This window comes from Rhinoderma darwinii, chromosome 4 (assembly GCF_050947455.1).
Source record: "Rhinoderma darwinii isolate aRhiDar2 chromosome 4, aRhiDar2.hap1, whole genome shotgun sequence".
NCBI classification, from domain to species: Eukaryota; Metazoa; Chordata; class Amphibia; order Anura; family Rhinodermatidae; genus Rhinoderma; species Rhinoderma darwinii.
Window position 1 is genome coordinate 342323804 of NC_134690.1, and position 144179 is coordinate 342467982.

Sequence of the window (144179 nt, forward strand, 5' to 3'; positions counted from 1 at the left end):
GGCCTCTTACTGTTGCTAATATTTTTTACCACATCTTGAACTTCTGATTTTCCCTAGTTCATACATTGGTAAAATTCTAAGAACTCTGGTGTTATGACATGGTGTAATGACTGTATTGCACATTTTACCTGTAGAACCCCCTTTTTCTGCAACTTCCGTTGGGGTCGTGGTACTGTGCTTAAGCCAGCCATACCGTTAAGACAGCTTGTTCGGCCAACAGATATTACTCCACCACATTTTTTTAATTGATTTAACTATCAGGTTGCATTTCAACATACCAGATCCCTCTTTCCCTTCACAGTTGCTAGTGTGAAACAGTAGTTCTATATATCACAATACAGTACTATTCTATTTAGTAAGGTGACCTCCATATATATGAGATAGTCAGCGATCCTGCCAAAATCGCGAGGTACAAATTACTTCTTAATACAATTATTTGTTACAATATGGATCGCTTATTCAGTTAAAAAAAGAAAAACGTTCTACATCCATTCTTTATTAAGACTTGCTCAACCTATTCGTTAACCCTTTTGCTTTGTGTGAGACGGCCTTAATGATGACACATAGTACTTTAGTGCTCAATAGGTTCATAAAATTTCTTCAATCACCATAAAGGCTAAGTTCACATCTCGTTTTTACTGTACGTCTGACGTGTATGTTTTGACATAAAAAAAAACAGTGTCAAAACGTGTACCACAGCATGTACATTGATTTCTATGGTCAGACTCAGGACGGATGCCCTAATGCAGTAGTTTGTGCATATGTTTTATGTACTTACGTTCTATCCTTTTTTTTCCCCATGTCCTGAAAAAGGTAGTCTACTACGCTTTTCAGTACTTTTCCAAATCGTATCCCACCTATATATACGTTTTTATCTGTATTGAAGTCAATGGTGATGACGTCCAATCTTAAACCCTACGTTTGCATACGTAAAACGTATACGTTTTTGTCACCATATATAGGAAATCTTGACTTTAAAAAGTTTGATTTAGATCAAGAACAAAAAAACGTATATGTTTTTAGAAGTAAGAACGGACACAAACGTATAAAAACGTATATGATGTATACTACAAAAAAAAGGAAGCGTATGTTACAAATTCATACGTTTTTGTAACTTTAAAAACGTATACGTCGTCGAATACCAAAAGCGCATGCACAAAACGAGATGTGAACTTAGCCTTACACACAGAAGTGATGACATTTTTGAAAATATTATAAAAAAAATATGTAAAACAAAAGAAAGTCAATAGGTCGGCACTACTCAAAGTCCTCGCTTTATCCTAGGAGCGGATATGTCTCTGGGGGGATCTTTATATAACAGGTCATGTTGGTGCTCAGCTGAAGGGTAAGTATCTAGCTATTCTTAAATCCAAAGAAGAACGTAAAAGAAAAAGCGGCAACTCACCATCCTGCGTAAAAATCCTGATTGGGCAAGAGGAAGTGTTGTTACACGAAACAGGCTGTTGCCCACTGGGATCATCCTCCCTTACCCCTTATCTATGGACATTTTATGAGGAGAATTAAAAAGGATTTTTACGCAGGATGGTGAGTTGATTCTTTTTCTTTTACGTTCTTCTTTGCATTGAATGTTATAAAAAAAATCTATATAGTTTGAATTTCCCGCAGATCACCCATTATTTTCAATGAGCCTGGACCGCAGAACACGGCCGTAATAAGGCTTGCACGTTCTTTCTGCGGTCCGGGCTCCGGGGCCATGCACAGACCGTGAAAACCGGTGTCGTGTGCATGGCCCCATAGGAATGAATGGGGCCGCAATTCACCCGTGGATTTTTGGAGGAATTGCAGTCGCAAAAGCACGTTCGTGTGCATGGGGCCTTAGATTACACACAGGTTGTATATTTGTATGGATGGTATGGCTGTACCCTATGGATACTAATATTTTGTACCTATTTCACAGTGCCTATAAAAAGTATTTACCCACCAATTGATGTTTTATTGTGTAAAAATAATTTGCACCCCCAATATGATCTGGTCCAATTTCCATAGTAAAATTATTTTGTGTAACATGATTTTTTAAAAATTTAATATTTATGTAAATAATAAAATGTTTTTAACTTAGAGGGGAGATGGAGAGGTAGTCGAGCATACCGCACTGCCACTTCTTTCAAAGTCTATGGGAATGACAGAAACAGTCGAGTACAGCGCTCAGCTGTTTCCGTAAGTCTCATATTGAATGGAGCAGCGGACACTCTCTTGACCGTCGCTCCATTCAAGCTCCTCCTTAATGCGGAGGGTGCAGTGAGGAGGATATGTGGGTACGGGACTCCCATTCTCGCAACTGTGGGGGTCCCAGTGGTGTGGCCATCAGGGATCATACAATTATTACTGTCACGGTTTGTGGGTTTGTGGACCCACTAGGCCGTACCGCCGTAGCGGGGAGGCAGCTGGCCAAACAACAGGGAACCCCAGCGATACAAAGTCCTGCACAAGGGTACCTGGATAGTCCAGACAGTGGCCGCAGCTCTAGCACTGATGGAGATGGGTGCAGCAGGTAACACCAGACGTGACGAATTCCTCTGGACGTGGCAGATGACACATGACGTGGCGGATGACACAGATGCAGTAGACACGACTCCAACTAGTAGGCACAGGAACAAGAACACAGCATGGAATACAGGAACAGGTAACAGGGCATGGGAAACAACTGGAACGGGAAACATTAAGGGACCATTTGCAAGACAGACTTAGGAATTACTAACAATGCTCAGGCAAGGATCAGAAGGGCTGGGGCCCTCTTATAGACCTGGAAGTCACGTGGTTGATGATGATGATTGTCTTACAGGTGCACGCGCTGGCCCTTTAAGAGCCGGCATGAGCGTGCGAACGCACCCTACGGGACACAGCAGACCGGAGCAGAAGTGAGCGCTGGCGTCTCCTAGGAAGGAGATGGGGACCAGCGCTCTCGGATCCATGGCTGCGGGCGTCGGGAGGTGAGTAAACCCGATGGCCCGTGGCTATGGACGCTACAATTACCTATCCTGTGGATCAGAGATAATTGTCATCACTGTGGAAACCTCTTTTACGGAGCTTCATGAACAGAGTTGAAATTACAAGCATAGTTTCCAGACTTTTGTTACTTTTTTCTTTTACTTTAACCTTAAGGACACGAATAATTTTTTTATATTTCCGTCTTTGCATCCCGGTGCTCATAACTTTTTCATTTTTTATCCGACGTAGCTGTATGAGACTCTGTTTTTTGCGGGACGAGTTGTACTTTATGTAGGTGTCATTTTTTGCTACATTTACAATATCGTTAAATTTATATACATTTATATTTTGAAGAAAAAAAAAAGAAGTTCCTCTGCAGTTTTTTTTTTTACACCATACACCGATCATCATAAATAACATTATACATTTATTGTACGAGTTGTTACGGACGTGGCAATACCAAATATGCGTATATTATTTCAAGTTTTGGGACTTTTTTGTAAAGTTTATTTATTGTAAAAAATTACTTTTTTTTATTAACTTAACTTTTAGTTTTTTTTAATCCCATAGAGGGATTTTATATTTTGATTTTGATTTTTGAACTTTAATGTACTGGTATATATCTACTAGTATCTGCCAGTACATTAGCCTGTGTACTGATTGTACACAGGCAGTTGTTAGGGCATACCTCAGTATGCCCTAACAACAGGGAACATGGCCAGACAGCCCTTGGGGTCCTTCAATGAACCCTGGGCTGTCTGCCCATACCAGGTATAGCCATTGATCGTGTCATAGGGATTTCCTGTGAATTGATCAAAGGGGAGACCCCCTTCTCACTTTATCTTTGAATGCCGCAATCAGCTCCTGGCTGTCACACAGAATGAGAATACTCGTCCTGATGCGCAAAGTACCCGCCGATCAGGACAAGTATTCTCATCATGTGTCGGCAACCAGTTAAAAACAAATAAAGTTACAAGTAGTATCCTGGGTATATATTTTTTTATATTTGTGTATATATTTATGGTTTTGCTTATAATTAAAGTTTATTATTGTTATTCTTGCTGAAAATTACGTCAGCTGGGCATTGTATATTGTGCATTATTATAATGCAGCCTTCTTAAATTGAACTGTCATCATTATCTATGGATATGGGAAATATTTTTAACTTAAAGAGGCTCTGTCACCAGATTTTACAACCCCTATCTGCTATTGCAGCAGATAGGCGCTGCAATGTAGATTACAGTAACGTTTTTATTTTTAAAAAAACAAGCATTTTTGGCCAAGTTATGACCATTTTTGTATTTATGCAAATGAGGCTTGCAAAAGTCCAAGTGGGCGTGTTTAAAGTAAAAGTCCAACTGGGCGTGTATTATGTGTGTACATCGGGGCGTTTTTACTACTTTTACTAGCTGGGCGTTCTGACGAGAAGTATCATCCACTTCTCTTCAGAACGCCCAGCTTCTGGCAATGCAGACACACAGCGTGTTCTCGAGAGATCACGCTGTGACGTCACTCACTTCCTGCCCCAGGTCCTGCATCGTGTCGGCCACATCGGCACAGAGGCTACAGTTGATTCTGCAGCAGCATCAGCGTTTGCAGGTAAGTAGCTACATCGACTTACCTGCAAACACCGATGCTGCTGCAGAATCAACTGTAGCCTCTGGTGCCGATGTGTCCTCGCTCGTCCGACACGATGCAGGACCTGGGGCAGGAAGTGAGTGACGTCACAGCGTGATCTCTCGAGAACACGCTGTGTGTCTGCACTGCCAGAAGCTGGGCGTTCTGAAGAGAAGTGGATGATACTTCTCGTCAGAACGCCCAGCTAGTAAAAGTAGTAAAAACGCCCCGATGTACGCACATAATACACGCCCAGTTGGACTTTTACTTTAAACACGCCCACTTGGACTTTTGCAAGCCTCATTTGCATAAATACAAAAATGGTCATAACTTGGCCAAAAATGTTCGTTTTTTAAAAATAAAAACGTTACTGTAATCTACATTGCAGCGCCTATCTGCTGCAATAGCAGATAGGGGTTGCAAAATCTGGTGACAGAGCCTCTTTAATGTAGCTTCATGAACAGAGTTGAAATTACAAGCATAATTTCTTGACTATTATTAATTTTGGTTTATTTTGCTTTAAAACGAAGCAAATAAAGTTATAAGTACTAAGTATGTCTATTTTTATTTAGTAATAGTATATTCTTGTTATAATTATTCTTGCGGAAAAATTCCGCAGTCCAGCATTGTACACTGTAGACTGTTTATAGCAATCTACAACAGCCTGAACTCACCCTTTGAACTTCCAATAATGTAAGATATGTAATAATCTGAAATAATGTAATAGCATCTGCAGTTGTTGGAAACTGGAGAGATGACAGCTTTTATATTTTTGCAAGTCTCCATGAAGTTTCTTCAAACAGCTTTAAATTTTAAAGGAGCATATTTCATCATGTTTTAGAATTCCCTTTGAGTTTGAGAACCATTAAGATCGAAAATGGATGTTTGCACATAATAACTCACTGACTGAGTGAACAAACCTACCGTATGTTCATAATAGACAAAGAAACATTTTTCTCATGGTAACCTATTCATTAAATTCTTACAATGTGAATCTCTATAGTTGAAAATATTAACTGTATATAAAGGGTCTGTAAAACAAAAACTTTTGATTCAATAATATCCTACCATTTAGGTCTAAAGCTTCTATGCAGACATATGTGTCCCCATGGTAACAGACTGCAAAGAAACCCTGTATAGTCTGATCCTGTAATCATACAACACCCCCCCCCCCCCCCGCATTTTTTTTGCTAACTTACATTAGATATGTAAGCAATAAGTAGAAACAGATACAGGATTAGAGTACACAGAGTTTCTTAAAGGGGTTGTCCACGACCCGACAACTGATGACGTATCTCCAGGATAGGTCATCAGTATATGATCAGTGCGGGTGTTGGACCAGCACCGATCATATACTGATGACCTATCCTGGGGATAGGTCATCAGTTCTCCGGTCATGGACAACCCCTTTAACTATTGAGACAAAAAGGTCTGCATAGAAGCTGTATACTGTACATGAAACAATAGGATATTTTTAGTTACAAATTGTAAGAAAGGTATACATACCCTTTAATGGTCTCTGAGAAACACTTGGGGAGATATTAACTGGATACTGTTAGCAAATCTGGTTATTAGACCATCTCAGAAAAAGAACCAAATGTAATTACTGTCTCATTGTTTCTAATAGTCAAGATAAAAAAAAATATGATTAAAACTAAACCTACAGAAAAAGCTTCAGGCAGATTATTAGAGAGATAAATCCTTTATGTCTTTGAAGTGAAGAGTATGTAAGTGACATGGTAGGTGGAAATAAAAGAAAATGCTGTAAAAGAAGAAGAGAGAAAACTTCAAAGCAACTAAATTATCAGGATACGTGGGTGCTTTATTTATATCCTTACCCAGCCTGAAAGTAAGACAAGAGAATTTTTCAAGCAAACATACTATCAGTGTTTCATTTTTTTTGAAGAGAAAATGAACGTTGAAAAATAGCGGCTGGAAATGCCAAAGATCTTCCATAAATGTGTTGATCTTTAGTTTGTGTTCCATTTTGTTCCAAACATTGGTTAAGAGGAGAATGGTTTAATTATTTTGTCTTGTTATATAGTGCAGTATACCCTACAAAAGGAGAAAGAAAATTGGGTACCAATTTAGTTCTGTAACAAAATGTACCTGCAATAGTTTGTCTACTCCCAAAGACGCTTGTTTCCACTATATATTGAAGAGTAAGAATAATAATGAGGAGCATGACAATTGGGAATCAGATTACTCCAAAGATGACTGACTTCTAGTTGCTTGAGACTGGATTGAGCACTGATCACAGGTATGATCAATCCAGTCAGCAGATGTGACAATAGCTGCTTATTTAAAGGGTTTATACACCTTTGAAAATACTTTTAAATATTCTATCTTTTGGGTCCTTTGCAGACATATATGTCCCCATGGTAACAGACTGCAAAGAAACCCTGTGTAGTCTGATCCTATAGTAAAACTCCCTTCCATCTGCCTTAACTTTCTGCTAGCTTGCATTAAATAGGTCAGCAAGAAGTAGGAACAGATACAGAATCAGACTACACATGGTTTCTTTGTAGATAACTATGGAGAAAATAAAAGGTCTCCAGAGAAGCTCTAAACCCAAAACATTTGGATATTTTTAGTTACAAATGGTTGGAACGGTTTACATACCATTTAATGGTCTCTGCAATGAGAATCACCTTTCATTTAGTATCAAATTAGAACAGATACATTTAAAAATGGTTGCCTCCTGGAAGTGCAGGGCTTCTTATTTTTGGATTATTTTTATTTAAACTAAAATTTATTATATTCACATCCATGGATCTTCGCAACCAACAATTCCAACTACATAACTGCAAATGTTATTTTTGCTTGTAACTACCAGAAAGGGTAAATAGATTTGAGAATCTACACTAAATTGTGTGTGTCGCTAATCATTGCTTACTCTGCATGGTCTTAGAGAAGGAAATGTATTTAATGCATGTAATGTGCTGTATTCTGCTGATGGCATTTACTTTATTGAATTGCTCCCCATGAAATACGTCCTTTCGTCACTCAAAATGTTGCATCTCCTTGTATTCACTAACAGCAACTCCGTTTTGAAGCACATATTGAAGTATTCCGCTTTCTTTTAAAATATTTGGTGTACAATATAAATAGGTTCATACATTTCCTGTGCTTACAAAGTACAATACATGCAAATAATTTATTTAAAGAGAACTTGGCAGTACATTATGATAATACAAATCAGCGTAATTCTGCAACAGAATTGACATGCAACTGAAATTCCACAATGTCTGTACTTACCCTAAAGCACTGTGGAATGAGAGATAATAGTTTTTTATCAGGAGCGGGCTCAGGGAGAAGTGTCTGATGGGCGTCTCCCCTCCTTCCTCTTTTCACCCAGCTCATCTTGATTTGACAGGTCTCTCCCTATAGGAGTGGAGAGTCTGGAGGGGAGATGCTTAGAAGCAGGGGTGGATTAAGGGTACCATGGGCTGGGCACTTTTTCAGGTCTGCCCCCCCCCCCTCAACTCCGAAGACGCTGTACAGTATATATTTTGCAGCATAAAGCAATGTGGTTGCTTTACCACATGCAATGCTGCAATTTTGGGAATTGCTCCATCTAGTGACCAGCACTGGGAAATATTATAAATTAGAATCTAATTTATAATATTTCCTGACTCTTGAAAAAAAATTAAAAAAATTAGAACAATGTTTAATCACCTATACACTAATTGTTTAACTATAAAAAATAAAAAAAAATTCTAACGTCACATTCCCTTTAAGAGAAGGTAAATATATACAGACCCAGAATCAAGCTCAGTACAAATATAGAGACCCGGAACCAAGCTCAGTACGAAATGCCTGCCGATCTGACCCCCTTAGACTTTTATCTTTTGGGTCATCTGAAGGCAATTGTCTATGCTGTGAAGATACGAGATGTGCAGCAACTGAAACTACGGATACTGGAAGCCTGTGCTAGCATTTCTTCTGCGGTGTTGCTATCAGTGTGTGAAGAGTGGGAGAAGAGGGTTGCATTGACAATCCAACACAATGGGCAGCACTTTGAACACATTTTATAAGTGGTCAGAAACTTGTAAATAACTCATGAAAGAATAAAGTAACGTTAAAACCAAGCACACCATTGTTTTTCTTGTGAAATTCTCGATAAGTTTGATGTGTCACATGACCCTCTTCCCATTGAAAAAACTAGTTGGATACAAAATGGCCGACTTCAAAATGGCCGCCATGGTCAACACCCAGCTTGAAAAGTTTCCCCCCTCCCATATACTAATGTGCCATAAACAGGAAGTTAATATCACCAACCATTCTCATTTTATTTAGGTGTATCCATATAAATGGCCCACCCTGTAGTACTATACACTGTGCCCCTGAATATATGTGTGTGTGTGTGTGTGTGTGTGTGTGTGTGTGTGTGTGTGTGTGTGTGTGTATATGTGTATGTGTATGTGTCTTTGTATATGTGTGTATAGGAGACAGCATATCTATAGAACTACGACCCTATAAACTATGGATAGGATTAGATACAGTGGCTCAACAGTCAGTATCACACATTGTAGGAGTAGATACAGTAGCTCAACAGACAGTATCACACATGATAGGATTAGATATAGGGACCAGCTCGCTGACATTACGGTTCCAGCGCTGGACCCAGAGAAGGTAAGTATAAGAATTGTTTTGCTTTTTTATGTGTTACTAATTATTTTTGTGTGTTTGTGTTATTTTACAGGTTCGGTTGCTGGACTACGTGGGATTCGAGGACTACTTCAATGACAGCGTTTTTTTAATTCTCAATAAAATGGTTAATGATTGTTGCGTGTGTTTTTTTATTTCAATAAAATATTTTTTCTATGTTCTTGTATTTTTTTAAACTTTATTATTACCATCTTATTAATAGCTGCTGGCTGATTGACAGTGTCTATAACTAAGGCGAGGCTTAATGTTAGCAGGCTAACACTAACCCCCATTATTACCCCGGTACCCACCGCCACCAGGGGTACTGGGAAGAGCCATGTACGAACCAGTACCCGACCATCTGTAGTGATGGTCGGGCACCAGGGTGGCCGCAGGCTGGTATTATTATGCTGGGGAAGGCCAAAAACAGTGACCCTTCACCCCTGGTAATGCTAGGCTGCTGCTGTTGTATCTGGCTAGTTATGATAATTGGGGGGGGGACCCCACATCGTTCTTTCCAATTATTATTTTCTTTTAAATAAATGACGTGGGGTCCCCCCAATTTTTCATAACCAGCCAGATACAAGAAAGCAGCAGGTTAGCATTACCAGGGGGGGAAGGGCCACTGTTTTTGGGCTTTCCCAGCCTGATAATACTAGCCTGCAGCCGCCCCAGTATACGACCATCACTACAGATGGTCAGGTACTGGATCGTACCCGGCAATTCCCGGCACCCCTGGTGTTGGTGGGTACTGGGGTAATAATGGGGGCTAAGCCTCGCCTTAGTAATGGATGCTGTTAATCAGCCGGCGGCCATTTCTAAGGCAGTAGTAATAAAGTTTAAAAAACAAAACAAAGACATAGAAAAAATATTTTATTGAAATAAAAAACCCCCAGACAACCCTCATTAACCATTTTATTGATAATAAAAAATTCCGTCATTGAAGTAGTCCTTGAATCCGACGTAGTCCAAAAACCGAACCTGTAAAAAAAACACAAACACAAAAGAAAAGATTAGTAACATATGTGGTAGGCTTAGATACAAGGCCCATGTGTGATACTGTCTGTCAAGGTAGGCTTAGATACAGGGTCTAGCAGACAGTAATCTTATACAGTACATGTGGTGGGCTTATATACAGGGCCCATCAGACAGGATCACACATGGGCCATGTATCTAAGCCTACCATGTGCTTATGTAAGATGCTTAGATACAGGGCCCAGCAGACAGGATCACACATGGGCCATGTATCTAAGCCCACCATGTGATTGGCTTAGATACAGGGCCCAGCAGACAGCATCACACAATCTGTGATCCTGTCTCATGGGCCCTCTAAGCCTGCCACATCGTAGGCTTAAAGGGATTGTCCAGTCCCTAAACATTGATGGCCTATCCTCAGGATAGGTCATCAATAGCTGATGGGTCAGGGTCCGACTCCCCGCAAATCACCTATTTTGAAGGGGCCGCAGCGCTCGTACGGCAGCTGCTTCCCCTTCATTTCGCTTACAAGTTTATGTTACAGATCTCTGTGTTAGGCCTCATGCCCTCTTAAGTTTAATCCTTCAGGGTGCTAGTCATTTTTTTGATGGCTAGCATCCTGACCCATTTATTTTAATGGGGCCATTCACACTTCAGTTTTTTTGACGGTCCCGTTGCTCGGTTCCGACAAACGTAGAGCATGTCCTACTTTGGTCCGAGATTCCGTGACCGTGGGGCCCAAGCAAGTCACTGAGTCCGTCAAAAAAACTGAATGCATACGAAAAGGCATCCTTGTGCCGTCCGTGTGTGATGGAGCCGTTGCCTAGCAACGGCCGGGTGGGCAGAAGAGATTTGCACAGCACTAATCGGCAGCCCCTTCTCTCTATCAGTGCTGGTTAGAGAGAAGGGGCAGCGAAAGAAAGAAAAAGCAGATCATACCTCTCCCTGGCCGTTGTCTTGATGACGCGACCATCTCTTGAAATCCAGTCCGACCTCCCTGGATGATGGCGGCAGTCCATGTGGCCAATGCAGCCTGTGATTGGCTGCAGAGGCAGTCACATGGGATGAAGCATCATCTCAGGAGACCGGCCTTCTGACGTCATCCAGTCCGGCCTTCTGTTATGATTTTTATCCCATGTGACCGCCACTACAGCCTGAGATTGGCTGCAGCGGTGACATGGGATGAAACGCCATCCCAGGAGGCCAGACTGGAGGAAGTAGCAGTGATTTCTGGGTAAGTATGAACTTATTTTTTGGATTTTTATTTAATTGGAAATGTATATTGTGAGCGCTGAGCATGGTAATCATTGTTCACCGCTAGTCACTGTCCAGGGTGCTGAAAGAGTTACCGCCGATTAGTGCAGCCCATTCTATCCAGCACTTAAATCTTTCAGCACCCTGTACAGTTAAGAAAAAAGTAGATCCGGAGTAATAAAATATAACATTTACTGAGCTTGTTAAAACATACGTAACATACAATGTATCAAAAATGAGGTTCTCATATGCCAATGCTGCATGCAAATTCTCATATATATTCAATGATTTCTATTTAAAGCAAGATTCTAGAGACAGTACGAAATCAGTCCGCCTTTGTGAGGTTTCCTAATTTGTAAAATGTTGTAGCTATTTTCAGGAGGTTTTTCCAAATTTCACTCTTGTACAAGGACCACATATATGGGTAATATAGAAGAAATGGGGCAGTTGCCCTCCTACCCCTTATTTTCAGTTGGTAGTCCTTTAAATAGATGTGTCCAGAGATAGTGAAATAGCCTCTCCTGTATAGTAGATGGTGAATGAAAGTTCTCCCAACGCGTTTCTTGCTGACCAAGCGATTCCTCAGGGGAGATGGGTCAAGAAGGCAGCTGTGTCCAGATTCAGAGTCTGCTGCTCAAAGTATAGCTGTCATTTCGTGTGAAGAAGAATGCTCACTGATTAGAGCATGTTTGCAGTGGCAAGAGGTATCCTGTTTAAAACGTCCTTGCAGTGGCAAGAAGTTAGACCTTCCAAGTGGGAGGTAAACAAAAGACGCCTGTTCCTGGCGTGTAGCACCCTGTACAGTGACTAGCGCTGAATAACCATGCTCTTTCAGCATCCTGGACAGTACCATGCTCGGCGCTCACAAACGGAAACACGGAAATGTACACGGAGTACACACTGATCCAATCACGGACAGACGGACCCGTGAAAAACTGCTGTGAAAACGGTGATGGAAGTGTGCATGAGGCCTTAAAGAGGCTCTGTCACCAGATTTTGCAACCCCTATCTGCTATTGCAGCAGATCGGCGCTGCAATGTAGATTACAGTAACGTTTTTATTTTTAAAAAACGAGCATTTTTGGCCAAGTTATGACCATTTTCGTATTTATGCAAATGAGGCTTGCTAAAGTACAACTGGGCGTGTTGAGAAGTAAAAGTCCAACTGGGTGTGTATTATGTGCGTACATCGGGGCGTGTTTACTACTTTTACTAGCTGGGCGTTGTGTATAGAAGTATCATCCACTTCTCTTCAGAACGCCCAGCTTCTGGCAGTGCAGACACAGCCGTGTTCTCCAGAGATCACGCTGTGTCGTCACTCACAGGTCCTGCATCGTGTCAGACGAGCGAGGACACATCGGCACCAGAGGCTACAGATGATTCTGCAGCAGCATCAGCGTTTGCAGGTAAGTCGATGTAGCTACTTACCTGCAAATGCTGATGCTGCTGCAGAATCAACTGTAGCCTCTGGTGCCGACACGATGCAGGACCTGTGAGTGACGTCACAGTGCTGCACTGCCAGAAGCTGGGCGTTCTGAAGAGAAGTGGATGATACTTCTCATCAGAACGCCCAGCTAGTAAAAGTAGTAAACACGCCCAGATGTAACACACATAATACACGCCCAGTTGTACTTTTACTTTTCAACACGCCCAGTTGTACTTTTGCAAGCCTCATTTGCATAAATACGAAAATGGTCATAACTTGGCCAAAAATGCTCGTTTTTTAAAAATAAAAACGTTACTGTAATCTACATTGCAGCGCCTATCTGCTGCAATAGCAGATAGGGGTTGCAAAATCTGGTGACAGAGCCTCTTTAAAGCTAGGACTAGCTACTCTCTTTAGAGATAAGCGGATCAATTTTATACTAATCAAATTCACTACAAATTTAACAAAAGATTAGGACTTTAGCGAATCCTACATTTTTAATTTACCCATACGAATTGCTCAAAATGGTGTCTGCCATTTGACAGATCAGAGGAAGAAAAAAGACAGAAAATAAGGATCCCCCTCACCATGACATAATTTAAAGGCTATGTAGACCTTTGAAATAATTTTTTTTTTCTTTTTTAATAAAAATGTCTATCAGTGTGTTTGGTGCCACTTTCTAAATACATTTTATTTAAAAAAAAAACATTTACTTTTTGAGATACAGCTGCTTTGTATTTTGTATACAGAGCATCTGTATTTAGCGCTGAGACCTAAATCCGTCAGGTCAGCAGGACTGAAGGGTTCAGTGACAGCGGGTCCTGTGTGTCTCTGTCTCAGGTGATTCTAAGAACAGCACCAAATCATCAACAACAAACCCCAGACAAACCTCTTCCTTTCCATTGCTGTAAAAACGCACACGGCTTTGCAGAGTGGCAATGTCAGTGTTAATAGTATTGTTTAGTACTATATGTCATGTATTGTAGGGTAGATTCCTTTGAGCCAGGAGTAATGCCTATTATCCTGGTCGTGAGAAATGCCTTGTAGGGCCACTGTCTCTTGAGCACACTGAATAATTTGGGCAACTGACTTGGGCAACTTTATATATATACATCTATATATATCTCTATCTATGGATATATATATATATATATATATGTATATATATATATATATATATATATATATATATATACATATATATCTATGTATGTATATATATATATATATATATATATATATATATATACATATATAAAGTTCTTCTTACACATCGTCCGTAGTATTGACAAATGCAAAGTCACATCGTTCGGGTTAAGGATCATAAGATCACATCTAAAATGTACTGTACTTGGGCCTGAATATACATACTCAATTATTATTCCTCTGCAGATGAAGGAAGAACTTGCATTAACTTTTGTCCTACCCCCTTCTCCTAGTTAAGTATGGGTTTATGGGGCAATGGAAACCTTGGAGTGGAGTTTGTCCGGGTTTGGATAGCGACTAAGTTCTTCATTCTATATACACAGGGTCACTCTATTGTGTATCTCTATTGTCGCCATCATTTACTTGCTCTTGGTCATTGTTTTGTTGATATGCAGTTATTTTCATGGTACTGCCTCTATATTTGTACTTGCTGGTATATCCAGATATGTAATGTCCAAACATTTGTAATATATAGTTGATCTAAAAAAAAAGATCAGCTTCTGGGCTTTTAAATTACTATAGATGGTGTTATAGATGGTGTTAAAACACCCTCATCACCCTCATCGTGTACCTTGTCTTTCTTATGTTTTTGCTTCTCTATATTTTTATCTGTTGGAAAATGAGGATATTTAACGTCTGAAAATCTTCTTTATACAGTTTATTTGCATTGATACTGGGCTTTAATATGTATATATATATATATATATATATATATATATATATATATATATATATACATACACACTACAGTTCAAAATTTTAGGGTCACTTAGAAATGTCCTTATTTTTGAAAGAAAAGCACAGTTTTTTTCAATGAAGATAACATTAAATTAATCAGAAATACACTCTATACATTGTTAATGTGCTAAATGACTATTCTAGCTGCAAACGTCTGGTTTTTAATGCAATATCTACATAGGTGTATAGAGGCCCATTTCCAGCAACCATCACTCCAGTGTTCTAATGGTACATTGTGTTTGCTAACTGTGTTAGAAGGCTAATGGATGATTAGAAAACACTTGAAAATCCTTGTGCAATTATGTTAGCACCGCTATAAACAGTTTTGCTGTTTAGAGGAGCTATAAAACTGACCTTCCTTTGAGCTAGTTGAGAATCTGGAGCATTACATTTGTGGGTTCGATTAAACTCTCAAAATGGCTAGAAAAAGAGAGCTTTCATGTGAAACTCGACAGTCTATTCTTGTTCTAAGAAATGAAGGCTATTCCATGCGAGAAATTGCCAAGAAACTGAAGATTTCCTACAACGGTGTGTACTACTCCCTTCAGAGGACAACACAAACAGGCTCTAACCAGAGTAGAAAGAGAAGTGGGAGGCCCCGCTGCACAACTGAGCAACAAGACAAGTACATTAGAGTCTCTAGTTTGAGAAATAGATGCCTCACAGGTCCTCAACTGGCAGCTTCATTAAATAGTACCCGCAAAACGCCAGTGTCAACGTCCACAGTGAAGAGGCGACTCCGGGATGCTGGCCTTCAGGGCAGAGTGACAAAGAAAAAGCCATATCTGAGACTGGCTAATAAAAGGAAAAGATTAATATGGGCAAAAGCACACAGACATTGGACAGAGGAAGATTGGAAAAAAGTGTTATGGACAGACGAATCGAAGTTTGAGGTGTTTGGATCACACAGAAGAACATTTGTGAGTCGCAGAACAACTGAAAAAATGATGCAAGAGTGCCTGACGCCATCTGTCAAGCATGGTGGAGGTAATGTGATGGTATGGGGTTGCTTTGGTGCTGGTAAAGTGGGAGATTTGTACAAGGTAAAAGGGATTTTGAATAAGGAAGGCTATCACTCTATTTTGCAATGCCATGCCATACCCTGTGGACAGCACTTGATTAGAGCCAATTTCATCCTACAACAGGACAATGACCCAAAAAACACCTCCAAATTATGCAAGAACTATTTAGGGAAGAAGCAGGCAGCTGGTATTCTATCTGTAATGGAGTAGCCAGTGCAGTCACCAGATCTCAACCCCAAAGAGTTGTTGTGGGAGCAGCTTGACCGTGTGGTACGCAAGAAGTGCCCATCAAGCCAATCCAACTTGTGGGAGGGCCTTCTGGAAGCATGGGGTGAAATTTCTCCCGATTACCTCAGCAAATTAACAGCTAGAATGCCAAAGGTCTGCAATGCTGTAATTGCTGCAAATGGAGCATTCTTTGACGAAAGCAAAGTTTGAAGGAGAAAATTATTATTTAAAATAAAAATCATTATTTCTAACCTTGTCAATGTCTTGACTATATTTTCTAGTCATTTTGCAACTCATTTGATAAATATAAGTGTGAGTTTTCATGGAAAACACAAAATTGTCTGGGTGACTCCAAACTTTTGAACGGTAGTGTATATAGCCATTATTTTTTTTATGGACTATATATGTACTGCATGTGTAATATTTCATTCTTTCTTCACAGCATTTAATACTGGTCTCCCAACCCCCGTCCCACAAGGTGAGGCATTCACTTTATGCACTGGTCTCGCGTCCATTGTCAAACAGAATAATGTTGCATGCAATGTTTTTCTGCCCAGTGCAGAGAGATTTCCGGTGTCAGAAATGAAGCATAGGATCATAAAATCTGCTCCCATAGGAAAGCATGGGATCAGTTTTGGCATAATTTTCCCTTCAGCATTTCTGTACCATGCCAGAGGGAAACAAGACTGAATCACTGGTCATATGTGAAGGAGGCTTTAGATGATATTGTGAAAATAAATTTTACAAACAAAATACTCAGAATTGTTTCTACAGTACAGTATAATTCACAACTAATAATGCAATCCTAATAGTTGTACAAAAAAAAAAATCTAATCTGGAGCTAAATGAAAAAAGAACAAAAGGAACAGTGGGGGGAAGATTATTGCAACAACATACTAGTAAGTGGGAATAAATAACCTTTGGGTGTCTTAAATTAAAGATAAAAAAGGGCGTATTTGAGATAACACAGTGGAATGAGTGTTTAATTGATCTCCAGTAGAGTATGAAAGTAATAAAAAGAAATGAAACATCTGGCCATTCGTACAACATGCAGCCAAACGTATTGAATTTCCAGATGACTACAGCACTTTAGTTACTCTTTGAAAAAATACAAAGTCGTTGGTAAAGAAATAAAAATCAGCTGCATATACTTTTTTATTCAGTTTCATTCCAATATGCCTCAGGGTGGACCAGTTCTTTCAAACTCTTTTTACCGTGGGTCCTTATTTTTGCCTACTGAGCAATCCACTTTATGCAACCTGCCAGGAAGTGTGGGGAATATGAGGCAATAGTTGTTCTGAACATATAACTGAAAAAGGTAGAAATCACTTTTCATGGTTACACTACAATGGAACAAATTTTTACATACGCTTTTAGGAAAAAATATTTGCGAATAGCAAAAATATTAATGGTATTTACTTTTAGGAAACATATAATACTCTTTTTGTAGTTATTATTGGATTATTTAATGAACAAAGTAAGGCTACAACTTTTTTATTCTTTCATTGAAATGGCTATATGTGGCCTTGTTTTATGCGGGCAAAATTTTATTTTTTGCCAAACATTTTTCTGTGTAAGTTATGTTATTTTTGCAGCCTGATTATAGAAAAAAGCAATTTTTGGCATTTAGTTACATAGTTACATAGTTAGTACGGTTAAAAAAGACACATGTCCATCAAGTTCAACCAAGGGACGGGAAAAGGGAAGGGAAAAATTTCTACACATGGGAGCTAATACTTTTTTTGTTCTAGGAAATTATCTAACCCTTTTTTAAAGCCATCTTCTGTCCCTGCTGTGACCGGCTCCTGCAGTTGGCTATTCCATAGATTCACAGTTCTCACAGTAAAGAAGGCTTGACATCTCTGCAGGTTGAACCTTTTTTTCTCCAGCCGGAGGGAGTGCCCCCTTGTTTTTTGAGGGGGTTTTACATGGAACAGGATATCACCATATTTTTTGTATGTGCCATTAATATATTTATATAAATTAATCATGTCCCCCCTTAGTCGTCTTTTTTCAAGGCTAAATAGGTTTAATTCTTTTAATCTTTCCTCATAACTTAGATTCTCCATGCCCCTTATTAGCTGCATTGCTCTTCTTTGTATTTTTTCCAACTCCAGGGCATCCTTTCTATGAACTGGAGCCCAGAACTGAACTGCATATTCTAGATGAGGCCGCACTAATGCTTTGTAAAGTGGCAATATTACATCCCTGTCCCGCGAGTCCATGCCTCTTTTAATACACGACAATATCTTGCTGGCCTTTGAAGCAGCTGATTGACACTGCATGCTGTTATTTAGTTTATGATTTACAAGTACACCCAGATCCTTCTCAACAAGTGAATCCCCCAGTGTAGCTCCCCCTAGGACATATGATGCATGCAGGTTGTTGGTACCCAGATGCATAACTTTACATTTATCTACATTAAACTTCTTTTGCCAACTGGATGCCCAAACACTAAGTTTGTTTAAATCCGCTTGCAATTCACGAACATCTTCCATAGACTGAACTATATTACATAGCTTGGTGTCATCTGCAAAAATAGAAATAGTGCTATTAATCCCATCCTCTATATCATTAATAAATAAGTTGAATAATAGTGGTCCCAGCACTGAACCCTGTGGTACGCCACTTATTACTGGGGACCATTCAGAGTAGGAATCATTTACCACAACTCTCTGGATACGGTCCTTGAGCCAATTCTCAATCCAATTACAAACTATATTTTCTAAACCTATAGTCCTTCATTTACTCATTAGACGTCTATGAGGGACAGTGTCAAATGCCTTTGCAAAGTACAAAAACACTATATCCACAGCGGCCCCTCTATCTAGGCTTCTGCTCACCTTTTTATAAAAACAGATCAGGTTAGTTTGACAACTTCTGTCCTTAGTAAAACCGTGCTGGCTGTTACTTATAATACTATTTTTTGACACATAATCCTGTATATAGTCCCTCAATAGCCCCTCAAACATTTTCCCCACGATGGATTTTAAGCTTACTGGTCTATAATTACTCGGGGAAGACCTAGTGAACTTTTTGAAAATAGGCACCACATTTGCCCTGCGCCAGTCCCTTGGCACTATACCAGTCACTAGAGAATCTCTGAATATTATGAAAAGGGGACAGAAATAACTGAACTAAGCTCTTTAACCCCTTAAGGACGCAGCCTTGTTTTGGCCTTAAGGCTCTGAGCCCATTTTTCAAATCTAATATATATCACTTTATGTGGTAATAACGTTGGAATGCTTAAACCTATCCAAGCGATTCTGAGATAGTTTTCTAGAGAAACATTGGGCTTTATGTTAGTGGTAAAATTTGGACGATATATTCAGTGTTTATTGGTGAAAAATTGCAAAATGTAGTGAAAATTTATAAAAGATAGCATTTTTCAGAATTTAAATGCATCTGCTTGTAAAACAGACGGTTATACCACCCAAAATAGTTACTAGTTCACATTTCCCATATGTCTACTTTAGATTGGCATCATTTTTTGAACATTCTTTTATTTTTCTTGGACGTTACAAGGCTTAGAATATAAACAGCAATTTCTCATATTTTTAAGAAAATGTCAAAAGCCTTTTTTTTAAGGTACCTGTTCAGTTCCGTAGTGGCTTTGAGGGGCCTATGTATTAGAAACCCCCATAAAACACCCCATTTTGAAAACTACACCACTCAAAGTATTAAAAACAGCATTTACAAAGTTTATTCAACCCTTCAGGCATTTCACAGAAATTAAAGCAAAGTAGAGGTGACATTTGCAAATTAAATTTTTCTTGCTGAATTTCAATTGTATTCAATTTTTTTCTGTAACACAGAAGGTTTTACCAGAGAAACACTACTAAATATGTATTGTCCATATTCTTCAGTTTTTAGAAATGTCCCACATGTGGCTCTACTGCGCTCGTGGACTAAAACACAAGCCCTAGAAGCAAAGAAGCACCTAGTACATTTTGAGGCCTCTTGATGTCATTTTTATAAAAATTTCTTATTTTCACAGGGAACAAAATATCCCATGTCGCATTTGCAGAGCCCCAGAGGTATCAAAGCAATGGAAACCCACAAGAAGTGACCCCATTTTGGAAACTACACCCCTCAAGGAATTAATTGATGGGTAATGTGACCATTTAGACTCCATGGTTTCTTCACAGAACTTATTTGAATTGGGCTGGGAATTAAAAAAAAAATAATTTTGTTCCAATAATATGTAGTTTTAGCTCAAAATTTCTTATTTATACAAGAAATAAAATACTCCATTTTGTTGCCCAATTTGTCCTGAGTGCAGTAATACCCCATTTGTGGTGATAAACTGCCGTTTGGGCCCATGGGAGGGCTCAGATGGAAAGGAGCGCTATTTGTTCTTTGGAGTCCAGATTTTGCTGGATTGGTTTTCGGGTGCCATGTCGCATTTGCAGAGCCCCAGAGGTATCAAAGCAATGGAAAACCACCAGAAGTGACCCCATTTTGGAAACTACACCCCTCAAGGAATTCATTTATTAGTGTTGTGACCATTTTGACCCCATAGTTTTTTCACATAACGTATTTGAATTGGGCTGGGAATTAAAACAAAATTATTTTTTTCCAATAATATGTTGTTTTGGCTGAAAATTTCTTATTTTCACAAGAAATAAAATACCCCATTTTGTTGCCCAATTTGTCCTGAGTGTGGCAATGCCCAATTTGTGGTGATAAACTGACGTTTGGGCCCATGGGAGGGCTCAGAAGGAAAGGACCACCATTTGGCCTACTGGGGATTTTCTGGTGCTAAGTCAAGTATGCAGAAGCCCCTGAGGTACCAGTACAGTTGAAACCCCCAGGAAGTGACCCCGTTTTAAAAACTACAGCCCTTAAGGCATTCATCTAGAGGTGTAGTGAGCATTTTTACCAGAGACATACACCCCATAAACTGTAATGTGGGTTCTCATGGGTATGGCAATACCCTCAATGTGGCTGTTAGCAGCTGCCTGGGCACACGGCAGAGCTCAGAAGGGAAAGATGAGGGGGATAAGATGTGCGGAGTGCATCAGGGTAAGTAAAACTGGGATAGATTAAAAATCAAGGGATGTATGATACATTTTGAAGCACTCTTTCATACGGAGCCTTAGTTTTTCGGGACACGTGTCACATTGATATATTGTGTCCTCCCTTATCTCCCTCTTATTAGCAGACTTTGTACCTCTTTTGACTTTTTCCTTTCTTGCCAGTTTGGGGATCTTCTCCTGGAAAGTGTTGCCTTGGTAAGATGCGCGTGGCCCCGCTTCCAGAAGTATGGGTGCCCCCCTTCTTGGTCCCTAAAAATTAGTTTCTTGATAACCACCTCTTGAAATTCCAGGAAAGTTCCCATCTGGCCTGCACATCGACGTAGCACGTACACATTGTACAATGCCATCTGTATGATGTGCATGGCCAGCTTCTTATACCACACCGCATGGCGCTGTAGGGCTTCAGGACTTGATCTGACAAGTCCACCCCTCCCATGTACCTACTGTAGTCCAGGATGCAGTCTGGTTTTGGGGGTGTCTGTACTGGTACCTCGTACAGGTACATGGGTACTGGTGTGGCATCTCTCTTGTCTTGTACTTGACACACAATGTGTTGCTGCTAGAATGTGCCCTGCTTTCACCCCTTCTGAGTGTTTGCCCATGCAGAGTCTTAGGGAGGCCTCTCAGATTTCTTCTAGTAGTGCTGCATGCCGCAGGACTTCTGGAAGCGAGGCACTTGAAGAGTGGGACGCTGGTATAAAAATTATCCAGGTAGGAATGGTAACCTTGGTCCAGCAGTGGGTGCACCAAATCCCACACAATTTTTGCATTAACTCCCAGTAAGGGGGGGGCATTCTGGGGACTGAGCACTGGTGTCCTTCCCTTCTTATATCCTAAATTTGTAGGTATACCCTGATGCACTCTCGCACAGCTTATACATCCTCACGCCATACCTTGCCCTCCTACCGGGCAGGTACTGGCGGAATTGAAGCCTCCCTTTAAAATGTACCAAGGACTCATCAATAGAAATACACAACTCGGTGGTGTATGCTTGGGAAAACCGGGCACTGAAACGGTCTAATAGGGGTCTCCGTTTATACAAACGGTCAAAACTGGGGTCATCTTGGAGTAAGCAATGCTCATTAGGAGAAGCAAAGTATTGCCTCATTTTAATTTTTTTTTAGGTTACAATTCAGTTCAGAAGTTGCTTTGAGGGGCCTATATATTAGACACCCCCATCAAACACCCCATTTTAGAAACTAGACCCCTCAAAGTATTCACAACCGCATTTAGAAAGTTTATGAACCCTTTAGGTGTTTCACAGGAATTTAGAGCAAAAGGTTTTACCAGAGAAACGCAACTTAATACTTATTGCCCAGATTCTGCAGTTTAGAGAAATATCCCACATGTGGCCCTAGTGCGGTAATGGACTGAAGCACCGGCCTCCGAAGCAAAGAAGCACCTAGTGGATTTTGAGGGCTCTTTTTTTATTAGGCACCATGTCCGGTTTGAAGAAGTCTTGTGGTGCCAAAACAGTGGAAACCCCCCAAAAGTGACCCCATTTTGGAAACTAGACACCTTGAGGAATTCATTGTAGTTTTCTTTGATCAGTTTGTTATTCTATTTTTAGGTGGATTGGTGACTAAAAAACAGCAATTCTACTATTGTTTTTTTATTCTATTTTTTTTACAGCGTTCACCGTGCGCTATGAATGACATATTCACTTTATTCTGCGGGGCGATACGATTACGGCGATAGCAGATGTTTATAGTTTTTTTTAATGTCTTATGGCATTTGCACAATAAAATAAGTTTTGTAAAAAATCATTCACTTTTTGTGTTACCTTATTCTAAGAGCCAGAACTTTTTTATTTTTCCATCAATAAAGCCGTGCGAGGACTTATTTTTTGCGTAACGAACTGTAGTTTCAATCAGAACCATTTTTAGGTACATGCGACTTTTTGATCTCTTTTTGTTCCATTTTTTGGGAGGTGAAGTGACCAAACAATTGTGATTGTGGTACGATTTATTATTATTTTCTTTTACGGCGTTCACCATGCGGGATAAATAACAAAACATGTTTGTAGTTCAGGCTGTTACGGACGCGGCGATACCAATTATGTATAGTTTATTTGTTTATTTATCTATTTTTATTAATAATAAATGACTGATAGGGGAAAAAGGGGGATTTTTACTTTTATTACATTTAAAACTTTTATTTTCTTATTTTTACACATCTTTTTTTAACTTTTTTTTTTACTTTATTACTTTGTTCCACTAGGGGACTTGATGGCAGGAGGCCCTGATCGCTATTCTAAGACACTGCACTACATGCGTAGCGCAGTGTATTAGAGCTGTCAGCTACTCACTGACAGCAAACATAGTGGGTCCTGACTTTGTCAAGAACCACTAGGCTTCCGTCGATGGCATAGCCGGACGCCATTGTTTGGTGTCCGGTTGCCATAGTCACCATCGCCGGCTGCTATCGTGTAGCAGGCCGGCAATGGTAGCTTAACCCCTAAAAAGCCGCAATCTCTATTGAACGCGGCTTTTAAGGGGTTAATCAGCGGGGACACAGCGATCGGTCCCCGCTGTAGGAGCTGCGGCAGCTGCTGTACGACACAGCAGCTGTCACAGCTCCTGTATGTGTCGGGAGGATGGCCGAAACGGCCATTACTGCCGAGACGTACTATTAGGTCATGGAGCGCGAACGATACAGCTACCATGACCTAATAGTACGTCCAGGAACGGGAAGGGGTTAAGAATTCTAGGGTGTAACCCATCTGGTCTCGGGGCCGTGTGCACATTTATTTTATTTAATTTCGCTTGGACCATATCTACATTCATACAATTCAGTATATCAACTGATAAATGAACAGCACTGTCACCGGCTACATCAGCTGCTCTTTCTTCTGTTGTATATACAGAGCTGAAGAACCCATTGAGTAACTCTGTCTTCTCTTGATCCCCTGTGACCAACTCCCCATTACCACTATCAAGGGGTCCTACATGTTCAGACCTTGGCTTTTTTGCATTTATATACTTGAAGAATTTTTGGGTATTTGTTTTACTATCCTTGTCCACCTGCCTTTCATTTTGTATTTTTGCTAATTTTATTACATTTTTACAGATTTTATTAAGCTCTTTATATTTTACAAAGGCTACAGATGTACCCTCAGATGTATTTTTTAAATGCCCTTTTTTTGTCATGTATTGCCCATTTCACAGAAGGTGTAAGCCATGTGGGATTTAATTTTAGTCGTTTATACTTGTTACCTATAGGAATAAATTTTGCACTATAATTACCCAAAGTAGATTTGAAAATCTTATTTATCATTTGTCCCATTATTTAACATTAGTTCTTTCCAGTCTATATCCTGAATTGCAGCCCTCATCCTGGGGAAATTGGCTTTCTTAAAATTAAATGTTTTTGCCCTCCCAGCCTGTGTTTGTTTTTTACAGTATAGGTAAAATGTAACTATATCGTGATCACTGTTACCAAGGTTTTCACGAACATTGACATTCCCAACAAGATCTGCATTATTAGAAATGACCAGATCCAACAGAGATTCACCTCTAGTCGGGTCTTCCATAAACTGGCCCATAACATTTTCCTGCAACAGGTTGAGGAAATGTCTCCCCTATGCAGTTGAAGCCGAACCATGACACCAATTAATAAACCGGAAATTAAAATCTCCCATTATTACTACAGTACCAGCCTGTGCAGCCCACTCCATCTGTTTATATAGCTGACCTTCCATCTCCTCAGTTATATTGGGGAGGGTTCTATAGATTACAGCAAAAGTAATTTTTTCAGTATTTACCTCCCTTTCTATTTCCACCCACAAGGTTTCAACCTCCTCACAGTCTTCACCCACAATTGTCTCTTTCACACTCGCCTTCATATCACTTCTCACATACAGACATACACCACTACCTTTCCTATTTGCTCTGTCTTTCCGAAACAGTGTAAAACCCTGTAGATTTACAGCCCAGTCATGTGAAGAGTCCAGCCATGTTTCAGCAACACCAACTATATCTATATTTTCTTCCAGTATCAAGGCCTCCAGCTCCCCCATTTTGCTTGCTAGACTTCTGGCATTTGTGAACATACACTTTAACTTGCCTTTCAGTTTTTCACTTTTATTATCAGAAATGTGATTTGACATTATTTGGGCTTTTTTATTTACACTGCTGTTTTGTAACAAAAGAATTGCCTTATCCTGTTGTCTAGTCCTCTCCCCACAGTCTGTTTCTCCCCCCACCAATATAGTCTGACCGCTCTCTAACCTAACTATCCCTTTATTTTCTACATTGACCTCCCTCCTTAGCCCTAGTTTAAATACTCCACCAACCCAGCTAGAATTCTCTCCCCCAGCACAGCGGACCACCTTCCATTTAGGTGCAAATCATCAGAAGAATACAGTTTGTACCCCCAATGAAAAGTCAGCCCAGTGCTCTAGGAACCCAAAGCCTTCTCCTCTACACCAAGACTTCAGCCATGCATTTAACTACCTGAGCTCCCGCTGTCTTTCCTGTGATGCGCATGGCATAGGCAGTATTCCTGAGTATACTACCTTGGAGGTCCTTCCCTTTAGCTTGTAGCCTAGCACTTTAAAATTATTCTTAAGGCTCCTCCACCTACCATTTATTCTGTCGTTGGTACCGACATGGACCACAACAGCTGGATCATCACCAGCCCATCCCAGCAATTTGTCCATCCGTTCCACCACATGCCGAACCCTGGCACCAGGGAGACAGCAAACCATTCGGTTGAGGCGGTCTTGGCGACAAATTATTCTATCCGTCTTCCTGATTATAGAATCCCCTACGACTATCAATTGTCTTGGCTTACCTGCATTACCATCCCGCCGACTACTAGCTGGGTTGTTCTCCCGGCTATTAGTGAGATCAGTATCCACTAGGGCTGCCATTTCTGAGACTGACACCCTCACATCATCACCCAACTTGGCAATTTTGCTTGGAATGTCAGAAACAGGATTGGCCTTCCTTTTCTTGGACCCCTTTCTATTGCCCCTAACTACATTAACCCAGCTACTTGCCTGATCCTGCTCACCCATGTCTTCACCCTCCAGTTCTAACCCACTAACTGCATGCTCTGTGAGCAGCATGCTCCGCTCAAGATTGTCTATCTTCCTCAATGTTGCATTTTGCTCCTCCAGATCTCTAATGCGAGCTTCCAGGTGACCAACATGCTCACATCTGCCACAGAGGTATTCACCCTGGAACTCCTGCTCCAATCGTGCATACATATGGCAAACTGTGCACTGGAGAAAACCTCCAATCTTGCTGTCCATTATCCCAGTTACAAAAAAACAGCGAACAGTTGTTAATGCAAAAAGAAAAGAAGAGTACTTACTGGGGCTTTAACTCCTCTTTTTAACTCCGGTTTTGTAACTCCACTTGATATACACTACCGTTTAAAAGTTTGGGGTCACCCAGACAATTTTGTGTTTTCCATGAAAACTCACACTTATATTTATCAAATGAGTTGCTAAATGACTAGAAAATATAGTCAAGACATTGACAAGGTTAGAAATAATGATTTTTATTTGAAATAATAATTTTCTCCTTCAGACTTTGCTTTCGTCAAAGAATGCTCCATTTGCAGCAATTACAGCATTGCAGACCTTTGGCATTCTAGCTGTTAATTTGCTGAGGTAATCGGGAGAAATTTCACCCCATGCTTCCAGAAGGCCCTCCCACAAGTTGGATTGGCTTGATGGTCACTTCTTGCGTACCATACGGTCAAGCTGCTCCCACAACAACTCTATAGGGTTGAGATCTGGTGACTGCGCTGGCCACTCCATTACAGATAGAATACCAGCTGCCTGCTTCTTCCCTAAATAGTTCTTGCATAATTTGGAGGTGTGCTTTGGGTCATTGTCCTGATGTAGGAGGAAATTGGCTCCAATCAAGCGCTGTCCACAGGGTAAGGCATGGGGTAGCAAAATGGAGTGATAGCCTTCCTTATTCAAAATCCCTTTTACCTTATACAAATCTCCCACTTTACCAGCACCAAAGCAACCCCAGACCATCATATTACCTCCACCATGCTTGACGGATGGCGTCAGGCACTCTTCCAGCATCTTTTCAGTTGTTCTGCGTCTCACAAATGTTCTTCTGTGTGATCAAAACACCACAAACTTTGATTTGTCTGTCCATAACACTTTTTTCCAATCTTCCTCTGTCCAATGTCTGTGTGCTTTTGCCCATATTAATCTTTTCCTTTTATTAGCAAGTCTCAGATATGGCTTTTACTTTGCCACTCTGCCCTGAAGGCCTGCATCCCGGAGTCGCATCTTCACTGTAGACGTTGATACTGGCGTTTTGCGGGTACTATTTATTGAAGCTGCCAGTTGAGAACCTGTGAGGCATCTATTTCTCAAACTAGAGACTCTAATGTACTTGTCTTGTTGCTCAGTTGTGCAGCGGGGCCTCCTACTTCTCTTTCTACTCTGGTTAGAGCCTGTGTGTGCTGTCCTCTGAAGGGAGTAGTAAACACCGTTGTAGGAAATCTTCAGTTTCTTGGTAGTTTCTCGCATGGAATAGCCTTCATTTCTAAGAACAAGAATAGACTGTCGAGTTTCACATGAAAGCTCTCTTTTTCTAGCCATTTTGAGCGTTTAATCGAACCCACAAATGTAATGCTCTAGATTCTCAAATAGCTCAAAGGAAGGTCAGTTTTATAGTTCCTCTAAACAGCAAAATTGTTTACAGCGGTGCTAACATTATTGCACAAGGGTTTTCAAGTGTTTTCTAATCATCCATTAGCCTTCTAACACAGTTAGCAAACACAATGTACCATTAGAACACTGGAGTGATGGTTGCTGGAAATGGGCCTCTATACACCTATGTAGATATTGCATTAAAAACCAGACGTTTGCAGCTAGAATAGTCATTTAGCACATTAACAATCTATAGAGTGTATTTCTGATTAATTTAATGTTATCTTCATTGGAAAAAAACTGTGCTTTTCTTTCAAAAATAAGGAAATTTCTAAGTGACCCTAATCTTTTAAACTGTAGTGTACAAACCACTTGTTTTACAAGCCCACTAGAGCTGGCTCTCTAGAGCCCTGAGAGCTAATTTATACCACCTGGGACCAGTTTACCCCTCCCCCTAGTCAGCTGCTTTGCAGGAAGTAAGCTGCAAAGAAAAAAATGGTTTTAAATTGTGTCACTTTTGCAAACTCCTTTTAGCAAGCAAGCAATCAATTCATATATCACATACACTGGCCCTCACTTTGTCACACACAACACAGTAAGTCAATCCGGTTTTGTAACTCCACTTGATATACATACCACTTGTTTTACAAGCCCACTAGGTATTGTGTTTTTTTGTTTATTTTTTTTAATCTCATTCTCATTTCACATTAAATAACCTGTGAAATTAATTTGTCCGGCTATTACAGTCGTGTAGATACATAATATATGTATGTTTTTCGTTTTGATGTGTTTATGCTAAATAATGACTTTTTTTTTAGGTCTTTTTTATTATTATATCTTTTTTTTTAATCCCATGAAGTGATAACTTTTTAAAAAACGTTATTTCTCACTTATGATGTATTAGTATGCTCCTGTATGCTAATAATTATACTATGTTTCTATGACACATGGCATGTTTGCTTCTATTATGCCGCGGTCACGGACCGTGGCAATGAAAGGCATAAACTGCTGGGGTCGGAGTTTCCTGAAGGGAAATGCTGAAGGGAAAATTATGGCAAAACTGATCCCAAGCTTTCCTATGGGAGCAGATTTTACGATCCGAAGATTCATTTCTGCTGCTGTAAATCTCTCTGCACCAGGCATAAAAACATACACCATCTATGATGGACACATCTGCAAAAACATATACATTGAAACAATGACAGAATAAACCTGAAAATACCTGAATATATGTAATGCCCTCACTAAATAAAGTGGGAACATTCAGCCAAAGGACCTTCATGTCAATGAGAAATAACTCCTGACTGAGCCTGAGACTCTAAGTTAAAGGGAGTCTGTCAGCAGTTTTTATCCCCACCAAACCACTGACACCACTAGTTAGGTATAGTGAAAAGCAGTGGAAGCATACCTATGTCGACTATGTCAGTCCTTGAATAACTTTAAAAAAGTAGTTGTTTTTTCCATGCGCCATGTGCAATTTAGCTTGTAAGTGTCGGTCGTGTCTGGCCTCCTGAGCCCTAACCCGTCCTGCCACTCTGTAGATGACTGACGGCTCTCGATAAAACTATGGAGTTAGATCTCAGGAAGCTGGACACGGCAGACACTTGCAAGCAGATATGCATAAGGTGTGTGGGAGAGTAAAACTACTTTTCGACAGTTTGCTGAAGACTAAGATGGTATGCTTTCCACTGTATCTAACTAGCGATGCCAGCGGTTTGGGGGGGGGGGGGAATTGCTGACAGTAAAGACGCCATGCCAATGAGACCAGATAGCCTCATATTGTGGAACTATGTCCTTTAAAAGTGCTGTGATGTGTTCAAAACCGCCGAACATCTCTGAGTTTCAGAATACTTTTCTGGAAGGGATTGAGGGAGACTTCCAACTTACAGCTAAACTCCACTTTACTGCAGAGAGGAATTGTGTCAATAATTTAAGCTGTCTTTTGGAATTATTCAGAATCGGAATATTATTTAATGCCATCCAGGGGGATATGTTGACTCAATATTAATTTTAGCCAGAATTTTGCCAATTTTTTCTAGCAACTGGGCGTGCCGACCAAATGTGGTACAATGTACACACTTTTACGCCTCCTCAGAGCATAGATTTGATTGAGAGAGGACAATTTTGGCTGACCTGTCATTGGCTAGTTACAGAGGAGTAGCTAAAGGTTCATAGGACCTGGACAAAAGCTTCAACTTTGGCGCGCTACTCTGCCGTACACAACTTCCTTTCAAGTTTGTGGCCCGTCTGTAAGCTGTCTCGTTGATCGGCATTCATTGTTACAACCAAAATAAGCCGGTGTAAAATAACCCTTTGGGTCCTTTTACACTGGCCAATATGGACCATAAAAATGAGCGCCGATCAACGTGACATTTTGTTGATCGGTGCTCGCTTGCTACTTTCACAAGGAGCTATGATCAGTAATGCACGGGGAACGATTGGGAACAAGCATTCATATGAACGCTATTACGCCTGCCGTAACTATATAAATATGTTATTGCTACAATCGTAACGACCCGCTGAATAGAATTATGTTATTTATACCATACCGTAAACTAGGTAAATTTGAGACGCAAAAAAGAATGGCAAAATGTAATCGTTTTTTCCATTACCCACCAAAAACGTTCATAAAAAGGTAGTCAATAAATTATATGTACCCCAAAATGAGGCTATTATAAAATAAAACTTGTCCCGCAAAAAGCAAGTCATTATACAGCTATGTCGACGGAAAAGTAAAAAATGTATAGCTCTTTGAATGTGACGATGGAAAAACGTAACAAAATGCTTGGTCATTAAGCTTTAAAATACCTTCGGTATTAAGGGGTTAAGTATGCTGGTGATTGTTATGGTTACTAAGATATGCGAACCTTTGGTACATAGAGCAGACAGATTCACTCTAGCAATTAGCATCATGATTTAAGGTGTGTCTGGAGTTGGGCTTTGGCAATCACTTTGGTGACCAAATATATGTAGTAAATCAGGGTGTATATCTTGTGCGGTACTCCACCTCCCAGTGGTCCCTCGTTATGTCTATAACTATGACATCATCTCATAAACCCTGATTCAGAGGCCATTGAGCCCTTGGGCAGGATCAGCAGGCACATAGAAAGTGGCCTGGGGTTACACTCAAAAGCAGGTAGGTGGATACCCAGGGATCGACTGAGTGATACGAGTGGGCACCAATTACTACCGCATGAATAAAGTGATTAGTATATTATCAACAACAACAAAAAAACTTCTACTCTTTGACACATTTCTGGGTGAAGCATTGGGTGAAGCTGCCCACGTCATCCATAGGGGACCCACCTGGCCGCTTAACCACTGGTCAGCTTGTATAAATACTAGAAGGTCAGTGTCAGTGTTTAGTATTCACTTATCAATATCAATTGCTGGTAAGTCACTAGTTGACATGGTTAGACCTATGTATTGTCGTTGGACGCCTTGTTTTTTTATGCATGTCACGGCTTAGTCCAGTGGGTTTACTAGCAGAAGCAGGAGGACTGCAGTAGGCAGCGTGCCATGGTCTGGACTGAGGAGAATAGGATGACATGGTCTGGTCTAATTAAGAGAGAGTGACACCAGATAACCATGGCGGTAAGTAGGGGGAGAGCAAGTCAGGGGCAGCTGGAATCTCAGGACTCAGGCTAGTCTGTGCTGCATAAATTAATCTGCTCACAATGGCAAACACTTTATTTTTGTACGTTTATAAACTCCACATCAGTATAATAATAAGTGGAGCTTATCACATTACAAAAATAAAATATACTTAAAAATCCTGCTTTCTCTCTATCATTCCCCTATTAACCGCTTCTCGTCACAGCATTGCCACTTTACATTAAAATGTGAATAAGGGTCTGCTAGACGTCTCGGAAAGTGGCCCCTCAAAATGCTGGTGTTTCTACATGAATTTTTTCAGGCAATTTAGAATGGCACAAAAAAAATATGCGTGTGCGAAGGAGGCCTAAAAGGGAAAATAAATGGTTAACAAAGTAGCAAGAATTGTAAGCAAACATGTGTGCGCAAGAGGATCTGCTTCATTTCATTTGCCAGTGCTGAGCAACTACGTTTGTAATTAATTACCATTCAATATTCAATGACATATAACTAATTGCACTGTCAAGGTGCCATCATTTTAATTAATGTTTAACATACACAGATTAGGGTGTTTTATACTGTGTTTCTTATTACTGGTTTAACAATGGACATATTCAACAAAAGTTTAAAAAAAAATTCAACAATTTTAAGCGATTTCTCAATAGTAAACTTTTCTTGCTATTTTACGTTACAATAGACACCTTTAAAGCAACTTATTCTAATCTAATTTTATTCCTGACATAGATCAGCTTTGTAATTTACTTACTGACGAAATGTCGTTGTTTTATCCATGCAAAGTCTTTGTGAAGTGACTGCCATTAGGTGTCTCCCTTCCTGTAATCTGCTTTTTCCAGCCCCTATTGCCAAGCAAAATCCATCTCTAGTTACAGACCAGAAGACCACAGAAAGTGGGGCAGTGTCTTTTCCCTGCCAGCCCATAGATAGGGAAGAGGGAGCAGGAGTAGGAGGCAGAGAGAGAGAGAAAGAGAAGGATTATACATCATTCATCTCACTTATATGGGCGGTGGAGTGTGCATGCACGTCAGGTGACGTTCCCGGCATCTTACCTGAAGTTGTCAATGTATTGGCGAAAATCCGAGTATGGGCAAAATCTACTCGTACTGCGACAATGACTGGGACGCTGGGGTCAACGTTGGGCAGGCCCATGATGCATCAACAAATGTTGCGAAACATGCGTCGAGGTGTCTCCTTGGGTGAACTTCTCCATCTGCCATCATGCCAGCTATAGGTAATTGATTTATCTTTGTATTGATTATATATACTTTTTGGTCTTTTTACACATAGGCGCTTGCTTGAATTTAGTCTGATGAGCCACTATTACATATATTGCAACTTGATATTTATGTGACTGGGGTAGAAACAGATCAGCAGCACAGGACAATAATTTCTCTCAAGCGGGTGCAGGTCTCCTAGGTCACAGTCCAAAAGTGACCCCTCAGTCAGAATAGGAAGAAATTGAGACAGCACTCCAAAATATTCAAAAATAAAGATCCTTTTATTCCACGTGTGTGCAACGTTTCAGCTCAGTCCGAGCCTTTCTCAAGCATAACAGTGTGACACTCAAAACACATATATATGTAGTACAAAATCACAAAACTAATTACATATACATTATAAAATCGTGAAAAAAATGATACATCAAATATGCATAACATTATATCAATGGAATCCCCTATAGATATGACAATACATATATAGGGACATATATGTGAAACATTGAATGTGTTTAATATAAATAGTGTATTTACTATAATAAGGCCAATAAATCAGATGGGCTACATGTGTGTGGTAACATGTGAACAATGTCGAAAGACAGGTGAATATTATAAAATTTAAGTTAAAAACATCTTACCCTCACTGGATCGGCTGATGGCATTTTACACTCTCTACTACGCAGATCTAAACGTTATGTAATCCTATCACCTGTTGGTGTGAATCATCGCACAACGCGTCATATCGCGCATGCGCATAGCCCACTCATGGCGTGAATCGCCATTTTAGAAGAGGGCCATTCACCCTTTCGTGTTCCATATAGATGGCGTCAGATCCTCTCGATTTCGGATATGAGTCACAGTGTGTTTCATCAGTTCGCGCATGCGCGAAACTCACTGACGATACTCGGCGCCATTTTGGGAAAGGGCAATACCACCTCATACGTTATAAGTCCATGTTATCCTCTCATACGTCTGCAAATGTGTATGCATATATATAAATATAATTAGCCATACAAACAGCAATATATAGTGTATAAAACACCTCTATAATTTGAGAAGAGATTAGAAATAAATATTATGTCCCTATGATGATCTACAGTAAATAATAAATCATAAATCCCAATATCCCATAATAAATATAGAAATAGGGATATTAAAATATACAATCATAATACATAAATGCAAAACAACTGCATGGACAGAAAGATGGTATTAGTTTAGAGGTAAATCATGGACAAATGTAACATATGAATAAAATATTTAGAATAGGGTACATGTAATAAAGCATAGGAGCAGTGTATATGTATAGCTTCAACCGATCCTTGAGGCAGAACTTTGAGAAAAATATCTGAAAAAAAGGAAAAGGAAATATATTAAGTCTTTTTCAAAATATTGATGGTATATCTGGACCAAAATATTAAAAATAAAATATATAAAGAAATATATATATATATAAAAGGTATATTCATAGTACAAAATGGTCAAACTATTATTGATTTCCTAACCACAGAGGAAGGGGAGGAATGCAGGGAAGATGGTAAACCCACGGGCAGATGTTCATATCAAAGTACAACTCTGGGCTATCTAGAGAAACTTGGAAAAGTCTTGAAATCCATATTAAGACCTCTAGGGGATAAAGTGTCTAGTTTAAAAATCCACTCAAGCTCCAACCGTTTCAATTTTGAGATCCTATCACCGCCGCGTCTATGGCGCGGTACATGATCTACGATGTGTAATTTGAAGTCATTCTCCCCATGGTTTTTTTCAACAAAATGTTTAGGTAAGGGTAGGTCAATTTTCTTAGTACGAATTGTGGACTTATGATTATTTATTCGTTTTCTGCAATCCAGAGTAGTTTCACCTACATATAATAATTTGCAGGGACATTGTATGATGTATATTACATGATCCGATCTACATGTTAGATGATGTCTGATTTTATGTATAGTACCTTTAGTAGGATGAGTAAAAACCTCCCCCCTGACTATATTTTTACAATTGTTACACCCTAAACAGGGAAAACAACCAAGTTTTTTAGGGGCCAATACAGACTGATAATTCTTAGCCATAGATCCCACATCAGCATGTACTAAACAATCTCTTACATTTTTGGTCCTGCGATAGGCCATACGTGGTGGAGCCTCAAATTCCGGGATCTTACTATAGGAACTCCTAAGTATCCCCCATTCATTTTTAATGATTCTAGCGATTTCATTGCTCTTGTGGGAGTACGTGGACACTAATGTTAATCTATGGGAAGGCGATTGTTTCCTATTTTTCAAAAGGTCATGTCTCAAAATCCCATCTACTTTCAATCTCTTATTGTCTAATAGTTTCCTAGGGTAACCACGGTTCTTGAATTTTTGAGACATATCTCTCAACCTGATGTTGAGGGTTGGAGGATCCTGCACAATCCTCTTCACCCTCAACATCTGGCTATAAGGGAGAGAGGCAATCATGGGGTGTGGATGACAGCTTTCAAACCTCAACAGATTGTTGCGATCTGTGGGTTTGCTGTATAAATCAGTAATGAGTTTATGCTCCTGAATAAAAACTCTAGTATCAAGAAAATTTAAAGATGTTACTGATGAATCCATAGTGAATTTGATATCATCATCCATATCATTCAAAAAGGCAAAGAAACACTCCAACTCGACTTGAGAGCCTGTCCAAATGACGAAGACGTCGTCTATGTATCTCCACCACCTCAGAACCTTAGTGAAGTGAGGCCCTTCCTCTAGGGCCGCCATGAACATATTCTGGTATGTGTGAGCCACGTTAGATCCCATGGCCGTACCCCTTCTTTGTGCATAAAAAGAATCACCAAACAAAAAACAATTTTCTGTGAGGACAATTTCCAATAGACACATGAGGAGGTTAATACATTCATGGGTGTAATTTGACTGCTGTAGAGCTTCAGATACAATACGAAGACCTCTAGTATGATTAATTGAAGTATAGAGACTACATACATCGAATGATACGAGTATGCAGTCTCCTTCTAGTTGAACCTCATCCAATTTAGTAAAAAAATCGGTAGTATCCTGAATATAGGACTTAGCATTAATAGCAAAATTTTGCAACATTTTATCCAAAAAAATTGCTATCGGTGAAAACACAGAGCCACAGCCAGATATAATGGGTCTACCAGGGGGGTCAACCAACGACTTGTGGATTTTCGGAAGGCAGTACAGCACTGGAACCACCGGATGCCGCACCGTCATAAATTCCAACAAATCCCTATCTATAATGCCCGCATGGTAGGCCTCAATTAATATTTCATCAATGGTATTTTTGATTCTAAATTTTGTACTACATATATATGTGTTTTGAGTGTCACACTGTTATGCTTGAGAAAGGCTCGCACTGAGCTGAAACGTTGCACACACGTGGAATAAAAGGATCTTTATTTTTGAATATTTTGGAGTGCTGTCTCAATTTCTTCCTATGTGACTGGGGTTGTGGTGGTTTTAACCTGAGGTTGTTTTTAATTAACTTTTTGTATATATTTGAAGGGGTGTAGTCAGTTCAAATGTATGGATTAATAAAGATTGTATTTTTTGGACTATTTGGTCTGTATGGTATATGGATTTTTTTGAGCTGAGACATTTTTTGGTTTTACTTGTCAGAGTTTTTTGTGGCTTGCTTTTTAAGCAATGCTCAGGATATAGACAGGTGTTTAATGCCACAGACTGGCAGACTAAGGCTGTTTCTGCCAATGGGAGCAATAGCAGGTGTTAGAGCTAAGGGTACACTTTCCTTTTCTACAGAAGAAAATAGAGTTGTGAACTTTTTTTTAAATATATTGGGGCAAAGTCAATTTGTTAGTATTTTTATGTTTAGTTGCATCACCTTTATCTTTGAACTGTTTGAACGAAAATCAAAAATTGTCCACATATGTTAAAAGAAAAACACAATTTTATAAGGTAGGGGTTACTTTTACACATGGCTATTTAGAAACCACACAATAAAATTCTATACGTCAGCTGGATTAGGAATGAGTATCTTGAAAGAATACTCGTGATTTGAAAAATGATGGTACTGGAGTTTAGTAAAATTTGCTGCCTATTTCAGTGACTTACTGTTTAAAATATTGAATCTGCTTATCTCAGTAATTTTTAAATTGATTTGCATTTATCTACACCTCAATTTCCTACACAGCATTTTCGTTGTTTTTTTTTTACATTTAATGGATGTCTTCATTACTATTCTACGTTCTCTTCTTCTCCGTGATTGCACATTTGATTATACTTCAAATCTGATATCATTGATTTATTCACTTATTTATTTCTACAGCATTTTCTGCATTACCTGATTATATGTACCCTACACTAGTACAATTCATACACTTAGTGGACAGCAAAACTCCACTTTAATAATATCAGTTTAATGAAAATGGACGACACCAAGAAGGAGTTTTAACAACATTTCAGAATAAATACATACAGTAGACTTAAGAAACCTATTTAATAATTTAAAGGGGATGTTTCAAGCATTACTGATGTATGTGCATATTTGAAGATTAGTATTGAGTGCTTAGTAGAAGTACATGTAGTTTACTACTTTTAAAAAGTTCTTAAAACATATAATGACAATGATGTAAGAGTGCATAGCTTGGTACTACCATAGCACATTGCTTCAATTTAAAGGAGACCCACCAGAGGTGCTATATAAAGACCCTTTGGTGTAAATAAAAAATAGTTTTATAAGCGTACATTTTTTGATTCTGTGTCCTATGCTCATCTCAAACTTTTTTTTATTCGGTTCGCACCAGCCAAAAAACACTACCGTGCAGCGCCCATTATTACATTAAATCTACCGTGAAGCCTAAATCATGATTACAATTAGAGATGAGCGAACTTATCAAAAGTTCGGTTCGGCTAGTTCGCCGAATTTCACAAAAAAGTTCGGTTCGGACCGAACTAGTTCGGACCGAACCTGTCACTTCCGTGCGCCGAGCATGCTACTGTCCGGGGTGCTGATAGAGTTAATGGGCTGCACTAACTCTTTCAGCAACCTTGACAGTACATGCTCGGCGCGCGGAAAATACAATTTAAATGTAATAAAAAAATAAAAATTATACATTCGTACTTACTTTCCTCCTGTCCGGCCTCCAGCGATGACGTTTCATCCCTTTCGCCGCTGCAGCCAATCACAGGCTGTAGTGGCGGTCACGCACGTCAGGATGACGCTTCATCCCACGTAACCGCCTCTGCAGCCAATCACAGGCTGCAGCGGCGACATGGATGAAACGTCATCGCTGGAGGCCGGACAGGAGGAAAGTAAGTATGAACGTATTATTATTTTTTTTTGGCATGTATGTATGTTGGCATGTATGTATGTATGTATGTTGGCATGTATGTATGTTGGCATGTATGTATGTATGTATATCTGTGCATGTATGTTGGCATGTATGTATATATGTGCATGTTTGTATGTATATTTGCATGTATATATTTGCATGTATGTATGTATGTTTGCATGTGTGTATGTTTGCATGTATGTATTTTTGCATGTATGTTGTCATGTATGTATGTATGTATGTATGTATGTATGTTGTCATGTATGTATATATGTGCATGTGTGTATGTATATTTGTATGTATGTATGTATGTTTGCATGAATGTATGTTTGCATGTATGTGTGTTTGCATGAATGTATGTTTGCATGTATGTATGCATGTTTGTATGTATATTTGCATGTGTGTATATATATATGTATGTATGTATGTATGTATGTTGTCATGTATGTATATATGTGCATGTATGTTGGCATGTATGTATATATGTGCATGTGTGTATGTATGTATATTTGCATGTATATATTTGCATGTATGTATGTTGTCATGTATGTATGTTTATATGTGCATGTATGTTTGCATGTATGTTGGCATGTATGTATACATGTTTGTATGTATATTTGCATGTATATATGTTTGCATGTGTGTATGTATGTTTGCATGTATGTATGTATGTTTGCATGTATGTATGTTGTCATGTATGTTTGTATGTATGTTTGCATGTGTTTATTTTTGCATGTATGTTTGCATGTATGTTTATATATATATATGCATGTATGTAATTATGTTTGCATGTATTTATGTTTGCATGTATATTTGTGCATGCTTGTATATATGTATGTATGTATGTATCTTTGCATGTTTGTTTGTATGTATGTATGTTTTCATGTGTGTGTGTATGCATGTATGTATGTATGTATGATAGTTTGCATGTATATATGTGTGTATGTTTGCATGTATGTATATTTGCATGTATATATGTGCATGCTTGTATGTATGTTTGTATATATGTATGTATGGCCATGTATGATACTGTCTGCTGGCGCCCTGTATCTAAGTCAACTTCACGGCAGGCTTCTATACATGGTATAACAGTCAGTATCACACATTAAACTGAATCTAAGCCTACGACATGTTTTATTTCATTTTTATTTATTTTTTTACAGGTTTGGTGTTTGGACTACGTCGGTTTCGAGGACTACTTAGATGACGTTTTTTTTCTACAATAAAATGGTTAATGAGGGTTGTGTTGGGGGTGCTTTATTTCAATAAAATATTTTATCTATATCTTTGTCTTTTCAAATTTTATTACTACCACTTTAGTAATGGCCGCTGTCTGAGTGACAACATCCATTACTAAGGCGAGGCTTAGTGTTAGCCGGTGCAGAGGCTAACACTAACCACCATTATTACCCCGGTACCCACCACCACCAGGGGTGCCGGGAAGAGTCAGGTACGATCCAGTACCCGACCATCTGTTGTGATGGTCGGGCTCTGGGGCGGCCGCAGGCTGGTATTATGAGGCTGGGAAGGGCCAAAAACAGTGGACCTTCCCACCCTTGTAATGCTAGGCTGCTGCTGCTGTGTTGTATCTGGCTGGTTATAAAAGTGGGGGGGGGACCCCACGTCATTTTTTTAAATTATTTATTTATTTAAATATTTTTTTTTAAAAAGACATGGGGTTCCACCCAATTTATCATAACCAGCCACATACAACACAGTGTTATTAGCCTGGGAATGGACAAAACCAGTGGCCCTTCCCACCCATGTAATGCCAGACTGCTGCGGCCTTGTATATGGCTGGTTATTAAAAATGTGGGGGACCCGTCTATTGCTAAATTTGTTAAATTCAAAAAAAAAAAACGACGTGGGGGTCCCCCCCATTTTTATAACCAGCCCGATACAACACAGCAGCAGCAGCCTAGCATTACAAGGGTGGGAAGGTCCACTGATTTTGACCCTTCCCAGCCTCATAATACCAGCCTACGGCCGCCCCAGTACCCGACCATCACAACAGATGGTCGGGTACTGGATCGTACCAAGCTCTTCCTGGCACCCCTGGTGGTGGTGGGTACCGGGGTAATAATGGGTGGCTAGTGCTAGCCTCTGCACCGGCTAACACTAAGTACCGCCTTAATAATGGATGCTGTCAATCAGCCAACTGCCATTATCTAGGCACTAATAAAGTTTAAAAAAAACCACAAAGACAATTCTTTTTTATTGAAATAAGAAATCCCCAACAAAACCCTCGTTAACCATTTTATTAAAATTTGAAAAAACGTAGATCTACGCAGTAGTCCAACGAATCGAAGATGTAGTCCAATCGGTACATCAAAATCTGCAACAACATAAAAAAACAGTTATCAATGTGAACAATACCAATACTTCTACTCACCTACACACATATATACACGCACACACAAACAAACAACCATACACAGACACACACATATATACACAAACACAACAAGATATACACACACACACACACACATAAACAGACAAACACACACACATATACACGAACTCACACATATACAAACAAAAACACACATATCCAAACACACACACACACACACACACACACACACACACACAGTTATACACACACGAACACATATACACAAACACATATACAAACAAAAACACACATACCCAAACACACATATACACAAACACATATACACAAACACATATACACACAAACACACCCATATACACACATATACACAAACACACACATATACAAAAACACACACAAACATCTACACGCAAACATATACACAAACACAGCCATATATACACAAACATATACACAAACACATATACACAAACACACCCATATATACACACACACACACATATACACAAACACACATATAAAAACAAAAACAGACAAAGTCACATACCCAAACACACATATATACACAAACACACACATACACAAACACGGTTTCTTTTAAGTGCTGCTGGGGAACCCGCTCGATCCACTATATAAGGCTGCGCTACAGTGCAGCATTTAAAAGAAACAGGATCCTGACCTGTCCATAGAGTTTAAGGCAGCACAGAGTATTTCAGGAGATGAGCGTGCAGATTCAGTGCTGCTGTGAACTCTGCTCTTACCATTACGTAGCTCTCAGTCTGTTACCTCTCCTCCACTCCTGTCCTCCAGAACACCTTCACATGATTGGCAAGTCACTACGTAATGGTAAGAGCAGAGTTCACAGCAGCACAGAGTATTTCAGGAGATGAGAGTGCGGATCTTGTGCGTGGTGGTGACTTGCCAATCATGTGAAGGTGTCATTGAGGACAGGAGTCGAGGAGAGGTAACAGACTGAGCTACGTAATGGTAAGAGCAGAGTTCACAGCAGCACTGAATCTGCACGCTCCTCTCCTGAAATACTCTGTGCTGCTGTGAACTCTGTTCTTACCATTACGTAGCTCAGTCTGTTACATCTCCTCCACTCCTGTCCTCTATAACACGTTCACATGATTGGCAAGTCACCACCACGCACAAGATCCGCACGCTCATCTCCTGAAATACTCTGTGCTGCTGTGAACTCTGCTCTTACCATTACGTGGTGACTTGCCAATCATGTGAAGGTGTTCTTCAGGACAGGAGTGGAGGAGAGGTAACAGACTGAGAGCTACGTAATGGTAAGAGCAGAGTTCACAGCAGCACTGAATCTGCACGCTCATCTCCTGAAATACTCTGTGCTGCCTTAAACTCTGTGGACAGGTCAGGATCCTGTTTCTTTTAAATGCTGCACTGTAGCGTAGCCTTATATAGTGGATCGAGCGGGTTCCCTAGCAGCATTTAAAAGAAACAAGATCCTGACCTGTCCACAGAGTTTAAGGCTGCACAGAGTATTTCAGGAGATGAGCACGGGCAGCCGTTCGTTTTTCCGAGCCGTGCTCCCATTATGCACACGACCGTAAAAACACCCGTTATTGCGGGTCGTAATTACGACCCGCAATAACGGGCTCATAGACTTCTGTTACCCACGGGTACCTTTCCGTTTTCTCACGGGAAGGTGCCCGTGCCGTTAAAAAAATAGAACATGTTCTATTTTTCTATTTTACGGGCCGTGCTGCTATAATTATAATGACAGCATGGTTCGCAAAAGCGGCCGGCTGCCCGTGGCCGGCCGGCCGTGCTCGTAATTACGAGTCGTAATTACGAGCACGGCCCGTAAAATAAAAAAATAGAACATGTTCTATCTTTTTAACGGCACGTGCACCTTCCCGTGAGAAAACGGGAAGGTACCCGTGGCTAACAGAAGTCTATGGGCCCGCTATTTCGGGTCGTAATTACGACCCGTAATAACGGGTGTTTTTATGGTCGTGTGCATGAGGCCACGTAATGACGGGTGGCTACATGTGTGCACCCGTCATTACGGCAGCGTTGCTAGGCGACGTCAGTAAGGGTATGTGCACACACACTAATTACGTCCGTAATTGACGGACGTATTTCGGCCGCAAGTACCGGACCGAACACAGTGCAGGGAGCCGGGCTCCTAGCATCATATTTATGTACGATGCTAGGAGTCCCTGCCTCTCCGTGGAACTACTGTCCCGTACTGAAAACATGATTACAGTACGGGACAGTTGTCCTGCAGAGAGGCAGGGACTCCTAGCATCGTACATAACTATGATGCTAGGAGCCCGGCTCCCTGCACTGTGTTCGGTCCGGTACTTGCGGCCGAAATACGTCCGTCAATTACGGACGTAATTAGTGTGTGTGCACATACCCTAAATAGTCACTGTCCAGGGTGCTGAAAGAGTTAACTGATCGGCAGTAACTGTTTCAGTACCCTGGACAGTGACTACCGATCACAGTACCTGTAAAAAAAAGACGTTCATACTTACCGGGAACTCCCTGCTTCCTCCAGTCCGGTCTCCTGGCCGTTGCCTTGGTGACGCGTCCCTCTCGACATCCGGCCCGACATTCCTTGATGACGATGCAGCCCATGTGAGCGCTGCAGCCAATCACGGGCTGCCGCGGCCTCTGCAGCCAATCACAGGCTGCAGAGGCCTCTGCAGCCAATCACAGGCTGCCGCGTCAGAAAAGGTCGGACTGGAGGAAGAAGAGGGACTCGTCACCAAGACAACGACCGGGTACGTATGAAATGCTTTTTATTTTATTTTTAATCAGCAGCCTCTTTTCTCTATCAGTGATTGATAGAGATAAGTGGCTGCCGATTTGTATAATGTTTTTGACCGGGTTCGGTCAAAACGGGTTCGGCCGAACCCGGTGAAGTTCGGATTCGCTGCGATCCAAACTTTTCCGGAAGTTCGGACCGAAACCGGGTTCGGTTGTCCCGGTTCGCTCATCTCTAATTACAATCATTAGATTTTGAATTTAAAGCAATGCAAGCAATTTAATGTGAGGCTATGCTTTTTTGATGATTTTTAATAAAAGCAACTGAGCCTTATATCGATTATGTTGCCACTTTGTGTATAAATGCTGATGCAATATCACACTTTGCTTGTATAAACAAGTATTCAGTGGTTTATCCCTATTTTTAAGTAATCAGGTTAGTATTCAATACATTTGCATCATTCATGAAGCCCCATTACCTACCTACAGTATCAAGCTAGTTTTTGTTGATAAGGCAACATTGGAAGCGGTCAGCTTCGTTGGTTTTCTGCTGTACTACCAGCCATTAAATTTCAGCGCCATATGCAGTTTCATTCCAAAATGGAATACAAGTAGTACCCTCTGAGCTTCTCACCTTCCGGTGCCGGTTTTATAACTACAGTTGGAGCTATGGCGGTTGGAGCATGATAGCCGTCACTAAGTCTGTATCATGGTGAATATGTGAATAGGTATTACGCATGCGCCGCAGGATGGGGAAGTGGCGGAAGTGACATTGCTGAATTACAGGCATGCGCAGGATCCTGTTGTTACCAGAGGATCTCATCGCTGAAAAGTCTCTTTTTTAGTTTGAGTTATTGCGCTCTGCCAGTCAGCAGAACCCTTATTGCAGCAAGTACCTTAGCTCCCTCTGCTGCATTTACTATGACACAGTATATATGTATATTTAATAATGTATTATCTTTTACAGATGTCGAGTCCTGTCTCTTAGCGCGAAAGAAAAAGGAAGTCCAAACATATTAACTGCAGTTGCTGTCAACAACCACTTCCTGATGGATGGGAGCACAGCATGTGTTCTGTATTCCAAACTCATGAGGATTTATCCTTACAGACTGAAGCCAGGGGCTGTCTATCCTGGTTCAAGGAGTATTTACGTAGCTAAAACCTTCCAGGAGGTAAAATCATCATGTAGGTCTAAGTAGTGGTTGTGCATAAGGCTATGTTCACACGGAGTATTTTGGGGGAGGAATATCTGCCTCAAAGCTCCAAACGGAATTTTGAGGCAGATATTCCTCCCCCAAAATACTCCGTGTGAATAGCAATGATCGCGCCGTTTTTCGCCCGCGGCCATTGAGCGCCGCGGGCAGAAAACACGCTTTCTCCTGCCTCCCATTGAAGTCAATGGGAGGTCGGAGGCGGAAGCGCCCGAAGATAGGGCATGTCGCTTCTTTTCCCCGCGAGGCAGTTTTACTGCTCGCGGGAAAAAGACGCCGACGCCTCCCATTGAAATCAATGGGAGGCGTTCTCGGGCCGTTTATGCCGAGTTTTGCGACGCGGTTTCCGCGTCAAAAAACTCGGCAAAAGACCCCGTGTGAACATAGCCTAAGAGAGTACACTCTCCATTAGCTTCTCCCTCTTCCTCAGATGAGATTCCTATCTCAGAAGGATAAATTATTTCTGATGACTCAGAAGAGGATACACTTGAGAATTTATATTTATTACAGAAAGATAAAGTTTCAAAACTTATCAAAGAAGTAAAAAAGACAGTAGAATCTAACAAAGATGATAGCCATAAGCCAAAGAAAGAGCAGTTATAATATTTTCCTGTTCCCAAGGAAAAAACTTCGGTCATCACACCTATTAATCCAGGTAATGAATAAAAAGGACCTGCATAAGCCAGAGAGAAAGGTTGATATTTGGAGCAAATTTCATAACAACTTACAGATCAGATCCAAAAGGTTCTGCAGAGTGGAGCTTTCCTCCCAAGATTGACCTGGCCATGGCAAAGTTATCTAATAAATATTTTTTTCATTCAGAGGAATCCTCCATACCCAAGAACCCTATGAACTGTAAGGCCTGACTCCCTTTTAAAGAGGGACCTGTCAGGCACATTAACGGAGGGTAGATCCAGATTAGTGAGATGAAAAAGGGTAGGGATGTGTGCCGCATTACTATGCAGTGTTGTTGTTGGGTAACCAAGGACGCTGGATTTGGTTACAAATAGACTGCGAGCATGCACAGTAGATAGATTCTGACGATGATATACGTTTGATATACAATGTAGCGTTCTTTATAAATGTTCATAGTAATTCACTATTATTTTGTATTTACATGTGTGTCACTTATACTACTTTAGTATGTATGTATTGTTCATATTGATTTTTTACTATTTAACTACTTTATTGTTGCTCTGTAAATTAATTAAACCACTGGATGTGATGTCATTGAACACTGACTATAAAAGGTGTGCACATGATGTATGTATTTTATGCTTGATAAAGACCCAGTGAGGGTTGACTGCTAACTGCTATCATGTCCTCTATACACTTCAAACAGAGAGGAGGACAATCTTGCTCTCCTATCTCTATCACATACACATATATATAGTGACACAACCTCCATGATTTGGGCTCTGCATGCCACCACATTGTATTTTAAATGAAACAACTGAGATGTAATTAAAGTGTATTTTGCTGCATTTGGTTGAATCTGAGCAGAAAGTATATCCCTGAACACTTCAGAATTCATCCTGCTGCTTCTGTTTTCAGTCACATCATCAATAAACACTAGTGACCCAGTGCCTTTGGCAGCCATGAATGCCCATGGCATCACACTGCCTCCATATGTTTTACAGAGAATGTGGTGTGCTTTGGGTCATGAGCCGTTCCAAGCCTTGTCCATACTTTCTTCCTCCCATCATTATGGTACAGGTTGTTGTCTGGTACACATGAACACCACCAAACGCTGGGTTTCCTCCTTTGTCATGCTTTGCCAGGCCTTTACTGCAGCTGTCTTAAGTTGTTGCTTGTTTGTGGGTCTTTCTGCCTTAAGTTTTGTCTTAAGCAAGTGAAATGCATGCTCGATCGGTTGGAGATCTGGTGATTGACTTGGCCATTGCAGAATATTCCACTTCTTTGTCTTAAAAAACTCCTGGGTTGCCGTCACAGTGTGTTTTGGGTCATTGTCCATCTGTACTGTGAAGCGACGTCCAATCAACCTTACTGCATTTGCTTGAATCTGAGCAGAAAGTATATCCCTGAACACTTCAGAATTCATCCGGCTGCTTCTGTCTTCAGTCACATCATCAATAAACACTAGTGACCCAGTACCTTTGGCAGAGGCGTAGCTAGGTTCTCCAGCACCCGGGGCAAAGATTCAGTTTGGCGCCCCCCCCCCCAACCTCTTTCCCGACATCTCCTTCCCCCTTGCCGTGTTTGTTTTCTCTACCAATCGACGTGTCATTTCTTTTTATGTAACGCGAGCATAAAATTATTTGTACATTTCACAAGCAATATGGTTCTATACACAACACCAGAACCAAGCTCGGTACATATATACAGCCCCAGAACAAATACAGCTCAATTTAGTGCAACCCCTGCCGTATAGGTTTGTACGGCGTAAAACTACAGCTCCCAGCATAGCCCGAACAATGGTAAGGATATGCTGGGAGATGCCGTTTCACAAAAAATAAATCCTATCATAATCATACCACCCATCATCTCGCTGCAGATCATACACTGACTACATTACTGATTAGAGGTAGAGTGAACATTTACATTAAGTGACTCACCGGTGACGTCTCAGATTCTAGTTCTTTTTCTCCATTTGGTCCAGACCTCTATGATCACTTCTCTTGGAGACAGTCCATTTCTGCAGTTTGCCGCTCACATGTCTTCAGCTTCTCACTTTTCCAACATTTCTGCACCTATAAATAAATATAAAGTTATCATTATACCACACACTACGCCCCTAAATATTATAGCGCCAAACACTGCACCTCTAATTATAATAGCACCATACACCGTGTCCCACACACACACACACTGTGCCCCCTGTAGATAGTGCCTGCCATAGAGCCCCCTGTAGATAGTGCCTGCCATAGAGCCCCCTGTAGATGGTGCCTGCCATAGAGCCCCCTGTAGATAGTGCCTGCCATAGAGCCCCTGTAGATAGTGCCCCCATATAGACCACCCCTGTATATAGTGTCCCACAAATAACTCCCCTTATAGTGCTCTACAGATAGCCCACCCCTGTATATAGCCCCCTGTAGATATAGCCCACCCCTGTATATAGAGCTCTATAGATAGCCCAACCATGTATGTAGCCCCCCTGTAGATATAGCCCACCCCTGTATATAGTGCTCCACATATAGTCCACCCCTGTATATAGTGTTTCACAGATAGCCCACCCCTGTATATAGCCCCCCCCCTTGTACATATAGTCCACCCCTGTATATAGTGCTCCACTAGATAGTCCACCCCTGTATATAGTGCTCCACAGATAGCCAACCCCTGTATATACTATATACAAGGGTGGGCTATCTGTGGAGCACTATATACAGGGGTGGACTATATGTACAAGGGGGCTATATACAGGGGTGGGCTTTCTGTGGAGCATTATAGGGGGAGCTATTTGTGGGATACTATATCTACAGGGGGACTATCTACAGGGGGACTATATCTACAGGTGGACTATATACAGGGGTGGGCTATCTACAGGGGGACCATATCTACAGGGTGACCATATCTACAGGGGGACCATATCTACAGGGCTGGGCTATATCTACAGGGCTGGGCTATACACAGGGCTGGGCTATACACAGGGCTGGGCTATACACAGGGGGGCTATATCTACAGGGGTGGGCTATACACAAGGCTGGGCTATACACAGGGGGGCTATATCTACAGGGGTGGGCTATACACAAGGGGGCTATATCTACAGAGGGGGGCTATATACAGGGGTGGGCTATATCTACAGGGGTGGGCTATATACAGGGGTGGGCTATATACAGGGGGAATAAATCTACAGGGGGCTATATCTACAGGGCTGGGCTATATACAGGGCGACTATATCTACAGGGGGGCTATATACTGGGGTGGGCTAACTATGGAGAACCATATACAGGGGTGGGCTATATCTACAGGGGGCTATATACTATATAGCCCACCCCTGTATATGGTGCTCTATAGACAGCCCACTCAAGTATATAGCCCCCCTGTAGATATAGTCCCCCTGTATATAGCCCCCCTGTAGATATAGTCCCCCTGTAGATATAGTCCTCCTGTATATAGCCCAGCAGATATAGTCCCCCTGTATATAGCCCAGCCCTGTAGATATAGTCTCCCTGTATATAGCCCCCCTGTAGATATATTCCCCCTGTATATAGCCCAGCCCTGTAGATATAGTCCCCCTGTATATAGCCCCCCTGTAGATATAGTCCCCCTGTATATAGCCCAGCAGATATAGTCCCCCTGTATATAGCCCAGCCCTGTAGATATAGTCCCCCTGTATATAGCCCAGCCCTGTAGATATAGTCCCCCTGTATATAGCCCAGCCCTGTAGATATAGTCCCCCTGTAGATAGACACCCCCCGTAGATAAAGTCCCCCGTGTAGACAAAGTCCCCCCCCCCCGCAGATACAGCCACACTTCTATTACAATTTAAAAAAAAAAAAAAAAATTCAAACTCACATTCCCGCTCCCACGCCATCCGGCAGCCATGGAGACCTGCTCTCTTCTGCGCAGGTCTCCAGGGGGTTGAACGCAGCGTCTATGAAAGGCGCTGATTGGCTGGGCAGGATGACTTTCCCTGTCAGTCAGCGCCTTTCATCGACGGAAGCGTCACTGGTACAAAAGGTACCAGTCGCTTCATTCGTGGAAAGGCGCTGAATGGCAGGGAATGGAACGTACCCGGTCATTCATTGCTTCTAATTGTACCTGTGTCCTTGCGACACAGGTACAATTATAGTTCAGGAGGAGGGGGCGCTGGCGCACCCCTCTGAACTGTGCCCGGGGCACATGCCCCGCTTGCCCCCTCTAGCTACGCCCCTGCCTTTGGCAGTCATGCATGCCCATGCCATCACACTGCCTCCACCATGGTTTACAGAGGATGTGGTGTGCTTTGGATCATCAGCCGTTCCAATCCTTCTCCATACTTTCTTCCTCCCATCATTCTGGTACAGGTTGATCTTAGTTTCATCTGTCCATAGAATGCTGTTCCAGAACTGGGCTGGCTTCTTTAGATGTTGATTAGGAAAGTCTAATCTGGCCTTTCTATTTTTGAGGCTGATTAATGGTTTGCACCTTGTGGTGAACCCTCTGTATTTGCTCTCAGGAAGTCTTCTCTTTATGGTAGACTTAAATACTGATACACCTACCTCCAGGAGTGTGTTCTTCACTTGTGTAGATTTGTGAAGGGGTTTTACTTCACCATGGAAAGGAATCTGCGATCATCCACCACTGTTGTCTTTTGTGGACATCCAGGCCGTTTGGAGTTCACGAGATCACCAGTGCGCTCTTTACTGTTTATTTGGCCACTCAACATTTTTGCTATCTCTCTGATGGATTTCTTCATTCTTTTCTTCTTATCGATGGCCGGTTTCATTTGCATTGAGAGCTCCTTTGGCCTCATGTTGTGGGTTCACAGCAACAGCTTCCAAATGCAAATGCCACACCTGGAATCAACTATAGACCTTTTACCTGCTTAATTGATGATGGATTAACTAGTGAATAACACATGCAGCCCATTAAATAGCTTTCGAGGTAATTGTCCAATTGCCTTTGGTCCCTTGAAAAAGAGGCAGCTACATATTACAGAGATGTAATTCCTAAACCCTTCCTCAAAATAGGATGTGAATACCCTCAAATTAAAGCTGAGTGTCTGCACTTTAAGCCCATATTGATTATATAACTGTATATTCAATATGTTTGTAAACAGCTAAAATGCCAAAACTTGTGTCCAAATAACCTAACTGTAGTTCTCCTCTTTCCAGCCCAGCAACACAGCATTATCATATAGCATACAGCTTCCATTCCCGACTGTGTTTTCAACTGGTGATACCTCCAGTTTTTTCACAGCTAGAACTGCATTAAAATCTCATCTTTCATATGCCACCAGAACCCCTGTTCTAGGTAGTCCACAGCCGGAGATATGGCTAATTGAAGTTATCCACCTTCCCTCCAGCCTTAGTCTCTCACACTGTGTGAGGCAGCTTCATGCAGGACAGCGTCAGAGGCTGTAAGGTAGCTACATCTCAGGCGAATCGCTGGTGTTGACACTTACTTATCAAGTAAAGACAGATTTGCATATTTAGAAAAAAGCTCATAACTTTTAAAATAATAAACTAAATAATAAATGCCCATGCCATCACACTGCCTCCACCATGTTTTACAGAGGATGTGATGTGCTTTTTATCATCAGCCGTTCCAAGCCTTCTCCATACTTTCTTCCTCCCATCATTCTGGTACAGATTGATCGTAGTTTGATCTGTCCATAGAATGCTGTTCCAGAACTGGGCTGGCTTCTTTAAATGTTGTTTTGCAAAGTCTAATCTGGCCTTTCTATTTTTGAGGCTGATTAATGGTTTGCACCTTGTGGTGAACCCTCTGTATTTGCCATCATGGAGATTTCTATTTATAGTAGACTTAGATACTGATACACCTACTTCCAGAAGCGTGTTCTTCATTTGGGTAGATTTTTTGAAGGGGTTTTTCTTCACCATGGAAAGGATTCTGTGACCATCTACCACTGTTGTCATCCATGGATGTCCAGGCCTTTTGGAGTTCACGAGATCAACAGTACGCTCTTTTTTTTTTTCAAGAATGTACCAAACTGTTGGCCACTCCTATTATTTGTGCTATCTCTCTGATGGATTTCTTCATTTTTTCTTCTTATCGATGGCCGGTTTCATTTGCATTGAGAGTTCCTTTGACCTCATGTTGTGGGTTCACAGCAACAGCTTCCAAATGCAAATGCCAGACCTGGAATCCACTCCAGACCATTTACCTTCTTAATTGATGATTAATGAGGGAATAGCCCATGCAGCCCATTAAATAGCTTTTGAGATAATTGTCCAATTACCTTTGGTCCCTTGAAAAAGAGGCAGCTACATATTAAACAGCTGTAATTTCTAAACCCTTCCTCAAATTAGGGTGTCAATAACCCCAAATTAAAATTGAGAGTCTGCACTTTAAGCCCATATTGATTATATAACTGTATATTCAATATGTTTTAGTAAACAGCTAAAATCCCCAAATTTCTGCCACTGTCCAAATAATTGGGGACCTAACTGTACATCAGTTATGAACAGTGCAGCTGAGAATCCAACACTGGGGTGACTCATAACTGTTACCAGCTGCCTGTGTCTCCTCTCTCTCTCTCTCTCTCTCTCTCTCTCTCCCTCTCTCTCTCTCTCTCTCTCTCTCTCTCTCCTGCTCCCTGCTCCTCCCCTCTCCATAGAATTCTTTGGGCAAAATCTGTGTCTGTGTCTCTCTCTGCTCCTGCTCCCTCCTGCTGCATCCCCTTCCCCTCTCCACAGACTTCTATGGGCAGCATGTCTGTGTATATGTCTCTGCTCCCTCCTCCCCCTCTCCTCCCAATAGACTTCTATAGGCATGCTGTGAAGAGACACACTCCCACTTTCTTCTGTATGTCTGCTCTGCTCTCTACCTAGAGATGGATCTTGCTTGACAATGGGGTGGACAGCAGATTACAGGAAGGGAGATACCTAGTGGCAGTAACGTCACACAGAATTTGCATGGATAAAATACTTAAATGTTAAACCCTTCCGGCTGCAGCCATTTTTCAGATTTTCATTTTCATTTTTTTCGCCCCACCTTCCAAAAGCCAGTATATAGAACAAGTAGACATTTTGAATTATTCAGTGATAACTGCAGGACTTTGCTGACTTTGAAGAAATTCAATTTCTGGCTGCTTGCAAAGCATATAATAGATAGAATTAATCAATGCTATATATATATATATATATATATATATATATATATATATATATATATATAGTTATTTTCATGGTACTGGCTCTGTATTTTTACTTGCTGGTATATCCAGATATGTAATGTCCAAACATTTGTAATATATAGTTGATCTAAAAAAAATAAATCAGCTTCTGTGCTTTACTATGTCTTTTAAATTACTATAGATGGTGTTATAGATGGTGTTAAAACATATATGAGGAAAGTCTGTCCGGGGTTAGGTTGTGACTGCATCCTTCATTTTCTATATACAAGTTTGTATTCTCTCGTCACCCTCATCATGTACCTTGCCTTTCTTATGTTTGTGATTCTCTATATTTTTATTTGTTGGAATATGAGTATATTTAACATCTGAAAATCTGCTTTATACAGTTTATCTGCATTGATACTGAGCTTTAATAAGTATATATATATATATATATATATATATATATATATATATATATATATATATACATTATATCCTCTAAGCTCTAGTTTTCTAGCTACAACATGTTGAAATAAATAAATGAATTTTATGTAATTCTTAACAGGTGAAGTTCACCATGTTTCAAAGTGGATTAAAATATTTACGATGGGATTCATGTGGGACATGAATTTGAAAAGACTGAAATATAATCATGCCCCCAATCCATAAACTCCAGGCTTATGTTTCTGAAACGAAAGGATAATACTGTAGATCCAACTGTGCTAGAATTCTTATAGACAAGACCAAGCTTTCAAGTCAAACTGAACTATCTTTCAGCTAGAAGAACAAATATGCATAAAATAAATGATAAATGTTAAAACAAAAAGGAAAATGAATGCTTAATTCACATTCACTAGAAAATATATGCAACATTTTTTGGGCCAATATAAGGTTTGGACTAAGGCTACTTGGTATTCTAAGGAAAATCTTCTGATGCTCGCGCCTAAGACAGGAAGCAAATGCAAGAGTGGATATATTTGTATATTTTTTTTTACTTTTTTTTTTTTAACCAGATAGTGAAACATATTCTTTTTTTCTAATGTTTAAAACTTTTTATTGTAGATTTTTTTAATTCTATTTTTGTGCATGATTATAGGGACAGCCATCTTGCCTGAGCTGCTGATAACAGCATTTAGAGATATGATTTACAGCAGTCACATGGACCATAGGAAACAATAGTCTGGAGATGACCCACTGACTTCTATAAGAGAGTTTTCTAGGCATGCTCTGTAACCTGTGTCGAAGTCATTGTGCAGGAATGGATATTAGGGTAGTTGTGTTTATCATCTATTGTCGATGGTGGATCCTGTGTTTTTTTTTATATAGCATTGAATTTCATTGTAATCCTGCGTGTGATGATAATAAGCTGACTGCTGAGAAGTCATCTCTTCAAAACAGGAAGTGTCAGCCTATTGTGAATCTCAGTGGCCAGTGCAAAAACTTCAAGATTTTAGGATTATTTTTTAATATAAATAATTACATAGAAAACAGAAAACATTGGTTACTAGTTTAGTAATGTCCAATCTCCTAGCTTATCTAGTAAGCGCTGTCACACTGATAATGTTAGTCAAAATTGTGTCCCAAAAGTTTATTATTTTAAAAGTTATGAGCTTTTTTCTAAATATGCAAATGAGTCTTTACTTGATAAGTAAGTGTCAACACCAGTGAATCTCCTGAGGTGTAGCTACCTTACAGCCTCTGACGCTGTCCTGCATGAAGCTGCCTCACACAGTGTGAGAGACTAAGGCTGGAGGGAAGGTGGATAACTTCAATTAGTCATATCTCTGGCTGTGGACTACCTAGAACAGGCGTTCTGGTGGCATATGAAAGATGAGATTTGAATGCAGTTCTAGCTGTGAAAAAACTGGAGGTATCACCAGTTGAAAACACAGTCGGGAATGGAAGCTGTATACTATATGATAACGCTGTGTTGCTGGGCTGGAAAGAGTAGAACTACAGAAAGGTTATTTGGACACAAGTTTTGGCATTTTAGCTGTTTACAAACATATTGAATATACAGTTCTATAATCAATATGGGCTTAAAGTGCAGACACTCAGCTTTAAAATATTCACATTTTATTTTGAGGAAGTGTTTAGGAATTACATCTCTGTAATATGTAGCTGCCTCTTTTTCAAGGGACCAAAGGCAATTGGACAATTACCTCGAAAGCTATTTAATGGGCTGCATTTGTTATTCACTAGTTAATCCAACATCAATTAAGCAGGTAAAAGGTCTATTGTTGATTCCAGGTGTGGCATTTGCATTTGGAAGCTGTTGCTGTGAACCCATAACATGAGGCCAAAGGAGCTCTCAATGTAAATGAAACCGGCCATCGATCGGAAGAAAAGAATGAAGAAATCCATCAGAGAGATAGCAAAAATGTTAGGAGTGGCCAAATAAACAGTAAAGAGCGCATTGGTGATCTCGTGAACTCCAAAAGGACTGGATGTCCACAGAAGACAACAGTGGTGGATGATTGCAGAATCCTTTCCATGGTGAAGTAAAACCCCTTCACAACATCTACACAAGTGAAGAACACACTCCTGGAGGTAGGTGTATCAGTATCTAAGTCTACCATAAAGAGAAGACTTCATGAGAGCAAATACAAAGGGTTCACCACAAGGTGCAAACCATTAATCAGCCTCAAAAATAGAAAGGCCAGATTAGACTTTGCTAATCAACATCTAAAGAAGCCAGCCCAGTTCTGGAACAGCATTCTATGGACAGATGAAACAAAGATCAACCTGTGCCAGAATGATGGGAGGAAGAATGTATGGAGAAGGCTTGGAACGGCTGATGATCCAAAGCACACCACATCCTCTGTAAACCATGGTGGAGGCAGTGTGATGGCATGGGCATGCATGGCTGCCAAAGGCACTGGGTCACTAGTGTTTATTGATGATGTGACTGAAGACAGAAGCAGCTGGATGAATTCTGAAGTGTTCAGGGATATACTTTCTGCTCAGATTCAACCAAATGCAGCAAGGTTGATTAGACGTCGCTTCACAGTACAGATGGACAATGACCCAAAACATACTGTTAAGGCAACCCAGGAGTTTTTTAAGGCAAAGAAGTGGAATGGCCAAGTCAATCACCAGATCTCCACCAGATCGAGCATGCATTTCACTTGCTTAAGAGAAAACTTAAGGCAGAAAGACCCACAAACAAGCAACAACTGAAGACAGCTGCAGTAAAGGCCTGGCAAAGCATGACAAAGGAGGAAACCCAGCATTTGGTGGTGTCCATGGGTTCCAGACATCAACCTGTACCATAATGATGGGAGAAAGAAAGTATGGATAAGGCTTGGAACGGCTCATGACCCAAAGCACACTACGTTCTCTGTAAAACATTGTGGAGGCAGTGTGATGCCATGGGCATTCATGGCTGCCAAAGGCACTGGGTCACTAGTGTTTATTGATGATGTGACTGAAGGCAGAAGCAGCAGGATGAATTCTGAAGTGTTCAGGGATATACTTTCTGCTCAGATTCAACCAAATGCAGCAAGGTTGATTGGACGTCGCTTCACAGTACAGATGGACAATGACCCAAAACATACTGTTAAGGCAACCCAGGAGTTTTTTAAGGCAAAGAAGTGGAATGGCCAAGTCAATCACCAGATCTCCACCAGATCGAGCATGCATTTCACTTGCTTAAGAGAAAACTTAAGGCAGAAAGACCCACAAACAAGCAACAACTGAAGACAGCTGCAGTAAAGGCCTGGCAAAGCATGACAAAGGAGGAAACCCAGCATTTGGTGGTGTCCATGGGTTCCAGACATCAACCTGTACCATAATGATGGGAGAAAGAAAGTATGGATAAGGCTTGGAACGGCTCATGACCCAAAGCACACTACGTTCTCTGTAAAACATTGTGGAGGCAGTGTGATGCCATGGGCATTCATGGCTGCCAAAGGCACTGGGTCACTAGTGTTTATTGATGATGTGACTGAAGGCAGAAGCAGCAGGATGAATTCTGAAGTGTTCAGGGATATACTTTCTGCTCAGATTCAAACAATTGTTATTAGCATAATAGCGCCTATTAGATTAGTTAGGATATAGGGCATTAATAAACTAGTCACATATCCTCTTTAAGGGTATGTTCACACGGCAGCATCCGTAACGGCTGAAATTACGGGGATGTTTTCAGGAGAAAACATCCCCGTAATTTCAGCCGTAACGGCATGTGCAGGCGCTTGAACGCCGCGTCCATTACGGACGTAATTGGCGCTGCTTTTCATTGGAGTCAATGAATAACGGCTCCAATTACATCCCAATAAGTGACAGGACACTTCTTTGGTGCGGGCGTCTATTTACACGCCGTCTTTTGACAGCGACACATAAATATATGCCTCGTGTGAACAGACAAATCTCAGCCCATTGCTTTCAATGGGCAGATGTTTGTCAACACATTCAAGCCGTAATTTCAGACGTAATTCGGGGGTTAATACGCCTGAATTACGTCCGTAAATAGGCCGTGTGAACATACCCTAACATTTTTAAGTTGGGACCCCTTTTGTGGCTATATCAGTTTCCACTCTTCTGGGAAGTATTTTTACAAGATTTTGAATCATGTCTGTGGGAATTTGTGACCATTCAGCTAAAAAACATTTGTGAGATCAGGCACTGATGTTGTACGAGAAGGTCTAGATTACAATTAGCATTTCAATTCATCCCAAAGATGAGGGGATGAGGTCAAATTCCTCCACACCAAACTCTTCAAATTACATCTTTATGAACTTTGCTTTGTGCACAGAGGCATAGTCATGCTGAAACAGGAAAGGACCGTCCCCAAACTGTTGCTACAAAGTTGGAAGCATACAATTGTCAAAAATGTCTTTGCATGCAGTAGCATGAACATTAGCCACCACTGGTAAAAAAAAAAAAAAAAAGGGTCCTATTACAAACCTTGAGAAATAGCCCTAAACCTTTATCCCTTCTCCACCAAATTTTGCAGTAGGTGCTATGCATTCCAGGAGGGAGTGTTCTCCTGGCATCCATCACACCCAGATTCCTCTATCAGACTGCCAGATAGTGAAAAGCGATACATCACTCCAGAGAACATGTTTTCACTGCTCTAGATTCCAATAACATCGTGCCTTACACAATAAGACACCACATGACATTGCGCATAGTAATCTTAGGCTTGTGTGCAGCTGCTCGACCATGTAAACCCATTTCACGAAGCTACCAACGCACAGTTTTTGAACTGCTGTCATTTCAAGAGGCAGCTTGGAAATCTGTAATGAGTGGTGCAACAAAGGAAAATAGATTTTTATGCGCCACACTTTTTGAGTTTTTGTGGTCTACAGCTTTGTGGCTGATGTATTGTTACTTCAACATGCTTCAACTTCCCAATATCACTTACAGTTGACCAGGGTAGATATATCAGATCTGAAATGTCACAAACATTGTAAAGCTGGGATCCTATGACTGTGCAATGTAAAGTCATTGACCTCATTAGTGCCACACATTCCACTAACAATGTTTATCTAGGGATATTGCTTAGCTGCAGGGCCTCACCATCCATGAGGCAAGATGAGTTTCTCGCCTCAGGTCGCGGCCTCCTGCCTCTCTGAGGGGGCAGAGCCACCAATAAAAACAGCCGCCGCCCTCTCTTGCACTATAATTGTATCTTCTTCTATAAGACGCAGATACAATTAAATGTATAAGCACTGCATAAGCGCTGAATGACAGGGCACTGCTATTCAGCTCCTTTCAATAACGCAAGTGGTGCGATGACATCATCGCGCCGCTTACATCATTGAAAGACGCTGATTGGCAGGGCAGAATGACTTTCCCTGCTACTCAGCGTCTTGTAACGACGCAAGCGGTGCGATGATGTCATTGCGCAGCTTGTGTCGTTCAGCCCCAGAAAACCTGCTCAGAAGAGAGCAGGCTTGCATTGCAAGAAGACGGCGTGGGAACAGGATCAGGTGAGTATACAAAGTTTATTTTTTTCCTCTTAAAAGTATGAGTGGCATTAGCTACTTGGGGCGGCTATACGGGGCACAATCTACATGGGGCGCTATATGTGGGGCAATATCTACAGGGGACTATATGTGGGGCACTGTCTACAGGGGGGCTATATGTGGGCCACTAACTATAGGGTGGCTATATGTAGGGCACTATCTACAGGGGGGCTATATGTAGGGCTCTATCTACAGTGAGGGCCATATGTGGGGCACTATCTACAGGGGGGCTATATGTGGGGCACTATCTACAGGGTGGGCTATATGTGGGGCACTAGCTACAGGGGGCTGTATGTGGGGCACTATCTACAGGGGGATTTATATGTAGGGCACTATCTACAGGGGAGGCCATATGTGGGGCAGTATCTACAGGAGGGCTATATGTAGGGCACTATCTATAGGGGGCTCTATAGGGGCCACTATCTACAGTGGGATCTATGTAGGGCACTATCTACTGGGGCTCTATGGGGACACTATATACAGGGGGCTATATGTAGGACATTATCTACAGGGGGGCCATATGTGTGGCAGTATCTACAGGGGGATCTATGTAGGGCACTATCTACAGGTGCTCTATGGGGGCACTATCTACAGGAGCTCTATGAAGGCACTATCTACATGGGGCTCTATGGGGGGGCAGAATCTACAGGAGGCTCTATAGGGGGCACTATATACAGGGGGATTTATGTGGGGCACTGTCTACCGGGGGCTCTATGTGGGGCACTGTCTACACGGGGCTCTATTTGGATGTTTAATATACAAGGAGAGGTCACTCCTTTATTTTGAAGCCAAGCACCGGCCTAGTTACGCTTATAATCACAATGCGTGTGTGTGTGTGATACAGTGTGCATGTAATACAGTGTGTGGGACACAGTGTGTGGTGCTATTATAATCATGGACACAGTGTATGGCACTATTAGAGTTACTGGTGCAGTGTATGGCGTTATTATATTTAGGGGCGTAGTGTGTGTCACCATGAGAATTTTATCTTCATTTATGGGTGTAAAAATGTTTGAAAAGTGAGAAGCTGAAGACATCTGAGCGGCAAACTGCTAAAATGGGCTGTAGTCAGCAGAAGTTATCATAGAGGTCTGGAGCAGATGGAGAAGAAAAGAGAAAAAGAACAACTAGAATCTGAGAAGACGTTACCTGGGAGTCACTTAATGTGAATGTACATTCTACATCTAAACAGTACTGTAGTCACTGTATGATCTGCAGAGAGATGATGGGTTTGTATGATTTTTTTTCGTGAAACGGCAACTCCCAGCATATCCTTACCATTGTTCGGGCCATGCTGAGAGCTGTAGTTGTACATTGTACAAACCTATACGGCAGGGGTTGCACTAAATTGAGCTGTATTTGTGCTGGTGCTGTATTTATGTAGAGAGCTTTGTTCTGGTGCTGTGTTTAGGTACTGAGCTTTTTCTGGTGCTGTATAAAAGTGCTGAACTTGGTTCTGGAGCTGTATATATGTATGAGCTTGGCTCTGAAGCTGTAATTATTTAGGATATATTCATAATAACAAAATGCAGGGCAGATTGAATTGTTGCAATTCGTTGTATATTTAATTGGAACCTGTCAGGTAGCTGTAACCCCTTGAACTGCCACCATGCAGTAATACATGACCTGGCAATATTTCCAAAGATTTCCTTGTATGTTTTTTTCAGATGCAGCAAAATCTATACATTTAGCTGTGCAAAGCGGCGCAGACTATATGCTAATTACTCATTAAAGGGTCATGGGGCGGTGCCGTTATCCTGAAGAGTCACATAGTCCTGCCTTCAAACCCACCTTACAATGCTTGAGTGACATCCCCATGGCATCCACGAGAGTTGGAGGAGGCTGCTAGTGATGTAGAACAGCCAGGGGGATGTCAATCAAGATCTGGGGGGGCGCCATTTTAATTTCTCCCTCAAGCAGCAGAAAAGCTAGAACCGGCCCTGCATGGCTGTATGGTTCCTTTTTTGCAGCTGTTTGCAATGTGTGTGGCTGAATCACCTAAACTCAATAATTATGAGGGGTGTCCACATGTCAGCCTCTGAATGGAATTTAAAATGTTTTCATTCACTGACAGCAAGCATAGATCTTAATTAAACTGGATTCATTTAATTAGAAACAGGTTCATTACTATTCATCATACAATTAAACAGCTATATTTACACAAAACAAAACATACCCCCTAATATCAATGTAGAAACAAGCAAGGGTCAGCAACCTTTGGCACTCCAGCTGTTGTGAAACTATAATTCCCAGCATGTCCTAACAGCCTTTGGCTGGAATATTAAAGCCTATGACTGTCAGGGCATGCTGGAAGTTGTAGTTTCACAGGTGGAGTGCTGTAGCATATACTACTAATCATTGCAACATTTTTTAAGACAGAAGGAATACTTACTTTTTTTTAGAATGCTTCAATTTTTATTTGGATGTCGTTTCATTCATGTTTTTATGTTAATCATATTTAAAAAGAAATGTTTTAAAAGTTGTTTGTTTTTTCCCATATCAATATCTATAGCAATATAAATAACTCTCAATACCATGCACTGCAGGTAGGGGCAGCAGTCCTTTCATTATCATCACGGGGCATGATTACGATTAATGAAAGGTAATACCTAAATTATAAAACTGGAGACACATAACACAGGATCATATAATTTACAATAGGTGATGGAAACAGCTTAGCTCATTCTATCTTCCCACACCCTACACAATGACCTATTCACATGACATAGAGCATGCTCACAACACTATTTTATAGGTCAAATAATTATTTTCTGAGCAACTCAGGCAAGATGGCTGCCCCTATAATTATGTCAAGAAAATAGAAATAAAAAATATATCAACATATCAGGAAAAAAAAAGATGAGGAATATTTTATTTCAATGTTTTTAATTAAAGGGGTTGTCCGGCGCATAAAAATAATTTTTTAAACAGCTGACAATGCAGTACCAGCATAAAAAAAAGCCAAACTCACCTACCTGATCCCCTGCCGCTCCCATTCTGCCACTGCCCATTCCCCTGCCGGTCTGTACTTCCTGCTGAAGGGATGACATGTCTAAACAGGGACATGTGACCGTTGCAGCCAACACAAGGACACGTGACCGATGCAGCCAATCAATGGCTGTAGCGGGTCACTGCTATGGCCGGTAATTGGTTGCAGTGTACACATGTCACTGAGTCGAGACGTCTTTGTTGCAGCAAGGCAGTGGCACAATTGGCATGGCAAAGGATCGGGTAGGTAAGTATAGATTTTTTTATGTTTGTACCACATTACGAGCTGTCTAAAATAATTATCTTTATGCACCGGACAACTGCTTTAACGAAGTATTAAGATAGTACATTCTCTTTATTAAAATAGCAACATTGAATAAGTTATTTATAAAAATCCATAACAAGTGATCTAAGCATAAGATTATGTTTCACAGCAAATAAAAAATTTGAATCCAAAATTAATTGAATATACTGATGAAAATGAAATTCTCCTTTTCTGGTACAAGGTCTCAGATGAGCATTTGGTAGGATTGATAGCAGAAAAAAATATTGTTCATCATAATTCCCAGACTGTTGCCATGGCCACCAAACTAACAATGGCGTGGTTGGAAAGCACTTACTGACTTTTGATTGTATTGAGCATTTCCAAAGACTCTGGAAATGCACAAATATAAGTAGTTCTTGGGATTTGTGGTACAACAAGACAAATATATATCAATATCAATTAGAGATATGACATTGGATTTTCTTTCATTTAATTTTCTTTATTAAATTTGTGTTCAATGGTCTTTCAAAATTATTTCAACAGTTTATATATTATAATAAGCGTGAACATTTAATTACATACTATATGATATAGAACATTTTGACAATAAGAAAGTTTGTATAACATACATGTAATGTTGGAGTAGAAATGCTTGTGACACAAAAAAACATACTACATTGCTACAGAAGACGGCTGTACTGCCATACAGTCTATGTTCTCTACAACTTAACCTGATTCTCTGCTGCGTCATTTTTGGGTGTAGCAATTATATTCTCATAGTGGGTTCTCTGAGTGCTTATCAGTGGCGTAACTACTGCTATAGCAGCCATAGCGGCTGCTACAGGGCCTGCGGGCATGAGGGGCCCCGTGCTGCCCACCAGGACGAGCTACCCCATGACCTGTGGCCAGGGTCGGCCTTAGGATAGATGGCACCCCATGCGAAATGATCTTTCAGCGCCCCACCGCCATCATTAAAAACAAATGCCCCATAAAAAAATTATAATGCCCCTTTAGTGCCCCCATACAGTATAATAATATTTAATAATATAATATATTACAGCCCCTTCAAGGACACAGTATTTTGTCCTCTAATTGTTCCCACAGTATTATGCCACCTGTAGTACCCCTACACAGTATAATGTCCGCTTAGTGGCCCCCACATAATATAGTGATCCCCTGTAGAATTTGCCATACAGCCTCCCTGTATACAATGCCATAATCCCCCACCTCCTCCTTGTAGATCGTGCCATACAGCCGCCACACCTCCCCCTTGTAGACAGTGCCCCAAAACAAAAACATAAATTGCACTCACCTAGGCCCCGTTCCCACGATGGGATCCTGTAGCCTAGTACAGGGTTTCCCAACCTTTTCGAAATCGAGGCAGCACTGGAAAAATACAATTTCCTCAGGACACCCCTACCAAAATTGTTCAGTGAAAGACCGAAAACGGCAAAAAAAAAAAGCAAGCACTACACTCTTAAGGTATGTTTACACACATTTTTTGTAAGTTAAAAAAATCTGCCTCAAAATTCCTTCAGGAATTGACTGCGTTGTTTGACCTTTTTTTGTGTTTTTTCTTAAGCCGTTGAAGCGAATGCAAAAGACGTAGGTAAAAAAGTTCCAAACAGGCGCCGCAGGTATTATCTCCCTTCTGTTAATTTCAATTGGAGGTCAGATGTGGAAACCAAATGAAGATCATCAGCCCCCCACTCATAGTAAAATGACCATCAGCCCCCCACTCACAGTAAAATGACCATCAGTCAAGGTAGTGCCACACAGCCCACAGCCCCCTTGTAGATAGCGCCACCGTAGCTCCCTGAAGGCTGAAGGAGCGGAATCCCCGTGTGGCCGGGGATTCCGCTCCTGGAGCGCTCCTTGATGTCTCTGTCCATATATGGACAGTGATATCAGGGGAAACTCCTGAAGTGGAATCCCCGTCCACAGCGTTGCAGACGCTGTGACCAGGGATTCCACTCCAGGAGAAGCTCCTGTCGTCTGTATCCATTTATGGACAATGACGTCATTGGCTTCTCCTGGAGTGGAATCCCCGGTCACAGCGTCTGCAACGCTGTGGACAGGGATTCCGCTGCAGGAGTTTCCCCTGATGTCACTGTCTATATATGGACAGAGACATCAAGGAGCGTTCCAGGAGCGGAATCCCCGGCCCCACGGGGATTCCGCTCCTTCAGGGAGCTACAGTGGAGCTAGTAGATAGTAGAGCAGGGAGATACCTCCCTGCTCTGCTATAGTGCAGTCGCTAGTGCCACCGCCCTTATGCCCGATGTCACAGCTAGCAGCCGCTGTGGCTGCTACAGCGGTAGCGACGGCCACTAAGTGAAGAAGCGCCCAGGCGGAAGGGCGACTGCTGAGTCGCCGAGCCTGGGCGCTTCTGAAACAAGCAGGGGAAGGGAGCCAGTGCAGCACCCCCTTCCACCTGTTGGGGTGATGCGACCTGTGCGAAGGCACAGGTCGCACACCCCTAAGGCCGGCCCTGCCTGTGGCACCGCTAGTAGCCGCTATGGCTGCTACAGCAGGAGCAACGCCACATTCTATAGTATCTGCCTCCTTAGGATGCAGATACTATTGAACACTACGGCAGATCAGAGAGGTATCTCCCTGCTCTGCCATTTACTGGGCTACAGGCCTGCAGCCTATCATGCACAGGGACAGAATCCCTGCACAGGCCTGTGTGATAACGTCACTGGATCACGCCAGTCTATGGAAGGAACCCGTTGGCGTTGATTCGCTCCGTTTGTCGCACGGGGCCTAGGTGAGTATAATGTTTTTTTTGTTTTATTTGTTTGGGGGTGCTGTATGGGGTTATCTACAAGAGGGGGCTGTATGGCACTATCTACAAGGGGTGGCTGTATGGCGCTATGTACAAGTAGGGCTTTATCGTGCTATCTACAGGAGGGGGGCTTTATTGCTCTATCTACAGGGGGCTGTGTGGCGCTATCTACAGGGGGGCTGTATGGCACTATCTACAAGGGGGTGGGGACGGTATCCACAAGTGGGGTGTATAACTGTTACATCGGGGGCTGTATAGCACTGTCTACAGGGAGGGCTGTAGGGCGCAATCTACAGGGGGGCTGTATGGCACAATCTACAGGGGAGGCAGTATAACACAATCTACAGGGGCTCTATGGCACTATCTACAGGGGGTGCTGTATGGCACTATTTACAGGGGGCACTATTTACAGGGGGGCACTATCTACAAGGGTGGGCTGTGTGTGGCACCCAGGGGAGGGGGGCCCAGTCAAAAGTTTGCTATGGGGCCTAGTCTTTCCTAGTTGCGCCCCTGGTACTTATCTCCTTAACTTAAATGAAATGCATGCTTGTATGACTTAGGCTGGTTTACCAAGCCGCAACCAAAATCACAAAAATTGCAGCAAAAAATGCATTTTGACGCCAATGTAAAACCCCAGCCTTAGAATTTCTTTGCGTATATCTGCAAGTTCATAGTAGTTAGCACAGTAGTCAGCACATTTTTGATGTGGAGAGAAGGGCTTACTTAAAGGGTTTGTCCCATGCATCGTTATTATACCAAAAGTCCAGAAATGCTTCTAATAGCTGTTTTAAAGTATCTTCAGTATTACTAGCATATAAAAAATACCTTTATAATCCTCTTTTTTTTCTTTCTTTCCTGTGCCCTTCCTTGGTACTGCTAGGAGTGGGCTCTAAGAAAAATCAGTCTCCTGTTACATTTGGCAGTTGACAATATATTACTTTCTTGCTTCTCCTGCAGATAGGTAGTAGAGTAGAGAATAAATACTCAAGACTTTCTGCCAAAATCCCTCTGTTCCACTTTTGCCCGTTAAATGTCTTTATTTTTGAACTGGTAAAAAGATTTGCACTAATACAGCTACTATAATGCTCTAAAACATATCTATCTGCTTCCCCACTGTATATTATACACTAACTTGTATATTATTTAATGATTTAGTGCAATTTAAACAAATGTTATATTCAGATGATTTTTGGGGTAATGTGGAAATGAAAAACTATTCAAACGTATAGACATGCATGAAACATTATCCCTTTTTCACTGTCCAAAAAGTTGAGGGGTATATTTGCAAATCCTTAGAAACAAATGAAAATATAAAGAAATAAAACAAAAAGGACTGAGTGGGCATGTGCAAAATTCATATCAGCTGTCAGGAGGCAGAGCTTTACAATCCCAATAAGATGAGAAGAAGGCGTTTTCTCATCTTTGCTTCTGCAGTGGCTTTGCTCCTTCCCTGACAAGCCTGGAAGCCTGGAAAAAAGCTATTTCTATTGGCTGCTCTGCAGTGAACAGAGGATCATTTTACAAAGACCTGGTGGAGGGAATAGTGACTGAGCATGTGTGTCCACCAGCTCTCAGCTCAGAAGATGGATGTGTACATTACCATACACTGACCTCCAGGGACCCCATTCTATGTAAATAAATGTTCACTCTTCACTGGATCTTTTTTTTTTTACAGCCTGTAAATGATAAAAATTGTTACATTTTTTTAAGATCTATACAATGAATTTGATAATTGTTGGTGGGACAGCAGGTGTGTAACGACAGGGGGTGCAGAGGTTGCAATTATACCCAGACCCCGGAGCCTGAGGGAGCAAAAAATACATATGAGATGGCCAGTTCTAAAAGGTGCAGTCACATGCGACAAATTCAGGTCATGGTTTTTTGCGAGTTCCATTCGGATTAATTAAACTGATTTTCAGTTGCAGAAAATTTCTGCAACAAAATTTACCATGTGTCACTGCACCCTAAATGATGCATGATAGTTGGGGGGCCCTGTTACAGATTTAACATTAGGGCCTGGGAGCTTCAAATTAAGTTTCTGAAAAAAAGTTATAACAACAACATCACAGTAGTAATCTTTTTAAATTTCAGAAATTTGTTATTTATACTGTACTAATATGTTACTGCTATACTATGTTCAATTATAGTGATACAACCCTATCAATCCAAACAAAAATAATTATTTGTTTTGGATTTAATTGGCTGCACATCCTATTTTCACTTTTAAATGAATGGCCTTCACAACTGAAGAGAAAAATGCTATTATCCCTGTAAGAAAAAAACAAACCATAATTACTAAACCTTGGCTGCCTCTCTACCTTCTAATTTACTGGCATATAATCACATTAAAGGGGTATTATGCTTTTGTATAATTAGAAATGTCCATCATACTTTCTATATCAATTGCTCATGCTTTTCAATATCACTTGTAGTCATTCAATGGCACTTCAACTAGACACAAATCTATTCTAGTCCTGTGACGTACCCACATCTTATTATGAGGGTCTGTACACACACAAAATCAAAAACGTCTTAAAATACGGAGCTGTTTTCGAGGGAAAACAGCTCCTGATTTTCAGATATTTTTTAAGCCACTCGCAATTTTCGCAGCGTTTTTTACGGACGTTTTTGGAGCTGTTTCTCTATAGAGTCAATGAAAAATGGCTCCAAAAACGTCCTTCTTTTTCATGCCGTTTTTGGAAAAGGAGGGCTAAGGGTATGTTCACACAGCTTATTTACGCCTCAAAACATCTGCCCATTAACTTTAATGGGAAAAACGGCATTTAGTTTCCACGGGGCGTTTTTTTACGTGGCCATTTATAAAAATAGCGCGTAAAAAGACACCCCATAAAAAAGAAGTGCATGTCACTTCTTGAGCCGTTTTTAGCTAAACAAAAACAGGCTTTAAAATACAGAGCAGTTTTCAAGGAAAGATAGCCTCTGATTTTCAGCCGTTTTTTATGCATCAAGCATCAAACGGCCATGTAAAAAAAAGCCCCGTGGGAATGAATTGCCATTTTACCCATTGAAGTCAATGGGCAGATGTTTAGAGGTGTTCAGCTTCCATATTTTTAGCCGTTTTTCAGGGCGTTTACGGCCCGAAAAATGGCTGAAAATAAGCCGTGTGAACATACCCTTAGACTCAGAACTGAAATCTGTACTGTAAAGAGTCATGACCAGGACAGATTTTTCTTCGCTGGTAGGAAAGAATGAAGGAATGACTGCAATCAGAAATCTCAAAAACCATGAGGAACTGATACAGAAACCATATTGGAAAACTGTATAACTTTCTATTATACAATTAATAGCCTTTATAGATCTGTCCACCCTTATATTTGCTTGAATTTGGTTAAGAACTCAATTTCTCATGAAACAAATTAATTACGATATCATGACATGCAAGCAAAACTCTTGATAGGCTGCAGTTCACATCAAAACCACTGGCTGGCCACACACAGACACATATAGCATACACTGCGTTCCAATTTATTATGCAAATGTTATTTTTCGCTGGTTTTCGTAAATAGTCGATGCAAATGACAGTCAGTATAATCTTCAAGCCATCAACCGTTGGAGTATAATGCAAATTTTATTGAACAAATCGCCTAATGTTAACAGATTTTTTTTTAGAAGTAAAAAACTCAAAATGCACTGTTTAACATTATTATGCACAACAGAGATCAAAACATTTTAAAGGTTGTAAAGTGAACTAAAATGGTAATTTGTTGAATTTGCAGCATCAGGAAGTCATATTTACAGAAATCAAAAGCTCTTTCAATAAAAAAAAAACTGAGCAGACCAAGTTACATGTTAACATAGGACCCCTTCTTTGATATCACCTTCACAATTCTTGCATCCATTGAATTTGTGAGTATTTGGACAGTTTCTGCTTGAATATCTTTGCAGGATGTCAGAATAGCCTCCCAGAGCTTCTGTTTTGATGTGAACTGCCTCTCACCCTCATAGATATTTTGCTTGAGGATGCTTCAAAGGTTCTCAATAGGGTTGAGGTCAGGGGAACATGGGGGCCACACCATTAGTTTCTCTCCTTTTATGCCCATAGCAGCCAATGACACAGAGGTATTCTTTGCAGCATGAGATGGTGCATTGTCATGCATGACGATAATTTTGCTACGGAAGGCACGGTTCTTCTTTTTGTACCACGGAAGAAAGTGGTCAGTCATAAACTCTACGTACTTTGCAGAGGTCATTTTCACATCGTCAGGGACCCTAAAGGGGCCTACCAGCTCTCTCCCCATAATTCCAGCCCAAAACATGACTCCGCCACCTCCTTGCTGATGTCGCAGCCTTGTTGGGATATGGTGGCCATTCACCAACCATCCACTACTCCATCCATCTGGACCATCCAGGGTTGCACGGCACTCATCAGTAAACAACACGGTTTGAAAATTAGTCTTCATGTATTTCGGAGCCCACTGCAACCGTTTCTGCTTGTGAGCATTGTTTAGGGGTGGCCGAATAATAGCATTATGCACACTTGCAAACCTCTGGAGGATCCTACACCTTGAGGTTCACGGGACTGCAGAGGCACCAGCGGCTTCAAATACCTGTTTGCTGCTTTACAATGGCATTTTAGCAGCTGCTCTCCTAATCCTATTGATTTGTCTGGCAGAAACCTTCCTCATTATGCCTTTATCTGAACGAACCCGTCTGTGCTCTGAATCAGAAAGAAATCTTTTCACAGTACGATAATCACGCTTAAGTTTTCTTGAAATATCCAATGTTTTCATGCCTTGTCCAAGGTATTGCACTATTTCACGCTTTTCGGCAGCAGAGAGATCCTTTTTCTTTCCCATATTGCTTGAAACCTCTGGCCTGCTTAATAATGTGGAAAGTCCTTCTTAAGTAGTTTTCCTTTGATTTGGCACACCTGGAAAACTAATTATCACAGGTGTCTGAGATTGACTACAATGATCCAAAGAGCCCTAAGACACAATACCATCCATGAGTTTAATTGAAAAACTAATAATTAAATGTTTATGACACTTAAATCCAATGTGCATAATAATTTGGAACACGGTGTAGACATCTCGTGACAGAGTATCACAAAATCATGTTTTTTTCAAAGCTGGTCATCTCATGCAGGGGCGTAACTAGGAAATACTGGGCCCCATAGCAAACTTTTGACTGGGTGTAAAGGATCTACCAGGCACAACTTCTGTGTATACTCCCATAGGTAATCAGTCTGCACCTGAGTCTATGTCTCTGAGACTGACTCCATCTTCCACCACTCAGGATGGCAGGCTTAGGAGTGGGAGAGCCTATCGCAGCCTGGCCAGACGGAGATAGCTCTCGCCCTCTGTCTATTTATACCTGCCTTTCCTGTTCCTCCTTTGCTTGTGATTCTTCTCGTGTGGTTTCCTGGCCCAGCTAAAGCTCCTAACTATTTGATCCTGCTCCATACTGACCCTGGCTTACTGACTACTCTCCTGCTCTGCGTTTGGTACCTCGTGCACTCCTGGTTTGACTCGGCTCGTTCACCACTCTTGTTGCTCACGGTGTTGCCGTGGGCAACTGCCCCTTTCCCTTTGCTTTGTGTTCCCTTGTCTGTTTGTCTCGTGCACTTACTGAGCGTAGGGACCGCCGCCCAGTTGTACCCCGTTGCCTAGGGCGGGTCGCTGCAAGTAGGCAGGGACAGAGTGGCGGGTAGATTAGGGCTCACTTGTCCGTTTCCCTACCCCCGTCATTACATAATCACAAGCCCGTATACCTAGTCTACCCTGCTCCCTGACACTACTATGGACCCCCTTGAGACCTTGGCCCAGCAAATGCAGGGTCTCTCCCTACAGGTCCAGGCCCTGGCTCAGAGGGTCAACCAACCTGACGCTACCATGGTAGTGCCCCTCACCTCACCTCTTGAACCCCACCTCAAGTTGCCTGACCGGTTTTCAGGGGACCGGAGGACTTTTCTCTCCTTTTGGGAGAGTTGTAGGCTCTACTTTCGTTTAAAGCCTCATTCCTCAGGTTCTGAGAGCCAGCGGGTGGGTATAATTATGTCCCGGCTCCAGGAAGGTCCCCAAGAGTGGGCCTTCTCCTTGGCTCCTGACGCCTCTGAACTTTCCTCCGTTGATCGTTTCTTTTCTGCTCTCGGACTCATTTATGACGAGACTGACAGGACTGCCTTTGCTGAGAGTCAGCTGGTGACCTTACGTCAGGGTAAGAGACCTGTTGAGGAGTATTGTTCTGACTTTAGGAAGTGGTGCGTAGCTTCTCGGTGGAATGACCCTGCCTTAAGGTGACAGTTTAGGTTGGGTCTGTCGAACGCCCTGAAAGACCTGCTAGTTAGCTATCCCTCTTCTGACTCCCTAGATCAAGTTATGGCTTTAGCGGTACGACTTGACCGACGTCTCAGGGAACGACAGCTTGTACGTTTTTGTGTTTTCCCCTCTGACTCCCCCATGATGCCTTCCGAGGTCCCGTTGCTTCGCTCTTCCACGGAAGACTCGGAGGTACATATGCAACTCGGGTGTTAGGGATCTGCCAGGTACTACGTCTAGGTATACTCCTGGGATTAATCAATCCACCACACCTGAGGCCAGACCTGTTCGACTGACACCATCTCCCACCAACCAGGGTGGCAGGCTCAGGAGTGGGAGAGCCTATCGCGGCCTGGTCAGTCGGAGTTAGCTCCGCCCCCTGTCCTTTATTACCTGCCGTGTTCTCTTCCTCAGTGCTTGTAATTCTTCTGGATTCCTGGCCTCACTGCTGCTTGCTCCAGCCTGCTTCTGCCGTGCTTCTGCCTTGCTGCAGTTCCGCTTAACCTGCTTTGCTTTGCCCCAGGCTTGCTTCCTTCTCCGTGCTCACTTTGGTATACTTCACTTCATCCTGGTCCTGACTACTCATTCACCGCTCCGTTTACTCGCGGCGTTCCGTGGCTACTGCCCCTTCCCTTGCGTGTTCCCTGTTTGTTCTTCCGTGCACTTAGACAGCGTAGGGACCGCCGCCCAGTTGTACCCCGTCGCCTAGGGCGGGTCGTTGCAAGTAGGCAGGGACAGGGCGGTGGGTAGATTAGGGCTCACTTTCCCTTCACCTCCTTCCTGCCATTACATAATTACAAGCCCATACCTAGTCTACCATTTCTCCTACGCTGACGCTATCATGGACCCCCTTGAGACCCTGACCCAGCAGATGCAGGGCCTCTCCCTACAGGTCCAGGCCCTGGCCCAGAGGGTCAACCAGGGTGACGCTGCCTTAGTAGTACCCCTCACCTCACCTCTAGAACCCGACCTCAAGTTACCTGACCGGTTCTCAGGGGACCGTAAGACGTTTCTCTCCTTCCGGGAGAGTTGCAGACTGTATTTCCGCCTAAAACCCCACTCCTCAGGTTCCGAGAACCAGCGGGTGGGTATCATCATATCCCGACTCCAGGAAGGGCCCCAAGAGTGGGCCTTCTCCTTGGCTCCTGACGCCCCTGAACTTTCCTCTGTTGATCGTTTTTTCTCTGCCCTCGGACTCATTTACGACGAGACTGACAGGACTGCTTTAGCCGAGAGTCAGCTGGTGACCTTACGTCAGGGTAGGAGACCGGTTGAGGAATACTGTTCTGATTTTAGAAAGTGGTGCGTAGCTTCTCGGTGGAACGATCCGGCCCTAAGGTGCCAGTTTAGGTTAGGATTATCTGACGCCCTGAAGGATCTGCTGGTTAGCTACCCCTCTTCTGACTCCCTTGACCAGGTTATGGCCCTAGCAGTACGACTTGACCAACGTCTCAGGGAACGTCAGCTTGAACGCTTCAATGTGCTCCCCTCTGACTTTTCTGCGATCCCCCCCGAGGTCCCGTCTCCTCGCCCCTCCACGGAGGACTCGGAGGTACCTATGCAACTCGGGGCCTCCATGTCCCCTCGACAACGTAGGGAGTTTCGCAGAATGAATGGTCTCTGCTTCTACTGTGGGGACGACAAGCATCTACTGAACACCTGTCCCAGGCGCAAGAATAAGAAGCCGGAAAACTTCCGCGCCTAAGTGATCATCGGGGAGGTCACTTGGGCGCACAGGTATTTCCCGTTAATGTGAAACGCAATAAAATTTTGCTTCCCTTTCAGGTCTCGTTTGCTGGCCGGTCTGCCACGGGCAGTGCTTTCGTGGATTCTGGCTCATCTGCTAATATCATGTCTGTGGAATTTGCTATGTCTCTAAAGATGCCTTTTATTGATTTACCTTATCCTATCCCTGTAGTAGGTATCGACTCAACCCCCCTTGCTAATGGTTATTTTACTCAGCATACTCCTGTTTTTGAACTCCTGGTTGGCTCCATGCATTTGGAGCAGTGCTCTGTACTGGTGATGCAGGGATTATCGTCTGATCTGGTATTAGGTCTTCCCTGGTTGCAGTTGCATAATCCCACATTTGATTGGAATACTGGGTAGCTTACCAAATGGGATAATGAATGTCTTATGTCATGTCTTTCTGTTAACTCTATTTCTCCCCGGGAGGAGGTAAACACGCTTCCTGAGTTTGTTCAGGACTTCGCCGATGTGTTTTCTAAGGAGGCCTCCGAGGTGTTGCCCCCCCATAGAGATTACGATTGCGCCATCGATTTGGTGCCTGGTGCCAAGCTAAGGGTAGGATATTTAATCTTTCATGTCCTGAACGTGAAGCTATGAGGGTGTATATCCAAGTATGCCTGGCCAAGGGTTTCATTCGCCCCTCGACTTCTCCTGTAGGTGCTGGCTTCTTCTTCGTGGGGAAGAGGGATGGTGGTCTTAGGCCGTGCATTGATTATCGTAACCTGAATAAGGTCACCGTAAGGAACCAGTACCCACTTCCTTTGATTCCGGATCTTTTTAATCAGGTTCAGGGATCCCAATGGTTCTCTAAGTTCGATCTATGGGGGGCATATAACCTTATCCGCATCAAAGAGGGGGATGAGTGGAAAACTGCATTCAACACACCCGAGGGTCATTTCGAATACCTGGTCATGCCCTTTGGGTTGTGTAATGCCACTGCTGTCTTCCAGAATTTTATTAATGAAATCCTGAGAGATTACCTGGGTAATTTTCTTGTTGTGTACCTTGATGACATACTGGTGTTTTCCAAGGACTGGTCCTCCCACGTGGAGCATGTCAGGAAGGTGCTCCAGGTCCTTCGGGAGAATAATCTGTTTGCTAAGACTGAAAAATGTGTCTTTGGGTTACAGGAGATACCATTTTTAGGGCAAATCCTCACTCCTCATGAATTCCGCATGGACCCTGCCAAGGTTCAGGCTGTGGCGGAATGGGTCCAACCCGCCTCCCTTAAGGCGTTACAGTGTTTTTTAGGGTTCGCCATCTATTACAGGAGATTTATTGCCAACTTCTCGGTCGTCGCTAAGCCTCTTACGGACCTTACTCGCAAGAGTGCTGATGTCCTCCATTGGCCCCCTGAGGCCATCCAGGCCTTTGAGACCCTCAAGAAGTGCTTTATCTCGGCCCCCGTGCTGATTCAGCCCAACCAAGAGGAGCCATTTATTGTGGAGGTTGACGCATCCGAGGTGGGAGTGGGGGCCGTCTTGTCCCAGGGTACCAGCTCCCTCACCCATCTCCGCCCCTGTGCTTACTTCTCTAGGAAGTTTTCGCCCACGGAGAGTAACTATGATATTGGCAACCGCGAACTTCTAGCCATTAAATGGGCTTTTGAAGAGTGGTGGCACTTCCTGGAGGGGGCCAGACACCAGGTAACGGTCCTTACGGATCACAAGAATCTGGTTTTCCTAGAATCGGCCCGGAGGCTTAATCCTAGGCAAGCTCGGTGGGCACTATTCTTTACCAGATTTAATTTCTTGGTTACCTATAGGGCTGGGTCCAAGAATATTAAGGCTGATGCTCTGTCACGTAGTTTCATGGCCAATCCTCCTTCCGAGAAGGATCCTGCTTGTATTTTACCCCCTGGTATAATCGTTTCTGCCACGGATTCTGATTTAGCTTCTGATATCGCGGCTGATCAGGGTGCAGCTCCCGGGAACGTCCCTGGGGACAAACTGTTTGTTCCCCTGCAATACCGGCTAAGGGTACTCAGGGAAAACCATGACTCCGCTCTATCTGGTCATCCTGGCATCTTGGGCACCAAACACCTCATTACCAGAAACTATTGGTGGCCTGGGTTGCCTAAAGACGTTAGGGCTTACGTCGCCGCTTGTGAGGTTTGCGCTAGGTCCAAAACCCCTAGGTCCCGACCTGCGGGCCTACTACATTCCTTGCCCAGTCCCCAGAGACCTTGGACCCATATCTCCATGGATTTTATCACCGATTTGCCTCCATCTCAGGGCAAGTCGGTGGTGTGGGTGGTAGTAGACCGCTTCAGCAAGATGTGCCACTTTGTGCCCCTTAAGAAGCTACCTAACGCCAAGACGTTAGCTTCTTTGTTTGTGAAACACATCCTGCGTCTCCATGGGGCCCCAGTCAATATCGTTTCTGACAGAGGGGTACAATTTGTTTCCTTATTTTGGAGAGCTTTTTGTAAAAAGTTGGAGATTGATCTGTCCTTCTCCTCCGCCTTCCATCCCGAAACTAATGGCCAAACGGAAAGGACTAACCAATCCCTGGAACAATATTTAAGGTGTTTCATCTCTGACTGTCAATTCGATTGGGTCTCATTCCTTCCCCTTGCTGAATTTTCCCTGAATAACCGGGTCAGTAACTCGTCAGGGGTCTCCCCGTTTTTCTGTAATTTCGGGTTTAACCCAAGGTTCTCCTCCGTTTCCCCTGGTTGTTCCAATAATCCTGAGGTAGAGGATGTTCATCGGGAACTGTGCACTGTCTGGGCCCAGGTTCAGAAGAACCTAGAGGCGTCCCAGAGCGCACAAAAGATTCAGGCGGATAGTAGACGTTCTGCTAACCCCCGGTTTGTCGTCGGGGATTTGGTCTGGTTGTCGTCCAGGAACTTGCGCCTTAAGGTCCCGTCCAGGAAGTTTGCTCCCCGATTTATTGGACCTTATAAGATCATTGAAGTCCTCAACCCTGTATCCTTCCGTCTGGAGCTGCCCCCATCCTTTCGCATACATGACGTCTTCCATGCCTCCCTCCTTAAACGCTGCTCCCCGTCCTGGTCCCCCTCGAGGAAACCTCCTGTTCCCGTTCTCACCCCTGAGGGGGTGGAATTCGAGGTGGCCAAGATTATGGACAGTAGGATGGTCCAGGGCTCCCTCCAGTACCTGGTCCATTGGAGAGGATACGGGCCGGAGGAGAGAACTTGGGTACCTGCCCGTGATGTTCACGCTGGGGTATTGATCAGGAGGTTCCACCTTCTCTTCCCTACTAAACCGGGTCCTCTTAGTAAGGGTCCGGTGGCCCCTCATAAAAGGGGGAGTACTGTTAGGGATCTGCCAGGTACTACGTCTAGGTATACTCCTGGGATTAATCAATCCACACCTGAGGCCAGACCTGTTCGACTGACACCATCTCCCACCAACCAGGGTGGCAGGCTCAGGAGTGGGAGAGCCTATCGCGGCCTGGTCAGTCGGAGTTAGCTCCGCCCCCTGTCCTTTATTACCTGCCGTGTTCTCTTCCTCAGTGCTTGTAATTCTTCTGGATTCCTGGCCTCACTGCTGCTTGCTCCAGCCTGTTTCTGCCGTGCTTCTGCCTTGCTGCAGTTCCGCTTAACCTGCTTTGCTTTGCCCCTGGCTTGCTTCCTTCTCCGTGCTCACTTTGGTATACTCCACTTCATCCTAGTCCTGACTACTCATTCACCGCTCCGTTTCCTCGCGGCGTTCAGTGGCTACTGGCAATTCCCTTGCGTGTTCCCTGTTTGTTCTTCCGTGCACTTAGACAGCGTAGGGACCGCCGCCCAGTTGTACCCCGTCTCCTAGGGCGGGTCGTTGCAAGTAGGCAGGGACAGGGCGGTGGGTAGATTAGGGCTCACTTTCCCTTCACCTCCTTCCTGCCATTACATCGGGCCTCCGTGTCCCCCCGACAACGTAGAGAGTTCCGCAGGAAGAATGGTCTCTGCTTCTATTGTGGGGATGACAAGCATCAAGTGAACACCTGTCCTAGGCATAAGAATAAGCAGGCGGAAAACTTCCGCGCCTAAGTGATCATCGGGGAGGTCACTTGGGCGCACAGGTATTTCCCGTAAATATGAAACATAATAAAATATTGCTTCCCTTTCAGGTCTTTTTTGGTGGTAGGTCTGCTACCGGCAGTGCCTTCGTGGATTCAGGGTCTTCTGCTAATATCATGTCTGTGGAATTTGCTATGTCTCTAGCTATGCCTTTGATTGATTTGCCTAAACCTGTCCCGGTAGTGGGTATCGACTCCACTCCTCTTGCTAATGGTTATTTTACTCAGCATACCCCTGTTTTCGAACTCCTTGTTGGCTCCATGCATTTGGAGCAGTGCTCTGTACTGTTGATGCAAAGATTATCGTCCGATTTGGTTTTAGGCCTTCCCTGGTTGCAGTTGCATAATCCCACGTTTGACTGGAATACTGGGGAGCTTACCAAATGGGGTAATGAATGCTTGACGTCATGTTTTTCTGTTAATTCTATTTCTCCCCCTGAGGAGGTGAACACGCTACCTGAGTTTGTTCAGGACTTTGCTGATGTTTTCTCTAAGGAGGCCTCCGAAGTGTTATCTCTTTATAGAGAATACGATTGCGCTATCGAATTGGTACCAGGAGCTAAGCTTCCTAAGGGTAGGATATTTAATCTTTCTTGTCCCGAACGTGAAGCCATGAGAGGGTATATCCAGGAATGCCTGGCCAAGGGTTACATTCGCCCCTCTACTTCTCCGGTAGGTGCTGGCTTCTTCTTCGTAGGGAAGAAGGATGGTGGTCTTAGGCCATGCATTGACTACCGTAACTTGAATAAGGTCACTGTAAGGAACCAGTATCCCCTTCCTTTGATTCCTGATCTCTTTAATCAGGTTCAGGGGGCCCAATGGTTCTCTAAGTTTGATCTACGGGGGGCGTATAACCTTATCCGCATCAAAGAGGGGGATGAGTGGAAGACTGAGTTTAACACGCCCGAAGGTCATTTTGAATACCTCGTCATGCCCTTTGGGTTGTGTAATGCTCCTGCGGTCTTCCAGAATTTCATAAATGAGATTTTGAGAGATTACCTGGGGGTATTTCTTGTAGTGTACCTTGATGACATACTGGTGTTTTCCAAGGACTGGCCCTCCCACATTGAGCATGTCAGGAAGGTGCTCCAGGTCCTTCGGGAAAACAAACTGTTTGCGAAAACCGAAAAATGTGTGTTTGGGGTACAGGAGATACCATTTTTGGGTCAAATCCTCACTCCTCATGAATTCCGCATGGACCCCGCCAAGGTCCAGGCTGTGGCGGAATGGGTCCAACCTGCCTCCCTGAAGGCGTTACAGTGTTTTTTGGGGTTCGCTAATTATTACAGGAGATTTATTGCTAACTTCTCGGTCATCGCTATGCCTCTTACGGACCTCACTCGCAAAGGTGCTGATCTCCTCCACTGGCCTCCTGAGGCTGTCCAGGCTTTTGAGGTCCTTAAGAAGTGCTTTATCTCGGCCCCGGTGCTGGTTCAGCCCAACCAAATGGAGCCATTTATCGTGGAAGTTGACGCATGTGAGGTGGGAGTGGGGGCTGTCTTGTCCCAGGGTACCAGGTCCCTCACCCATCTCCGTCCCTGTGCCTACTTCTCCAGGAAGTTTTCGCCCACTGAGAGTAACTATGATATTGGCAACCGCGAACTCTTAGCCATTAAATGGGCATTTGAAGAGTGGCACCACTTCCTGGAGGGGGCTAGGCACCAGGTAACGGTCCTTACCGACCACAAGAATCTGGTTTTCCTAGAATCTGCCCGGAGGCTAAAGCCGAGACAAGCTCGATGGGCGCTATTTTTTACCAGATTCAACTTTTTGGTCACCTATAGGGCTGGGTCTAAAAATATTAAGGCTGATGCACTGTCGTGTAGCTTCATGGCCAGCCCTCCTTCGGAGGAAGATCCTGCTTGTATTTTGCCTCCTGGTATAATCATTTCTTCTATTGATTCTGATTTAGTCTCTGAAATTGCGGCTGATCAAGGTTCAGCTCCCCGGAACCTTCCTGAGGACAAGCTGTTTGTTCCCCTGCAATACCGGCTAAGGGTACTTAGGGAAAATCATGACTCCGCACTATCTGGTCATCCAGGCATCCTAGGTACCAAACACCTCATTGCCAGAAACTATTGGTGGCCTGGGTTGCCTAAAGACGTTAAGGCCTACGTCGCCGCTTGTGAGGTTTGTGCTAGGTCCAAGACTCCCAGGTCCCGACCAGCGGGCTTACTACGTTCTTTGCCCATTCCCCAGAGACCTTGGACCCATATCTCCATGGATTTTATCACCGATTTGCCTCCATCTCAAGGCAAGTCGGTGGTGTGGGTGGTAGTAGACTGCTTCAGTAAGATGTGCCACTTTGTGCCCCTCAAGAAACTACCCAACGCCAAGACGTTAGCTACCTTGTTTGTCAACCACATCCTGCGTCTCCATGGGGTCCCTGTCAATATTGTTTCGGACAGAGGGGTACAATTTGTTTCTTTGTTTTGGAGAGCCTTCTGTAAAAAGTTGGAGATTGATCTGTCCTTCTCCTCTGCCTTCCATCCTGAAACTAATGGCCAAACTGAGAGGACTAATCAATCTCTAGAACAATATTTAAGGTGTTTTATCTCTGACTGTCAATATGATTGGGTCTCATTCATTCCCCTCGCCGAATTTTCCCTTAATAACCGGGTCAGTAACTCGTCAGGGGTCTCCCCCTTTTTCTGTAATTTTGGGTTTTATCCACGGTTCTCCTCCGTTTCACCTGGTAGTTCCAACAATCCCGAGGTAGAGGTCGTTCATCGGGAACTGTGCACAGTCTGGGCCCAGGTTCAGAAGAACCTAGAGGCGTCCCAGAGCGTACAAAAAACTCAGGCTGATAGAAGACGTTCTGCTAACCCCTTGTTTATGGTCGGGGATCTGGTGTGGTTATCGTCTAGGAACTTGCGCCTTAAGGTCCCGTCCAAGAAGTTTGCTCCCCAGTTTATTGGGCCGTATAAGGTCATTGAAGTCCTCAATCCTGTCTCCTTCCGACTGGAGTTGCCCCCATCTTTTCGAATACACAACGTGTTTCATGCCTCCCTCCTTAAATGCTGCTCCCCGTCCTTGGCTCCCTCGAGGAAACCTCCTGTTCCCGTTCTCACCCCTGAGGGGGTGGAGTTCGAGGTGGCCAAGATTGTGGACAGCAAGATGGTCCATTGCTCCCTCCAGTACCTGGTTCATTGGAGAGGATACGGGCCTGAGGAGAGGACTTGGGTACCCGCCCGGGAAGTTCACGCTGGGGTTTTGGTCAGGAAGTTCCACCTTCGTTTCCCCAAAAAACCAGGTCCACTTAGAAAGGGTCCGGAGGCCCCTCATAAAAGGGGGGGTACTGTAAAGGATCTGCCAGGCACAACTTATGTGTATACTCCCATAGTTAATCAGTCTGCACCTTAGTCTATGTCTCTGAGACTGACTCCATCTTCCACCACTCAGGATGGCAGGCTTAGGAGTGGGAGAGCCTATCGCAGCCTGGCCAGACGGAGATAGCTCCCGCCCTCTGTCTATTTATACCTGCCTTTCCTGTTCCTCCTTTGCTTGTGATTCTTCTCGTGTGGTTTCCTGGCCCAGCTACAGCTCCTAACTATTTGATCCTGCTCCATACTGACCCTGGCTTACTGACTACTCTCCTGCTCTGCGTTTGGTACCTCGTGCACTCCTGGTTTGACTCGGCTCGTTCACCACTCTTGTTGCTCACGGTGTTGCCGTGGGCAACTGCCCCTTTCCCTTTGCTTTGTGTTCCCTTGTCTGTTTGTCTCATGCACTTAGTGAGCGTAGGGACCGCCGCCCAGTTGTACCCCGTCGCCTAGGGCGGGTCGTTGCAAGTAGGCAGGGACAGAGTGGCGGGTAGATTAGGGCTCACTTGTCCATTTCCCTACCCCCGTCATTACACTGGGTCAATATTTTTAGAAGATAGCCAGACCTTAACTCTGGGAAGAAACTGGGGAGGAGGCCTTCTCTTCTTATCGATACATACTTCTCCATGTGATTCACTGCCTGCAGGATCGCAGACTTGGTTTGAAGCCAGATCTGAAGAAAACTCCAAAAAGAAACATCAGCTGCAGGCACTTGAGATTTAGCAGCTACAGGAAGAGGGTCACGTGGATGTTGGCTGTAGACAATGAAAAGATGTAGTAGTAGATTCACTCGTGTGATTATTGTAAGAAAATTCGGACCATGGATGGTGATGTACCCACTTGTTGTGTTGAGCAGATAGAAAATGGCGTAGATATTTCTCACTTGGTTAATTCTTTTAACTTGGCCTTTGGATTGCAGGTGGTATGCAGATGAAAAGACCAATTTCACATCCAGAAACGTACACAGTGCTCTCCAGAACTTGGATGTGAATTGCACGACCCAATCAGATACGATATGGAGGGGCAGTCCGTGCAAACAAAAATATGCTGAAGAAATAGACTTGCCAGGCGAGGAGCTGAGGGAAGGCCAGACAGAGGAACAAAATGTGCAATCTTGGAGAAACTATTCAACACGCCCCAAATAGTGGTACATCCAGCAGAGGAAGAAAGATCTGTAATAAAATCCATGGCAATATGCTGCCAGGGACTATTGGGAATCGGCAGAGGTTGGAGTACACCCGCATGCTTGGAATGAGTAGCTTTGTTTTGAGCACAGTTGGAACACAAGGAAACATAGTCCACAAGATCTTTGGGCAACGTGGGCCACCAGTATTGGCAAGAGAAAAAGTCCAGAGTCTTACGAATATCTGAATGACCTGCCAACTTGGAGTTATAACGCCAGATGAGAATTTTCTTCCTGGCAATAGGACGAACAAAAATTTTCCCAGAAGGAATGTCTTTAATCTGCAGAGGGTTAACAGGAATAATGCTGGAAGGGTCAATAATATGCTAATTCATCTGCCTCAAACAAATGTGACAGTGCATTAGCCTTTACATTTTTATCAGCAAGACGGACATGGTGTAGGAATTTAAATTTGGAAAAGAATAGTGACCATCTCGCTTGACAAGGGTTCAGGTGTTGTGCAGACAGTAAGCAAGTGAGATTCTTGTGATCAGTGTAGATGATAATTGGATGTGCAGACTTCTCTAGCAAATGCCTCCACACTAAGGCTAACTTGATGTCTAGTAGCTCACAGTCCCCAATGAAGTCGTTTCTTTCTGCAGCAGAGAAGAGTCTTGAGAAGAAGTCACAGGAAACCGCCTTATCCTTGGAGTTCCTTTGAAAGAGAAGTGCTCCCGCACCAACGAGAATTGCCGAGAAACATCAGGATGGTGAAGTACCAATTGAAGAAGCATCAACATCCAAAGAGAATTGCCGAGAAACATCAGGATGGTGAAGAACCAATTGAATAAGTGTCAACATCCAAAGAGAATTGCTGAGAAACATCAGGATGGTGAAGAACGGAGGCAGAAGTGAGGGCCCTCTTGAGATTAATGAATGCCGACACTGCTTCAGGGGTCCAGACTTTAGCATTCATGCAGTTTTTGGTGAGAACAGAGATAGGTGCGGTATGGGAAGATAAGTTTGAGTTGAACTGGAGATAAAAATTTGCAAAACTAGAAAACTTTGTATGGCACAGAGACCTTGAGGACGTGGCCACTCTAAGACGGATTTCACTTTTTCCGGATCCATCTGGAGCACATGATCGGAAACTATATAGCCCAGAAAGGGCAAGGATTTCCTTTCGAATACACACTTTCCTAGTTTGTAGTAGAGGTTATTACCCCTTTACCGCGACAGGACTTGGCGAACATGCTTCCGGTGAGTAGTCAGATCTGGTGAGTAGCTCAAGATATCGTCCAGATATACCACCACACAGACATACAGTAGATCCCAGAAATATGTCATTCACAAATTCCTGGAACAGAGCTGGAGCTTTACATAATCAAAAGGGCATCACGAGATATTCGTAGTGACCATCTCTGGTGTTGAATGCGGTTTTCCATTCGTCACCTTTGCGGATACAGATCAAGATATAAGCCTCGCATAGATCCAGCTTTGTAAAAATCTTGCCCCCACGTACTCTGTCGAAGAGCTCTGAGATCAGCAGTAACTGGTACTTGTTTTTGACAGTGATTTGGTTCAAACCACTATAATCGATACAAGGCCGGAGCGATCCATCTCTCTTTTCCACAAAGAAGAATCCTGCTCTGGCTGGAGAAGTAGATTTCCTGATAAACCACCTCTCGAGATTCTCCTTGAAGTATGCTGACAAGGCTTGGGTTTCAGGCAGAGAGAGAGGATATACCCGTCCACAAGGAGGTGAAGTCTCAGGAAGCAACTCAGTTGGACAGTCGGAAAGGACGATGGGGAGGCAGGATCTTAGCCTCCTTCTTGCTGAAGACATCTGCTTAACAGGCATACTGTGGAGGCAAACCAGGGAGTGACTGAGGCACCAGAGATTGAACAGGATGAACCTGCGGAAGACGGCGGTGTAGACAACGGGTTCCCCACTGGAGAATTTCTCCAGAATTCCAGTCGAGGACAGGAGCGTGTTGGCAAAACCATGGTAATCCCAGCAGGATTGGGTTAATAGCCTTAGGCAGAACATAAAAGACTATTTGTTATTAGTGTAGGACACCCACTTGCAACCTCAAAGATTCTATGATGGAGAGAATTGGATCGGCCAATGGTTGACCATTCACAATAGCTACCGCTAGGGGTTTCTCCAGAGGAGTCGTGGGAAAGTGGAGATGGTCTTCTAAGGCCTGATGAATGAAGTTGACAGGCACTCAAGAGTCCAGATAAGCGTAAACAGAATGTGATTCTTCACCTGAGGAGATTGTTACAGGAATTGAGAGTTTAGGAGAGAATCGGTCCACCTAGGTTAGTCTCTCTTATTAACCCTATGGGCTGGAGTTTCCTGGCTTCTGGGGACATTGGCGCACACAATGACCCTTGCAGCCACAGTAGATACATAAATTAGTGGAACGTCTGTGCTGCCGCTCCTGGTCAGAGAGTCTGTCCACCTGAATAGGCTCTTCAGGGACGACAACTGAAGAGGGTAGCAGAGGTTTCTGAAAATTAGGTGCCGGGCTGTAGGACCTTCTTTCTCAATGGACTTCCTGGGCGCGCTCCTGAAACCTTATGTCGATACGTGTAGCCAGAAGAATCAGGACATCCAGGGTAGAAGGGAGATCACGACCCGCCAGTTCATCTTTGACTTTACTGGCTAATCCCTGCCGTAAGGTTTCCACCAAGGCCTTGTTGTTCCAAGAGAACAACAAGCTGCCAAAGTGCAGAACTGTATGGCGTACTCTCCTACCGTCGACTCTCCTTGGCAGAGTGTTAGAAGTGAAGCAGCGGCTGAAGACGTACGGCCTGGTTCCTTAAACACTGTGCAAAAAATATCTAAGAACAGCTGTAGATTGGAAAACTCCAGCCCCTCACGTTCCCAGATAGGGATCGCCCATGCCAGAGCTTTGCCAGCCAGTAGGGAGACAATGAAGGCAACTTTAGTCTGATCAGAAGGGAACAGCTGTGCATGCAGCTAGAAGTGGATCTTGCACTGGTTGAGAAGCCTTGACAGGTTCTTGCATCTCCATCGTAACGAGGCGAAAGTGGCAAAGAAATTCTGGCCCCAGAACTGACTGGAGTTATGACGGGTTGAGGAATAGATGGAGCAGTGACTTGAGACAGGGGAGAAACAAAAGAAAAGTCCAGGCATGTGGCAATGGAATTGACCGCTTGCAGAAGCTGATCCTGGCGTGATCGGAGATCTCGCATGTCCGCTTGCATTGCTTAGACTGCCGCCTTGGGTTGACTAGTGGTATCCATGGCCTGAGCAAACTGTCACAACTGTGGGACCCACTGGGCCACTCCGCCGAAATAGAGTAGCAGCTGACCAAACAAATATATATCAGTCACTTGGTCAAGGGTACCTGGATGTAAGGTTGGTGTGGATAGCTGGAAGCTGGTTTGTTCCAGATTATCGGGAGCTGGCTTGTGCTGGATTATTGCAAGCTGTCTTTTACTGGACTATTGGAAGCTGGTTTGTGCTGGATTGTCGCAAATTGGCTTGTGCTGGATTATCGAACTTGTCACAGACACAGAATACGGATATTGAAGTTGTCACGGAAACTGTACTTGACACGCACACCGCACTATGATATTGTAGTCGTCACAGACACTGGACTTGACATGGACACTAGATACAGGAACAGACTATGGAACCTTTGCAGACTAACACAAGGTTAGCAAGAACATTGCTCAGGCACTGGGTTAATTGGCAGGGTTCCTAAAATAGTCCAGGGTGTCTAGGCGCGCGCTGGCCCTTTAAGAACATGCACCAACGTGCGCGCCCTATGGCACAGTACGAAGGAGGAGAAGGTACAGAGCAGAGCATGTTGGCGTCCCTGGGAAGGGAGATGCCGGCGGAATACAAAGTCCTGCAGTCGCTGCTGTCGGTAAGAGGTAAATGCGACTGGTGGGCAATTGCGGGGGTAGCACTATATACAAAGGGGGAATCGCTGTGTAGCACTATATACAAAAGGGGGATCGCTGTGTGGCACTATATACAAAGGGGGAGGTGGTGCTGTGTAGCACTATATACAAGGGGGCGGCGCTGTATAGCACCATGTACAAGAGGGGCACTGTGTGGCACTATATACAAAGGGGTAGTGGCACTGTGTTGCACTATATAAAAAAGTGACACTGTGTGGCACTATGTACAACGGGGGAGTGGCGCTGTGTAGCACTACATACAAGGGGGCGCTGTGTAGCACCATATACAAGGGGTGCGCTGTGGAGCACTATATACAAGGGGGTGGCACTATAAAGATGGGAGGTGGAGCTGTGTGGCACTACTAGAGGGGCTGTGTGACACTATCTACAAAGGGGGGGATGGTTGTGTGGCACTATATATAAGAGGGAGGACTGTGGCACTATCCACAGGGGGCTGTGTGTGGCGCTATCTACAGGAGGCATTACTGCACGGTTACTGATGGGGCACTTTTATTGTGTCAAGCACTGAGGGATCATTATTACCATGTGGGACGCTGGATTACGAGTTTGTTTAGAGGATGGGGTATAGCGGTGGTGGGTGCTTGAAAATTGAGAAATCAACATGTCTGTGTGTCAAATTCTGCAGAGACGTGTCGTGGCTGGAATAAATTGTCATAGTGGTCTAGGCCAGATGGAGAAAAAAAGGGAAAGTGAGCGACTCTAATCAGATAAAACATCACCTGTGAGTCACTAGATATAAATGTGCTGTAATCACTTATAGGGTATGTGCACACGATAACGACAATTACGGCTGAAATTACGGAGCTGTTTTCAGGAGAAAACAGCTCCTGCATTTCAGACGTAATTGCTGGTACTCGCGTTTTGCGAGGCATCAATTACGGCCGTAATTTGGAGCTGTCCTTCATTGAAGTCAATGAAAAATGGCTCAAATTACGTCCCAAGAAGTGTCCTGCACTTCTTTGACGATGCTGTTATTTTACGCGCCGTCTTTTGACAGCGACGCGTAAAATTACAGGTCGTCGGCACAGTAAGTCGGCCAACCCATTGAAATGAATGGGCAGATGTTTGCCAACATATTTGAGCCGTGTTTTCAGGCATAAAATGCCTCGTTAACGCCTGAAAATAGGTCGCGTGAACCCAGCCATATTGTCTGCAGAGCTCCTGTGTATATCTGACATCTACCACTATATGGTCATATTGGTAATATTGGTCTTTGTATAGTTGTATAGTGGTTTTTATTCAGTCACTATGTAGTTATGGTGTGGCAGTCGACTGCGCTATTGTTTCCGCAAAAAAAAACAGAAATCTTACGGAGCGAAGACAAACGGAAACCATTTGCAACGGAAACATTACCATTGAAATCAATGATAATGCAAACGGAAACTATGGTTTCCGTTTGATTTGCGTTCATGACGGAAAGGTCTTACAGAAGTCATCAATGGAACTCCGACGCAGATGTGAACAGGCCCTAATTCATCATTTGGGGATTTAATCAAATATACGATTAAAATGCATCTAATATGGGACTCCTCCATTATAGTCATTGCAGTCATTTCATTCAGCAATTTTAGAGCAATCAGTCCTGGGTTATTTCCTTAGTCCTTCCATTACATATAGTGAGTGATACACTGTGTTCGAATATGTGTTTCCTAACAAAATCCAACAAATAGACAACATAAATAGATAAATTAAAAACAAGGGGTCAGTGTGCCAATCTACCCACCCACACTAATGTGAAGGCCCCAAGTATCCTGGTTTCCCTATATAAATGCATGTACTTTGTAGTCTATGTTTAACCCTTTCGGCAGAAGACTATCTATGAGAAAAATCCAATTCATTTCTTTTTTTACAGCAGATGCATTCTGTACCCCCCTCTTCTCATTGAGGGTACATGATCTATTACCCTAAACCTTAATTGTCCAATCATATGTGACTTCACAAAATGCTGTGGAATCTGTAGTTCCATCACATTTGTATGGATTGTACTCTTATTCTTGCTAATCCTAGCCTTTGTAGATGAGACCACAAGGTCAAGAATATCACGTAAACCACAAAACTAGAAGTACATGTATACTTATGTGGTATTACATGCTTTTTACCAGTATACAGATATGTAAATAATTCCCCTTTAATCATATTAACACAGCAGGAGCACCCCAAGCATTGAGAAATTTCCTGTTTGGGAGTATTCAAGTATGTCTCCTGGGGGCCCTTACTTGTCCCAATGTTTGATGAAACCAGCCAGTCCTTCATATTAGGGCTTTGTCTATATGAAAACAGGGGAGGCAGTTTAAATTGATGTATTCCTGCACAACCTCTTTGTACTATTGACTAATTATGTCTCAGGATATACCCAATACTAGAACTGATAGGTTAGACACAAATGGAATACATTGTGTTTTATCCATTCTTTCCTATCTACTGTTCCTTCGGCTGGTCTTGGTTGAGCCGGCCTTCTGGAATGACATCTTGCCTCATCTGACGCTGTAGCCTGTGATTGGTTGCAGTGGTCACATTGGCCAAAGCGTCATCCTCATCCTAGGAGAGCGGCGCAACAGAGACCAGCCGGGGGTATAAGGATACTTCACTATGGGAGTGCAAAGGGTGGTCTGTATGGTATTTTTTATTTTAAAGTGGAAAAAGGGTTTCTAGTAGTGATATTTGCTGATGAAATACAACTATCCTGCTGCAAGAAAATGCAACATTTGTCATTTGAATTCAACATGGAAATCTGCAACAAAAATGCGCAACATGAGAAAATTCTCTGCAGCGAGAAGATGAGATTTGTTACATTTGTTAATTTATTTACTGCTGCTAAAAAACGCTGTTGATTTTCCCCTCACAAATATGGACGGAAAATCTGCAGCAATTACGCTACATGTAAAGGAGGAGTATTGCCAGTGGGTTTTTAACTAGCGGTCCAAAAATTATCCCTTTTTGGGGAGAAGCAACAGGTTTGGTGTTATATTAAAGAAAGCATATATATAAATATATACTGTATATACTGTGTATATATGTAGGTATGTATGTGTGTGTATGTATGTATATAGGTACTGTATTATCCACGAATACATGCGCCAGTGAGTGTGTGCCTGATTGTCCTGGAAAGTGAAGAAACAATGGCTTTTTACTCTATGTATTTGGAAAAAAAACATAATTTGGATACAGACTGAAGTATAACGGCACCGTATAATTGCTTGATGCAGAACAATGAGCCAATTTTCAGTGGCACTATTAGATATATGTATAACTGAGTAATGTCACATCTGTGACGTGTGTATCAGAAGGCAGTGGCACACTATCAGCACCAGGATTAATATAATTGAATATTTGTGAATGATGTGATGAAGATTGGTGATTCCAAAATAATTGCAGGAATTGTATAGCTGCAGCAGCACTCACTAGCAGCAATGGCGGTCTGCGCCTGCCTAACTAACACACTGACTGACTCCTATCTCTTTCTAAAATCTATCTCTCTTACCTTTTTTCTCCGACGTTTGACTCCTCCGGTTCAAGTTGCATGACCACCCCCTGCTCTCCTGAGTGTAATCTGGCATTAAAGTTAAGACTGTAAATTTACACCCTAGCTGAATGGGGCATTGACATTTAGGACATACAGATGTGTCCACCATTACCTTTGCTTGAATTTGTTTAAGGACTCCAATTTATCATTAAACAAATTCAATGCAACATTGCGTCATACTAGCAAAACCCTTGACAGGCTGCAATTCACATTACAGCCATTAGTTGGCCACACGTAGACACATACAGCATGGACGTCTTATGACAGAGTATCGTAAAATCATGTTTTGTTTTTTTCAAAGCTGGTCATTTCACGACACACATCTCAGGATATGTTGAGATAAAAGGAAAGGTAAGGAAGGACACATCTGTATATCTACATATTGGAGGTGGGAAGGGGTAAAAGGTCGCTCAAAAATCACTGACCATAGAAATATATTGAGTCACTTGAAATCAAGCTGGTGATTATTTTCTTTTTAAATTGGTGCTGGATTTCTTAGATTTGTTTTCCACCCTTCCTTAGATTAATATGAAAATCAATTGAAAATGACTTATAAATGTGAATTTCAAACCTCAGGCCATCCACAGGAAAGCGTTCACATGACTTTTAGCTGTGCTTTTAGCTTAGTGATAATACTTTAAATATTGTATATATAATTTTGTAGAGGAGAAATTGAATAGCGAACCCCACGGACCATTTTGTTCTTATTATTGATCATAATAAATACGGCTAAAATGGCTCAGGAGCAATGATGAAATTGTGTTCCTTTTTGTTTCTTCTTTTCCTTTTTCTTTTCATCAATTTCCTCTAAATATTTTGAATACAAACTGGATCTTTAACTATAATTACATCCATATTTGATTGATACACTAACACTTTAAATTAGAGGGATGACTCAAGATGTATCTCTTGGAATGACTATTGTTTACGTGGTGTGATGGATGGTCAAATTGCTTATGTTCTCTGTATTAAATTACACTATGAATTATCAAGCAGGATGCCGGATTATGAAGATATGTATTCTCCATTCAGTTATGATCTCTTTCTGTTACTGCTTGAATCACAAGGGAATAAGTTATTACTTTGTGTTCTTCTTCATGGCCTTCAATACTGGTAGATAGGAGTCTGGCAAAACGCCTAGACCTAAAATAATCATTATATTTCCAATTAATTCTTTATCTCAGTATTTCATACACATATGTGAAATCATCGCATGGCCTTGTGGAGACCTCCTACATTTCTATTGTTTGTAGGCCAGGATTTGCAGATGTTAGAAAGATCACGTGACCTCAGTGGGAAGGTACCCTATGACGTATTTTCAGTCTACGTGTAAAATGATATGATTGGTTGTTCCTTGAGAGGTAACACCCTGGTTAGAGGGGACGCCCTGAGGGTATATTAACCTATGTATCTTGATAATAAATGAGAATATTGATTGAGACGACAGATTGCTATTGTCTTTATTGATCTCCCGGTGCACTGCTGATACTTCAATTACCATATTTGAATACCACCTGACAAAGCAGAGGGAGCCCATTAGAGCACCCATCCCAAAAGGTGCTACCTGGAAGGGGTTTCTTCGACAGTTATGGTGCCGAAACCCGGGACCTCCTAATGAGAATTTTGTGCAAAGTCCACTAATCTGGAAGGACCTGGGGAGTCACTGAAACCAAAACCGCGCGGTAAGTAACAGACTTTATGTTACACCATTTGTTTCAGCCACTCTGTTAAGTCCCTGGAAACGTACTTTGTATATGTAAGTCTCTACAAAGGGGTCCCGTAATAATCAGGTCCTTTGTCAGGATGGTAGTGTGGTTAAATGGATTTACATGGGGGTGTATGTGACAAATGTGATAAATGTGTGTGTGTAGTGTGATGTTGAATACATCTGTGAGAAGACATACATATCAAATTGTTGAAACTGTATGGCTCCCAGCCCAGAAGTAATATCCACTTCATAGAAGACGATATACACTCAGTGCAAGGAGGAGCAATTGTGTCTATATTGAATTTGCACTCAATACCATTACCCAGTGCAATAGGGAAAACTTTGAATACTGTATTAGAAAATCATTTATATTTTCCTAAATTCATTGCCAGACAGTGATATTGTGTGTAAGGGTCCATAAACCAGTTGTATGCATTGCCAGACTGGCATAAGGTGGGAATCAGTACAGACTGATTTCTAGCACATGATAATCCGGCATATACACTTTGATGTAAAATAACATCCAAGTAATTAAGTCTGTAGTAGTATAACATCAGACCGCTGGATTGAATACCGTTGTAATATAACATCCTGTATTCATTGAATGACCCTGACACTTACCCCAGGTGCCACCTGTGTCGTAGTAATATAGCTACCCAGACTAATTACAGTAAAGAACATCGGTATTGGCTCAGACACAGAGCCCCTAAAGAAATCATCACCAACATAGATAACAGGCCCCTAAACTACAACCCACAGAGAGAACGGCTGAGGGGGGAGGATTACATATATGTTACCAAATATAATTTGCATGTGAAACCATTGCAAAGTGCTAGAGGAAAGAGTTTGGGATATATGCTACATCACAGGCTGTATGAACTGAAAGACACACCCCGGCAGCAAGTGTTCTGCATAAGTGAAAGAGACGAAGGGTTTGTAGAAGTTTGAAATGAATGTGACCAACTCCTGCTTGAATCAATGGAAGTTCATGAATGTAGATTGTGTTGAAGGATTTGCTCTTGCAATTTGTGGATTGGCAGCATTTTGTCTGTTCTTGATGTTCAAAACAGTGAGGGATCAGAGAAAAGGATATCCCACTGCTAGAATAGTCTGAAGGAACGACTTTTGATATTGATAGTCTTTCTGAAACTGTAAGATAGATTGTCTGAGATATCTGTCAACAGACTAAGGCCTGTCTGTTTGGATCTGGGGAGTTTTCCGGAGACTACCCTACGCCCTCTGACCATGGGGTCAGGAAATAGTAAGACAAAAATGCGGGACAGCCCTGAGACGTGGGTCTCTGCCATCAAAATAGTAGAAAGAGCAAAAGGATCTGAGGCTGTGAAGGATTGTAAAAGAATGTTTAAAATGATGGGAGTTGGGTCCTATGGCACATTAGCAGAATGTGATTGGAAAAGATTTATGACAAATTGTGTTGGATGGTTGAAAGACAATAACATGGTGGAAAAAGCCCAAATGTGGTATGAGGTAGCACAGAGAGTGAGTAACACAGAACATAAGAGTATGGAAGCAAATCATGGAATAATGTATGATTTATATGACCCTTTAAGTGAAAAGCTCCTCACTAATGTGTTAACCCCTTTACAACTGCCAAACAGCCCCGCAGCAGCAACTGCGCCATCTCCTTATCCTGAAAATAGCAAGAAAGGCAGCTGCTGGACATGTCCACACTGTGGGCAGCAGAACCCCCTCACTGCAGGATATTGTGTCAGTTGTGGTACGCAGCGCCCCACTAGATTGTTTCCGTTAGTATCAAGTATCCATACACACAGGGGACCAAAACCAGTAGATGTAGACGGGCAACCAGTACCTGGGGCAGTAGGGGAAATCCAGTCACATGAAGCCACTGTGTATCGCCCCTGGAGCCCGGCTGATTTACTAGCTGTATGTAACACACTCCCAGACCCACGTAAAACACCAAGCGCTTTCCATAGAAAGCTGCGAGCAGTACATCTAGCTTACCGTGCTACATGGTCAGATATGGAGAGCCTGGTAGAAACAAAGGGAGGGGAAGTGCTCAAAAATCAAATTCAAGCTGCTATTACAAATCCCGTACCAGCAAATAAAACCAATGAGCAATCAGGACTAGAATACCTGAACGCTATGCAGCCCTGGGTAGATGCTACTCAACAGGATCGAACTGATAGTTTTATGTCATTTTCCCAAGATGTTAAACAGTCAGTCCCTGATTATGCCACAACTTTACAGCAGCAGTGGTTAGATCACGGGTATGAAGAAGGTGATGCAAAAGACTTGCGCCTACTAAAAATAACTTTTATGTCCGGTCTTATGCCGGCAGTACAAGAAGCTGTTAAAAGATCCCGCCCCGACTGGCGTACATGCCAGTTTAATGATTTAGTGAGCATTGCAAAAGGTGCAGAGTTAGATTTAGCTCCTAAAAGAACTCGTCTCGCCCCGATGCAACAAAAGGGGGGCTATGGAGGAAGAGGCAGGGAACAAAAAGACACTTTGAGAACCCAGAGAAGGGATCTTAGCCAGATTACATGCTGGAACTGTGATAAGAAGGGTCATTATTCAGCCCGATGTCCCTCCCGTCCAGTTGAGCCTCCCAATTCTTTGATTGCTGCATAGGAAACTGGCAACCCTGATGTCTCCCTCTGCCCAGTGCTCCCCCCGACAGGTCCATCATTGATGGTGCCTGTTACTTTACCCACAGGGGAAAATACCTCTTTTCTAGTAGACACAGGGGCAGCCAGAACTGTATTACAAACCAAATATGTACCGGCAGAGTTGTTATCACCAGACTATATAGATTGTGAAGGGGTGGAGGGAACATCATTTCAGTTACAGTTAACAAAACCAATGCGACTGAATATACATGACACACAATCAATTGTCTCCCGTGTGTTAGTGTCACCACACACTCCCTACAATTTATTGGGGACAGATGTACTCAGTGCCCTGGGAGCAGCATTGGACTTTTCTTCTGGCACACCTACATTAACCTCTGCCATTCCAGAGTCCCTGCTATGCAAACTCCTTAGTATGGCAAGTATGCCGGACACTGAAAAAGCCCCCAGTACCCCTCCCCTTTGGTTGGCAGACATCCCAGAAAAACTATGGGCACAAGATAAGATGGATGTAGGAGTTTTAAATGTGCCGCCTGTACAAGTAAATTTAAAACCAGACATGCAGAACCGTCCTGTATGTATAAAGCAATATCCTCTGAGTCCGCAGCAAGACGCTGCTATAGAAAAGGATATTAACTCCTTACTGGAAAACAATCTCATAGTGCCCATAATCTCGCCTTTCAACACTCCTCTTTACCCAGTAAAGAAAAAGACACTGCCCGGTCAACCTGTACAGTACCGGATGGTACATGACCTACGGGCTGTGAATGCTGTGACAATAATTAATACACCACAAGTGCCTAACCCACATACCCTGCTCAACCAGGTCCCCGACACTGCAGTCTATTTCACCGTTATAGACTTAGCCAATGCTTTCTTCTCCATCCCGCTGGATAAAGAGTGCCAGCAGTATTTTGCATTTACACATAGGGGAAGACAGTATGCTTGGGTAGTGCTGCCACAGGGTGCCGCAAACTCCCCTGATATCTTCTCACGTACCATGAAAGATATTCTGGACACCTGGCAGCCCCCCAATCAGTCCTCAGTTCTACTACAATATGTAGATGATTTGTTACTTTGTAGTGAGAGTCTGGAGAACAGTGAAACAGATTCTAAATCACTATTAATGTTCCTAGAAGAAGTTGGCTGTAAAGCGAGCAAGCACAAGCTGCAATTATGTGCCAAAACAGTTGTTTTCCTTGGCCACTGTATTTCCCAAGGTATGAAACACTTAACCCCTGACAGGCTGGAAATCATACAGAAACACCCAGTCCCTAGAAACCCTAAACAATTGAGGAGTTTCCTGGGTTTAATAGGGTACTGCAGAGCCTGGATCAGGGATGCCTCTGCTATGATGCAACCATTATATGACTGTCTCACCTCTGACCCATTTGTACTGTCACCTGAGGCAATTGACAATTTTCACTCCCTGAAACTGTCACTGACTACAAGGCCAGCACTGGGACTTCCTGACTACAATAAGCCATTTACTCTGTTCTGCCATGAACAGGCAGGCCATGCCTCTGGAGTATTAGCCCAAGATCATGGAGGCAAGATGCGACCACTTGCCTATTACTCCCTTGCTCTGGATCCCATTGTACTAGGATCCCCGACATGTATACGCGCTGTCTCAGCAGCAGCAGCTTTAGTTGATAAAGCAACAGACATTGTACTTCAACATGACATTATTGTGCAAGTCCCACACGCAGTGCAAGAAATGATGAACACAGTCAAGACAAAACACTTATCAGTTACAAGACTTACTAAAATTGAACTTACCCTTCTGTCCCCTAATGTGACTATCAAACGTTGTGTTGTTCTGAATCCAGCTACACTCCTGCCCCTAGATTCTGAACAAAAGGAGGGAGGAGTGGGGGGACAGGGACATGGACACCCCCTTATTTTTCAACTATCCACTGATGATGAACTATTTAATTTTGAACATGAACATGACTGTCAAAGCCTAGTGGATATGGAATCAAACGGCATAAACAGTATATTTGATGTTGCTCTGATTAACCCTTATGCTGAGTATTTTGTAGATGGATCTCGATATTGGAGCAAAGACAAAGGACATTTCCTCACCGGGTATGCAGTGGTCCACAATGGTAAGGCCGTCATACAACAGTCCCTACCCTCCAGCAGCTCAGCTCAGGAGGCAGAACTAAAAGCACTCGCTGAGGCGTGTAAATTGGGTAAGGGACAGCGTGTCAACATATACACTGACTCCAGATATGCCTTTGGAGTTGCACATGACTTTGGGACAATATGGAGAGCCAGAGGGTTCTTGACCTCGGCAGGTAAACCTATAAAGAATGCAAAAGCAGTAGAAGAACTTTTAGAATCACTGCACATGCCAGACCAAGCAGCTATAGTCAAAGTACAGGCACACACTAATAACAGTGATCTCCTATCAAAAGGGAATGAGGCTGCGGATGCAGCGGCAAAGGACGCTGCTGCTCTCCCTCTGATGATTGTGAAGCCTGTTTTACAACCCATCACAGAGACCCTGTTGCGTGCTTTCCAGGACCAAGCACCCCCTCAAGAGCAAGCAGAATGGGAGGAGAGAGGTGCAGCAATAGGTCTAGGACAGTTGAGGCATCTTAATTCTAAGGTTTGCCTACCAAGAGCACTGTATCCAATGATGTGTGCCCTAGCCCATGGGAAAACACACTGTTCAAAGGGAGCTATGAGCCAGCTAGTGTTACAGACATGGCATGCTCCTGGTTTTCAAAATGCAGCAGCCAAATATACAGAGGGCTGCATGACATGTGCACAACACAACCCTGGTAAAACCACCAAAACACCAGCTAAACACACTCCTAAGTCCTACTACCCCTTTCAGCGATTACAGGTGGACTACATACAACTACCTAAGGTGGGAATTTATCAATATGTACTTGTTTGCACTGATTTATTTTCAGGATGGCCAGAAGCTTTTCCAGTGGCTAAAGCAAATGCAGATACCACAGCAAAGAAACTGATAGCTGAGGTAGTGTGCCGCTATGGAGTACCAGAGACAATTGAAAGTGACAGAGGTACTCACTTTACCCAAGAACTATTGAGGAACATATTAAAAAGCCTTGGGATAGAACAAGCATTTCACACTCCCTATCACCCACAAAGCAGTGGTAAGGTAGAAAGACTAAATGGAACTTTGAAATTAAAAATCCAGAAGGCCATGAATGAAACTTCTTTACCGTGGACACAATGTCTACCCCTGGCTTTATACTCTGTAAGAACCACACCAAGAGGGAAGGATAAACTTTCTCCCTATGAAATATTGTTTGGAAATATGCCAAAGACTGGACTGTATTTTCCTCAGCAGTTACAAAAGCATTATGACAATATGACCACGTACTTGGCTGCCCTACACAAACAACTGGAGAGGACACACAAACTAATCCTTTCTTCTATTCCAGATCCAAACTTTCTTTCAGGTACCCACTCACTACAACCTGGAGACTGGGTGGTAACAAAGATACACAACAGGAGCAGTCTGGAGCCAAGGTACAGCCAACCAGTAGAAGTACAGCTGGTCACCGCCACATCAGTGAAGCTCCAAAGACGAGCCAATTGGATACATGCAAGCCATTGCAATAAGGTTATCAGCCCAGATGACGTCGCCTCGAACGATGATGTTGCCCTTGGCAGGGTTGGTGTTGATGTTGCCCCTCGTGGGGACGATGACTCAAGTTCTCAAGAAGGAAGTGGACAATAAATTCATAAAACATCATCAAATTATAACAGCATTAACAAACTTATCTGATTGTTGGATATGTACACACAGTCCCATAAGTTCAAAATCCATGCCATACATGGCTGTGCCCCTTAATGAGAAAGAACTTCTTAACACTACATGTTGGGATCCCTCAAAGGTAAAGGATAACACAAAAAGGTATACATGGTCTAATACCAGTGTGCCCTTACCCATAGCAGGATGGATGGAGGATCCCTGGTGGCAGGTAAATCTAACCCTGATACCTGGTAAGGCACTGATTCTCACACAAAAGGAAAATGGAAAATGGGTCTCTAAAAATGTCACTAAAACACTGACACTAGGTGAGATCCCCATAAAAGGTATAAAGATAAGCTTCAATAAAACCCAACAGACCTCAGATGTATTTAAACCAAGTCTGGTAGAACGGTACATACATAATGGTAGTTGGGAATACGGCCATTTCTTCCCTTCAGGAAGTAAGACTGATTGTAAACGTTATCCAGGGTATATGCAAGAAACAGACTTACAAGGGAATGAAACCATGTATTGTGGATGCACAGGAGTATACCATGGGTCTTTGGGAACAAATTGTCCTTGGTGTGTATTACAACAGTCTTTTCCCCTAGTTCATTTTGCTCACATGTTAACCCTAGGAAGTATGCAATGGTTTGACCTTCCCCATGATATATATATAGTGTGCGGACACAATGCATATAAATGGATCCCGCAGACTACCACAGGTACCTGTACCCTAGCTAGGTTACAGTCTGCTACCTGGACATGGGACAAGGATGCACTTCCTTATGATAAAGTACCAAAACATATGCTGTACAAAAGGGAGGGAAAGCAAAAAGCCCACCCATTGGTACACTTACCTTGGCACACCAAGTTAGGATATGCTCTATCCATCTTTGGAGGACCAATTAGAAATGCACATAACATAGAAAAACTAGCAGAGTTGTTTGACAATATTACCGAATTAATATTTGATGCTTTAAATGTATCTTCAGTACTTACCCGACAGCTTATTACTGTTACTAACCAACATACACTTGTACTAGATTACTTAACTGCAAGTCAAGGGGGTATGTGCCAGATAGTGGGTCCTGCATGCTGTCATTATATAGATCCCCAAGGGACAGTACAGATTAAACATGATATTGAACAAGCAAAGCAATTAAAGGAGGAATTTAGGAAAGCCAATTCTGAAGAGGATTGGAACCTAGATTGGCCAGACTGGTTGTCATGGCTGAACCCGGCCTCATGGTTCAGAGGTATTGGAGGATGGGCTGCAGGACTCATGCAAGGCGCTTTACATATATTACTCATAATATTGATTATATATGTTTTTGTTAAATTAGTAGCATGTCGGATACCTATGCTATGTAAGAAGGCTAAGAAAATTGTCTATCATAAGCCGAAACCTTTTAATCAACAATACCCTATGTCACAGGGATTTTATGCACAAGGCCAGAACCTGGTGAATGGGTGAACACCCCACCATGTAACACTAAGTGTGTGTTCATTTATTAAAGCTTTGCCATTTATATCTTATATACATGTTAGGACTTTTATACAGGGCATGCTGTTATTGTTATCACCATAAAAAAATATTGACAAAGGTAGAGTCCAACAAATCCGAGCAGCTGTGCAGACGAGCAACTACGGGACTTGTCAACGCACTGACGGGACCCTATACCCAAACCTGAACTCGGTGATCGCATTATATTATTGGTAGTGGCCCTATTCACTATTTTGTTTGAAGTTTATAATCAGATAATTCTTAATCTCTGTATTTTAATATGAGAAAAAGGGGGGTTTGTGATGGATGGTCAAATTGCTTATGTTCTCTGTATTAAATTACACTATGAATTATCAAGCAGGATGCCGGATTATGAAGATATGTATTCTCCATTCAGTTATGATCTCTTTCTGTTACTGCTTGAATCACAAGGGAATAAGTTATTACTTTGTGTTCTTCTTCATGGCCTTCAATACTGGTAGATAGGAGTCTGGCAAAACGCCTAGACCTAAAATAATCATTATATTTCCAATTAATTCTTTATCTCAGTATTTCATACACATATGTGAAATCATCGCATGGCCTTGTGGAGACCTCCTACATTTCTATTGTTTGTAGGCCAGGATTTGCAGATGTTAGAAAGATCACGTGACCTCAGTGGGAAGGTACCCTATGACGTATTTTCAGTCTACGTGTAAAATGATATGATTGGTTGTTCCATGAGAGGTAACACCCTGGTTAGAGGGGACGCCCTGAGGGTATATTAACCTATGTATCTTGATAATAAATGAGAATATTGATTGAGACGACAGATTGCTATTGTCTTTATTGATCTCCCGGTGCACTGCTGATACTTCAATTACCATATTTGAATACCACCTGACAAAGCAGAGGGAGCCCATTAGAGCACCCATCCCAAAAGGTGCTACCTGGAAGGGGTTTCTTCGACAGTGGCCTAGAGAATGATAATGTGTTCAAGCATCCATAGTGAATATTCAAGGAGTCTTATGTGACTCATTAAAAGTGATGAGCAGCAATTGTCATGGGTTGTCCGGGCATGTCTATAAAGAAGCGTAGTAAGGCGACAAGATGTAAGCCACAAGTGTAATAGCAATGAGATGTGTGAAGGGCATGAGGACGCAACAGGAGCATAGCGTTATGTCAAGAGTATTAATGAGGAAACTCTATGTTAGGTATTTATCAGATTTTAGATTTAAATGGAAAAACATCCTTTCTGCAACAGGAAAACGGTTTCTCCCCTGTACCTATTAGTACTGACTTGTACATCAGTTATGTGCCCCTTCCCCCAATATGAGTATAAATGAATGCCACTTATATTTCTTCTCTATTAGTTCATTATTAGCACTCACGTATAGAAGCAGTAGAAGGTTTGGGGATTTCTATGCACTGCAAATGCAGAAGCCCAGAGCCAAGCTGTAATCCGAAACTAGATGAGTAGATATGACCAGTGCCTCTTAGGGGTTATGCACTTGCCTAGAAAGTCCTGTAATCTTCTATATGCTGTGGCTGAGCAGGACAGGGAATAATCTGCTGCGTATTTCCACAGTATGCTCTCTGCCGTGAAAGGGGACAGGAGGACACAGAAGATTACAGAGTACATGCACATCCACCAGCATGGAACACTTTTGGTAGACGTACAGTCTCTGTGAAATCATGGATAACAAAAACACTGCCCCTAAAAATTTGTGACCCAATATTTTGCCACAGAGGCATTTTCTCTGATAGGTTCCAATTGTTGAAATATTCATCTATCCAGGGAGAATTTAGGAAAAGGTGATGCTGGGGATGAGACTACCCCTTTAAGAGTTTCACTACTTTCATATATTTCCCCTGCCTGTTTTGCCCTTGCTCCTGTCCCAGTCAATGTAATGGAGCTCTGTTGCAGTGGACTGGATGCTCACTGTGCAAAGAAACTGCGGTCCCAATTATAAAGTGATGACATATCCTAGCATTATGTCATTATTTTTTAAGATGGGAATACCCCTTCAAAGGCTAGGAAACACTCTCTATAAGATGGAGCAGAGAACCACTATTAAGAACTCCTACTCTGTCATACTAGATGTGACCATGAATTAAATAGTTGCTCATTCATAATCTTTCAGGGAAAAAGAGTGATAACATGCAGTTTCCCTTCCTGACAATATCTGATGACCACTGTTGGTTAGAGAAGTTGGTCAGACTGTGATCAAAAGAGGTTTTTAAGATAAGACAACCCCTTTCATTTCTTTTAAGGAGTTACTTTGTCTCTTGGGTAATAATGAGAAATAGTTCAATTTGAGAAATATGCAAAGAAACACCTATTGGGGAGCAGTCTAGACAACTGGTTGAATTTTAGCACATTTAATACCTCTTTAATTAATTTGGATATCTCAGTTTTGGTGAAAAAAGGCAGAAGAAAAAGCGCAGCATGCTGCACTATGTTTTCTAGTAAAATTACTCATGGAAACCCGATGGAACCCATTAGAGTTCATTGGTTCCGTAGGGTGCCGTTAGTGTCCGTGATGCAATGGCTATGGCACTTAATTTTTTTTTATCTTTCCCTATCTCATATTGGTAAAAAAAATTCCCTTAAATATGCTCTCAATGTATCCCAAACCATCTTCTTTGTGGCTGTATTTTTGTTTTTAAGAAAAAAAGAACCAATACTTTGAAGAATATCCTCATGACCTCATGAAATATTTTGACCCAGTGTGGCTTTTGAGGCCCTGTTCACACAGTTTTTTTGCAGGCAGATTAAATTAGCTTCCGATTCTGGTTTTGCACCACATGCGTTTCTTGCTGCGATTTTTGATGCAGTATTTTACCGTTTTTTTGGGCCCTTTTTTTTCCTATTTCTTCCACAGACAGAGGCAATAACCGCAAGTGTTTTTTGCCAAAAAATGTGTTTGTTTCCATCTCCCATTGATTTCAATTGGGTTTTTGAGGCGGAAAATGCTTCTTTTTTTCGCGGGCGGCAACAAACTCTGTGTGAACAGAGTCTAAAAAAGTTATTTCTCTTGACCCTCCTAGTTTGGACTTCTAACAAAATAGGCAAGTGATCTGATAGTCCTCTGTAGAGATGAGCGAACCGGGACAACCGAACCCGGTTTCGGTCCGAACATCAGGAAAAGTTCGGTTCGCAGCGAATCCGAACTTCACCGGGTTCGGCCGAACCCGTTTTGACCGAACCCGGTCCAAAATATTATACAAATCGGCAGCCACTTGTCTCTATCAATCACTGATAGTGAAAAGAGGCTGCTGATTAAAAATAAAATAAAAAGCATTTCATACGTACCCGGTCGTTGTCTTGGTGACGAGTCCCTCTTCTTCCTCCAGTCCGACCGTCTTTTCTGACGCGGCAGCCTGTGATAGGCTGCAGAGGCCTCTGCAGCCTGTGATTGGCTGCAGCGGTCACATGGGCTGTAACGTCATCCAGGAATGTCGGGCCGGATGTCGAGAGGGACGCGTCACCAAGGCAACGGCCAGGAGACCAGACTGGAGGAAGCAGAAAGTTCTCGGTAAGTATGAACGTCTTTTTTTTTTTTCAGGTTACTCTATATTCTGATCGGAATTCACTGTCCAGGGTGCTGAAACAGTTACTGCCGATCAGTTAACTCTTTCAGCACCCTGGACAGTGACTATTTACTGACGTCGCCTAGCAACGCTGCCGTAATGACGGGTGCACACATGTAGCCACCTGTCATTACGGGGCCTCATGCACACGACCGTAAAAACACCCGTTATTACGGGTCGTAATTACGACCCGAAATAGCGGGCCCATTGACTTCTGTTAGCCACGGGTACCTTCCCGTTTTCTCATGGGAAGGTGCCCGTGCCGTTAAAAAGATAGAACATGTTCTATTTTTTTACTTTACGGGCCGTGCTCCTATACTTTATAATGGGAGCACGGCTCGGAAAAATGACCGGCTGCCCGTGGCCGGCCGTGCTCATCTCCTGAAATACTCTGTGCTGCCTTAAACTCTGTGGACAGGTCAGGATCCTGTTTCTTTTAAATGCTGCTGGGGAACCCGCTCGATCCAGTATATAAGGCTGCGCTACAGTGCAGCATTTAAAAGAAACAGGATCCTGACCTGTCCACAGAGTTTAAGGCAGCACAGAGTATTTCAGGAGATGAGCGTGCAGATTCAGTGCTGCTGTGAACTCTGCTCTTACCATTACATAGCTCTCAGTCTGTTACCTCTCCTCCATTCCTGTCCTCAATAACACCTTCACATGATTGGCAAGTCACCACGTAATGGTAAGAGCAGAGTTCACAGCAGCACAGAGTATTTCAGGAGATGAGCGTGCGGATCTTGTGCGGGGTGGTGACTTGCCAATCATGTGAAGGTGTTATTGAGGACAGGAGTGGAGGAAAGGTAACAGACTGAGAGCTACGAAATGGTAAGAGCAGAGTTCACAGCAGCACAGAATCTGCACGCTCCTCTCCTGAAATACTCTGTGCTGCTGTGAACTCTGCTCTTACCATTACGTAGCTCAGTCTGTTACCTCTCCTCCACTCCTGTCCTCAATAACACCTTCACATGATTGGAAAGTCACCACCCGCACAAGATCCGCACGCTCATCTCCTGAAATACTCTGTGCTGCCTTAAACTGTGTGGACAGGTCAGGATCCTGTTTCTTTTAAATGCTGCAGTGTAGCGCAGCCTTATATAGTGGATCGAGCGGGTTCCCCAGCAGCATTTAAAAGAAACAGGATCCTGACCTGTCCACACAGTTTAAGGCAGCGGAGCACAGAGTATTTCATGAGAGGAGCGTGTGATTGGCTGCAGAGGCCGCTGCAGCCTGTGATTGGCTGCAGAGGCCGCTGCAGCCTGTGATTGGCTGCAGAGGCGGTCACGTGGGATGAAGCGTCATCCCTGGAGGCCGGCCTTCTGACGTCATCCTGACGTGTGTGACCGCCACTACAGCCTGTGATTGGCTGCAGCGGCGACATGGATGAAACGTCATCGCTGGAGGCCGGACAGGAGGAATGTAAGTATGAACGTATTTTTTTTTTATTACATTAAAATTTTATTTTCCGTGCGCCGAGCATGGTACTGTCAAGGTTGCTGAGAGAGTTAGTGCAGCCCATTAACTCTTTCAGCACCCTGGACAGTACCATGCTCGGCGCACGGAAATTACAGGTTCTGTCAGAACTAGTTCGGTCCGAATCGAACTTTTTCGTGAAATTCGGAAAACTAGCCGAAACGAACTTTTCATAAGTTCGCTCATCTCTAGTCCTCTGGTTTGGTAGGACATATTCACAATATGTGAGATCTTCTGTTCATTTACTAGGGATAGATCAATCCTAGGTGTACATTATTAGGCTCAGAGTAACAAGAAAATGTATGTCTCTCTGGGTTTCTGAGCCTCTGAATATCAACCCAGCCAGCTTCCCGTATTCACCTATCAAAGCCGATTACTAAATCCCGAGATTGTCCCTCCTTCCAAACTGTTTTATGTAATCTACTGTTACAGAAATAGTTTAAATCCCCATTATTATTATTATTATTATTATTATTATTATTAAAGGTTGTTTGGATTTATCTATCATATAGGTCATTAGGTCATTAGCCTTTCCACTACTTTTGGTGAATAAGAAGGGTGGTATATAAGCAATGGCCTGAACCATATAAAGCACTTAAAATTGCTCAAAAATCAAAACAAACTTTCATTCATCATCCACAGATCCATCATCCACAGATCCATCCTAATTTCTACATTTTTATGAACCAGTATGGAGTATGATGAATATACAGAGTGGAATGAGCTTGCCAGCCAAGGTTTGGTCATCACTGTTATTCTATCTTTTGTCATATGAGTCTCTATTAGGCAGAAGATTTCCGGATTATTGAGTAGATCAAATGTTGCCATCCGTTTTAGTGTCTCATTACATCCTCTTATATTTCAACATAATATTTTATATATTAGCTAAAAAATAGGAGGAAATACAAAAAAAAGGCAAAGGCAAAAAGAAAAAAATCCTGTTTCAACTACAAAGCTTCACTCCTTTACCCCCATACAACCCCCTTTTATAGCTAGCCGCAATAAAGAGGGTCCCTTCATCATGCATAAATCCCTCCTTTCCTAGATCTACCCATCCGCTAATATCTCTAAACAGTGCTCTTATACCTAGCTGTCCTTTCCAAAAAGGGGAAGAAAAAAGAAAGTATTATTATGACTTCTATTCAGAAGCCCAGGTTTCCCTAACTACTAAAGAACCCTTGTATTGGTTCCAGTCCCGAGCCTCTTCTGGGGTAGGGAAAAACATAATTACAATACGTAATCTCGTAGGATATAATAAAAAGTATTGAATGCCTACCAATTTCAACAATTTTTTATACTTAAAAAAGCTGCATGAGTCTATGAGTTGCATTAGAAATGTCTGGATATGCTTGAATCTGTACTCCATTAAATATTAAACCCGACTGTTCCCTTTGATTTCTTGATGATTAGATCTCAGTTCTTTACACATATACAAATAATTAACCTTGGGTTATTTCCTGGGGTCAAAGATTTCCTATTTACCCTATTAACTCTTTCGAAGAAAAAGGATTTAGAAATTTCCTCAGGATTTGATAACTGGAGGAGCCCAGTTTGAATAAATTCTGTGTAGTTCCGGTCTTCCTCCTTCTCTGTGAAGGCCACAAACCACACATTAGGTCTCCTTGCACGATGCTCCATATCCGGCAGTTTCTATAGTAATTCCAAATTTCCTTTTTGAAGTTGTATAGGGTCCCGACCTGTATCACTTGCTTTTCCTTCCAGGATATTCACTCTAGGTTCTACATTAACCAGTCTCTCCCTGAATTTATTCATATCCTCTCTAATAAGTTTGAATGAAATTTTCACATTTATTGTTCCCACTTGGCTAGTAAAATCAGTCAAACCGAAATTAGATTTTTTTAACTGTTGAGAAAATGTCATTCAAATTCCCCTCGCACATAAGATTTTTCTAATATAACAGCCTCCATTTCTTCATCAGAGGACTAGTTATCACTCTCACAATTTTCTGCTGCTGTTACATCTTCCTCTACACCCTCCTCCTGCTCCTTCTTTTTCCAGCTTTTAATCCCAGTAGGATCTTTTTCGAAAGATAAACTCTTAGATATTGATATTGCCACATTTTTTTCCTTCTGTGGCTGGAAAGTGCATATATTTTTACATTTTGTTTTATCATAGGGAGTGTTAGGCCCAGATCACATTTTTTTGGCGCTGATTTTGACGTGGAAACTGTGTCGGAATCAGTGCCAAAAAACGTTCGAAACCACCTCCCATTGATTTCAATGGGATGAGTAGGCGTTTTTTTTTCCCTAGCAGCTTATAGCCGCTCACGGGAAAAAAAGCGGCATGTCCTTTCTTGCCACGGTTTTGCCTCTGACCTCCCATTGCATTTTTTGGCCGCGGGCAAAAAACACCACGAAGAACGCGGCAATATAAGTATCGATCTCACAAGTTTAACCCTTCAGATGCGGCGCTCAATAGCGTGCACCGCATCTGAGTTGTTTTGGAGAGAGGGAGCTCCCTCTCTCTCTCACCGACACCCGGCAATAATATCGCCGAGTGTCAGTCTCTCCGATGGCAGCCGGGGGCCTAATAAAGGCCCCCAGGTCTGCCCGTAGTAAATGCCTGCTAGCTCATGCTGGAGGCATGTCCTAGCAGATGCCTGTCCGTTTTAAACGGACAGGCAGTAATACACTGCAATACAAAAGTATTGCAGTGTATTATAATAGCGATCGGATGATCGCATATTAAAGTCCCCTAGTGGGACTAGTAAAAAAGTTAAAAAAAAGTTTAATAAAGATAACTTAAAAAAATGTGCAAAAAAAAAAATGAAAAACCCACTTTTTCCCCTTACAAACTGCTTTACTATTAAAAAAACAAAATAAAGTAAAAAAGTTACGCACATTAGGTATCGCCGCGTCCGTAACAACCTTGACTATAAAGCTATTGCATTATTTAACCCGCACGGTGAACGACATAAAAAATTACTTTCTTCCATCTGGGACGTCCTTTTACCATCAGTTCTACTGTCCTAATCATTTGTTGCTTCTAGCACCAAATGTTATGTTCTTAAATTTCTAAGGCTTCGTTCACATCTGCGTCAGGGCTCCGTTCCATCTGAGCTTTCTGTCGGAAAGGAGCCGTGATTGACACAAACTGAAACCATAGGTTTCCGTTTCCGTCACCATTGATTTCAATGGTGACGGATCCGGTGCCAATGGTTTCAGTTTGTCTCTATTGTGCAAGGGTTCCGTCGTTTTGACAGAATCAATAGCGTAGTCGACTACGGTATTGATTCCGTCAAAATGATGGAACCCTTGGACAACGGAGACAAACTGAAACCATTGGCACCGGATCCATCACCATTGAAATAAATGTTGACAGATCCAGTGCTAATGGATTCAGTTTGTGTCAGTCAGGGCTCCGTTCCGACGGAAAGCTCAGATGGAACGTCGGAACGGAGCCCTGACGCAATATGTGAACGAAGGCTTACTGAGCTTCTGGTTCAGAGGTCTTATACTTGGCTACCTAGGTCAAGACTTTGCTACTTTTACAATCATTTGGGAACTATATGATTTTATTTGGGCACTGCGGGACATTATTATTTCAGTACTATTTATCCACTGTGGGGTGCTGTTATTTAAGTATCGTAAAGTATTATTGTCTAAACCCCTCTATCCAAAAAAGACGAGGGATCTTCCATACAATATTTTTCCATGGTCAACTACAACTATGGATAAATTACAGTATGGGACGAATATTGATGTTATTTATTATTTCCATGTGTATTTTGACAATACGTTCACAAAACGGTAGTATTTTCTGAAACGGATATCATTGCGGAAAATCTGCAGCGTATTACAGTGGCAGCAGAGTGGATAAGATTTGAACAAATCTCATTCACGCGCTGCTTAAAAAAATCATCTGAAAAAAATGTTCACAAATTGACCTATGGTGCAGATTTTTAATCCAGAGCATGTCAATTTATGCCTTGGAATCACTGCTTTTCTGTTGCAGGTTTTCCCCATTGAGTTGAAAGGGGAGGTAAAACCTGCAACAAATAGCAAATGTTGCAATTTTTACTACAGAGAAACTGCGATTCTGACGCTTTTTCTAGTTTAAAATAAATTAAAAAAAAGCTTATACTTATACCACCCGGGCATGGTCATAGTGACAATTTCTTCTTTTCTCTGTCGAGGCTGGCCTCCTGGGATGACGTTTCATCCCATTTGACTGCTGCAGCCAATCACAGGCTGCAGCGATCACATGGGCTGCAGTGTCATCCCAGGAGGCCGAGCTGCAGTGACAACAGAAGGACGCATCATCATGATAAAGGAGAATGGGGTAAGTATAAACTTTTTTTTTTCAACCACTGTTTTCCGCAGCGGACATTTCGCCAGAAAAACTGGGTCCAGGACGGATACGATGTGTACTTTTACGCAGCATGTCCGCCCTGTGTGATAATGGCCTAAATGTGAAGTATTTATTAATCATTAATCAGTAATCATTTTGCAAGTCCTCATCTGGAATTTAGTGACCCTTAAGATGTCTTGCAATTTTAGCACACAGCATGAGTGAACACACACACGTTTGTGATTATATCAGCTCTAGACATTTGTAGGACAATAATTAATCTCCATTTAAATACCATGGATTAAACCTGAAACACAGGGACCCAGTTCTTCATTTGTGACAACATAATGTATGTGCCCCGGTTCACACTAAGTTAAAGTTTCCGTGGTTGTGAGTGAGAACGTTTATCATCCATGATCTGCAAGGTTAAGCTGAGAATACTCGTGTCCACTGTGAATTTATCTCATTCAGAGTAAATAAAATCACATATATAAGACTGTATTTTAATAGTAAAAATTTTATTGTTAACTTTTATGTAAGAATGTGATACATAAAAAAACGTATCGTCCTTTTACAAGTATTACTTTATGATACTTGTTGCCCATTTCACGTAATAGCTGCTTTTAAAATGTCAAACATTATGTTCTATTTTAGGTCACTTTTATTGAAGAAAACATAATATAATATATATCACACAATATCACTAGATAAAATCGGAAAATGTGTCAGCAATATATTCTGAATTTCATTTGCATTATATATATATATATATATATGAATATATATGTATATATATATATATATATATATATATATATATACACATTCCTCCACATCAAAATTGCAACACCAAGAAGGGAAAGCAATAAGGTTATGCAAATCGAGGAAGTAGTAAATGTCTTTAAGATCTGCAAATGATCAAATTTTCAAGCACCTAGCTGCAATCTGTGGCCATGTGTGAGGGACATAAAAGCCAGATTGAAAGCAAAGTTTTTTAGCCACATGAAACCTCAAAAATCGGATCAAGAAGAGTGGCATGATGGTGCGATGCCTCCTGTTCATTGACGTTCCAGTTATTGCCACTTGTCGCAAACTGAGTGGGACATTGAACTGCAAGACCTTGGTTTATCAGTGAGGTAGATTGCTATGTGCCTAGGCCGAGATGAAAGCACTGTTTAACCTTCAGTGTCACGGAGGTTGGGAGGACAACATGAAAGGGGAATGATATCAAGAGGTGCGCAGAGGCGAACCTCTGCACGAACGGATCATCTGTTTGGAATAATGGCCCGCAGTGATCCATTCTTTACTGCAAGTGAAATTAGACGTCAAATCCCAAGCCTAGGGCGACAACCAGTGTTGACACAAACCATCAGAAGGCGATTGCACGACATTGGGCTACGAGCCAGATGTCCAGCTACAGGTGTTCCATTAACCACACGCCACCACTCTCAAAGGCTATCATGGTGCACAGTAAGACGACAATGAAGGCTGGAATGGAGGGCTATCCTCTTCAGCTATGAGTCCCGCTTTTGTCTCGGACACAATTATAGCCAGAGATTGGTTTAGATACCACGTGGGCAACTCCATCAAGAGGCCTTCACAAGGGACCGTCACACCCGTCCTACTCCCGGAATTATGGTGTGGGGTGACATTATGTACGGTAGCATACTAACAACTTGGCGTTACATTGATTTGGTCATGGAACCAGTGGTATGGCCATTTCTCCAAAGTGTCCCAGAAGCCGTTTTTTGAAAGGACAACGCCAGGCCGTATGTTGTTTGTGTTACTGTGAGCAGCCTGTGTCGCCTAAACATGATACCATGGCCTGAAGTGTCTCCCATCGAACACATCTGGGACATCATTGGTCAGCAATTGCAAAGGGAACTGCCAGCAGAAAATCTCGATTATTTGCGTGCCCAAATGCATTCAGCGTGGCATAACATTCCTCAGACAACCATTAATAACCTCATTGATAGCATGCCAAGGCGTGTAAGTGTGTGTATTTATGTGCATGGCGGGGTCAACTCCCCCTTCTAAAAACCATTACAATGGGGCAGTTCTGAAATAAAAGGGTAACTGTAGTAGGTTTTTGCAATCTACTTGTAGCTCAAGAAACAAACATTAAGGTAGAATAAATGTTTATTTCACAGAATTCTTTGAGTGGTCACAGCAGACTGAACATCAAAATCAGAAAGATTTTCACCATTCCAATGCCACAGTTTTTGCTGGCATTGCGTGTGACTAATTTATGGAAAGTAGTATTTCATCATCTATAGCTTTAAATAGAAAATAGACTATATTCTAAAAAGACAGCTAATAATACGAAAAAAGTTTTACCTCTCTGGACAGACTTATGACCATAAAGAGACTAACAGCCTTAGCTATTAGCAGTCAGTCCAAGACTGTAAGGAACCATTTTAGATTATAAAGATTAATTCAACTAGAGTTGAAAAGCAGGGAAACAAGTAGAGTAGCTCTATACCCAAAATCAGTATATTATTGAATGTAACCTAAATATAGCATATTCCATCTTAGAAGGAATCTTAAAAAATAATTTTGTTATTAGTCAAATTGTCAAAAGCACTTGAAATATAAATATAATATTGCACCAGCAATCAAGATGTGCCACGTCTCAAAATAATAAAGGGTAAAATATATATAGTTAGCCACTGCCATTCTTCATTTGGGAGACTTTCAGACTATGTAATAAATAACTCTTGCAAGTGTTGGCCTAGAAGGTTGTGCCTATTTATGTGTAGATCCATCAGTATCACTCCTATAGAGCAGAAAAACTTATGGCGTGAATTTATAATTTCAAAGAGGAAGATGGCTGCTTGTTCACAGCACTACAGCATGGATTTTTATGTAAATAGTGTCTATTTCGTTAATTGTAGCATTTTTGTAAATGGGAAAGGAGGATAAGGAGTTTTCTTTTTCTATACGAGATAATAAATAAAGCAATAGAGCAGATGTAGTAATGCATTTATGTAAATTTTCATGGAATAAATTGATGGAACAATATAGCGCTCGGGCTAAACACCATAATTTTTGAAGCCCCTGCACCATACGTGTGCCCTGTTGATGAATCAGACACACACTAAATTGAAATTGTATGGTGCGCCAGTATTAATGAATTAGAGATTACAGAAAAAAATTACATTCTCCAAATATCAATTTTAAGGGTCCAAGACATTAGCCCATCATTTTTGCCTCTTTTATAATACTCCTGCCACTTTTATAGGGCACGGCAATTACAATCTAGATTGGAACATTATTATATGCATGTCAGGTTATACAGGTATAAAATGGGGCCTTGGGCAACAAGCAAAGCAGAGCTCCCTCTTTTGCCATTTTACACAGTTTTTCTCGTAATTTGAGCCCACTTAATGTAGTTATACAGCTGTCATCAGCAGCTGATGGCGTGGGCTCTGCTTCTGAGCCTGCACCATCAGCTTGTTGTAACTGTACAATAAATTGGGGCAACCCCTTGCTGACCATGACGTACAGTTACTACAAATGTCAACATTTATTTTTCTGGCATAGATCAGTATAGGGCATGTACCATGTTATGCCCTAACTACAAGCAATATGGGCAGAAAACCGTCAGGTTCCTTCAATTGACCCTAACATGCCCATAACTGGTGTGGCCCCCAATAGCATCATGGGAATGTGATCAATGTGGGTCCCTGTATACTCTTGTAAGCCAATATCAGCATTGATCGCAGCATACAAGAGTTTAAATGGCGGAGATAACAACCAGTTAAAAGGCCTTTTAACCTCTTAGTGACCACTAATACACCTTTTCACAGCAGTCACTAATTGGCTTTATTCTGAAGCAGTAGCACCAGAATAAATATGCGCTGCCGGGAGCAGTAAAAACTCCCTGCTCTCAGCTACCAGAGGTAGCTGAGGGCTGGGAGCAGACCTGCTCGAGCAGGCGTGATGGAAATCAACATCGAACCTGCCTGTTTAACCCCTCAGATGCGGTCAAAAGCTACCATTGCATCTCAGAGGTTTCAGAGGGAGTGGCCTCCCTCTCTCACCCCCCCTGGCACACCTGCGATGCGATCACGTTGTGCCGATTATTTTTATGGCCAGAGGCAGTTTAACCCCTTAATGACCAGGCCATTTTGCGCTTTAATGACCAAGGATTATTTTTTGTTTTTTCACGGTCGCATTCCAAGAGTCGTAACTTTTTTATTTATTCCGTGGACATAGCCGTAGAAGGGCTTGTTTTTTGCGGGACGAGTTGTATTTTGTAATTGTACCATTTTTAGATGCTTATAATATATTGATTAACTTTTATTAACTTTATTTTAGGAGAGAATTGAAAATAAGCAGCTATTCCAGCATTGATTTTCACGTTATAAATGTACGCCGTTTACTATGTAGCGTAAATAACATGTTAACTTTATTCTATGGGTCGGCACAATTACGGGAATATCAAATATGTATAGGTTTTATATGTTTTCCTACATTTGCACAATAAAAACCCTTTTAGAAAAAAATTACTTGTTTTTGCATCGCCGCATTCCAAGAGCCGTCATTTTTTTTACTTTTCCGTCAATGTGGCTGTATGTGGGCTTAATTTTTGCGGGCCAATGTGTAGTTTTCATTAGTACTATTTTGGGGTACATAGGATTTATAGATTAAGTTTTATTTAATTTTTTATGGGGGGAAATGGGAGAAAAGAGAGACTTTTAACGTTCTTTTTTGCGGTTTTTTTGGACGTCGTTCATCTGGCGGTTTAATTAATGTGTTAATTTTATTGTTCAAGTCGCTACGATCGCAGGGACAGCATATATGTGTGTGTGTGTGTTATTTGTTTTGGCAATTTTACTAAATAAAACCACTTTTTTTTTTTCCACAAACTTTAACTGCTTTACTTTTTTTTTTTTAGTCCCACCAGGGGACTTCACTATGCGATCTGCTGAACGCATATATAATGCTTTGGTATACTTAGTATACCAAAGCATTATTGCCTGTCAGGCATTTGCTGAAGACAGACTTGGAGGTCTTTGTTAGGCCCCCGGCTGCCCGACGGCACCCCGCTTTTTTTAGCGGGGGCGCCGATGGGGTGACAGAAGGAGCTCCCTCCCTCTGTCAAACACATTAGATGTCGCTGTCGCTATTGACAGCGGCATTTAATGGTTTAAACTGCCAGAATCGGAGCGCGCTTCAATTCCGGCAGTTGCAGCAGGAGCCAGGCTGTGTATAACAGCTGTGTTCTTGCCGCTGATCGCTTGTGTACACTGGCAGTACCCACGCGATCAGAGGACGGATATTTATCTGTCCTCCTGCGCAAACTAGCAGCTGCAGAGATCGGATATATCCGTCCTTCGGCGTTAAGAGGTAAATAAAGTTAATACTAAATAAAAATCCAAAGTAGAAAAAAAATTTAAAACCTTACAAAATGATTTATTATGAAAAAAAGTTCAAAAATTACGCATATTTGGTATCGCCGTGTCCGCAACGACTTAACATAAAGAAAACAATGCCAGAATCGCTGTTTTCTGTTGAACCTGCCTTCAACAAAATTTTATAAAATTTGATAAAAAGTGATCAAAAAGTCGCATGTACCAAAATGGTTACATTATAAACTACAGATCATCCCGTAAAAAAAAGCCCTCATACAGCTGCATCGGCAAAAAAATAAAACGTTTTGGCTCTTAAAATATGACGACTCAAAAAATTTGAAAAAATTTGAAAAAATGTTTTTACTGTGTAAACTAGTAAAACATAAGAAAACAATATACATTTGGTATAGCCGCAATTGTAACGACCAAGAAAGTTTTTCTCCTATTTTGTGCAATACTAGTTGGTCATTGCTAATTGGGCAGCCAATTCAAACAATTTATATAGTTATTAAAGCATAATCATTCTCATGTATCGTGTTCATAAGATATTGCTGTACTGTAAAACAAATATGCTTCATCTCAGTCAAACAGTTAAGGTGCACTCACACGTGGCGTACTTGTTTTGTATTTCCACACATTTTATCAGATTTCATAACAATTTAGATGCCGCGGTCAATAGAGACCAGGAGTTTGACAGGCTCTCATGTCTGCTATTGGCAGTGGTGTATTCACCATAGAGGCAGACCCGCCACTGCTATGGGGCCCGTGGTGAGAAGGGGGCTCATCTGCTGCTTCCCAACATAGAGCTTTAGCATTTTCTTGCTGCCAATACTAGAGGAAACTCAGTGCATAGAAATCTTTACAGCTTCTATTGAGTTTGATAGCTGTATCCACTCATTAGCACAAAGCTCCCCCTAATGGTGGTTGCAGGCAGCCAGTTTTATTATATACTATGTGAAGGGAAACAGGGGATTTAGAACTGTATGGGGATTTATGTATATATGCAAGTTGTCTGGTATAAAAACATTGAAAAATATTGTGTTCAGACTGAGCACCATATTTGTGAGGCAACTGTTCTACTTTTTATGACTCACAAGTCGGATAAAGATGTCAAAGCTCCAGAGTTGTGCGGAGCATGGCTTGTTTATTTAAAAAAAAAACCTCCTCCACATTTCTATTACAAAAGGTCTTGGCATTTTCAGCAAAAAACAAATTCATCAACAAAGGCTGTTACAAGCTACACAGTGTAGAAACCACAAGGGTCCATTGATGTGATTTAATATTTTTTATATAGTTACATAGGTTGAAAAAAGACACAGGTTCATCAAGTTAAACCTTTCTTAGTCAATCACACGTCTTCCATTGATAGATTAGTTATAACCCTCAATGCCATTTATCAGGAAATAAGCAAACATCTAGCCCTTTTTGAACTATCTAATGCTGACATAGTATCTGCCATTACTACCTCTTGGGGTTGGGAATTTCATAATTTGAACTACTCTAACTGTAAAGAACCCTTTCCTATATTGATGTCTCAAACGTCTTTCTTCCACACATAATGAATGTCCCCTAGTCCTTTGTAAAGTTCTTGGAAAGAACAGATGATGTGCTTGTGCTTTGTATTGACCCCACAGATACATATACATGTTAATAAGATCACCTCTAAGGCATCTTTTTTCCAAGTTGAACATGTCCAATTTTTCTAGCCTTATAGCCTTATATCCTATTTAATGATCTAATCACCCGCCTTTGAACCTTCTCAAGTTCTCCTATATATTTATTACAATTTGGAGCCCAAAACTGAATTTCATACTGAAGATGTGAGCTTACAAGGGACTTATAGAGGGATAATATTACATTTGAATCACAGGTTTTTATCTCTCTTTTTATACACCCTAAAATCCTATTTTCTCTTGCAGCTGCTGATTGACATTGAGAACTGCTGCTTAGCCAATTTGTAACCAGAATATCCAGGTCCTTCTCTTGTTTTGTTATCACCAGTTTTATTCCATTAAAAGTAGGTGAATTACTTTACATTTATCAACATTAAAATTAATCTGCCATGTTTTGGCCTATGCTGCCAGTTTATCTATGTCTTTCTGTAATTGTTTTATAATCAAGCTGAATTTTAATTATTCTACCAAGTTTTGTATTGTCAGCAAAAACTGACACCTTGCAATCAATTTCAACCACAAGGTCGTTAATAAACATATTATAAAAAATTAGGCCTAACACTGATACTTGTGGTACCCCACTATTGACTACAGCCCATTTTGAGTAAGTACTATTTATAATGACTCTCTGTTGTCTATCCCTGACCAATTCTTTACCCACTTGCATATATGGTCCCCCAGTCCCTGTGTCTGTAACTTCAGAACAAGACTGTTGTGTGAAACAGTATCAAATACTTTTGCAAAATCCAAATATATCACATCAGTCACATGACCAACACCCAGATTTGCACTTACCTCCTTATGGAAACCGAGCATGTTGACCTCTTTTTCATGAATTCATGCTGGTTATCAGTTAATAAATTATCCACTGCTATATACTGTTGCAGTTCATCCTTTAGAACACCTTTAAATATTTTACATACACCACAGATGTCAAACTTACTGGACGGTAGTTACTCAGTTCCACCTTCTTACCTTTCTTAAATATTGGAACAACATCAGCCGTCCTTCAATCCTGTGGCACTGATCTTGTTACAAGAAAGTCTAAGAAGATGAGTCTGTCCATTACTGAGCTAAATTCCCTTATTACACGTGGATGAATGTTGTCTGGGCCAAGGACTTTATCAATATTTAATTTGTTCATATGCAGCTGTACTTCTTCCTGTGTTAAGCAGGTAATATTGTGTGGAGAACCATTATTACTGTCCACACACACACACACACACACACACACACACACACACAGACACACACACACACACACACACACACACACACACACGTGGTCATCTTTAAGAGGTCCAATATTATCAGATTTTTTATTTTTGGCATTAATATATTTATAACAATTTTTGAGATTCATTTTATTGTTGTTAGCGATTTATTTTTTTCTGTGGATAACTTTGCTAACTTAATTTAATTTTAACATTACCTATTCAGATCTTTGTAAGCCTGGACAGCTTTTTCTGAGCCCTCAGTTTTCAATATTTGTGCCTTTTGTTTTTGTCTTACTATATACAGTAATTCCCTATTTAACCATATTGGTCTCCTTTTATTCCTAGACATTTTGTTACATAGGTTATAAACTTATTATACGATTCATGTAATATATCTTAGAAAATTTCCTATTTAGCTTCAGCAACCCTATTTACCATTACATGATCCCAATCAACACGACTAAGTGCTTCCCTCAGTTTAATCCCTCAATTACATTTTGCTTTCCTAAAGTTCCAGGTTTTTGTAGCTCCCTTTCATACTGTTTTTTATTGAATATTATTTTGAAACTTACCATTTTATGGACACTGTTGGGCCAAGTGCTTCCGGACCTCCACATCTGATTGTGTCTATTAGATAAGACCAGATCCAGCACATTATCCCCTCTGGTTGGTTTATCAACCAACTGAGAAAAATAATTGTCTTGAATTGTGTATAAAAACGTCCATATTTTAGCACATCCAACAGCCTCCTTCTCCCAATTAATGTCAGGACAGTTAAAATCCCCCATAATAAAGACCCCATTATTATTTGCTGCCTTTTCTATTTGTTGCAGCATTTCATCCTCACTCTGTTCAGTTATGTTCGGGGGCTTATAACACACTCCAATTAGTAGTTTACCGTTATTTTCCCCTCCATGAATATTTACCCATAAAAACTCCACACTGTCACAGTCTTGCCCAGTGTCTTAATTTAGCACTGGTCTTAGACTGGATTCTTCAAACAATTTGATTTACATTGTATGAGGATGATTCAATCTACTGAAATATCATTAATCATCTGTATTGGCTTTCTAAAATAGTTTCATCCAGGTAATGTAAGAGAAGGTGACAGGGTTAACCATTCAAATTATTACAGACAACGTTATTTAGTTAGGACATTTACATTCTAAAGTGCTTTGTACTTTCTTATTTAAAGTTCAAACTATGAAACAAGAAATTAAATTAAAACTTCTCCTATGGTTACATAATAGTCATGCCTTTGCATAACTAAAACACTAAATGCAGTTTCAAGTGCACCACTGATTTATTTCAGAGGTTAATTAGGAAAGAAAATAACAATATTGTGAATAACATTATTGTTCCATCGATGTCGACATGCTGTTTCTAATGAACTGACACTGAATGTATAATCTATTTCCGTGCATACAAAACTCCTATCTATGACCTCAATTGTTTAGGTACTCTCATTGCTAATTGAGGATTCTCAAATGTTTTTATTAAACTATTTCCATAGTACTAGAATATATATATATATATATATATATATATATATATATATATATATATATATATACATACACAGGGTGGGCCATTTATATGGATACACTTAAATAAAATGGGAATGGTTGGTGATATTGACTTCCTGTTTGTGGCACATTAGTATATGGGAGGGGGGAAACTTTTCAAGCTGGGTTTTGACCATGGCGGACATTTTTAAGTCGGACATTTTGTATCCAACTTTAGTTTTTTCAATGGGAAGAGGGTCATGTGACAGATCAAACTTATCGAGAATTTCACAAGAAAAACAATGGTGTGCTTGGTTTTAACGTTACTTTATTCTTTCATGAGTTATTTACAAGTTTCTGACCACTTATAAAATGTGTTCAAAGTGCTGCCCATTGTGTTGGATTGTCAATGCAACCCTCTTCTCCCACTCGTCACACACTGATAGCAACACCGCAGAAGAAATGCTAGCACAGGCTTTCAGTATCCATAGGTTTCCATTGATGAAGAATGGCCCCACTATCTTTGTACCCCATATACCACACCATACCATCAATTTTTGTGTTCCAACAGTCTTGGAGGGATCTATACAATGTGGGTTAGTGTCAGACCAATAGTGGTGGTTTTGTTTGTTAACGTCACCATTCACATAAAAGTTTGCCTCATCACTGAACAAAATGTTCTGTGTAAACTGAGGGTCCTGTTCCAATTTTTGTTTTGCCCATTCTGCAAATTCGGTGCGCCAATCTGGGTCATCCTCGTTGAGATGCTGCAGCAGCTGGAGTTTGTAAGGGTGCCATTTGTGAGTAGCTAATATCCGCCGAAGGGATGTTCGACTGATGCCACTCTCCAGTGACATGCGGCGAGTGCTACGCTGTGGGCTCTTGCTGAATGAAGCTAGGACAGCCACTGATGTTTCTTCATTAGTGACAGTTTTCATGCATCCACATTTGGGCAAATCCAACACTGAACCAGTTTCACGAAACTTGGCAAGCAGTTTGCAAACTGTAGCATGGGAGATGGGTGGTCTCGTAGGGTGTCTTGCATTGAAATCTGCTGCAATGACCCGGGTACTGCGTTCACCAGACATCAACACAATTTCTATCCGCTCCTCACGTGTTAACCTCTGCGACATGTCAATGGCTGTAAACAAAGAGAAGCTTGTAAATAACTCATGAAAGAATAAAGTAACGTTAAAACCAAGCACACCATTGTTTTTCTTGTGAAATTCTTGATAAGTTTGATGTGTCACATGACCCTCTTCCCATTGAAAAAACTAAAGTTGGATACAAAATGTCCGACTTCAAAATGGCCGCCATGGTCAACACCCAGCTTGAAAAGTTTCCCCCCTCCCATATACTAATGTGCCACAAACAGGAAGTTAATATCACCAACCATTCCCATTTTATTTAGGTGTATCCATATAAATGGCCCACCCTGTATATATATATATATATATATATATATATATATATATATATATATATATATATATATAAATAAATATATATAGAAATAGTAGTAGCAAGTTTACCTTGACTGATAACTTGGTGCAGCATGATATCACACGACAAAAGCTATTTAGAAGCCATTGAAAAAGTCCACTTAAACTTTCTTGCCACTGTGTATTCAGTGCGTAAAGAGTCAAGATAAAGATGGCTACATCTTTATATATACATATAATATATATGTATACAGGCCCGTATTTCCCAAAACAAATCTAGTAACTTTTAGAGGGGTGGGAATGGGATGGCAATAAGGTTCTTCCAGGGTTAAGGTATATGTCTTTTGGAAATAGATAGACATATGCAACTGAATAGGCTTAGACTCAGCTCACATCTCATTTTCCCATTATGTTTGGCTTAAACACCCAGGAAATCTCCTAATGTATGTGCTAAATGTAAAAGCCAAACATATGCCACTGCCATATTATATGCCGTATTAAGAAGCAGTGTTTAGTGGGTATTGTAAAGTTGCAGCAGCTTCACTATTAGGGCTGCCTTTTTTTCCACCAAAAGCATTCTTGTGGTCTAGAATCAATGCCAACATTCCTAGATGTCTAGGGCAGTAAAAGAGATTATAAGGGTTTTATAACTTTAAAAAAAAAAAAACTGCATAGAAAAGAATCATATACTCATACAGTCTATATCACATTCCTCCCCCTTCTTATCTCAATGGTACAATGGTCTCCTGACTGATCTCGTTTACTTGAATGCAATGGTGACGTGCCATACTAGACAAGCATCTGTGGCAGCCAATCACTGGCTGCATGCTATTGATGTCAGTATGTGCAGAATGTCACCTCTGTGTGACACCCATGGCCGCGGACCGTCTGGATTACTCACCCCCCGACGTCCACTACAGTGGATTACTTTCGCTTCACTTTGCTGTGTCCCGTAAATTATGTTAAATTAGCCCATGATCATCCTGGACTATAAGAAGGGCCCTGCCCCTTCCTTCATTGCCTGAGCATTGTTGTGTTTACCCGTGTTAGTCTTTGCAAATGGTCCCTTAGTGTTTTCCAGTTCCCAGTGTTCCCGTACCTGCTACCTGTATCCTGTATCCCGTGCGACCTTGTTCCTGTGCCATTGAAAGTTGGAGTCATGTTGTGCCATATAGTGCGCCTTCCGTGTTACACCACGCTTGGTGTCTGCCTGCTGCCAAGGTCTCATTCGAGCCTAACCATCGCTACTGTCTGAATTACCACAGGTACCCTTATTCGAACTATAGACATTGACTTGGTATCCTTTTTGTCATCTGCTATCCCGCTACCGCGGTACGGCCCAGTGGGTCCACATACCCACAGATCGTGACACTCTGTAGCCAAAAGTGGCTGCAATTGGGTTTAAACGCCATGTATAACAATGTCATTCTGCCACCGCTCTCTAACTCACTATAACGCCACGTGAGCCTGACTGAGCTAGAATTTTAGGGTATGTTCACACAGAGTGTTTTGCAGGCAGAAAATTCTGCCTGGAAAAATCAGCTCCGGTTTTTTTGAAGTGGTTTTGCACGTGATTTTTGACGCATTTTTTTGCCTTGTTTTTTTATAGGATTTATTTTAGCTATCTCTTCAACAGAAAGATGGAATAACCGCAAGCGTTTTGTTTTTTTTGTTTTTAAAAAGTCATAAAAAAACGCATCAATAATCTCGGTAAAAAACGGCTCAAGATATGGCATGTCGCTTCTTTTTCCCGCAAGCGTTTTTTTTGTTCGCGCTAAAAAAACGCCTCCACCTCCCATTGAATTCAATGGGAGTCAATATCGGCCATTTTTTGCCACCGTTTTTGCAGCGGTTTCTGCCCCAAAATCCGCGGCAAAAAACTCAGTGTGAACAGGACCTTATATATCTAAAATTCTAAAAAAATAACAGCTCCGATTAGTGATAACATGTCCTTTTTTTTTAGCCCAATCTAATAATTTTTAATTCCAAGAAAGTTTGGGCTCTTTTTTAAGTCACCATAAGGTGTTTTCAAAAGTTATAACTATCGGTGGCATAATTCTGTAAGGGGTGGGCATGGATTCCCCTTCAAGAAAAATTGCAGAAACAGCTGAACATAAGGTTTATTATTTTTGCAACAGTGGCACAAATATTTGATGGTTACAATCACACGAAGTGGAAGAATAAACTTGATGGTTGCAAGACACTGTAACAAAACACTTGTATGTAGTAGAACTTTACTTAATGTTCACCTTATGAGGGCTGGAGTACTGTGCGTTACTCTGAAAGTCCGCACAGGGTTGGGTTATCCTCGAAGTGGCTGCCAGCTTTGGCTCATCCTTTAGTGCCTTAGTGGGTGTCTCGGAGGCTACACCCTTGCCAAAACCTACCCTGCCTAGGCATCTACCACACAGTTGCACCAGCTACTTTGTCTAGATCTGCCCAGCATCTTTGTGGGTCTTTGCCTAATCTGGGCTGCTACCTTGTTTACTTTTCACTACCCATTCATTTACTTACAACCATGCAGAGTTGCGAACGCGCAAACTTGAACACTGTCCGACTTTCTGAGTAACAAGAGTATGGTCCCAGACCAAAAAGTGGTCAACACAGTTTTAGTCCATGTAAACAACAGGTTTTTCCTCTCAAGGACAGCTCACCTACCAGCTGGGATAGTAACAAAACAGAAGTACGAAACAAAGGGAGAAGTTCTCCAGCTCACCTGGCACAAGGATTGGGTGTCGCTGTCAGCGCCTGGATCTTTTTCGTGTCGGCACACGATGCAGGAAGAGAAGTAGCAGAGAGAATATGGTCCAGCGCTTGGTTAAAGGTAAAATAGAAAAAATATTTTCCAAGTTTAATTAAGTAGCGTTTAAAAAGTCCATTGTAGTATGGTCTCGGTGTGTTGGTAGAAGGAAAGGATGATCCTGTTTAGCTAAACAGGATCATCCTTTCCTTCTACCAACACACCGAGACCATACTACAATGGACTTTTTAAACGCTACTTAATTAAACTTGGAAAATATTTTTTATATTTTACCTTTAACAAAACAGAAGTACACTTGTAACAGCACTTTACACAGTTCAACTCTAACTCCTCGCAAGTAAATGTTCTCTAAACTCAGACTAACTCCAACTTGACACAGGTTAGTTGACTTGAAGTAGATCATGCAATACTTGCATCTTTCCCTTTACACAGGAAGAGAGCTACTCTCTAATTACTTGGCTTACTCTTCAAGAGCCATTAGGGCTAACACTCTCCTTCTAAATTTCACCAGTCCACTGACTTTACAGAAGTAGAACAGATGGGCCACGGCACAGGACACAGGCAGCCACACTCTAGCTATTTGGTAATCTTTAATTCGATCTGGGTTGGGGTCTCACAGTCAGCCCACCAATCATTCTTCCGTTACTTCATTGGCCCTGTTGCATCATACTGCTCTGGCTCTTTTAGACCTCTGGATTTCTGTGACAACTTCAGCAGACCCACTGCTCATTTCTTACACAGGCAGCCTGTCACTTGCTACAGTTTCCAGCTCACCGATACACCTCTTGATGGACAAATCTTGGCCTTCTTTGTTCATAGGCCAGCAACAACTCTCTATGCTCTGGCACCAAACACTGCCCTTAAAAAGACTACCCTCTGTCTTCTTCTACAAGTGTCTCAGGGCCACAATGTCAGCGCTGTCACGGCTGTGGGGAATGTAGAGCCACTGGGCGACTCTGCCATAACGGAGTAGCAGCTGGTCAAACAAATGTCAACGACAGTCACTAGGGTGAGAGTACCTGAATAGCTGGGTTTTGCTGGTTTATCGGAAGCTGGCTTGTGCTGTATAATTGGAGGCTGGCTTGCGCTGGATAATCGGAAACTGACTTGTGCCGGATTATTGGAAGCTGGTTTATGCTGGACAATCAGACTTGTCTCGAATGCAGGACATGGAAACTGAAATTGTCACGGACACTGGACTCGACATGCACACCCGACATGGATACTGAAGTCGTCGAGGACACTGGACTTGGCACGGACACCGGACACGAATACTGAAGTCGTCACGGACACTGGTCTTGGCACGGACACTGGACACGCATACTGAAGTCAATACCGACACTGGACTTGGCACGGACACCGGACACAGATACATGATAAGGGATACAGGATACAGGATAACGCTTCAGAACCTTTGCAGACTAACACAGGGTTAGACACAACATTGCTCAAGCAATGAAGTAGTGGGCAGAGTTCTTTTTAATGTCCTGGGTGTGCTGGGATTCGTTTGGGACATCGGCCGGAGGAGCGAGCAATGCGCTCCCACGTCTCTGGGGAAGGTGACGCTGGTCAGAGAACTGCAGTCACCGGACACAGATAAAGGATACGGGATACAGGATACAGGATAACACTTTGGAATCTTTGCAGACTAACACTAACACTGGCGGAACTTCAGAGTACTGCAGTCGCGTCTGCTGGTAAGTGGGGGATGCCGGCGGTAAGCAAACGCAGGCTTTACAAGCGCTGGGCTTTTCCTGAGCCTGCACTGATGCTGGTACCTCCTCCTACAAGCTGGCAGCCGCAAAAATAGCATTCCTGCTGCCCAGCTACTCTGACAGGACATGGTAGTGTCACTGTGTACCCTGGCTTGCAAGTCCACAATGCATCAGACTACAAAGTGCACAGTAGTGCCACACATAAACTGGGGTAAATGAGCCTTAGTATATGGAGCCTCGGGATTCACTGTAAGTGTGATACAGTAAATCATAATATGTTTACCATTAAATGCAATCTAAGCTGTTACACATGGTACATTATGCAGTGTGCATACTTTGGTCTAAAATTTGTCACTGAAAGTGGTAACCGGACCTTAAAATTAACAGATAATACTCCTTTAGAATTGACTGTCTGTCAATTTGAATGTTCCTTAATTTGATAGTATCACACTACTGACTTTTAGCCACAAGCGAGATCCTGTTGACAGTCATTTCAATAGATGTTGCCATGACTTTCAAACTCCCTCCTGTGGCTAAATGGGGGAGAGCAGTAGTCTATGAATTTGCTGACTCCTGTAATAGACCTCCGGAGAGTCTATGTGTATGAAGTAGATGGGCACATTTGTTAACGTCACTCACCAGTTTCAGAAATGGACATTTGCTTTAAGTCCAACATTAAGAAAACCTAAATAACCTTAGATTTACTGAAATTCTTATGTAAGTTTGTCCAAAACTGGTCTCTCATTAGAAACTTCAAGTTACATGGAAACCATTTTTTGGCGTATGTACATGCAAGTGAGAGCAATCGAATACAGTTTTATTGTAACTTCTTACTATTTGTCATTTTTGAAAGTAATATATTATAAAATATATTTTGCACCTGAAGTTAATTGATCTAAAAATCGCTATGTATAGTATCAGTGGAGAATATTTCTTGTAAGAATTGAAAAATATGCTAAAATTGATGCGAACTTTTTAATCTCACTAATCACTGAGGTACTTAAGAATTTAAGATCTACCTAATGTATGCAAGTACATGTTTATATATTTAATTGGAGGAGCCAAAAATAACACCAAACTTCGCCTCAAAAATTTCTATTTAGAATAGGAAAACAACCTCACCTTTTTAATAGTAGTGTAGCACTGCAAGCAAAAAACAAACAAACAAAAAAAGATTGCTATTTCAGAGATGTAATCCTGGATGTTTTATGACAAAAATGAGCAAACCGTCATAAATTGAAGTACCACCATAAAATAATAATTCCATCTATACAACTATATAACACTGAAGTGTTTTGACCGGAGTCACCAGACATTCAATCATCTAGCTTCAAAAGAGAAAAAAAACAACAACTTTAATTTTCCACCATATGGGTAGGAATGTGGAAAACAACAGTACATGCCACAATATAATACTTTAGCTGGCCATAATCATAAAGCTTTTCTAGCTGTCAGCCGAACAGGGGCTTAAAGGGGTATAGAACTAACCAATGATTGCAATTAAACAAAAGCTCTAAATTGCACAGAAAAATTGTCTTTTATGGGGGTGGTCCCCTGAAAGAAAAAAATACACAGAATGCAGGTTATAGTGTGTAATGAAGTCAGCCAACATGTTCAGCACACAACTAAACAGTCCTCTCATTTTTATTCCTCAGCATGTTTTCCCCCGTGTCCCCTTAAATTCCTAGTCCCCAGCAGGGCTCCCTTCTCATTACTAGTCCCCAGCATGACCCCCTTCTCATTCCTGGTCCCCAACATGGTTCCCTCTCAATTCTGATCCCATTAGAGCTTCACCTCCAATTCCTAGTTCCCAGCATTGTTCCCCCTCTCAATCTTATACAGTACATCAGCATGGCTCCCCACATTATTAGACCCCAGTCAGGCTCCGCTCTCTATATCCCTCTTCACTGCTAACCTTGACACCCCAGTAGTAGTCTACGGGCTCCCTTGCTTTCTGTGCAGGCTCCCTCTTCCTCCCTCCATTCCTATGATGCTCTGTGGTGCTGGAAATGCTCCTCCTACTGCTCACTTTGCCCCAATGATGGTGGCAGCTTCTCTCCCCCAAGCAAGTCACCTCCTCCTGCTCTCTCTGGCCAGGTGATGTGGCACGTCGCACACCCACATCCAAATAGTTTACAGTGCATTTAAGTCCAATTTGTGTTTTTTTTTTCAAAAGGATTCCCACTGAAAAATACTGCAAAAAAAGTGGGCTTTCAATGGACTAGGCACTGGGTGGTCTGTTTATAGGTGGGGGTAGCTTCCATAGATTATAATAGTGGGGAAAATTGGTCACAGAAATATTTGGTCTGGATGGTGGGATAGCAGCTGGCCAAACAGAGTACCAAGTCAATGTCTATAGTTCCAGTAAGGGTACCTGTGGTCACTCAGACAGTAGCTATGAGACCTTGGCAGCAGAAACCAGGCGTGGTGTAACACAGCAGACGTGATCAGTGACACATCACGACTCCAACTCTCTAAGGCACAGGAACAAGGTAGCCCGGGATACAGGATACAGGTAGCAGGTACGGGAACACTGGGAACTGGAAATCACTAAGGGACCATTTGCAAAGACTAACACGTGTAAACAAAACAATGCTCAGGCAATGAAGGATGGGGCAGGGCCCTTCTTATAGTCCAGGGTGAGTTTGGGCTAATTTACTGATTTACTTCAGCATGCACGCGCACCCTACGGGACACAGTAGCATGAAGCGGAAGTGAGCTCTGTAGTCTCCTGAGTAGGAGATGTGGGCCAGCACTCACAGATCCATGGCTGCAGCCGTCGGGAGGTGAGTAATCCCGACGGTCTGTGGCCATGGGCGTTACATATATATTATACAAACATATATATTTAGATGATCTGAAAGATTTAAATGTGACAAATTAACAAAAAAATAAAAAATTCGGTTCAGGGACAAATACTTTTCTCTAACACTTTTTTGCTAATTTGTCACATTTATATCTTTCAGATCATCTAACTAATTTTAATACTAGATGAATATAACACATGCGTAAACACAAAATGCAGCTTTTAAATGATCATTATATTTTGTAGCGCCAGCGGCCGCTGACCGTCGGCATCTCTCACATAACGGCGACCGCGGCTGTCGGTCTGTTCATGTTTGCTGGCGTATCCCTTTCAAGGGACGCCAGCTCGCTCTGCTCCCTGCCTCCTCCCCTGTGCTGCGCCCATAGGGTGCGCCCGTGCGTTCATGCCATTTGTTAAAGGGCCAGCATGTGCACTAGTAAAAGTGTCCCCATCCTGTCCCTGCACACTCAGAGCTTTATAAGTGAGCATGCCCCTTGCCCCAGTGCCTGAGGAAAGTTGTACAAACCTAGTGTTATCCTGCAAAGGTTCGGTACCGTGTATCCTGAGTCCATTACCTGTTGGTATCCTGTATCTTGAGTCTGTTACCCAGGGGCGTGTGTAGGGGGGCAGGCGGGGCATGTGCCCTGGGCGCAACTAAGATGGAAGGTGGGTGGCACCAGGGCCGTACCGTCCATGATGGCGGCCTGCTGCCTCTTTGAGGGGGCGGCAGCGCCACTAAAACCAGCCGCTGCAACCCCCTCCTGCACTATAGGTGATGAATGGCCGGGTATATTTAGTGTCCAGCCATTCAGCGCCTTTCAACAACTCAAGTGGCGCGACTGCTTCTTTGTGCCACTTGTGTCATTTAAAGTTTCTGATTGACAGGGCAAGTCATAGTGCCCTGCCAATCAGAACCTTCCATAGACGCAAGCGTCGTGATGATGTCATTTTGTGACGTCAGCTTGTGTCTATGAAAGGCGCTGATTGGCAGGGCAGAATGTCTTGCCTTGTCAATCAGCGCCTTTCAACAACGTCATCGCACCGCTTGCATCGTTTAACACCAGCAGACCTGCTCGGAAGAGAGCAGGTCTGCATTGCGAGCGGAAGGCGTGGGAACGGGATTAAGGTGAGTATGTAAAAAGTTTTTTTTATCCTAATAAAAATGTGAGTGACATTATCTACAGGGGTGCTCTATCAACAGGGGGTCCTATATACAGGTGTGGGCTATATGTGGAGCACTATAGAGGGAGCTATATGTGAGGCAATATATACAGGGGTGGGCTATATGTGGAGCACTATTTTTAGGGTGGGCTATACGTTGGACACTACCTACGGGGTGGGCTATAGCTACAGAGGGCTATATACAGGGATGGGCTATATGTGGAGCACTATAGGGGGAGCTATATGTGAGGCACTAAATACAGGGGGAGCTATATACAGGGGTGGGCTATATATGGAGCACTATAGAGGGAGCTATATGTGTGGCACTATATACAGGGGTGGGCTATATGTGGAGCACAATTTTTAGGGGGAGATATATGCAGGGCACTACATACAGGGGTGGGCTATATTTTGGACACTATATACAAAGGTGGGCTATATGTGGAGCACTATCTAAAGGGGGACTATATGTGGGGCACTATCTACAGGGGCGGGCTACCTATGGGGCACTATTTTCAGTGGGGCTATATGTGGGGCACTATTTACAAGGGTGCCTGTATGTGGGCACTATCTACAAGGTTGGCTATATGTGGGACACTATCTACAGGGGGCTTTATGTGGGGCACTATCTACAGGGGCTCTATGGGGGTCACTATCTACAGGGGGATCTATGTAGGGCACTATTTACAGGGGGCACTATGGTAGGCACTATCTACAGGGAGCACCGTGTGTGGGGGACACAGTGTATGGTGCTATTATAAATAGAGGTGTAGTGTATGACGCTATTATATTTAGGGGCACAGTGGCACCATGAGAACTTTATCTTTGTTCATAGGTGCAGAAATGCTTGAAGAGTGAGAAGCTCAAGACATCTGAGTTGCAAACTACAGAAATGGGCTGTGGCCAGGAGAAGTAATCAGAGAGGTCTGGACCAGATGGAGAAGAAAAGAGAAAAAGTACAAATAGAATCTGATGTCATCTGTAAGTCACTTAATGTAAATGTTTATTTTGCCTCTAATCAGCACTGTAGTCACTGTACGAAATTGCAGCGAGATGATGTGTGGTATGATATATTTTTGGGAAAACAGCATCCCCCTGCATATACTTACCATTGTTCGGGTCATGCTGGTAGCTGTATACTATTTAGTGCAAACCTATATGGCAGGGGTTGCACTAAATTGAGCTGTATTTGTGCTAGTGTAGCATTCATGTACTGAACTTTGCTCTGGTGCTGTATATATGTATTGAGCTTGGTTCTGGTACTGTATAAATGTACTGATCTTGGTTCTGATGCTGTATATATGTACTGAGCTTGGTTCTGGAGTTGTATATATGTAATGAGCTTGGTTCTGGTGCTGTATATATGTAATGAGCTTGGTTCTTGGGTTGCATATATGTAATAAGTTTTGTTCTGGTGTTGTATATATGTAATGAGCTTTGTTCTGGTGCTGTTAATATGTAATGAGCTTTGTTCTGGTGTTGTATATATGTAATGAGCTTGGTTCTGGCGTTATATTACTTGTAAAATGTACAAATAGCTTTATGCTCGAGTTACATAAAAACGAATGTGGGAAAAAAATGACACCTCATTGATTAGTAGAGAAAACAAACATGGCGAGGGGAAGGAGATATCGGGAAAGAGGTTCGGGGGGCACCAAACTGAATCTTTGCCCCAGCTATGCCTCTCCTGTTACCTGTCGATATTCCGTGCCCTCTTGGTGCTTCCAATAATCCATCACCTGTGTGCTTCCAGTAATCCGGCACCAACGTACTTCCAGTAATCCGGCACCAGCGTCCTTCCAGTAATCCGACACCAGCCCGCTTCCAGTAATCCAACACCATCCTGCTTCCAGTAATCCGGCACCAGCCTGTCTCCAGTAATCCAACTCCAGCCTGTATCCTGCTACCACCAAGGTACCATATGCCTGTGTCTGCCTAGCTTCTATTTGGCCACAGCTACTCTGCCAGGACCGACTCAAGAGGTAGCGACCTAGCAGTCTCCCCGCAGCGACAACCGGATCCCTGAAGATGGGTTAAAGGGTGAAGACCGGGGAGGCTGCTTAGACAACACCCGTAGAGGTGGCGATATGCCCATCTGGCTGAGTAGCCCAGGGGGTCCACAAAACTGCTGGTTGTTACAATTTGCTTATGCCATGAACTCCGATGGCAAGCCCAAGACTGCTGTTCAAGTCATGCAAGATGATATGCAAGACCTCCGACTACACCAGGATCAGCTGTTGCAGGCGGTTAACACCATAGCCAATCGCCTGGACATGACTCCTGTTCCTACTCTCTCTTATTATTGTTACAGTACCTTAGTTCTTCTATCTTAGTTTTTATCTTCAGTGTCACTGTGTGCATTTCCCTTTGTATGACTGACTGCAGAGTACTACAAACATCTCCTTCATCTAGTGTGTAAATAGCCGATATGCTTCAGTGCCACCCGTAATGTGGTGAAAAAGCATTGGTAGTCACACTCTTGCTGGCATCAGTGGCCATAGTCCTAGACTTTCACCATCTTCTATATGTCCCAGACAATTCTCCCATGTCTCCTTTGTGCGTGCAATTTGGGCAGGGAACTCCACCTTTTTATGGAGTAATGATCTCCCAGAGATCTATGCCAACTTCAATTTAGAAAGTAAAGCAGACAGCTGCACTGGAATCCTAACCACAAGGACAGCTACGTATTTAATGTATGGAGGCAACATTAGTACACTATGGGGTGTAGCGTCCATGGCCGCGGGCCGTCCGGTTTACTTATCTCCCGACGCCCGCAGCCATAGATCTGTGAGCGCTGGTCCACATCTCCTTCGTAGGAGACGCCAGCGCTCACTTACGCTCCGGTCCGCTGTGTCCCGTAGGGTGCGCTCGCATTCTCGTGCCCGCTCTTAAAGGGCCACATGAAAACAATCATCATCATCAACTCACATGATTTCCTGGACTATAAGAAGGCATCTGCCCTTCTGATCTTTGCCTGAGAGTTTTGTCATATCCTAGATTGTCTAAGCAAATGGTCTCCTAGTGTTTTCCAGTTCCCTGTTCCTGTATCCCGTATCCTGTATCCCGTGCTATCCTGTTCTAGTGCCGTGCTGTAGTCGTGCTGTGCTGTATCTACACCTGTCCTGCTGCTCCACGCCTGACGTCTACCCGCTGCACAGTCCCAGCCGAGCCTACCTTGCTACTGTCCGAGCTGCCACAGGTACCTTATACGAACTGTGGACTATGACCTGTGCCCTGTTGGCCAGCTGCCATACCGCCAAGGCATTATGGCCCAGTGGGTCCACGAACCCAACGTGACAGTACGCTCAGGCCATGGACCACGCTGGTCGATCCAAGACCATGACGACGTCACAAGAGATGCGGGCGGATATGCTAGACCTCCGGTCTCGACAGGACCAACTCCTCCAGGCCTTGAACATTCTCGCACATCGGCAGAAGGCACGAGCTTCCATTCATCCTACTACACCTCCTGGCAGTACTGTTCCTCAGACTACACCTCCTGGCAGTGTCGATCCTCGTTTTTCTTTGCCACTTCCTGATCGCTATGATGGAAACGCAAGTACCTGTAGTGGATTTTTGAACCAGTGCCAGATCCCCTTCAGCCTGTATTCAAGGGCATTTTCGTCTGATGGCGCAAGGGTCGCTTTCATCATCTCTCTTATTACTGGCAAGGCCCTTGCATAGGCGAACCTTATTTGGGAGAGACAAGGACCAGAGACCCATGACTTCCAGGGGTTCCTCCGGACATTTCGCACGGTGTTTGAGGAGCCTGGATGAGTCTCCTCTGCAGCGGCTTCCTTGCTGAACCTACGCCAAGGAGATATCTCTGTGGGCGAGTACGCTACCCACTTCGGCACCCTGGCGGGAGAACTGTTGTGGAACAATGAGGCCCTGGTGGCTACATTCTGGCATTGACTGTCTCCTAAAATTAATGACGAACTTGTCGCTCGTGACCTGCCATCTACCCTGGATGATCTCATCCTTCTGGGTGCCCGGATGGATAGAAGGCTCCGAGAACAGCTCCAAGAGGTTAGTCCGGAGGGAGGTCTTCCTAGTCCGGTCCCTACCTTGCAGCAACCCCTGCCATCCTCAGATGCCGATCCTCCTAAGGAGTCTGTGAGGATGGACCAATGTAAGCTATCTACCCAGGAGAGATAACGCAGACGCACTTCGGGACTCTGTCTTTATTGCGGCCTCGGAGGCCATCTTGTGCGTCTGTGTCCCAAAAAGCCCCAAAGCCTAGGGTTGGTAGGAGAGACAACCTTCGGCAAAGAGGGACTGCGTCTAAATTGTCCATACCCATGACCATAGTGTCCAGTGAGAAAACGCATCAGGTCTCTGCGTATCTGGACTCTGGATCGGCTGCTAATTTCATTTGTAGAGACCTGGTGGACCTTCTTCAATTACCCACTACCCCTCTGGAGAGACCGTTGATGGTTGCATCAGTAAATGGAATGCCTCTGCCAGACCCAGTTATAACTGTGACCAAGCCGCTGAGGCTCCAAGTAGGGGCTCTCTACTCTGAACTTCTACCGTTCTATGTCCTGTCCAAGGCCGTTAACCCTGTGCTGCTGGGTGTGCATTGACTCCGACTGCATGCCCCAGTCCTGGACTGGAACTCTGGAGAGGTTCTCCAGTGGGGCCCTAAGTGTCACAGCCGATGCCTGGTGCACATTTGTTCGACTCAGCCTCCTCTGCCTCGGTCATTGGCAGGATTGCCTGGTCATTATGCTGCATTTTCGGACGTCTTCAGCAAAAGGGAGGCGGAGACACTGCCCGCACACTGAGCGTATGACTGTCCTATTTGATTCCTGGTGCATCCCTTCCCCATGGAAGGATATATCCTCTCTCCTTGCCAGAGACTATGTCCATGTCCACCTATATTAAAGAGAACTTGGAGAGGGGCTTCATATGGAAGTCTTCCTCCCCGGCAGTAGCTGGGTTCTTCTTCTTGTATTGTACCGGGGTCTCAACCAAATCACGGTGAAAAAGAAGTATCCGTTGCCACTGATCTCTGAACTGTCTAGTAATGCCCTTTGGCCTGTCTAATGCTCCCGCGATCTTCCAGGAGTTCAATAATGACATTTTCCATGACCTCCTCTATGTTTGTGTTGTGGTCTATCTTGATGACATCTTGATTTTTTTCTCCAGATCCTATGGTGCATCAGAGACATGTCCGTCAAGTTTTGCTGCGCTTAAGGGAGAATCGTCTGTACGCCAAGTTGGAGAAGTGCTTGTTTGAACCGGATGCTCTACCCTTCCTGGGCTACATTGTCTCGAATAGAGGTCTCAAGATGGATCCTGAAAAAGTAAAGTCTGTCCTGGAATGGCCACGTCCACAAGGCTTGAGGGCCATTCAGCGCTTTCTGGGATTCGCCAATTTTTATAGACAGTTTATTCCAAACTTCTCCTCACTGACATCTCTTATTGCTAACCTCACTAAGAAGGGCATGAACGCCAAGGTGTGGACTCCTGAGTCAGAGTCCGCATTCAATAGCCTGAAGAGCGCCTTCCCGTCAGCCTCTATTCTCCATCATCCAGATGTTTCCCTACAGTTCTCGGTGGAGGTGGACGCATCCTCTGTCGGTGCTGGTGCCCTCCTGTTCCAGACAGGTTCCAAGGGCAAGTCAATGGCATGTGGATACTTCTCTAAGCTCTTCTCTTCCACAGAACGCAACTACTCGATTGGGGATCGGGAGTTACTGGCCATCAAATTTGCCCTGGAGGAGTGGAGACATCTACTAGAGGGTGCAGCTCAACCCATCCTGATTATTACGGACTACAAGAACCTCACCTATCTTCAGACGGCCCAACGGCTGAACCCTCGTCAGGCCAGGTGGTCATTGTTCTTTACCAGGTTCCAGTTTGAGCTCCATTATCGGCCGGCCGACAAGAATGAGAGGGCCGATGCCCTTTCCAGGTCTTTTTTTTTTTAAATATCCTTTTTATTGTCAGTTTTCACATTTTCTTACAAACATTTCACGTAAGAGTTACATGATGAGTGCGCAGCACTCAACTGTCATGGGATTAACTTTTAAATTAAATTCAACATAACATATAAACACACCAACATAGAAGCATGGCATAATTGTCGATCTTCAGATGGACCAAACAAACATGACTCCCCCAACTCCAACACCACCTAGATCATCAATGAGTTTCCACTCATCCTTTCTCCCCCAGCTGGCTCACAGTTGCATCCTCCCTAAAACGCCTGCCAAGAGCTGCGTGCAGTACCACTTTGTGTACTGGAAAGGCCTAACAATTTCCGCTATTTCGGCTGATGTACATTGCGTTTCTATAAATACTTGCCACTTATCAAATAGCTTCTTGGTTCCCGTTTCCTTCCGCCTTTCCACCTCCACCCTCTCAAGAACCAATAACTGTTTCAGCCGTGACACAATCAATTCTAACCCCGGCATGTCTGCCTCTAACCAGTGACTCAGGAGGCATCTCAAAGCTACCAGTAGAATCGTGTGCACCAACACGGGAGGTGATCTTACTCCTCGAGCACCCTCTTCCTCTGGCAGCCGCGCTTGATGGAATAGTAGCGCTTGAGGCGTCATTGGGAGATTCGTTTTCCAATGGTCCTTAATATATTTCTGTACCATCCCCCAAAATCGTTTCGTATGTACACACCCCCACACTCCATGCCACAAATTCGTCAGTGGTGTATTGCACTTGGGACAACTTGTAATGCGATCAGGGAAAGATTGTGAGGGCAAGATATTAAAGCCATATATAGCTGCATGCATCAACTTGAAATAGGTTTCCCTCCAGCTCTCATTTATCACACTCTTCCGTACCGTCTCCCAACCCCCCAGTATGGTCTCTCCTATATCTGGATCCTGAGTCCACCGTTCCCAGCTTTTAAAACTAATCCTTAATTGCGGACGAACAAAACCCTCTCTCAATGCTCTATACATTCCTGAAATGGTCGCCCGCCCAGTTGTTGGACCTATGACCTCATCCAGAGTGTGCGTAGTAGCTTCCTTACTCAAATCCCTGAGCCTGGAGGTACAAAATGTTCGTACCTGAAGTACTTGCAAAAAATTGACTCTATCTACTATGGGTCTGAGTTTAGCGGTGATTTCCTCCCCAGTTAACCACCTCTTTTCCTCTGTATGCATAAGATCCCCTGCGCTACCAATGCCTACCCTCCCCCATGAGGCAATTCCGTCCCCCTTGTCCATTCCCGGTAAAAACTCCGGATGACCGCTCAACGGCATATACTTCGATAACAGGTGGGGTAACCCAAACTGCTTACGTACCACTTTCCAAGCTAGAACTGTATCTCTCAATACAATGGAGGTTTTGAGACGGCACGGAAGAGAAGCGATTCTACAATGTAACAAAGCTTTCAGGTTCCAAGGTGAAGCATACTCCCCTTCCAGATCAAAATTGGAATAATTACTTGTTTCATGAAGCCAATCTACTACATGACGCATAAGACAGACCACGTTATAACCCCTGACATTCGGAAAGTTCACAACCCCTTCTTGTTTGCCCATCATGAACTTGTTGAGTGCTATGCGCGGCCTTTTTCCTGCCCATATAAATTTAGTGAATGAAGCCGTTAATTTCGAGACATCCACATGCTTCAATAAGAGAGGTAGCGTTTGAAAGGGGTATAGCAATCTAGGAAAACTAACCATCTTGATCAGATGACATCTTCCCAAGAGGGACAACGGCAATTGGCCCCATCTAGTGAGTTCCGCTTGTATTTTTTTAATTAACGGGGGATAATTTAAGCCATACAGAGTGTCTGGTACCCTCCCTATTTTGATACCCAGATAGGTAATGCAGTGTTCCACCGGTGATATCCCGCAACCCAAGGATTGCCAAAAGGTCTTTGGCAATGGCCTGCCCAACTCCAGCAGTTCGCTCTTAGCTATATTGACTTTGTATCCCGAGCATTGCCCAAATTCCTGCAAAAATTGAAAAACCTTCCCTAAATGCTCCTGAGGGTTTGACATAAAAAGTATGACATCATCAGCGAACAGGGCTAATTTCACTGCACAAGATCCCACTTGAATGCCTCTGAACATATGCGATTCCTCCAAGAATCTGGCCATAGGTTCGAGTGCTAGATTGAATAGCAGGGGCGACAAGGGGCAACCCTGTCGTGTTCCTTTATGTAATTGGAAGGGATCTGATAGGAACCCCGAGGAATGAACGCGTGCTTGCGGGCTAGTGTAGACTCCCTTCAGGAAGACCCGGAAATCTCCCTGAATGTTCATTTTGTCTAGCACCATCCCCAGCCATTCCCATTGTATGTTATCAAAGGCTTTCTCTGCGTCTAGCGCTAAAAGTGCCGGCCTGGTACCTGGCTGGGGATCGTGCCTGACTGTTTCTAGCACCGTCAATACCTTGCGTAAATTTGTCACTGCAGCCCTGCCCTTTACAAAGCCTACCTGAGATTTTCCCACCAGTATGGGTAGATACATAGCCAGTCGATTGGCCAAAATTTTTGTGAGCAATTTCTGATCTTGATCTATCAGCGAGATGGGGCGGTACGACCCCGGGTCAAGAGGATTCTTCCCCTTCTTGGGTAACACCTTTATATGCGCTACCTTGGCCTCTGCTGGTAAAGCTCCCGTTCCTAGTAAAGTATTATAATATGCCACCAAGGTAGGGCTGATTTCTTCTCTCAGAGATTTGAAAAACTCCCCTGTGAATCCATCCGGACCCGGGGCCTTTCCGTTAGATAATGTTTTAATGGCGCTCCAAACTTCCTCTAGTGTAATCTCCGCGCTCAAATGGCCATTCTGCTCCTGGGTAAGCCCTGGCAACTTCACCTTCTCCAAAAATTCCCTCCCTTTTTGGAGATCTATGGGTGTTTCTGAGTAAAGGGCTTGGTAATATTTACTTAATATGGTATTGATTTTTTTTGGGTCCGAGGTAGGAGTTCCGTTTGATTCTTTAAGTGTTGAAATATGTGCCGCTGCATACCTCCCCTTTGCTAACCGCGCTAATAATTTGCCCGCCTTATTGCCGAAACGCATTAAATCCGCATCAAATTGGGACCGGTAAATACTCTCTCTTTTGTCTAACCATTGATCAAACTGTCGCTTGGCTTCCTTCCATTCCTCCCCCAATAGCATTGATGGCGAATGTAGGAATGCTGTGTACGCACGCCGTAATCTGTCGCTCGCTGCCTTGTATCCTTCGGTCGTCTTACGTTTAAGATTAGACATATACTGCATGATTTTCCCTCTTATTACCGCCTTGGCTGTACGCCAATACAATGACGGTTCCGAACGATGCGCTACATTATCCCCATCGAATTCCATCCACCACCCCTTAAGCTTCTGTGTAAAGCCCTCATCCTTTGCCAGAAAAGCGGGAAACCTCCAGATAAAATCCGTTCCTCTAGCTACTGTGTCAGCCAATGTAATGGTAACCGGAGCATGGTCCGAAATAACTAAATCTTCAATTGCCGCTTCACGTAAACGTTGCGTCATTGCGTCACTAACTAACAAATAATCAATACGCGACCATGACTGATGAACATGAGAGAAATGTGTATATTCCCGCGCATCTGGGTGTAGACTCCTCCACGCATCTATTAGTGCCGTGTGTCTTAAAAAGTCGGGCAAGATCTTATCTCTATTTCTCTGCGAACTAGTCCCTGCGCTCCTATCCTCCTTTGAAGACCTTACAGTGTTAAGGTCTCCCCCTAAAATCAAAAACCTAGTGCGATCCTGCTGGAGTTGGGTTTCCAAGTGACCAAAAAAACCAGTGTTAACCGTATTTGGGCCATACACATTATGAATACTGATGGTTTCCCCTGCATGCTCCATCACTAGATGGATCCAACGGCCCTCGTCATCCCGCTCCTGGGACACCAGCGTAAACGCAAAGTTTTTATGTACCAGAATTATAACTCCCGCCTTACCCTCCCTTGCCGACGAGCCAAAAACCTGACCCACCCAGAACTTTTGCAAATACTTCAACTCCGGCTCGGTTAGGTGAGTTTCCTGCAATAGGGCCACATCAGGATGCAATCGTTTCATGTGCCTTAAAAGTTTGGTCAGTTTCTGTGGGGATCTCAGCCCTTTAACGTTCCAAGAAACTATTTTCATGTTATTGGACCGTGTTTAAAATGAGCTAAAGTGCCTAAAAGTCGTGTGGAGTCCAGGGAGTCAGATCCGTCTTTTCCCAAGAGCCATGTACAAACATTAACATTATCATTAACATCATAACCAAACCCTGGCTTGTAAGCCAGAACCAACAAGGCCAACCATCCCTTACCTAACAAAATCATAAAATCACCTGCGGCAAGGGTTAGCAGTCCCTTAATACCCACTGGTGTATGTGACTTCACTTTTTTCTGTTATGCCAGAACGCGCCCCTCCCTCCCCCTCCCCCCCCAGCCTGCCTATATGTCTCCTTCCATGAGGAAGTAACACCTGCCCTTGCCCCCTCAGTACCTCTTTGTCGCCTGCGCACCCTTATGTACCTTCCCTTATCATTACTTTAACAGCCTAGAGTCCGTTAGGATTGCATCCTCACATTTCCCTATGAACCTTGCTTCGCTTCAAGGTTTCCCTACCTCCGTGCCCCCTATCTCCTACCACAATTTCCCTCAGTCTGTCATTGTAACAGATAACACTAATCCCTTGCGTGGGGGAGGCATTGTATAACTCCCGTTCAATCCCGCCCACCAGGGACAATCTCAGATCCTGATCTAACTCCCTCACAAATATCTTGCATTGAAAAAGCAGGGAAATATCAGAATGCATATACTTCAACCTTGATAACATTGTAGCATTGTAACAATAGGTCAACTATTGACCGGTACATAGTGCTGTATAAGACCGCAAAATATCCCCCTCAATAACTTTCAGATTATCTGTAAACTTATCTGTATCTGGTCGGAATCTGCAATTGGTCTACAGCGTCCACAAAATCACATCAGCTTAAATAAAATGCGCCAAAAAGGACTTCGTCCGTCAATCAGGAGACGTGGATCGGGTGCGGTGCCGTGTTCGCCTCTGCGGCTTCGGAGAGTCCCCTCTATTTCCAGCTCGACCCCCCCGGGATCTTCCAGGTGTGGGCATTAAGGCTTCTGCCCAGGTACGCTCCATATTTAGCCGGTTCCTTTTGTCTTCTCTTGACTTGCGCTGCGGACTATGTACTGGACTGTGACGCTCCTCTTGCTGTGATCTGTTCCCACAAAGCTCCGCAAGTGCGTCCTCCGCTTCCTGTGGAGTGGTGAAAACCTTGTTCCGCCCGTTCTCTTGAAACACCCGCAGGGTGGCTGGGTACTGCAGGCTAAAGCGTATTCTCGCTTGGAACAGCGCGGTGCAGATCTTGCTGAAAGCCCGCCTTCGTTTTGCAACCTCCGCCGAGAAATCCTCAAATAGTAGCACTTTCATGCCCATTATTTCCAAAGGACGCGATCTGCTGCGGAAAGCTTTCATGAGTGCCACCTTGTCATTGTAATCCAACAGTTTGAAGATCACTTGTCTGGGACGATGTGAATTATGGTCAGCTGTTGCTGGGAGGTTTCTGGGGTCCGGCCCCACTCTATGTGCCCTCTCCACCCGGCAGGGACGGGGGAGACCTAAGGCTTCCGGCAATGTCCTCTCACGCACTCGCTGCAAATCAGCAGATATCACCGCTTCTTTCAGCCCCACCAGTCGCAGGTTGCTCCTCCTGGAGCGGTTTTCCAGATCCTCCACCTTGTCCCCCAACTGCGCAGTAACAGACAGCACCCCTTTGAGTTTGGATTGCAGGCGTTCATTTTCATCCTCCAGCAGCGTCATACGCTGTTCTAACTCATCAGCTCTGATAGTGACTTGTGCCAGCTCCGCATGCACGCGGTTTAGAGAATCTTGCACCGTTTTTTCCAGCGCCTTTTGCAGGTCTGGCGCTATCTGTTTGGCTACTTCACGGGCCAGGGTTACATAGTCAATGGCTACTGGAAGAGCGGACAGTACATGCTCTGCCGGGCTTGAAAGCTGGGACTGATGGTGCTGCAGCTCATCTTCCTGTGTGTATAGCAGGGTCGCAGTGGCGGGAAGCGCCGCCATCTTACCTCCCTTTACCACGGCCGCGGCTGATTCCTCCATGGCTGGCTTCTGCGCGCTTCTGAGGAGGTACCTGTCCATACAGGCACCACCGATGATGTTGCCGTGTGCAAGGCTGGTGACTTCCCCGCTGATTATCGTCGCCGTAGCGACTATTGCGAGCTTACAGGCTGGACGGGAGCGGGAGCTCAGTCACTCGCGTCCTGCATCCCCAGCGCCGGAACCGGAAGTCCTTTCCAGGTCTTTAAAGACAGAAGACACCATGGAGATTCCACTGAACATTATTGATCCATCTTGCATTGTCTCTGTCAATCCCCTGCAAGTTGGGGACATTCCTCCAGGGAGAACTTTTGTGCGCCTGACTGACAGAGGCAGAATCCTCCGCTGGGGACACTTCTCTAGACTGGCAGGTCACGCAGGTACTCGTAAGACCCGGGATCTGATTGCCCGTCATTTCTGGTGGCTCACGCTGCCCAAGAACATTACGGACTTTGTTTCTTCCTGCTCAGTGTGTGCAGCTAACAAAGTCGCTCACTCCAGACCTGCTGGCCTGCTTCAGCCTTTGCCTGTGCCTGATGCTCCCTGGCAGCATATAGCTATGGACTTTATTACTGACCTGCCTCTCTCTGCTGGATGCAGTGCTGTCTGGGTGGTGGTGGATTGATTTTCGAAGATGGCCCACTTCGTTCCTCTAACCGGTCTTCCTTCTGCTCCTCAACGGGCCAAGCTTTTCATTCAACACATCTTCCGCCTGCACGGCTTGCCGCAGCATATTGTGTCTGATCGGGGGGTTCAGTTCACCTCGAAGTTCTGGAGAGCTCTCTGCTCACTCCTAGGTGTAAAGTTGGACTTTTCTATGGCCAACACCCTCTAATTCCTCTCCCGGAGCTTGATACGTCCGAGGTACCAGCTGCTGTCACTGCTTTTAGGGACTTTCTGCAAATCTGGCAGTAGACTCGATCCTCCATCCTGCTGGCAGTCGACAGCATGAAACGGAAGGCGGACACAAGGAGAAGAGAACCTCCTCAGTTTCTTCCTGGCACGAAAGTTTGGCTGTCCTCCAGGAATATTCGTTTGAGGGTGCATTCATACAAATTTGCCCCCAGGTTCCTCCGACCCTTTGAGATCCTGCAGCAGATCAACCCTGTCGCCTACAAGCTTCGGCTGCCTCCTACCCTCAAGATCCCCAACTCCTTCCATGTCTCTCTCCTGAAACCGGTGGTTCTGAACCGCTTTACCAAGACTCCTAGCCCTGCGGTTGCCTCCAGCGACCCTCCAGACACCTCCGAGGTTAAAGAGATCTTGGACACCAAGAAAGTGAGAGGAAAGACTTTTAATTTGGTCGATTGGAGGGGGTTTGTTCCTTAAGAGAGGTCCTGGGAGCCAGAGGAGAACCTCAATGCTCCTACCCTTCTGAATAAATTCCTCTCTCGCTCTGGCCCCAAGAAGAAGGGGCGTAAGAGGGTGGATACTGTAGTGTCCATGGCCGCAGGCCGTCTGGATAACTTACCTCCCGACGCCCGTAGCCATGGATCTGTGAGCGCTGGTTCCCATCTCCTTCCTAGGAGATGACAGCGCTCACTTCCGCTCTGGTCCGCTGTGTCCCGTAGGGTGTGCTCGGACGCTCGTGCCCACTCTTAAAGGTCCAGCGCGCACACATGAAAACAATCATTATCATCAACTCACATGATTTCCTGGACTATAAGAAGGCCTCTGCTCTTCTGATCCTTGCCTGAGCGTTGTTTGTCATATCCTAGTTTGTCTAAGCAAATGGTCTCCTAATTTTTTCCAGTTCCAGTGTTCCCTGTTCCTGTAACCCGTATCCTGTATCCCGTGCTATCCTGTTCTAGTACTGTGCTGTGGTGTAGTCGTGCTGTGCTATATCTACGCCTGTCCTGCTGCTCCATGCCTGACTTCTACCCGTTGCCTAGTCCCATCCGAGCCTGCCTTGCTACTGTCCGAGCTGCCACAGGTACCTTATACGAACTGTGGACTGTTACCTGCACCCTGTTGGCCAGCTGCCATACCGCCAAGGTGGTATGGTCCAGTGGGTCCACGAACCCAACATGACAGTGGGCTGTAGTGTTCACTGACATTTCAGGACGCCCGAGACTGCTTGGCAAAACACATTCTGGAGACATGTTACTGCTTGTCCTAGACAGCCACAGTGTGTGAGGAATGTCCCAACCCCACATTTTGTAACCAAGTTAGTGAGACACAAAGACAAACAATTAAAAGGGAAAGCAAAAAATATCACCTGTGAGAGAGAGATTGGCAATGTTGCTTGCAGACAGAATTTGTGAAGCCAGACCCACAAAGGAGGAGAAGGGGAGAAACTGGTAAGAAATCTCATCCACGGCCGCTTAGTCTGTCCTGAAGATCCTCCTGTCCGGGTCACTTGCAAGGGAAACCAGGGCTGATGGACATGCCCTCATTCTCCACCATCTGATAAGGAAATCTTGTACTCTCTTGTCTCACTGTGACAGTAATTGAAAGCTTTATTTAGAATTAAAGTCACAATAATAAGAGAGAGATGGAGTAAGAAGTAAGAAAGACATGGCCATGGAGATCCTCTCGAGATAGACAGAAGATCTACAGATTGGCTTTTAGATTGGCCTTTTAAAGGCCTTTTCTGGCTAACTGCCATCAAGGAACCACCTTTACAAGTTATTGGCCATACAAGAAATGCGTACTAATAACACATCACTCTATTTACAAGCTTTATATTATCTATAATATCATATCTGTCTTCAGTAAACGTAACAGTCTTATATCAGAACACTGTTGAAGGCCTGGTAAGGAGGCCAATAGTCTGATATTCAGAGAATACTGTTTAAAAACAAACCTTAGCTAGAAAGATTATATAAAATACATTTCAGAGGCAAAGTATAGTTATTTGTAAGATAAGAACATATATAATATTGCAGTTTCCAAAACAAAAAGATTTGAGGCAGCACTCCAGTTAGTGGCTAAAGAAAACGTGTGTTTATTCACCCCAACAGCGACATTTCAATCCGACTCACTGGGATCTTTCTCAGGCCTCAGAAAGATCCCAGTGAGTCGTATCGAAACGTCGCTGTTTGTTTTATATCCATGGGCTCATAGCCTGAGTCTGAGAGGACTTGCACCCAACCACTGGAGCTGTGCTGCTTTAATTTTTGTTTTGTTTTAATATTGCAGTATACATATATGTAGCATAAGCATATACTATTGACAATTGATTACTAACAAAAGCTATAATAATTATTTTTCTTTATCACTATCGTACCTCGTGCCAGGTTGGATTTGTTCTGAATAAATTAATTGCGTATCGAAAGTGCCCTGATTGCCCCGATTCAATCTCTTTAATATCAAAACAGCATTTGTGAATGATGTGATGAAAATTGGGTATTCACAAATGAATGTAAAAATTGTATATCTGCAGAAGCACTCACTCACAGATATGGCTGTCTGTGGCTGCCCAACTAACACACTGACAGGCTCCTATCTGTATATGAAATCTATCTGTATCAAATTATTATAAATCTAACTAGCTATTCTCTTCTCCTCACTATCAAACACGCTCACTGATACTAATCCACTATCTATCTGTATTCTGTGTTTTACTATGTATCACTCTATGTCTGACGTCCTCTCTCGCCTATTTGTATACCCAGCCACACTGCAGCAGCATTTCCTGGTTGGGCTGTTTATAGCGGCTATGCCTCATAAGACTGTCACCCACTAAGTCCTCAGTGGCTCACATGTATACCCCTCATGATTGACTGTGCTAGAGGCAGGGATTATAGGGAAGCCACCTGGGCCACCGCCCGAGTTCATGTGATCCTTCTTTTCTGTCCCCTTGTCTGCTTCTGATCTGTACAATCGCGGCCGCCATTTTGAGTGATATGTGTAGGACATATCCCAAATGTTTCGGAATCGCTAAAATGTGAAACTTTTGGGAAATATGTAATGAATTTAATTTGTATAGAATCGATTCGCTCATCTCTATTCAGCACTGTTCCAATTTTCTCCATTTGTGGATAATGTGTTTATCCCCATATTATCATTATGAGCAGTCCCTGATTAACATTCTAGAGGGGATCAACCAGGTTCATCCAGAGTCGACTGATGACTTAGGCCGTCCCCTTTTATTGACATAGATAATATTGTTGCCACTTGTTGCCGGTTTGCATTATCTAAAACATATTAGCCTGATATTAACTACTTACATTGTGTCATTTTTAATCACTAATGGGGTTTTCCAGACAATAATAATTGATGGCCTATCCTCAGGATAGGCCATCAATAGCTGATAGGTCGGAGTCCGACTCTCGGGATCCCCGCCTATCAGCTGTTTTGAAGGGACCGCAGCACCTGTATGAGCGCTGCTTCCCCTTAATTTCTTGTTGCTTACTGTGAATGATCGATACACATTTAGTGGTGATTCACAGTATTGCAGCCTTCTTCTCCGATTAATTTCAATGCAAGAAAAGGCTGCAATTCCTGTGAATCGTCACTAAATGTGTGTCGAACATTCACAGTGAGCTACTAGAAATGAAGGGGAAGCAGCACTCGTATAAGCACTGCGGCCCCTTCAAAACAGCTGATCGGCAGGGATCCCGGGAGTTGGACTCCAACCCATCAGCTATTGATGGCTTATCCTGACGATAGGCGAACAAGTTTTTATCGGCTGGAAAACCCCTTTAACATTACATTTTTAATGCAAATTATTATTATTTTTATAATTATTATTTTTTATTTGTAGTAACCATTGAGTATACTTCCTATGCATATTTATTCTTAGTAGGTTTGGACTGCTGAAATGCTCGTCAGAGTAAACCTTTGACCTCATATGACATCAGAGGTACTAGAGATTTGACTTTTTATGTATTTAAAATTATGTTTTTTATCACTTGTGTAATGGGTTGATAAAGATGCCAGATCGGCGTTGAAACTTATAGCCGCTTTTACTATGGAATAAACACCTTCAAACAAAATGCATTGTCCCCTTGGATGTTGGCAGTGCTATACAGGGATCCCCAAATTGTTGCTTTGGAAATTGTCTGATAACTGTATGACAGCTATTGGGGACACAATTACATTGGTAGCTCATTAGCAGCAGCAAGGAGTGTAGAGCGTGTGTGTATGTGCGCACACATAAGCTGCCTATGCAAGGTTGTGTGGGCTACTGTGCAGGTATCAGAAGTAAGTACCACTCCCTGCTGCTGCCACTTAGCTATCCATGTCAGAGCCAGAATAACTGAAGCCCCAAGAAACACAGTAACCAGTCTATACAACTAGCCACCCATCAATCGCCTTTATGCCTGGAGTGGCAGCTGGCCCCCCTTCCTGGGTAGGAAGAAAGGGCATTTGGTTGGCATTGACATTTCAAAGGGGGAGCTGTGATGGCAGCCGGCAGTAGTATGGGGCAAGTTGGCTATAAGATGCCGTGGTTGGCAGTGGCACTGCTATAGAGGCCAATGTGGCTGGCACTGATACAGGGGCAATGTGGCTAGCACTGATATGAGGGCAGTGTGGCTGGCTCTGTATTTGGTGGACTGTGTCAGGCACTGCCATAGCCGCACTCTGACTGTACATGTTATTGTGGCCCTGTGACTAACACTTTTGTATGGGCCCTGTGGCAGTGACATTTATATCGGCTTTGTGATAATCACTATTATAGGGGCACTATGGC